The sequence below is a fragment of the Castor canadensis genome, chromosome 2 (assembly GCF_047511655.1).
Source record: "Castor canadensis chromosome 2, mCasCan1.hap1v2, whole genome shotgun sequence".
NCBI classification, from domain to species: domain Eukaryota; kingdom Metazoa; phylum Chordata; class Mammalia; order Rodentia; family Castoridae; genus Castor; species Castor canadensis.
In genome coordinates this window covers 77,246,401-77,358,940 of record NC_133387.1, presented here as the reverse complement: position 1 = coordinate 77,358,940, position 112,540 = coordinate 77,246,401, and the positions used below count along the sequence as shown (strand labels likewise).

At 35.7% G+C, this 112,540-nt stretch overlaps 1 protein-coding gene and 2 long non-coding RNA genes across 4 annotated transcripts; 1 reads left to right on the top strand and 2 right to left on the bottom strand.

Moving 5' to 3' along the window:
• Positions 1–39,714: 39,714 nt before the first annotated feature.
• Positions 39,715–69,176, bottom strand: LOC141417352 (uncharacterized). Of its 2 annotated transcripts, none has more exons than XR_012441887.1 (3): positions 68,875–69,176; positions 45,066–45,151; positions 39,715–40,150 (listed from the first exon to the last, which is right to left on the bottom strand). It is a non-coding gene; the product is annotated as an uncharacterized lncRNA (long non-coding RNA). The 2 variants fall into 2 exon arrangements; XR_012441886.1 differs by lacking the exon at positions 39,715–40,150 and adding an exon at positions 41,088–41,255.
• A 1,450-nt stretch (positions 69,177–70,626) lies between these two features.
• On the bottom strand, positions 70,627–78,028 carry LOC141417349 (uncharacterized). The gene is made up of 3 exons (XR_012441882.1): positions 77,735–78,028; positions 72,104–72,219; positions 70,627–70,744 (listed from the first exon to the last, which is right to left on the bottom strand). It is a non-coding gene; the product is annotated as an uncharacterized lncRNA (long non-coding RNA).
• Positions 78,029–84,002: 5,974 nt separating this feature from the next.
• Positions 84,003–105,305, top strand: Agr3 (anterior gradient 3, protein disulphide isomerase family member). Its single transcript, XM_020181285.2, has 8 exons — positions 84,003–84,141; positions 86,627–86,761; positions 90,269–90,332; positions 102,535–102,587; positions 103,096–103,172; positions 103,406–103,469; positions 104,186–104,269; positions 105,084–105,305. Exons 2-8 carry the CDS (start codon positions 86,656–86,658, stop codon positions 105,131–105,133), a joined length of 498 nt encoding a protein of 165 aa, XP_020036874.2. The 5' UTR covers positions 84,003–84,141; positions 86,627–86,655; the 3' UTR covers positions 105,134–105,305.
• Positions 105,306–112,540: the final 7,235 nt, after the last annotated feature.

Here is a 112,540-nt window from a genome sequence, read left to right as displayed (position 1 = left end):
TTCGTTTCAGAACCAAGAAATTGTTGAACTCTTGATCTGTTTAACACATAAGTGTCCACAGCATGCACAGGTGGCATATTTCATGTCATAAAAAAGTTGAAAATCATCCACAACTATAGAATATTCTCATCTAGTTGCTCATATTTTAAAAAGTGGCTGTGAGTAGCTGAGTAGGAAGGGATAAAATTATGCTCTTACTGAATGTGTCCACTGTATTTCTAACTCGAGGGAGATTCTGAAGCATTCAAGGGTCCCTGTCTTTTATCTGCTTTCCTCAACAAATAATTGAGATTTTGTTATGTTTTAAAAAGCTGACTTCTTTGTCCCTTGTAAATTCCAGGAACTCTAATTTGGGATCAAATCTCAAAGGAGAAAGACTATCCTTTAGTAAAGACATTTCTGTGTATATGTCTCTGATAAAAAGTCTAATTGGCTCCATTTCTTTTTGAACATTTTGTTTATCCATCTATTTGTGCTGGGAAAACTGATGTGTTTACCAAATTAAACTAAACAATTATACAGTAGAACAGACCAATAAAACTGGGCCTTCATAAAGAGTTACAGATCTATTGCCCCCTGGCCTGAGTAGAGTTTGTCTTATTTTTTTAAAAAAGTGTCCTATTCGGGAGTTCAGGGGTTGAAAAAAGAATATTAAATTCTCATAAGGGAAGGGTACATTATTAAAAACAACCATGAAAATGAAGCTGCTTTATGAGGCGTGTGAGTATGACAGGCCGGTGTAAATCACCATAATTACAGGGCAGTGGGCATCTGTGTATGTAGCATCATTTATGAGCTCATTTTAATCTATCTTGCTCTTACACAATCATCAACTTATCTTTTAATACTGATGTCCAAACTTGCTGCAGCATAATGCCCTCTGCTGATGACAACAAAACACTGCAGGAGAAAAAGGAAGGGAAGGGGGGAGAGAGAAAAGGATGTGGGGGAGAGGAAAAGAGGGAAATAAGTAAGTTAAATTGGGACATGTACTCTTCAACCCACAGGCTTTGTCATGCGTTAAAAATAAGCATATTTGCTGCATAGTTATGATGGTTTAGTGAACTGAGATTGCATTTTCACTACAGAGAAGTTTTAAATCAGGCATAATTTTGTTGCCATTGAATCTGTTCTGAAATTATTGTCAGGCAATTTTAATTAATTTAAATCATGTTCAAAGCTAGGTTAGGTAATCCCCACTCCCTTCCTATAGTGTCACCCTTGAGGCAGAGATTAACATATTTTAATTATCATATTATCAAAAGCCTCCTAGGAATCATGTTAAAAGTACAAGTGACCTGAGCTCCATATTTAAGGATTCTGACTCACTAGGACTGTATACTTAGGAATCTGAATTTTCATATTACCCTAAGGAAAAAAATAATGCAAACATTTTATTTTGTTCAGGTAGAACACGAGGACCACTGTGTACCTGGCCTCCTTGTTCCAGTAACAGAACTCCAATCAACCTCAGCATTCTGGAAAGGTTTCCCTTGGCCACATTTATTTGCCTAGATCATCATCTTCATCAACAACTGTAGTTACTATATATTATTTATTGAATATTTTCTTTGTAACAGGAAATATGTTTCCATTTTCTTTATATTTCCATATTCCTTTGACAGTTACGGCTTTGAAAATGCCCAGCCTTCTTTCTTTAGTACAAATTCTCTATGAAAGTAACCTGGCACAGTTACTCCAAAGCCACCTGCACACCCATGTTTATTGCAGCCCTATTCACAATATCCCAGTTATGGAAATAGCCAAGATGCCCCACTACTGACGAATGGATTAAGAAAATGTGGTATTTATACACAATGGAATTTTATGCAGCCATGAAAAAGAATGAAATCTTATCATTCGCAAGTAAATGGATGGAACTGGACAGCATCATTCTGAGCGAGGTTAGCCTGGCCCTGTCATATGCGGACATTAGATCAAGGGTAAACACAACAAGGGGCTTGGACTTTGATCACATAATAAAGCGACAGCACACAAGGGAGGTATGAGGATAGGTAAGACACCCAAAAAACTAGATAGCATTTGTTGCCCTCAATGCAGAGAAACTAATGCAGATACTTTAAAGTGACAGAGGCCAATAGGAGAAGGGGACAAGGAACTAGAGAAAAGGTTAGTTCAAGAAGAATTAATTTAGAAGGAAACACACATGTGTGCAGGAAAGCAATGTGAGTCAACTCCTTGTATAGCTATCCTTATCTCAACTAGCAAAAACCCTTGGTCCTTCCTATTATTGCTTATACTCTCTTCAACAAAATTAGAGACAAGGGCAAAATAGTTTCTGCCTGGTAGCGAGGGAGGGGGGGAAGGGGTGGTAGGTAACGGAGGGGTTGGGGAGAAGGGGGGAGAAATGACCCAAACATTGTATGCTCATATGAATAAAAGGAAAAAAAAAAAAAAGAAAGAAACCTGGCACATACTTATCACACAATTAGCCATCAACAAATAGGAGTTTTTTTTAGCTTCCCTGTGCCCCTTTCTTTTTTGATTAAACAATTAGTTATAGATTAATTATATCAGGATTCTATTAATCTTGGAGATGTATTGGTTGCTTTTCAGAATTGCTCGTAGGTCAATTTCTATGAAACAGAGACATAATTGACTGATGTCTTTGTGGGAGGAGAGCTGTACTAGAGTTTGAACTCAGGGCTTCATACTTGCTAAGCAGGTGCTCTACCAGCTCCTGATTAACTAATTTCTAAAGAGATTATAATTTCCTTCAAAACATTCTGAAACATGCTTGAAATGTGTTTGTTTATATTGCTTTCTACTTCTCCCTCTCTCTGATATGTGGCCACATTTCTGGTCAGTGTCTGTGTTCTTTATGTGCTGAGATAAGGAGATTCACCATACAAGCTGGTCAGCTTGAGTTCAAGTTGAAACCAATTACTTTATATTACACCAACACAGAATCTTATCATTTCTCAGTGACACTGTTAAACAGACACTGGCAGGCTTTTGATAAAATATTTCATACCACTTTATGTATCTTAGCTGGCACCTGTGCGATCACCTGTACTTAGTAAAACTGGTACACTTTAACAAGTAAGGGAAACACAGTTGGCCAGTGGAAAGTATAGGAACCCAGAAGACATTACCAAATTGAATTCATGAGACCTCATTCAGCCGCATGTTGCATATATTCAACTCAAACTGGTCTAAAAGGATAAATAATCTTTATTGGCTGATAAAACATAAAAATTCAAGAACACTACTAACAGTAGGCAGATTAGGTTCAGGTTCTGAAAAGATATGTTCAAAAAGTCTGTTCCATCTCTCTATCAGCTGTTAGCTTTACCTTCTATGTTGGTCTTGTTCTTAGCCAGTCTCTCTCTCTCATTTCTCTCTACTTTCAAGGTGGCCCCTCACAGTCTGAGAAAGAGAGAGTGAGAGAAAGAGTGTGTCCCTGCCAATGGTCTCAGTAAAAGACCAAAGTCTTTTGGTTTGGTCACTTACTGTCCCTGAAGCAACCACTGAACAGGAGAAGAGAACGTTTTAACTGGACTGGTGTTTCATACCGAAACCTTGTAGAAGAGGTGGAAGCTCCAGACAAATCACATTGGTGAAAAATGGGACAAGAAATTGGCAGGAAGAGAAAAATGCTTACTAGTCAGATACTGCTTCTTGAAAATTTACAGAAAACAGTTTTTCAAAAATAAGGAGAAAAGATTCACAACCCTCTGACTTAAGAATCTGGAAGTGAATATGACTTGTCATGGTTGAAAGCCAACAAAAATGCTGCTCGGGTTGAGTAACTACAAATCTCAAAAAAGGAGCAGATAGAGGAGGAAGCTAAAGAATCCAGTGGGGATGCACAGTAACGAAAAACAAACATAAAAGCATGTTAAGGCTAAATTTCAAGTGAAAAATATCTGTATTCTTTTGTAGTTAATAAAATGGACTTACTACCGCAGCAAAAATGTGCTCCAAAACAGGGACTTACTTCTTAAAACAATATTGTTTTGAAGGACATAACAAAAGAATTTCTGAACTCCTCCTTAGCCTGTTTTCTCTTCAAGTTTTAGCAAAGATGAGTCATTGCCATCCAATAGCTGTTCTCATCTTCTAAGTAACTGAGACCAGTGTATTTTCACTGAAGGTGACAATGCACCTCATCAAAGACTGTATTTTCCAGCTTCTCTTACATTTACCTATGGTCATTTGAAAAAGTTCTGGCAAAAGAATATAAGGATGCTTAAAGAGAACTGGCCCCTTGGTGAGATGCCTGCCCCTTCCATGTCTAGCTCCCTGGAAAATGGAAGCAATGAATGGAGCTACAGCAGCTTGTTGGGTCTTTAAACTGAAAACCAAGTAGTAGAATGATAGGGCAGAAAGAAAGAAAGAAAGAAGGAGCTGGGTTCTAGCTCCCTCAGAATCTGTTTTTACCTGTTTTGTGGAAAGCGCTGTGATTTTTGTGTTTTCTGTTATTTGCAGTCAACTTTAACAAGTAAAATTATTTTCAGACTGAAAGATGTTGAGCCAACTCTGGAAAGTTAATAAAGTAAAGAGAGTAATTTGTTCAATATAGAAAAAGTTCTATGTGACAAGACTTGGCTGGACTTAGAGGGATGGAGCCCTTGCCCTCACGGGACTTCTGTAACCACCTAATCAGCTGCAGATTCATTAAATTTTCTAGAGGGAAAAGTCAAGCGAGGGCAACTAAGAGTTGAAAAAATGTGATATCGTGATAATATAATAATGATAAAGTACAGGAAGATGCACAAAAGTTGGACACAGGGAAATTCATTCCAGTTTTTCAAAATCGGCCTGCTTTAGAAATGGTAGCTCTTGTGGCAAGGCTCCAGACAGAAGATTTAAAGGCAGTTTCTAAGCAATGGACAGGGAAAGAATGACAACTACAATGGCTCATAGATTTACTAAAATCCAGTTGCATAGAATTATCTTTATTTCCTTCTTTAATAAGGAAATCAATCCATGAATTTTCCAGCAATGGTTTCGTTGCAGTGATTCATAACATTATTTTTTCTTTTTTTTTAGTAGAAAATAATAGGTTGGAATTTAGACAATCAGCTGAATTTGTAACTGTTTGGACAACTACAAATGGTTCTGATGGAAGGTGATTTTCAGCAATAATCTGCAGGAGTCTGTTTTATGTCCTATTGAACATTCTCATCCACAGAAGGTCCATTTACAAACTGTAGAGGCAATAGGAAATCAACAGAGACAATGAATACATTATATTACAGATTCTAAATCCATAGATTTAGAATAAAATGCTATCTCTCAGAAGATAAAATATAACATGGATAAACAGAATACATTGATAGGAGGTCCAGAAAATCTAATGTATAAATAAAAATGGGGCAGAGAATGAGTTAGGAATTCAGGTGACTCAAGAGCATAAGTTGTTCCAGTGAGTTCAAATTGAGATGAGTCACTGGAGAATGATCACAGAAATTAGGGGTGACCATCCAAAACAAAGGGAGGATGGGCAGAAGCTGGTAAATGCTAAGGCATGTTAGAACAGGAGGATGAGCAAATGCCAACTGATGAGGGTAGAAGACAGGTGACTCAGGGGACAGACTGTATGCATCAATCTTAGAGGAGACATATAAACTGGCCATATTTCTGTTGAGTTCTGAGAAAATTAATACAGTCATTAAAGTAATTGTTTATTTCATACGTTGGATTTTTGTGACCTCCTGACCAGATTAATATCAACGTGTTGTTTTGTATTTCCTCCACAATGTCCAGACAGGGCAATCAATAATACAGGTCTCTTATCAGTACTTGGATTGTCTCTGCCTCCTTCTCCATTTGAAAGCACCAAAACAACCTGAAATGAAAAAAAAAAAAAAGAAAGAAAGAAAGAAAAATAAAGTTTAATTCAGCAAGTATGGAAAATCTAAACTAAATGAAAGTGACCCTACAGCCAAATAACTGACTTTCCTAACGGAAAAGAGAAATTCCAATGGTGAAATTGCAGAAGGAAAAAATGTCCTCTTTCTGAGCCTTTACAGTTCAGATCAAAGCCATCAACATATTCAGGAATTATGAGAACATACACTCCAAGTTTCTTATGCAGCCAGTAAGCTGAATCATTGCAGATTAAATAAACATGCTGAGTTGAATCAAAAAGTAAATAAAAGGCCTCTTCTGAAATAAGTTTGTATTTACAGAAATCCTGTGACTAAAAGCAACTTAAATCTGGTCCATTAAAAAAAAAAAAACAAAACAAAAAAAGTTCTCCAAGTTTACATTAATTACACCATGTATCCAGAAACACGGAGCCTGACAAACCATGTGGCAAAGTCTTAAAAATCAGTTAATAATTGAAAAAGTATTTTCAGCAAAAATAAAGCATTTTTAAAACAGTTGTAAGCTTATTCTCAGACAAGTTCTACCTGCTAATTTTTAAATAATATCATTATGACATTAGTCATAATGACAAAAGTCAATGAAAATACCAGATGCTGTTTTTTTTAAAGAAATTCAGCATCATCTAAGCAACAGATCTCTGGTTACTTTGGAATCAAAATAGTATAGCAAAATAACACAATTTATATCTATAAAACAGATGTATGCATTTTTCTAAAAATAAATTTAATATATGCATATACATACATATATATGCTAAACATTTTTCAAAATTAAAAACACATGGCATTTCCTACTCTAAATTGGAGTCTAGAATTCAGATTATAGTACAAAGAAGAAACTGAGCATACTGAAGAATTTTTTAGTTTCACACTACAAACCACTCTTTCACTTGATCATCAAAAATTCTCATTAATGATTATTTTTGAGAACATACAGCTATTGGTCAGGGGTTTGAATTGCCATGTACAATTCATCTCCTGGAGTTTTCATATAGAAAACAGACATAAGGGTCACTAATCAATGAGCCATGGGCCATCATACTATTATTTACAGCTAGGACCAAAAATTATCCAATGACAAGTTTATTGGTGTGGATTTTAGCTCATTACTATTTTTTTAATTCCCTTTTACATTTCCTTCCCTCTATATCTACATAAGCTCCTATATCTCCCACTAGTTATCCTATCCTAATAATCTACCTATTCCTTATTTCTCTTTGTTACATTATTATATGAAGTAAATATGTGCATATTGCTAATTTTACCAAATGAGACATGACATACACTTCATACTTCCACATTAACATGTTCTCCTATTCCTGGTCTGTCTTCTAGTTCTTTGTCACTTCAAGAAACCTCACAATAAATATCCCATTCCTATAGCAGTGTGCTGATCTTTTTATTTTTGTTTCTATGTGTTAAACTCATAGGAGTAGAAATGCTGAAATGAAGGGAGCATAGATTTAAGATATTCTGCTGGATAGATTCTGCTCCAAATATTGTAATGATTCACACACTTAGCAGCAAGTTACATGGGTATGTACTACCTGCACTCCAGCAGTAGAGTTTACTCGTTGATGAAATTTCTCTTCATATTATTTGCCCTTTTTTTCTTTGGGATTTTTTTAACTTGTCAATTTATTGTTATTTATGATATGTAATTCATTCCATCCAAGAATATGGTATCATTTTATTTGCTAAGATTTTTTTTCTTAGCCTTTAGAAAACAGAAAGTCATAATCATTTTCTTCATAAGTATTCTGTGCCTTGCTCACTAAATATAACTATTTGGTATTTGTCTGTATTTGGTGGAATATTTTTGTATTCTACTTATAGATGCTTATTTTTAATAGAGACCATATTTATTTTTGCATGTTTATACTGAACCATGTGCTTCATCAAATTTTTACATTAACTCTAAAGTTTTTAGGTGCATCTTGGATTTTTATTGTCAGCAAAGTAGAAAATTTGAGGAGAGGATCCAAGATGGTGACTATAGTGCAGAAGCAGATAGTGTGAGCTCCGTAAATAAAAAATCTTGCTGAGATGCTGGAGCTACACTTGGCAGAAAAAAAAGCACCAAGAAGAATTAAAACTTCGACACCCTAAACCCCCCAGCCCATACAAAGCTTCTCCACACCATGTTATACTGAAAAAGCAGGAAGTCTCCCATGCTGCCAGATGCCGGCTCCAAACCTGCTTGATAGATGCAGACCAACAGGTGAGCAAATAAGCATCATGCAGTATTCCCACAACCACCCCTGGAATAAACAGCATAGCCCCCTGGACAGACTGACACCCCGCACCACAAAGAGAAAAAAACTGAATAATAAACAAGGAACTGAAAAGGAACATGCAGCAGAGAGGGTGGGGTGCTCTGAGCACACTGGAGAAGGGAGGAGAGGCAAGGAGCTGATCTCCACAGGAACTTTCAGTAAACAGACTGGAAAGGCAGAAGGGCTGACAGCGAGCTAGTGATAAGCCACTGCCTGAAATGGGGCAGATAGTTGTCCACAAAACTCATCTTCTGAGCTAGTGAGCAACATCCAAAGTCAAATGACACTGCAAAATTGAAAAACAATCAGCAAACCATCACAACAGGCTGACAGCAGGGAGCCAGCTGACAGATCTCTGACAAGCCCCAGAGAAAGGGGGCAAGGCAAAGAAAGAAGCCCACAATAAACCAACACAACAAAAACCCAACTCCAAAACAGGACAGCTGGTGGGCCACAGAGCTGATCTCTGGAACCTGAGGACAAGCCACACATCACTGAGGGAGGAGCTGACAAAGCAGTTGCACTGAAAAACAGAAAAAAAACTGGCAAGACTCCCCAACCACCAACACCAGGCCTGGATGCTGAAGGAGTCACACCAGAACTACTAAGACTGAAACTCTATTGTTCCTGAACTTGGAATGTTTTTATGTGTTTGGGTTTTGTTTGTTTATTTTATTCCTGTTGATTTCTTTGTTTTTCTTTCTTTGTTTTGTTAACTTTACTATTGTGAGTTAGAAAATACTAAATTACACACAGACTATGGACAGAAACAGCATACCTATACTAACCTAAAACCCAACACACCCACAAAACAAAATTAAACCACAGGAAAGAAAACAGGTGACTGAAACAACCAATAGCTTATCAAGAACATAGTTATACAGTACCAAGTGGAACGATAGGAAGACAAAAAATGGATGGAAATCATTCTCCCCCCAAAAATAAATTAATACAGGATTCAGAAGGAAATGATGAACATGGATACCCAGTTCCAGACTCCAACAAAACAAAGATAAACTATGCCAAGGAACCCAATGAAACACACAAGAACACTCTGAAAGAAGAAATCCTGCAAGTAATCACTGAGAATTTCATGGAGATGTTACTAGACATGGTCAGCCAAAATGTACAAGAGGAACTCAAAAAATTCCAAGACAAAAAAAATAAAGAATATGAGAAGACACAAAAACAAATAAATGAACTCATAGGAGCCCTAAATAAACACACCAAAGACAAACAGAGAACACTATAAATAGAGAGATAAGTGAATTAAAGACAAAAATTGACAATATCAAAGAGGAAGTGACCCATGATATGGAAAACCTCAGAAAAAAGAATGAGACAGAAATACAAAACACAATGGAAGGCCACTCCAGTAGACTAGAACAAGCAGAAGAAAGAATTTCAGAATTTGAAGATGAAATGGAAATTAAAGGAAAAACTAAAGAGCTATTAGTCAAACAACTTAAGACCTGTGAAAAGAATATGCAAGAACTCACTGACTCCATCAAAAGACCAAACCTGAGAATCATGGTTATTGAAGGAGAAGAGGTGAAGCAAAAGGAGTTTGTAATGTATTCAACAAAATAAAAACAGAAAAGTTCCCAAATCTTCAGAAAACTATGCCCATTCAGGTGCAGGAAGCCTCCAGGACATCAAATAGACTTGACCAAAATAGAACTACCCCATGACATATTATCATTAAAACAAAAAGCACAGAGAATAGAGAAAGAATACTGAAGGCTGTAAGAGAGAATAAAACAAATAACATACAAAGGTAAACCTATCAACATCACAGCAGATTTCTCAATGGAAAAAAAAAGCAAGAAGAGCATGGGGTGAGGTATTCCTGGCACTGAATGAAAGTAACTTCAACCCTAAGATACTCTACCCAGCAAAACTATCATTCACAATAGATGGAACAATAAACACCTTCCATGATAAGCAGAAACTAAAACATTATATGACCACCAAGCCACCACTACAAAAAATTCTTCAAGGAATTCTAAACACAGAAAATGAAAGCAAACAAAACCATGAAAGGACAGGCAGTACCAAATGACAGGAGAAGAAAAGGCAAGAAAGTAGAGAGTAATATTGATTCAGCTGCACACAATCAAACCCTCAAACAATAAAGACAACTAAATAACAGGAATCACCACATACCTATCAATACTAACACTGAATATTAACGGCCTTAATTCCCCCATCAAAAGATACTGCTTGGCAAAGTGGATTAAAAAGGAAGATCCAACTATCTGTTGCTTACAGAAGACCTATCTCATTGACAGAAACAAGCACTGGCTTAGCGTGAAAGCTGGAAGAAGTGTTACCAAGCCAATGGACCCCCAAACAAGGCAGGAGTAGCAATACTTATCTTGGATAAAGTATACTTCAAACTTACATTGATCAAACAAGATAAAGAAAGACACTCCATAATAATAAAAGGTGAAAGACACCAAAAGGAAACAACAATTATAAACCTTTATGCACCCATCAATGCTCTTAATTCGTCAACATCAGTATACCCAATTTCATCAAACATACTCTGAAGGACCTAAAAACATATATAGACTCCAACACAGTGGTAGTGGGAGACTTTAATACACCCCTATCACCAACAGATAGGTCATCCAAACAAAAAATCAATAAAGAAATCCTAGAACTAAATCACATCACAGATCAAATGGAACTAGCTGATGTCTACAGAATATTTCATCCAATTTCTGCACAAAATTGATCATATCTTAGGACACAAAGCAAGCCTCAGCAAATATAAGAGAATAGAAATAATCCCATGCATTCTATATGATCACAATGCATTAAAACTAGAACTCAATGACAAAAACAACAGTAGAAAACATGCAAACAATTGGAAGCTGAACAAAACATTGCTCAATGATCAATACGTCATTGATGAAATAAAAGAGGAAATTAAAAGTTTCCTGGAAGTTAATGAAAATGAAAACATGACCTACTGGAACCTATGGGACACAGCAAAGGCAATCCTGAGAGGAAAGTTTATAGCCATGAGTGCATACATCAGAAGGACAGAAAGATCTCCACTCAATTACCTAATGCTACATCTCAAACTCCTAGAAAAACAAGAACAAGCAAATCCCAAAACAAGCAGAAGGAGAGAAATAATAAAAATAAGGGCCAAAATTAATGAAATAGACACAACAACAACAAAAAACCATAGAAAGAATCAATGAAACAAAAGCTGGTTCTTTGAAAAAATAAATGTGATTGACAGACCCCTGGCAAATCTGACTAAAATGAGGAGAGAAAAACCCTAATCAGTAAAATCAGAAATGCAAAAGAGGAGATAACAACAAATACCACAGAAATCCAGAAAATCATCTCAGAGACCCTTTGAGAACCTATATTCTAATAAATTTGAAAATCTTGAAGAAATGGACAGATTTCTAGATACTTATGACCATCCAAAATTGAACAAAGAAGATATTAATCACCTGAATAGATCAATAACACAAAATGAAATTGAAGTAGCAATAGTCTCCCAAAAAAGAAATAGTCTCCCAGGACCTGATGGACTCTCTGCTGAATTCTATCAGACCTTTAAAGAAGAACTAATACCAACTCTCCTTAAACTGGTCCACAAAATAGAAAGGGAAGGAACACTACCTAACTTATTTTATGAAGCCAGTATTACACTCATCCCAAAACCAGACAAAGATACCTCCAAAAAGGAAAACTATAGGCCAATCTCCTTAATGAACATCGATGCAGAAATCCTCACTAAAATAAAGGTAAACCAAATCCAACAACACATCAGAAAGATCATTCACCACGACCAAGTTGGCTTCATCCCAGGAATGCAGGCATGGTTCAACATATGCAAATCTATAAATGTAATACAACACATTAACAGAAGCAAAGACGAAAACCACTTGATCATCTCAATAAATGCAGAAAAAGCCTTTGACAAGATCCAACTCCACTTTATAATAAAAGTGCTAAGAAAACTAGCAATAGAAGGAAAGTACCTCAACATCATAAATGCTATATATGACAAACCTACAGTCAACATCATACTTAACAGTGAAAGACTGAAACCATTTCCCCTAAAATCAAGAATAAGACAAGGGTGCCCACTATCCCCACTCCTATTCAACATAGTCCTGGAATTCCTAGCCAGAGCAATTAGGAAGCAGAAAAAATAAAAGGAATACAAATAGCTAAAGAAACTGTCAAAATATCCCTATTTGCAGATGACATGATCCTATACCTTAAAGACCCAAAAAACTCTACCCAAAAACTCCTAGACACCATAAACAGCTACAGCCAGGTGGCAGGATACAAAATCAACTTACAAAGATCATTAGGTTTTCTAGACACCAATAATGAACAGAGAAAGAATATATGGAAACAATTCCATTTGCAATTGCCTCAAAAAAAAAATCAAATACCTAGGAGTAAACTTAACAAAGGATGTGAATGACCTCTACAAGGAGAACTACAAACCCCTGAAGAAAGAGATCGAGGAAGACTACAGAAGGTGGAAAGATGTCAGTGCTCATGGATTGATAGAATCAACATAGTAAAAATGACTGTACTACCAAAAGCAATCTACATGTTCAACACAATTCCCATCAAAACCCCAATGACTTTCATCACAGAGATTGAAAAATACCCTGAAGTTCATTTGGAAACACAAGAGACCGTGAATAGCCAAGGCAATACTCAGCAAAAAGAGCAATGCTGGAGGCATCACAATACCCGACTTCAAACTATATTACAAAGCAATAGTGATAAAAACAGCATAGAATTGGGATAAAAACAGACATGAAGACCAATGGAAAAGAATAGAGGATCCAGATATGAATCCACACAGCAATGCCCAACTCATTTTTGACAAAGGCGCCAGAGACATACGATGGAGAAAAGACAGCCTCTTCAACAAATGTTGCTGGGAAAAGTGGTTACCCATCTGCAAGAAACTGAAACTAGATCCATGTCTATCACCCTATACTAGTATCAACTCAAAATGGATCAAGGACCTTAATATCAGACTGGAAACTCTGAAGTTAGTACAGGAAAGAGCAGGGAATACTCTGGAAGCAATAGGTATAGGCAAGGACTTCCTCAATAGAATGCCAGCAGCTCAGCAACTAAGAGAAAGAATGGACAAATGGGACTACATGAAATTAAAAAGCTTCTGCACAATGAAAGAAATGGTCTCTAAACTGAAGAGACCACCCATAGAGGGGGAGAAAATATTTATCACCTATACATCAGACAAAGGAGTGACAACCAGACTATACAGGGAACTTAAAAAATTAAACTCTCCCAAAATCAATGAACCAATAAGGAAATGAGCAACTGCACTAAACAGAGCTTTCTCAAAAGAAGAAATTAAAATGGTCAAAAAACACACGAAAAAATGCTCACCATCTCTAGCCATAAAGGAAATGAAAATCAAAACAGCACTAAGATTCCACCTCACCCCTGTTAGAATAGCTATCGTCAAAAACACCAACAACAACAGGTGTTGGCAAGGATGTGGGGGGAAAAAGGACCATCATATTCTGCTGGTGGGAATGCAAGCTAGTGCAACCACTCTGGAAAAAAATATGGAGGCTTCTTAAAATTCTAAACAGAGATCTGCCATATGATCCAGCAATCCCACTCCTGGGATACACCCAAAGGAATGCAACACAGGTTACTCCAGAGGCACCTGCACACCCATGACACCCATGTTTATTACAGCACTGGTCACAATAGCCAAGTTATGGAAACAACCAAGATGCCCCACTACTGATGAATGGATCAAGAAAATGTGGTACTTGTACAGAATGGAATTTTATGCAGCCATAAAGAAGAATAAAATCTTATTATTCTCAAGTAAATGTATGGAACTGGAGAACATCATTCTGAGTGAGGTGAGCCAGGCTCAGAATGCCAAAAATTGTATGTTCTCCCTAATATGCAGACTTTAGATCTAGGGCAAATACAGCAATGTTGTAGGACTTGGGTCACATGCTAAGGGGAGAGCACATACGGGAGGTATGGGGATAGGTAAGAAACCCAAAACTTGGAAGTGTTTGATGTCCCCACTGCAGAGGAGCTAATACAGAAACCTTAAAGTGACAAAGGTCAATATGGGAAAGGTGTTCAGGAACTAGTGAAAGGTCAGGTAGAGATGAATCAATATGGGTTGTAACACTTGTGCATGGAAGGAATGCTAGGAATCTCTTTGTATAGCTAACCTTAACTCAACCAGCAAAAAGGCTTTGTCTTTCTTATTATTGCTTTTGTCTTCTCTTCAACAAAATTGGGGAAAAGGGCAGAACAGGTTCTGCCTGAAGCGAGAGGGTGTGGGGGAGGAGAAGGAAGGGGCGGGGCAGGGGAGAGTAATGGCCCAACCAAACAATGTATGGACGTATGAATAAATGAATTTTAAAAATCCATAAATTTTGCAAAAAATGAATAAAGAAAAGAAAACTTTGTCTATTTCCTATGCTTATATCAGTTATTTCTATTTTTCCCAAGTGTCTTAGTTAAATTCATTAGAGAAACCAGTTTTCCTATGACTTTGAAAAGGTTAAGTAACACAAAAAATGTATTGTTTAAAAAATGTTTAACTTTGGAGACCAAATTCAATGGTAAAACCATCTGGTCTTGGTATAATTATTAATGATAAATCTTTGGTCATCTTTCTATGTCTTCTATGATAATTACTTTATCTCAGTTTTACATTACCTTCTTGGGTAAAGTTTTGATAACTTGTATTTGATATGAATAATCTGTTAAATCCAGAGTCTTTAATTTATGCTTATAAAACTTGAACATATTCCATTATATAATTTAAATTATTCCTTCATCTTTTATGTTAGTTATTTTTAATATTTTTTTCTTTTTTAAAATTTTTTATTATTATTGTACTAGAGCATTCTCCTTTATCTCCTCTCCTCCATTTCTGGAATACTTTCAATAGGTCCCATTTTTCCATTTTCCTACATGAGTACATAATATTTCTACCATATTCACCCTCCTACACCCTTTCCTTATATCTTTCCTCTTCCCACTAATATCAGCCTCCCAGACAGGACCTGTTTTGCCTTCCTGTTCTCTGGGTTTTTTTTTTGTTTAAGATAGCTATATAGGGTGTTTTCCTTCCTTTATCTTATATCATATTATTTACAGATACAATAAGATGATGACTGGGATTAGTTGTATAGTAATAACCAAAAAATGGATAGATTATAGATGAACCACAGACAACTTTGTGTCCATAATGATTGAAGAAGAGTAATGGGCTAATGAAGGTTGATTACTATATTTTCTTTGCTTTTACATTTTTCAGAAGTTTTTACCTAATTAAAAAAATATTTTGTGAGGAGTCCTAATGTTTGTGTGCTAAGTTATTACCTAGACTTCAGCTTACCCTTCACTTACCCTTGTCCTGTGTCACTGTCAAGATAGAAATCACAATCAAATGCTTTGCTAGTGAACTTTGTTTGAGAAGATAAAAATCATCAACTCTAAATTTCTTACCTCCCCCACCCATGCACTTTAAATACTTAGTGTGAAGAAGTCCTCTTTCTCTTTGCTTTTTCTTTTGGATGAAGAGGAGTCTCTCCTCCTTTTCAAGACTGACACCCCTGAATTTCTCCAATAACCTATAGAATTGTCCTTCCATGATTTTATGTGCATTCCATATATCTCATTTACACTGAAGTAGTCACAAGCTGACCTAGCTTTAATAAATCAAAAGACACAATTTTATTTCTTCTTTATCAAAAGAAGTATCAGAATATTAAGTTGAAATGACTATAGTCTGCTTACTTCTCCCCACCAGAAAAGCACACGTATCTTAGAATCACAGAAGGAATACTCCTCAGAAAGAGAAGAGAACTGTGAGGCCACTGATGCTACCCTCCTATAGAAAGCTGGGCAAGTAATACCCTGTCCAGGGAAACTGTAGTGTTCTGTACCCACTGGTCTGCACCTTACTTTTTTTTCAGGACCAGTATGTCTTGGAAGTCTTTCTAGGTCATTAATCAGCTTGCTCATTCTAGTTCCTTTTTCTGGTAGATACAAATAATTCCTTTGGATGGCTGAATCATAATTTATTTAACCATAAATTGTGTTCTGAAGCAAAACAGAAAACTATTTTATCTTTAGGGGAAGGAAGAGATAAGGGGAAAGGTAATGAACCAGGAAAGTACCATTCCAGTAGCAAGCCTGCTCTGAAAGTCACACTGTAAAAGACTTAGTTTCCATCCCTCACCTGGGGTCAAAAAGAACATTGACAACCGATTGTTCATCCTCCTCATGGGTACAAGGAGAGTGGTGCCTTGCCTTGGATTGTGAAAGCCTGTGGGGGGGTCCTGCATAATTGAAGAGGACAGAGATGGTTTGGAAAGGAAATACCAAAGTGTCCACTAAAAATCCAGATGAATGTTTGAATAGCTAATTGAAAAGGCAAAAAAGAAAACAACCATGTTAATCCATAAGTGTGTAGATTGTTTTAAACAAAATATAAGCAAAAAGCAAACTATTATACTCTCTACAGCTAAATTTCATAAATATATCTAAGTCTGCCACTTCCATTTTCTTGACAATAATTTATTTACTTCTGCTTTGAATTGTCTACTATAACTCAAAAATGCATAACTACTAAACCTAATGAGTCTTTACTCATATCCATTTGGTCACATGTCTTTACAGAATTTGCTGTAAACTAGCATCAGATTAGGTTTAATTTTCTATCTTACTTGAAAGCCTCCCGCTTAGTTTCATCCTAGCCTTAATCTCCTACCCCTTCTCTGACTCTTTCTTATCCTGCTTATTCCTCTTTAAATGTTGGCTTCCCAGCCATTGCTATGACTAAGTGTTCAATAGATACCTTTATGTATAAGGAGATAGAATGGTAGAAAACGAATGGAAAAAAAGTTTACACACAAAAAAAGTCAAAATAAAATTGGCCATAATAATTTAAACAAAGTGGATTCGTACAATAAATAGTACTGATAAATTTCATGGTGGAAAAAATCTCATGTTAACAGAAGGATATAACAAGCCTAAATTCATATGCACTGCCAGAGTTTCAAATTTTCAAAGAAAAAAAGACAGAACTATCAGAAGAAGTAAACAAATTCATGATGATAGTGGGAAAATGTAACATAATTCTTTCGGTCAGTTATAGGAAAAGCAAATGAGAAAAGTGTTAAAGAAGCCTTGTGAAAGTTCTGATCATTGTGAGGAGCAATTGACATATACAGAGCACAGCACTCAACATTTCAGAATACATGTTCTTTTCCAGTGCAATGGAACATTTACCAAAATAGAAAATATGCTAGGCTATAAAGCAAGTCTCAACAAATTTCAAAGGATTGAAGTAATACCAAGAATGCTTTCTGGCTTCAGTAGGATTAAACTAAAATCAGTAACAGAAAGAAAATTAGGAAACTTCCAAATTTGCTAAAATTAAGTAAATACATTCTGAGGAACCCATGGGTCAAATTACAAAAGAGACATATCACAGCCATAATGAAGAAAAAGAAGCCAGGAGTAAAGGACACACATTGTATTTCAATTGTAGAAATTCCACATCTGTGATGATAGTGATTATGGCAGAGGTTTCAAGGATGGTGGTAATATTCTAGATCATAATTTTTGTATTATGTGGCTGTATTGCTGTAAAAATTCACTTAAAACATGTAGATATTACTATGCTATAGTTCAATGCAAACATTTACCAAAGAGAAGTAATTTACCTTTTTTATGCAGTCTCTGTTTAACATCAATCTATGTTTCTCTTCATCTACAACCGTAGTTTCAGTTATTTCCTTTGTGCCTTGGTTTTATCACTCTGCCCTATTTCTGAACTCTTACTTTATTGTATTTGATATATTAATCACTTATCTTTCAAAGTCAATAAATTAATTTTTCTGAAGATATTAAATTCATACCAATTTAAAAGTCAGCATAAATTAATTGTACAGAGGTTTCATTGTGATATTTTCATAGCTACATCCAATGTATCTTAATCAAATACATACTATCTATTATACCATCTTATCCTCCCTTTCCCTTCCCCCTCTTCAAACAACATTTAGAGGGCTTCATTATTCTATTTTCATATATATGCATATATACATATATACACATATGTATACATGTATACAAATGTACTCTATCATGTTCACACCCAGCACCCTCTCTTTTTCCAATCCTTCATCCAGCTGGTTCCACTTGCCAGACAGTTCCCCTTTAATGCTTATGTCCCATTATCATCATCATCATCATCATTTTAGGTATTCCCTCCACATATGAGCAAAAACTTACAATATTTGGCTTTTGGGACTTAGATTATCTCATTCAACATGATCATCCCTAGTATCATCCATTTCTCTGCAAACAACATCATTTCAATCTCCTTTTATACCTGAATAATACTTCATTATGTATATAGCATATTTTCTTTATCCATTCATCAGTTTGGGGGCAACTAGGCTGATTCCACAGCTTGGCAACTATGACAGACATGGATGTGTAGGTATTTCTATTGTATGTTGACATACACTCCTTCAGATATACACCCAAGAGTGGTACAGCAGGGACATAAGGCAGTTCTATTTTTAGTTTTCTGATGAACTTCTACACTGATTTCCATAGTGACTGCACTAGTTTATATTCCTACCAACAGTGTATCTGGGTTCCTTTTCCATCACACATCCTCACCAACATTTGTTGTTGTTTGTTTTCTTGATAATTGCCATTCTGAGTAGGGTGAGATGAAATCTCAGTGTCATTTTGATTTGCATTTCCCTCATGGCTAAAGTGTTGAATGTTTCTTCATGTATTTGTTAGCCACTTGTGTTTCTTCTTTTGAGAGCTGACTGTTCAAATCATTTTCTCACTATTAATTAGATTATGTGTTCTACTAGTACTTAATTTGAGGTCTTCGAATATTCTGGATATTAATTCTTTACCTGATAAATAGGGCTTGCAAAGATTTTCTCCCATTCTATGGATTATCTCTTCATTCTGGTAACTTTTTTCTTTGAGGTGCAGAAGCTTTCTAATTTGATGCAATCCCATTTGTCAATTCCTGCTCTTATTTCCTGGACAATTTGAGTCCTATTCACAAAGTATTTGCTTCTGCCTATATCTTCAAGAGTTTTCCCTAAGTTTTACTTCAATAGTTTCAAAGTTTTTAGTCTTATATTAAGATTGTTGATCCATCTTGAATTGATTTCTGTACAGTGAGAGGGGTCTAGTTTCAGACCTCTACACATAGAGATGCAATATTCCCAGCACCATTTGTTGACGAGGCAGTCATTTCCCCAGCATATGTTTTTGAATGCTTTGTCAAAAGTCAGATAACTATATAGCTGTGTGGATTTATTTCTAGATCTTCTATTCTATTTAGTTGATCTATGTATCTGTTTTTGTTCCAGTACCTTTCTATTTAGGTTTCTATGGCTCTGTAGTATAATTACAAGTTTGATATTATGAAACCTCAAGTATTGTTCTTTTTGCTCAGGATTGCTGTAGCTATTTGGGATCCTTTATGTTTCCATGTCAATTTTAGGATTGATTTTTCTATTTTAATAATGACTTTGGGATTTTGATGGGAATTACATCGAATCTGTAGATAGCTTTTGAAAGCTTAATTCTGCCAGTTCACAAACATGGGAAGTCTTTCTACCTTCTACTGTCTTCTTCAGTTTCTTTTTTCACTGTTTTATAATTTTCATTGTAGAGGACTTTCACCTCATAGTTTATTCCTACGTATTTTTTGGAAACTATTGTAATTGAGATTTGTTTTCCTAATTTCTTGCCCTAAATGTTCATTGTTAGTATATGGAAAAGCAACTGAGTTTTGTATTCTGCAGCTTTGCCAAAAGTGTTCATATCAGATCCAGGAGTTTTATGGTGCAGTATTTAGGGTCTTTTAAGTATAGGGGCATATCATTTGCACATAAAGAAAATCTGACTTTTTCCTTTCCTATATTTATCCCTTTTATTCTTTCTCTTGCCTTTTTGCTCTGTCTAGAAATTCGAGCACTATATTGAATAGAGTGGGGAGATTGTATACCCTTGACTCATTGCTGAGTTTAGAGGAAACAATTTAATTTTCTTCCCCATTAAGTATGACATTGGCTGTAGGTTTCTCATATACAACCTTTATTATGTTCAGATACGTTCTTTCTATTCCTAGATTCTTCAGAGTCTTTTTGAATTTTGTCAAAGATTTTTCTGCATCAAGATGATCATGTTATTTTTGTTCTTAATTCTGTTTGTATGCTATGTTACATTTACTGATTTACATATGTGAAACCATCCTTGGATCTGTGGAATAAAACCAACCTGATCATGGTGTATAATCTTTTTAATATGTTATTGAATTCAGTTTGCGAGATTCTAATTGAGAATTTTTGTATCAACTTCTTCAGGGAAATTAGTCTGTAATTTCTTCTTCTTTTTTTTTTTTTTTTTTCATGTTCTTGTCTGCTTTTGGTATCAGGATAATATTGGCTTCCCAGAGTAAGTGGTAGCATTCCTTTCCTTTATATTTTATGGAATAGTTGAGAACCATTGGTGTTAGTGCTTTTAGAAGCCTGGTAGAAGTTGGCACTGAATCCATCTGGTCCTAGGCTTTTCTTTTTTTGGAGACTTTTATCATTGTTTGTTATTTTTAAGTGATTTATATCATCTTGCTTCAATTTTGATAGGACATATTCATCTAGAAATGTATCCATTTCTTCTAGATTTTCCAATTTATGACAATATAAGGTTTTAAAGTATTCCCTAATGATCCTCTAAATTTTATTGTCATTTGTGTGATATCCCCTTTTTCATCTCTAGTTTTATTAATTTGGGTCTTCTCCCTCCTTCTTTGGTTACTTTAGTAAGGCTTTATTAATCATGTTTATCATTTAAAAGAACCAAATTTTTTATTTCATTGAATCTTTGTATTTTTTTAGTATCCATTTCATTAATTCTGCCATAGACTTTGCTATTTCTTTCTGCATATTAATTTGGGGCTTGGTTTGCTTTGTTTTTCTAAGATATTGAGGTACATCATTGGGTTATTTATTTGAGAGCTCTCTGATTGTTTTTGGCAGTTCTGGGGTTTGAACTCAGGGTCTCATTCTTGCCCAGCAGGTGCACTAACCACTTGAGTCATCTACCAATCCTTTTTGTGTTGATTCTTTTTAAGATAGGGTCTCTCTTTATGCCTAGGCCAGCCTGAAACACAATGTCTTATATGTGCTTCACTGTTCAGTTGGAATAACTAGCACATGACACCATACGCAGCCATTGAGTGAGATGGTGTCTCACCAACAGTTTTCTTGGGCTGGTTTTGAACCCTGATTCTCAATTTGTGTCTTTTATCACAATACCAAACTTCAAACTATACTACAGAGCCATAGCAATAAAAACAGCATGATACTGACACAAAAGAAGACCTGAATACCAGTGGAACAGAATAGAAGACCCAGATATGAATCCATACAGCTACACCTATAACATATAATGGAGGTATACTAAAACATATAATGGAGAAAAGACAGCCTCTTCAACAAATGTTGCTGGGAAAACTGGATATCTATAAGCAAAAAACTAAAACTAATTCCATGTCTTTCACCCTGTAAAAGTATCAACTCGAGTGCATTAAGGACTTTAATATAAAACTTATAACTTTGAAACTAGTGGAGGAAAAAGAAGGGAATATACTGGAACTAATAGGTATAGACAATAACTTCCTAAACAGATCTCAAATGACTCAGCAACTAAGAGAATGTTTGACAAATGGAACAATATGAAACTAAAAAGCTTCTGCACAACAAAAAACAATGATCACTCAATTGAAGAGGCAGCCCACAGAACAGGAGAAAATCTTTGCTAGCTATACACCTGACAAGGGATTAATAATCAGAATATATAGGGAGCACAAAAAACTAAACTCCACTAAAACCAATGACCCAATGAAGAAATGGGCAAATGAACTGAACAGAGCTTTTAAAAAGGCAGAAGTACAAATGAACAACAACAAAAAAAACCTCATAAAGAAATGCTCAACATCCCTGGCCATAAAGGAAATGCAAATCAAAACCATGTTAAGATTCCACCTCACTCCTGTTAGAATGGCTACCATCAAGAGCACAAACAACAACAAATGTTAGCAAGGATTTGGGAAAAAAGGAACCCTCATACACTGCTGGTGGGAATGTAAATTAATACAACCACTATGGAAAATGGTATGGAGGCTCCTCAAGAAACTAAAAGTAGAATTGCCTTATGATCCAGCAATACACTCCTAGGGATATACCCAAAGGAATGTGAGTTAGCTTATAACAAAAGCACCTGCACACCCATGTTTATTGCAGCACTATTCACAATAGCTAAGCTATGGAAACAGCCAAGATGCCCTACTACTGATGAACGGGTTAAGAAAATGTGGTATTTATACACAATGGAATTTTATTCAGCCATAAAGAAGAATGAAAATTTGTCATTTGCAGGTAAATGGATGGAACTGGAGAACATCGCCTTAAATTAAGTTAGCCAGGTTCAGAAAGTCAAAGGTCACATGTTTTCTGCCATATGTAAAATATATACCCAATACAAATACAAGCAATATTATGAAAAACAGGTCACTCTAAGAGGAGTTCACATTTGAGAAAGGGAAGGTAAAAGAAGGAAGTTAAGAAGGTAAATATGGTTGATGTGTTTCCTATACGAGAATGAATATAGAATTTTTAAACCTATTGAAATTATCAGAAAAAGTGGACTAAGGTAGAAAAGAGAAAAACAGAGGGGATGAACCAATGCAAGTTACAATACATACATATGTGGAAATGTCACCATGAAACACCCTGCATATATATCTTAAACAAACAGAAATGTCTCTTTTTTTTTTCAAAACAGAGACCAGGAATGCAACCTCCCTGTCTGGGAGGTTGGTACCACTGGGAGGAGGGAGGATAAAAGGAAGGGTTGTAGGAGGGTAAATGTGGTGGAAATAGTATATACTCATGTATGAACATAGAAAAATAAGACCTATTAAAACTATTCCAGGAATGGGGGAAGGGAGATAAAGGAGAATGATAGAAGGGGTGAATGATTATGATTTATTGTAAGAACTTTTGTAAATGTCTGAATATACCCCCAGTACAACAATAATATGATAATAATAAATAAATAATAAAAATAGAAATGAAATAAATTAAAAAATAAAGCAAACAAAAAATCTCTGCCCTCTGAGTAGCTAGGATTACAGGTTTGAGCCACCACATCAAGTGCTCCCTTGATTTTTTAATGTAGACATTCATAGATATAAACTTTCCTTTTAGTACTGCCTTTGCTACAAGACCAAAAGTTCTTGTAAGTTGTGTTTTCATTTTCATTTTATTCTAAGCATTTAAAAAATTTCCCCCTTATTTCTTTAATGACCCACTGAACATTCAACAGTGTATCGTTCAGTCTCTGCATGTTTGAATATTGTTGTAGATTCTTTGTTATTTACTTTTAGTTTTACTCTCCCAGGGCATGATAATTTATAGGGAGTTATTTCAATTTTCTTGAATTTGTTAAGACCTGCTTTCTGCCCTAAAATATGATCTATTTTGGATAAAGTTCCATGGGCTACTGAGTTGAATGTTTATTGTGCAACTGCTGGATGAAATATTCTGTATTTGGTCTATAGTCATTTATCTCTGAAGTTTCTTATTGCTTTTTTGTCTGAATGACTTACCTATTGGTGAAAGTAGGGTAGTGAAGTCATACATTGTTATTGTGTTGGTGTCTTTCTTTGCTTTTATGTTCAGTTATGTTTGTTTTATGAAATTGGATGTGTCAGATCTTAAGGCACAGATGTTGTCATTATTGTCTCCTCTTGAGGGATTGTTCCCTTTATCAATATGAAGTGTCTTTCTTTGTCTCCACTAATTTGAAGTCTGTTTTGTCAGATATAAGTATAGCTACTCCTGCTTACTTTCAGGCTCCTTTTGCTTGAAAAATCTTCTTTTCATCCTTTCACTCTAAGCCTATGTTTGTCTTTGCCAGCGAGGTATATTTCTTGTAAGCAACAAATGGTTAGGTCTTATATATTCTTTTAATCCAATCTACCAGTCTATGGTTTTTGACTAAAGAATGAAGACCATTAACATTCAGCATTATTTTGAAATGTATTTACTATTTCCTATCATCTTGTTATTTTTGTGGTGTTTGCTTCTTTAATCCTCATTTGCTTGTCTATCATCTATTATCTCATATTTTCTACATTGCATTAATCTTCCTCTTCCATACTGGGATTTATTCATCTGAGGCCAAGTTTTTCAATCTCCTCTGCCCTTTCAGTTGAAATGTTCACAATGTTTAAGTAAGACTGGTTAGTAGTTGGTTGCAATGTATTTTCTTACCACTGGACGGGATGGTGAACCTCAGTAGTCAAACCTTTGCCTACCATGCTCAAGACACTGGATCTGGCCCTCTACTCAGGGAGAAAACGATCTACAGAAATAATCACAGTTGATAGAAATACCCACTAGGAAAATATAGTAATCCCTAGTTAATAACAATAACCATCACCGCTCCAGTATATTTAGAGGAAAAAATGAGCAGAGAAATATTTTGTGAACTAGGAAGACATTGGATAGGAGGGATAATACTAATGAATATTACAAGATTTATGGAATAATAAGGATGGGAGGGGAGGTAGTTAAAGTAGATAAAGGAGAGTAATGAGAGATAGAAAAGATCCAGCTAAAGATATAGTGAGAAAGAAAGGAGAAAAAATAAGTGATCAGACAATCTAACAACCTACAAAAATAATGACAACAAAGAAGAATATGGGACAAGGGAATAGAGAGAGAAGAAAAATAAGAGACAGACCTAATCTATTTGTGGACAGAAAGAAAGCAGAAATGGGGGAGAGCAATAAGAGAGAAAATTGGTTAAAATTGAATATTAAAATGTGGGTGTTGTGGCTCATGTATAATGACCTCAATAAAAGGAAGAGATGAGAAGAAAGAAGGAGGAGGAGAAGAAGAAAAGAAGAAGAAGAAGAAGAAGAAGAAGAAGAAGGAGAAATAAAAAGCAATGAAGAACAAATACACCCAAAGCAAACAAAGAGAAAAAAGCAAGCTAATGTTTTCTTCATTTTTGGAGTGGAGGGTGGCTATCTTTCTTTCCCAGAGCAATTTTTCTTTTTTTAAAGTCTAAACTGTTTAGGCCAGTAGGGGCTGTGTGGTTTGGAGATTTGTCCCAGTGGCAGAGTGGCCACTCAGTGCCTTACAGTATAGAAAAGTAGACTTAAAATTCTGTGTGCAAGTTCCCATGCTGGCTCCCAGGGAATGGACCCCTGACCTCCCAGATTCCAATTTCACTCTCCACTTGACCTGTTCCATTCTCCCGGTCACTCAGGCCCCCACCAGCTCACAGGCTGTTCTCTAGATGAGCATGGTTCCAAGACAGTGACCACAGTGCTGGCCTCTCAGTTTTCTAAGTTTCCATTATCATGCCACTTAGATCCACACCAATATTTCCAAGATGCATATATGGCTAGTAGTAGGACTGTGATCAGTAGTCATCAGGACTACTCAATCTTTTGACTCAAGGTGGGTGGTTGAGCAGGGGGAGACTTCTCTGATGCAGTTGGAAGGCCCTGTGGCAGAGCCAGACATTCCGGCCCCAGGATCCCAGTCACTAAGGCTGCACTCACCACCCTTCCGCCTGGCTGCCCTGTTTCTTCTATGCCCTCTGGCACTAGCCAGTGCCTGCCAGTGTGCTCATGAGATGCTGGTATAAGCAAATCTACTGTGATGACAGTCCTGATTACCTTACCTCTTCTGGAAGAAGTTTGGTAGAAAATAGTAGTTCTGTTTGGTTTGGCTCAGCCACCATCTTGCTCTAGACTCTTTATTATTTATTTATTTTGAGATAGGATTTCACTATGTAGCCCAGGTTGGCCTTGAACTTGCTATTGTCATTCCTCAGTTGAACTCTAATTTTAGAACCAGTACAGAATACATAAATTCCTTCCCACTGGACATGTTGTTGATTCCAGTGGTCGCACATTTAAATCTGAAGTCCTCTAGAACTATTATTCCACCTTCCCTGGGACACTACATTTGTCCAATTGCACAGGTTCACAATAATGCACTTGCCTTTAAATTTTCCCTTTTTAAGTGCCTGTAACTTATTATGAATAATTAATGACTATTCCTTTAAATTATCTCTTGCATACCCTATTATTTCTATTTCCACTGATCTGATGAAGGACCTATATCCGTAGACAGAGAGCTCCAAGTATCCTTGATCATGTCTCTGTCACTTCCTGCTAACACTGTTGAAATAGTCTTCTCACTGCCCTCAGCTTTCAGCCACTCCTTCTTCTAAATCTTCCTTTGAGTAACTGCTATGAATATTTTTAAAACATTGTTTGGTCATATGTTTCATATCTTTAGAAACATTATTTTCCACTAGCCAAAAGAAACATGAGATTTCTTATCTACAGAGTTGACATATTCTGGCCCTACCTGTCTTTACAATTTCTCTATAGACAGACAAGTAGTCATCCCTCCACAATTTTTCTTATGTTTATTCTCCTATGTGGCCAGCCATTGTCGTTCTTCTCAGTTATATCTGTCCTTCAAGAGCATCACACAAGAGACCTTAGGCTTTGCAGTAACATAGACTGAGCTGCATACAACACTTACCGGAACCTTGGGCAAGTTAACCTTGGAAACTCAGCTTTCTCATCCGTAGTTCACAAATAATTAGTACTACTTTCCAGGTGCTAAAATCTGCATGATGTTGAAGGATGCAAAGGTGGACAAAAGCAGCTAAGCCTATCTCTAACCTTGTAGAGCTTATAATCAACAAAATAATAGACTTTAATGATGTCCACCTTGAACAGTGTTAGAATAAGAGACAATAGGTGCAATGCATGTAACACACTTTTGAGTACAAAGTAAGCAGATAAGTAATAATACCTATTATTGCTGGCTCATGGCTGTAATCCCAAACTTGGAGACTGAAGCAGGAGGATTGCAAGTTTGAGGCCAGCCTGGGCTACATAGTAAGATCCTGTTTCCAAAAAAAAAAAAAATTACTACAATAACAAAGCTATTTTATTCATTTCTCAAAACCAGTCAAATAGTCAAATGTCTACTTTCTGTGATACATTCATCCACTTCAATCTTTCCTCAGTCAGCTTGGTAAATATATCATCCTGGTGAGGAGTCTACAAAGATCCCCTCTTCTATGAACTCTTTTCTTACTGAATTTATCATACAGTGGGGTTTTGGAGCTATTTTTATCTGTTGTACTGCCATGAAGTACCGCAAGTATTCTATCTCCACAAATAAGTCTGTCTCTTGATGCATTGAGTATTTAAAGTTCTATATGGACTGAAGCCTCCAGCACATTCTATGATTTAATGAGTGTAGCCCTATGAGTCCAGCTCCATGAATCTTAGTATAGTGCTTGAAATAATTCCAGTTCTTTCCTCCCACACAGAAACCAATGTGGCCAAGAATAAGAAGAAGTGGAAACATCATTTCTCACTTATCCTCTTTGTAAGTTTCTCCCACCCATTTTCCTCTTCAGCCTGCCAAAATGTTTCAAATCCCTAAGAGCCCAGGAAAAGACTGGTTTGGGCAGCTGACAAGAAAGGGATGCAATGTTGATTAAGGAGGGAAATAAAAATTTTAAGAGCCAGAGCCAAAATCCCTGAAAAAATATTTTAAAATTGAATTTCTAAAAGGAGCCTTAATTCTTGGAGTATGTTTATTTCTCCTCAAGCTTGGGAAATTTTCCAAAGGAAGTTAAAACCAAAATACTTCCCACTAGGAGTAGTAGACATTAGTTTGCCAAGTTCAGAATCTGCTAACTCATTGGGCCCACGATTTGGAAGCAGTCACAAAGAATATTGTCATACTTTTCCCTTGAGAAATGACTTCCAGTTTCAAAGCCATCAAGTGTTCTAAGACGTTAAGCTGTATTCAAGTAACACACTATGAGTGTTAATACTAAAGAATAAAAAACACAAGGATTATGTTTTCTGTCAATACTTATATCTTTTAAAAACATATGAGAAGATTATTTGGTAAGAAATTAGCATTTTTCAAATCCATAACACTAGATGAAAAGGAGAAAGTGATATTAAACTTTAAAACTATGTGCCCAGATTACAGCCTGTAAAATTTCTAGTACTGTGTACCTCTATACTTCCCCCACTACATCTGAAATCAATAGTCTAAATATTGATGTGGAGAGGCATTGGCAGTACTGGAGTTTTGAACTCAGGGTTTCATGCTTGCTAGGCAGGTACTCTATGACTTGGGCTACAACTCCAGCCCTAAACATTGTTTTAAAATACTAACTAAACTGGACATGGTGGTTCATGCCTATAATCCCAGCACTTGGAAGGCAGAGGCAAGAGCTCAAGGCTAGCCTAAGCTACATATTGAGATCCTACCTCAAATAAAATGAAATAGTAAAATACCCACCTATATCAATCATTTCACCCACTGTCCACCAATTAATATGTCTGTTAACATCAACCACCATATTTGATTGAGAAGCAATATTGTGTTTCCTGTTTCTGTTTAGTTCCACAGGTTTTCTCTGAATGACAGTGGCCTGCACTGGGTTAGGTTCTATGAGGACATAAAGTGAATGACATGACCTCATCACTCCAAGACCCATAGCCATAGCACAAACAGAAAAATGGTAAAAAGCAGCCTTCAAAAACATAACAGAAACACATGCTATGCCCTGAGAGAGGAGAAGAGTGGATGGTGGGTGGATAAATCTAAGGGAATCTAGGAACATTTGGTGGATGTTGATCAATTACTAAGAAGAAATGTTTTGTGGAGCAAAAACCTTCCATCAGAAGCAGCAATTAAAAAAAAAAAGAATATTTTAAATTGTACGTGTGTGTGTTGTGTGTAGGTTGTTGGGGACAGGGCACAGGAGAGTACAGAAGAAGGTTAAATGACAAAGGTCTTATACACAATGTGTGGAGTTCCAACAACAAGGATATCCTTGTACCTCTAAAGATTATGGGGTTCGTGCCTAACCTGTTTGTAATGGCAGAATCTCAAGGGGAGGAGGGCAAGCACAGATTCTGACTCAGAGAAGACAATGCAGCTAGATTTGGAAGAAGAGTGGATGCTGCCACACTCAAGGGACATCTAAGGAAAGCAAGGAAGAAAGAGCTCAGGACCGTGGAGAGGCAGAGCACAAGAGTGGCAACAGATGGCGAATTAAAATAGACACCCTGGATACCTCCAGCAACAGCTACATACTTTTGTAGGAGATGACCATGGAGTAGTCCAGCTGGTATCGTGACCATGGAACCAAGACAGAGTGACTCTAATGTCACATATGGCACCTTAATTTTTTGGCTTTTATTCTTTCAGAATTTTATAGAGCTGGGCCTCCTTTATATGGATTCAAAGATAACATACCAGATGTCATAGCACACACATTTTGGTTATAAAAACATGCTTTCTTCATAAGAATGAATCTCTGCATATTTTGGATTTACAGATAAGATCCACAGCATTTTTATACTATAGTATTGAAACTGACAATTCCTATAATCAGTATTATAATTAAGGAGCCATTTGATAATCATTTTTATTACTTTGGAAAAAAGTAAAAGCTATTAAAGATCTCGAATATAGTAAAAGATTGAAAGTAGGAAATGAGTTTAGAAATTGATATTTTTATCTTATTGTATCCAATTTTATTTCACATTTATCTTGTAAAAGAATTTTCTTTGGTAGCTCATCTGAGAGTCATTGACATAAAATTTGTGCTAAGAACCTAAACTCCTAGTGTCTCATTACCACTTGCCTAACTTCCTTTCACCCTGTCTCCAATCCTCTAATTAATTTCTACCATTTCTTTTTCACCAAAAACTAAAATATGTTTATTCTGTATCATTTCATGATGCAATCGGCAAAGTAATTATAGTATGCAAATTAGGTGTTATTCCCCCTTTTGTGAACAGAACTTCCAATGCTTCAGAAAATCCAGTTTAAGAAACATAGCTCGTTGAAAGAATATATGTGGATTGAGATCAGTCCAAGAAGTTAAAAAAATATTTGAATGACTGTATTGAATGCAATACATATCTAGAATAGTGAGGCTGAGACTGGCAATAGACAGGCTATGATTCCTAGGGATAAGGAGTTTGGCCTTTGTCCCAAGGACCACTAGCCCCTGCAGAAAGATATTAAGCTGGGAGGAAAAAAAAAAAGTAGCCTATCTAGGGCAACTCTTACGTTTCTGACTTAAGCAACCAGTGATAAAAGAAGCATTGGAAGAGAACAAGAGTTAGGGGCATTAGAATTGGTACAGCAAGATAAATATTGGAATGTGTGAAAAGATGAGTAGAGTTCTGAATCCCTTGCTAATCCTTTCCTCTACAATTCCATAATTCCTTACATGGCATTTATTGTACCACATTGAGGTTTTTCTTCTTTATTCGCTTTCTTACTTCATTTTGTTTTGTTTATGCAGTTATTTTTTTAAATTAATAGCATAATAATAACTAGAACTTTTGAGCACTTACAATATTTCTGTTACTCCATGCAAGATACTTTACATTTATTTACTCTTCTACTAGTCAACAAATCAGATAATGAGGACCAGTGATTATTTGATGTCCAGAGACAAATACAGTCATGTGCCATGTAACAATGTTTTTGTCAATAATGAACCACATATACCATGTTGGGCCCATAAGATTATATAACCCAGTGATGTTATAACCATCTTAATTTGTCTAACTATAAGATGATTACACAATGACAAATCATCTAATAATGCATTTCTTAGACTGTATCTTGTGACTGAATATAATCGTCAAATTCTCTTGATTTATTGATCATCATTTACATCATCAGTTCACTACTGTATTGTACACAGTAGATCAAATTCAAGAATGCTAGAAAATTGGACACAAAGTTATAACAAGCTGTTGTTTCGATAACTATATATAATACAGATGTTTTCTGTCTTTCTGGATATTTTCCCTTTTGCAGAAGAAGCAGTATGATTTATCAGAGGAAAGAAGTTGAGATGTAGACCAAACTTTGCCATATACAGAATGATGTCAGTAGGGATGGGAGCATGACTCAAGTGGTAGTACACCTGCCTAAAAAGTGGGAGACCCTGTGCTAGAACCTCAGTACCACTGGGGCTGGGGTGTGGAAGGGTGAACAAAGCAGAATCTACTGGTGCTTTAGGCCCCAATGGATGGGGTCTTTAGACTAGAATCTCTAATATTACTTACCTCTATAATGCTAGTATTTTACAGTGCTCACAATGCTTTAATCCCATAGAATGTCTTTATATTATAGGAAGCATGTAATCCAAATTGTGTGGATGGACAAATTCAAGAATTCATACATTAAACCTCATTCTCACAGAAAGGAACAATAAGGCTCAGCTACCCCATTAAATTCTTAATGTTCTAAAAGAAAAAATAGACCCTCACTATGCTCTCTTCCATCAAGTAGTTCTTGCTAATTCCAAGTCTATGATTTCAGCTGCCTTTATGGACCATCCAAAAGCCTGTGATTCACTGCATAGTTTAGCATTTACTGTGCCTACTCAAAATAGAGCTCACCAGACCCCTCTCTGCAGCTTTCATGTGTCTTAAATCTAGCCCATCCCAGGATAGCTATTAGCATAGCCATCTGTTTCTTAAGTGCCGATGCATACCCGTTCATGAGCCATATCTCCAGAGTGTGACAAATGTTTGCAAAAAAAGACAGAAACAACTGTGTACGGCTCACTTCTTCAAAGCACTGCTTACAACTCTTTCTTCTCCCACATAGTAGCACTTCTTCAAAATACTCTTCCTGCATTCAACTGTGGAATTATTTCAATCTTTTCACTCCCTGTAGGAGTATATTCCATAAATTCAAATTTGAGATGCATAAGCCCCTCAGAACACATGACTGAAATTTAGATTCGTACTATTGAAAATAAAAATGCATGCAATTTTATTACAATGTAAGTATTCTCAATCACAAGGTTAATGTTCAATTTAGAAGATTCAAAGGCCTTTTATTCCTATAACTTACTGTTATACATTTTCACAACTTAACAGCATCTAGTTCTCAAAAATTAACACTTTAACTAAGAGATCCTGGCCAATTTAATCTCATAATTTTAGCCTAGAAACAAGAATAATGTAATGATAAGCTAGTAGTAAGGTTCTAAGAGTACAAGAAGAATTTTCAGGTTACAAAAGGAACTACAGATGAAGCAGTCAGTGAACCAAGATGGCAGACTCCACTTGCTGAATGAAGTGAACAAGTAGAGCCCTGATAAATCTGTAGGTCAAGGTCAGATTATTGGATGTTTCAGTGACAGGTTTGAGAAAGAGAAGGGATAGGAGTCACCTACTGGAATGACATGAGTCTAATTTGGAGTCCAGAGTCTGGTCACATCAGATAAACAGAATTGTCATTTTAAGGCCATTTGCAGTAGAACTGAGGAGACACAAGGAGGGAACAAATGGAAACTTTGGTCACTGCTGGCTTTCAAATACATGGGTCCAAACAGAAATCTATTTTTAGAAAGACAAGTGGACTCTTTGCAGAAAAGACTTTCCAAAAAGAAAGTAGTAAACTTTATCAAGTGACAAACTCTAGTTTCAAAAAGGATAAAGTGATCTGAGTCTCAAATGATAGCTGTCACTTACACCAATACCTAGCTGAGTCCACACACATATTTGAGTCCTAATTTAAGAGTTTTAAATTATAACAGAGACTAGTTTTTAACTATCTATATCCAAGCAATATTGACATGGGCCTCCAGTACAGTGTAAATCTCACAGAAAAGAACTTTTCTTCTTCACTCCATTACAACTTCTAGGGCATTCTGACACCTTTAGGACAAGAGCAGACACAACAGGACTCATGCCTGTCAAAGGGGCAGAGGGACTTGATGTAACACCTCTTTGAGAAGCACAGAGTGATAGATACTTTAAGGCTGCTTATATGGCTTAGCTTATTTCAAAAGTACTCAGAGGTTATAATCAGGGGAATGGAGTTTCTGAATTAGAATGTATAAGTATTTAATCAACAAATGTTAAGTATAGCTGCTCTATGACCTTATTTGTGCCTATAAACTAAGGTACCCAGAGAAATAGTTACAGCCACTGCTATAAAATGGCATAGCTACTATCTACCAACAAGTAATAAAGCTATACTCATACATTCACCCTCATGTTTCTGCCCACCTCCATCCTAGCTGTCCTCCACTAAACAGAAAGTGGTAACTAATTTGATTGTTCAGAAGTAGGAGTATCAACTGGTCATAGTTACTTTTGGTTAGAATCACTGTTCTCTTCATGGCCTTGGCCTGTGAGTTATTCCCCTTTAAAACTACTCTTCCCTTTCTTATAGCAGAAATTGTGAGCTGAGTTGGAACAAGCCCTGGAGGTCCTATCTCATGTCATACATAGACTCCATAAAGTCCCATCTAGGCACACCCACCCCTCTCTGTGCATAGGCAGCATAGGCACAACAAAATATGTCAGTCTGAAGTTTGGGAAGAGGGTGGATGGAAGGTGGATGAGGGAGGAAGTTCAACTCAAGCCTCTGGTCTAAGTCATAGTCTACCTTGGCCCTAGGGCAGAGCTCTACTTTACAATAAGGGGTATTTCTGCTCAGCTATTCATAGTGCTCATTAAATATGCCTTTTAGTCCATGTGGAAGAAAAGTGATTGATGAGAGACAAGATGCATGTGTACTCATTATATATCCCAACACCCTCTGCCCATATCCACATCAATGCTGTTATAATTCTACTAATTTTGAAAAATGTGAAAATTTACCTGATAAATTTAAAAAGTACATTGGGACAATAGGATCACAAAGAACTTTGTTGCATCACAAATATATATTGAACTGTTTCCTCATCCCTTTCATAATATTGTGAATGATAATGTGACCTTTTAGAATCTTAGTGCCAAAAAAACCCAAAATCACCCAATAAGAGTCTATTTCAGTGCCTCTGCTGGATGGAATCCATTAACATGATTTCCACATACTGCTTGGGAGCCAGACTCCTACCTACCACTATATATTCATTAAGTGTATCAAATATCCTTATTTTATGTAAATCTAGCCAGAGTATCTACATATTTTTGATGGTATATTATTAAAACATGGTCATCTTTTATTTTTCTGTTTGCTACATGTCAAAAACATTTCTCTACTTTTGTTAGTATTTTCTAGAAATCAACAGTTAAGCTATATTTCATAAAGTGTTTTAATGTACCTATTGTTGCCTTGATTTTTAAGCACTTTTCTATTTCTGCTCAATGTTGAATTTAGCAAACAGGTATTAAGTAGCTACTGTGGACCTTAAGGCACTTGGCTAAGTGTTATGGAAAGCAAACATGACTTCAAAAAGAATTTTAACAGAAATTTCAGGAGTTGCAAAGAAAATACCATGATCCATCCTGTGGTGATCAGTTGGAGATTGATACACACAACAACGTGTGTGTGTGTGATCCTGTCTCCAGTTGGATTTTCACTGTGGTTTTGAGGGGTTACTCCTTACCCATCTCAGATGTTGGAAGTGGTGTCTGTAGCAGATTCAACACAAGGCTGTCACTTGGTATATTTGCTATAATTTATTACTAAACTTGAGCTTAGTCTTGAAAAATTGATTCCACTCTGGAATGTTGGCCCTCAAATCAGAGTGCCAAGGAACACATGAATCATTGGGAGTTTTTGTATTTTAGCTATCACATCATTTTCTATACCTGAATCATCACACTTTTAATTGCCTTATCATAGAATTCAGAGTGAACTTCTGGAAGCCCCTAATTCAATCTTATATAACTCACCCAATTAGCTCAATTATCATTTTATCAAATTTATCATAAATATTTCCTTAGTGCTTATCCAATTCGTTATAAGAAGAATCAATTAATAAATGTTTAAGTTGCTATTGCTTGTGCTTTTGAGAATTTAAATAATCAAATATCCACACTTCAAGTAGTTTATAGCGTAGCAAAGAAGATAAAGTTAGAATATGAACAAGAATAAAACTAGAAAGTGTTAAGTACCATAGACAAAGCTCTATGAAAAGAAGTTTTATGACACTAATATTATGTCAGAGATGAAGAGAGAAAGGGTCAGAATTCAGAAGGCCACTTTTGTTTGTCTGTCATAGCTTAAACTTACCCAAATGGGGTTCTCATGTCTTCTAATTGAGTGTGTGTGTTTGTGCACACACCTACACATGGAGGAAAAGGACACTCAAATTCCAAAGTAAAAGCTTTGACCCAAATATCTATGAAACTCCTCTCCATGATGACTTGGTTTTACTGAGGAAGCAAAGTACTCTCTTAGGCTAAAGACAGGCCTACATCTATCACCTCTTTCCTCTAAAAGGAGGCTGAGGAGCTCCTTCAGCCCCATTCCCCTCAGCTCACACTCTAAGACCTATTAGTCTGTGGCACTCTGACAGACAGAAGAAGCCCCAGAAATGAAGAGAGACATTTCCCCGTAGGCCATGAACAGTGTCTACAGTGTTCAACCTACGTCTCCTTTCTCCTAGACTTTCCATTAGTTCCCTGGGTGGCTGGAGGTGGGAAGTAAGTTGTTTCCTCTCAAACAGGAACAAACTCCAGAGTTCTCAACAGCTACAGAGAAAAAAATAGAAAGAGAATCCCAAATGAAAGATAATCACAACATTCAGAGAAGGCACAACTCTGAAAGAATAGATTCTAATTTTTAAGCCATGTATAAGCATACATTTAAACATTCCCATTTTTACATTAAAATTCTTATGCCCAGTTGAATTGTCCTATAATGCCTCTGGGGAATTATTTTGTGCCTAGCCCAGCTTACTAAGACACTCCTACTCTTCCTATTTAGAAATGAGAGAGAGAACAGATGAAAGAAGTCTCAATTTCCCATTTCAGAGATTTACAGATGATTATCCCTGTTGGAATCCCACATGTTTTACAATTGTTTCCTTTGTCCCATTTTATCTTTCTTAGAGGAAATTAAAAAAGAAAAGTCTTAAGGGCTATCAGTTGATTCAGACTCTTAACTACAATTAAGTTTTATATACTTTTCATTTTAATACACACACACACACACACACACACACACACACACACATACCCCGTGACCATTATTTTCTTGTGCTGGAATAAACCAATCTCAACAAACAGTAATCCATGACCACATCCAAAAGGCCCACAGCCATCTCAGAATATTTACTGTACAGACTTAGTGCACTACCATAATGTAAATAAAATGAATCCATGTAATTTCCTTTTTTTGTGACACTGGGGTTTGAACTCACACTTGTGAGATAGGTACTCTATCACTTGAGCAATACCTCCAGTCCTGAAGCCATGCATTTTCAATGGCTCATTTTAAACACTGATGATGATCAGTGAAAAAATGTCATAACTTAACAAAGTTCCAAATGTCAGAAAACAGTATTTTTGCTATAAAATTAGGTCATCAGGAAAATACACTGTCTGCAAAACCAAATGAAGTTTGCCATAGATGTTAGGCTTTCCAGACAATTGAATCATGTCTAGTTTAGGCAAAAATTTTTAACAAAGTACTTGACATTAGTGCTTGAATATACAAGGATGAAGAATCCACTTCTGTTTTGAGGTTACTGTGCATAATTTTACCTGAAATGGAGAAAATGAGGGTGGATGGAAATCTATCTAGTCATTGGGATGCTGCCATTACAGAGACTCCACCTATTCCTGCGAGAAAACCTTATAAAGTTATGCTAACTTAGTTGGAAGTGGGAGAGACTAGAGTAGATGGAGAAAACAGGAGATACATAGAATATCCAGAACTGAAATTAAACATGGGTTACACTGAGAGACAATGAACTTTCCTATTGGGACCATCATTCTCTCCACACACTTGTACTCAATTTAACAAAATAAAGAGTATAATAGTATGTTTGGGGGGAAAATTAGAAAGGCTTCCTGAGATTAAAGAGAGTAGGGGAAGGAGGGAGGGAGAAATCTAAAAGCCTTCTATAATTTTATGAGAATTACACACACAGCTACATGAATGAGTTAAAATAATATGTGCTATCACCTAAAGTTACAGGTAGGATGTTGGGTTAACCCATTGATCTCTTTATTGAGAATATAATTGAAATATTTGTTGTAGAGCCACAGTTGGTACCTCTGATTTTATCCAATAACATTGAAATTGAGTGCCAGAATGCTGTGCATTTTATTGCAGCAAATAATACATAGAAAAATGATCATTTGTCTGAAATGAAATTTGTAATAATCCTTCCCAATGAACAAACCACTTTAAGTCAGTAACACTGTTGATATTATATATGTGAAAAAATGCACAACTAACAGTATCTGTAACTAAACAATTTGCTATTTCATAGTTTTAGATTTAAAACTATATATTTAACAATCTTCTGAATTGTTAAATGCATCCCAGCTAATCAACCTTGTGAACTTTAGCCGAATAAAGTACAATTTTATCTCCTTGACTTCTTACTTGGCCTAAAGCATGCATTCAATCTTATTTTGTGCTTGTTTTTAAAGAGTATGTTTTTAAATTAAGTACTTTTTTTTTAGTTTTTATGTTCTTGCATGGTCAAAAGAAAAACACTGAAAAATAATAAAACCATACAGATTTTTCTGACAAATCCTCCAAAGCTAATGATGCTTTCCTATATAATCTAAGACTACAATCTTCTAATCATTAGTAGATCTAGCTCTCAGTGCAGCAAACGACCTTTGAATCTTCCTGTTTATATACAAGTTGATATGTTTAGAATGCTAGGGATTTCACTTTACCAAATCTTAGCTCAGAAACTAAGACTACATAAACAGGAAGACTGAAAAAATTAATTTATTAACTAGACCCAGGTTAGACGTATCAATAAATCAAATCTCAGATTTAGGAAAAGCAGTTAGTTTTTGTAGAACCATATAAATTCTTTTTATCTTATATAGTTAGAGGCTACTTTAAATTAATGTGTACATATAATAGAATGAGTGTTAAATGAAGTAGTAGAGTGGTTTTTCAAGAACATTACAATACACATAAGAAAGTCTCTGTACCATTTGTCATTAAAACAAACAAACCCAATAATTTACTAACTAAATAAAACAGTAAAGATTCCAATCTGTTATTATGTTTATTCTAGGTAGTAACATATCTTAAATATCATCAAATTGATCTTAAAAATGGCTGGGGATTTGAAATATAATCTTGTGTAGACAGGCCCATATTGTTGTCCTTGTTATCAATTTCTCACAATGTCTGATAATACTCCATCATGATGTACAAGTTCAAACATTATTTGATATATTCATGGCAATTGTGATCTACCAAATCATTCCAAATAAAAAATTCTAGGAATCACTGTACATGAATAGGTTTCTATCTTTGGAGGTTGTGCAAGATCATATGTCTTTGTAATGCTATTACCATGAGGTAAATTTATAGCCACTATATGATCAATCATGATTATGGGAATGGAAAAAATCCTAACTCTTAGTTGTCTATATATCTGATCATTTCTATCACAGAACATTTGTGACTTTGCTTCTTTCTTTTCAACTAATTTTTCTGGAACATTATGTATGTTTTGCCTTTTTCTTTTTTTTTTCATTTTGAAGGAGATTCCAATGAATGCTGAAAAGGCAGAGAATAATAAGAACATATTCCCCTTGCAAAATTGCTTCTCACACATATAATCTTCTCTTATTATTGTTGTACTAGGGGTACATTGTGACATTTACCAAAGTTCTTACAATATATCATAGTTGAATTCTCCTTTACCCTCCTTCCCCCATTCCTGGAATAGTTTCAACAGGTCTTATTTTTCTATTTTCATACATGAGTACATAATATTTCCATCATATTCACCCTCCTATATCCACCTATATAATCTTAGTTGATTATTATTCCAGAAAAAGCAACTACCATGTAAGAGATGCAAATATATATAGTGTTATTTATACTAGGTTAGTGGTTTTCTTTTTTGGCAGTGCTGGAGATAGAACCCAAGGCCTTTGCACATACTAAGCAAGTGCTCTACCATTAAGCTACAACCCCAGTCTGCAGTGATATTTTCAAATAACAAAAGTAAGAGAAGCTGGGGTCTGCCCTGATCACTTACACAAACATATTCATTCTGATACAGACACTTCTTCTTATTAATTTTTCCAAAATATTAAAATAACTTAAAGTAATAAAACTACTCCTAATAAAACAACAGAACTACTGCTATTGGTTGATAGCCTACGCAATAAGCACTCTTCTAATGCCTTATTGACAGTTCATTTAATAATGAAAATTAACAAAAACCACTATGAAAGTACAAATATTTTTTCCTATTTTATAGGTAAAGAATGGGAATTAGGGACTTGGTTGCCCAAGTAACTTACCTGAGGTACCACAGTACCAATTTTTTTCTCTAGACATTCACAAACATATTGTGATTTAAATATATTCTTAAATATTAGCTAATGCAATTTTGATGTATGTATTAAGTTACCACATAGTTTGTAACATTCATACCTTTGATTATTTATTAATTTGAACTAGTAAGCTAATTATAATACAATATGGGTCCTTTAAAAACATTTACAAAAAGAATATATTCTTAAAGGAACGAGATGTGTTTCACATAACATACTTTTCTTGCTTTTCATTTTATTTATTTATATTGGAACCTATGGCTTCCAACAAGGGCTCTATCATTTGAGTCATGCCCCTTCAGCTCTTTTGCTTTTAGTTTTTGAAATAGGATCTCCCTAACTTTGCAGGGGCTGTCCACACTGCTTGTAAACCAAGCCCTCTAATCAGAGGTCTACAGCTCCAACCCTTCTCTGACCAAACTGTCTGTGGAAATCTTCTCTGTGTCTTTCACACCTAAAGTCCAGAGTCCATTCAAAGTTTCTGATCCTGCCAGGCCCCTTCTCTGAGCCAGAGACTCTTCTGTCCCATCACTGGCTCTTCTCAGAATCTGTAAACAAAGAAAGAGAAAGTGAGAAGAGGGAATAAGAAAGGGGAGGGGAGATTGTATGCCATTATACTCTGGTGCCACATTTTATTGTTAAAGATAAAATCATAAAATCACACCAGATGATTATTAAAACCTGCAAGACTTTATTCAAGACTATTATAATAGGGTTCAAGACTGTTACAATAGGGAAGACAGATTGAATTTGTTTCAGAGTTTTTAAGCCCTGAGTGAGCTACAGGAATACAGGAAAAAGTTATGTAATTAGGTCATCTATGTTTATTAATTAGTCACTATCAAAGCTAGACAGCTACCTCCCCCAAGGAGGCTTTGAGAGAAGCTACTGGTTTATTGTTATGGAAAGCACCCTCATCCTGTGATTTATCCTCCCCTGGTCTCCTGAACTGTTCACACAGATTCGACTTTACTCCATCCAGCCAGCCACAGGAGGAGCAGCATTCAGCATGCAAAACCTTAAACCCATAGATGGATCACTCACAATACCTCAGCTGCAAGAAAGTCATATTTCAGAAAGATTGCCTGACAGCTTTGTAGTCCTCATTCCTCTCATCTAGACACTGTGTTGTTGTTGTGTTCAGGGTACATTGTGGCATTTACAAAAGTTCTTACAATATTATCAGACTTGCTTTTCACTCCCACCTTCATTCTCCTATATCTCCCCTCCCTCATTCCTGGAATGAGAGTCTTTCTTGATCAACTTTCTCCTAAATCCTTAAGAAAGACATTTCTGAGTTGTAGAAGATAATGCACCTCACAAAGGTAGGAATTTACAATTTGCAATTTATAAGGTAAAAATTCTAAAAAAGCAAACAACAAGAAGAAAAGAAAGGAAGGAAGGAACAAAAAGAAAGAAAGGGATGGAGGGAAGAAAGGACGGAAGGAAGGAAGAAAGAAAGAAGAAAGGAAGAAAGCTAACCAGGAGGTCAGGTGGTCAGGGGCCTCCAGTCAGGAAGAAACCCGTGAGTGAAACATGAAGGCCATCGGTCTTCTCTGTCAATTTGAAGACAAATCTTCTCATGACTCAGTTGGCTGTCAAGAAATTCAAGGTCACATGCAGATAAGGAGAAGGCCTAGCCTCCTCAGAGTTCTGGAAGAATCAAAAGAGTTTGACAGGATTTAGGACACTTGGAGAGGGGTTTCCATCTTCAGTTCACAGCAAGACACCAGGGACACTCTCTGCCCAAGTTCTGTCATGGTCGCTCACTGAAATACAGCACCATGGCTTCCTTATCATCCTGTCACCAGGAGACTCTTCATTGACTTGCCATGGCCACACTCTTGGCAATCTTTGGGATCACAGTTTCTTAAGCTGCCCTGTAATCCATTAGCACATGCCCAAAACAACCAAAAAAGTTTTAAGTATCAGAAAAAAACCTACAAAGAACATTTTTTTTCTGAGGGGTGGCCCACTTTGGCTTCCTTAGTCTGTGTTTTTCCAAAAACAAAAGTGTAACTAGAGACTATCCAGTTACACTAAAAAACAACACAAAGAAAAACAAAGGATTTTGAGCACCGCGTTTAGGTACTTTCGTGAGAGTTCTGTATAATTCTCCCACATTCCTACAGAAAAAAAATGGCAAATAATGGTAGCACATTCTGCTGTGTGTATATGATTTTATTTAAAAACAAATAAAATTTGGGTGTTAACGCACCAAAAAATTATAATCTTGCTTTTAAAAACGTGGATAGTAGAGTAATAATAAGTTTAAATTTCAAATTTTATGTTTTCTCATTTTTTTGGTTTTTCTGTATTTTTTAGAATAGCCAAAAATTATGGATTTCTTGTGAAGAAATAACGAAAGCTAAGGAAATCATTAAAGAAAATAAAAAGCTTTATAAAAATATACCTGGGGTGAATTTGGTCAAAGTGTATTATATGTGTTAGAAATAAAGTCAGTGGTGGTCCACTTTCAAGGCAAGGCATTTGATCCTAGCGGCTTGTTCGCTTATCGGCTTGCAGGTATTGGGGGAGGGGCAACTGATACAGGAACTTAAACTGGGAGGGGTAAACCATGATAAAATAAGAAAATAGGTAAAAACTGTGTGCACGCCTGAAGGCACATCGCACATGGAGATACTTCCACCACAAAGGAGGCAGCTAGCCATCTACAGCCCGCCTTTAATGTTTTTGACCAATTCAAAGAGGCATATTTTAAATAACTCAGTAAGAATTAGGCAAACTCGAGGTGGGAGGGGGAAGAATGTAAACCCCATAGTGCTCAGCTAATGAGCAACCAGGGGAGGGACTTGCGTATCAGGCAATACAGTGCTTATTGTAACAGCTTCTGGTACCGCTGCTCCTGCAGGCACCCCATCTTAACATCACCATTGAAGTCGCTTTCACTGAAACTCGTGTGTCTTTGAGTCCATTCTTTGAGTTTGGACTTGTGAACGTATTTCTCACAAAATGTATGCTGCCAATACCACAATGATAACCCTTTCTACACTTAGTTTATGCTAGTAAAAAAAAAGGTTTTTAGACAAGGTACCGCAGAGATGGAGAGAATAGTGGTTGGAAGTCAAACCGAATAAAAATTTCACAAGACCCCATCTCCACAGAAAAAGGTAGGCATGGTGGCACATGCCTGTCATCCCAGCATGATGGGAAGCCTAAAGAGAAGGATCAGAGTTCAGGCCAGCACGTACATAAATATGAGACCCTATTCCAAAATAAATCAACCAAAAACAAGACTAGAGGCGTGGTTCAAATGGAAGAGCACCTACCTAACAAGTGGGAAGCTCTGAGTTCAAACCCCCATACTGCCCCACCCCCCCAAAAACAAACATTTAAAGCAGAAAAAAAAAACATATGAAAGTAGAAGGGGGATTACTTGGGGAAGAGGAAGGAGATCAACAAGAGCGGAGCAAAAGACAGTAATGGGGAGGGTGAATATTATCAAAAAACAGTAATGGGGAGGGCGAATATTATCAAAAAACACTATATGCAAGTATGAAAATATTACAGTAAAATACATTAAAATGTATAAAACTAAAACAAAAAAATATTCCCTACATTCTGTCGGGAATTTGTCTGATTAAAAAGCTGCTACTTAGAGAACAAAGCGATTGTATTGTAAAGAGGTCTTTGATTTTCATACTTCCCTTGTGTGTTCTTATTCTTTCTTTACCAGGGCTCTCCTGATTCCTGCCACAAAACTTCCAATCAACTAAAAGAAGTCCTGTCTAGACCAGATAACATTGGGTTTTTCTTGCCTAAAGATAACACTTTTTCTCTCTGATTAAAGCAGTAGATATACTTTCTTAAATTCCAACTAGAATGTTGCAGTTTTCATATTCCTGCTCCTGAAATCAGTGGTCAAGGAAAGTAGCTTTAGAATAACTTGTGTTATTATAAACAGTTACTTTTACTTCCAAGAACTAAGAAAAATTTCACTTGGAAAATTGATTCCAAAATTGCATTCAGTTAACTGGGTCATATGTATTGAGTCGATCTACAATCTACGGCAAAGTGCCAGTACACTAAAAAAGAAATACAATGATTATGATGGTAGCAAGAATTAGATAGATACATAGAAGATACATAAATTCATAGATGATCTAGATGGATGATAGAAGGAGGTGGATTTGATAGGTAGGTAGGTAGACAGATATGGTAGATAGATGAGTAAGACAGATGGATAGAGATAAAACTGAGGGACAGAGAGCAAGACAACTATTTCTCAACAATGTTATGACATTTTATATGGGAGTTAATATTTTCAGATATAGAAAAGCTACTGATTTTATACCCTGCTATGTTGTCAAAAGCATTTATTAGAAATAGAGTTTTTGGTGGAATCTTAGTGTAGAATCATATCATTCACAAATAGGGAAAATATTGTCCCCATTTGCTATTTAAAAGAAGAGAAGTAAATTTCTACAAGTAAAATATAAATTTACATGGCTATGTATGTACCTTAAAATAAATATGTCATACAGATATTTCATGCTAATATTTTAATTAAAGCTCTTTATGAAAATGCTTATTTTTCCTTTTGTGAAACAAATGTCAATTTCAGCCCAAATAATGTATTAAGCTATGTCTTACACAAAATGAAGTGTTTTCATTGTATATAATTAAAAATTAAGTACCTTCAGGATTAGATTACAGTACAGCTCCCTTATCTAATGTTTTGGTTTCTGCTATTTCAGATAACTATGATCTGAAAATACTAAATGGGAAATTTCAAAAATAAACTTTTCACTGTTTTGAAACCGCACACCATTCTAAGTTAAATAATGATATGTCACATCCTCTCTGCTCTGTCCCACACAGAACACAGGCCATCCCTTTGTGCAGCGTATCCTCTCTGTATGCACTACTGAATTGTTAGTCCCTTTGTAGCACGCTGATTATCACGATAATCAAAAATTGACTGTTGCAGCATTGCTGTGCTTGTGTTCAAGGAGCACTTATTTTTCTTAATAATGGACCGAAGGCACAATAGTAGAGTTGCTGGATATTCAGGTATCAAAGTGAAAATCTAAATTAAGACACAAAGAAAAAATTTCTTGCTGGGGTTGCTGAAATCTATGGTAAGGACGAATTTTCTATCTGTGAAATTTTGAAGGAAGAAAGAAATTTGCACTAATTTTGCTGTAGCACCTCAAACTGCAAAAGTTACAGCTACCAAGCATGGTAGGTGTTTAGTCCTAAAGTTGTGTTATTTGTTGCTTCAGGCATCTACCTGAGGAAAAAGCAATAGCCTGTGAATTCAAGCTGCTTGTGTGCCTGCTCCTGTCTTCTGGGCATGCAGGTGTTTCCCCACCATTCTCAAATTCATGAAACTCTCACCCCATCTACTTTTCTTCTCAAATTCGTACAGTCTCCATGACCTGTCAGATTTTCCTTGTGACACGGATCCTGAATATTGCACTAAATTATACCAGCATTTACCTGCCTCCACTGGGATTGCTACAGTGTCTAGTGTCTTCTCATCACTGGGTCATTGCCTCCTTTCTTCTTTGCAGCTTGAATCCTTCCTGCAGAATATGATTGAGTTGATTTCTATTAAAACACGTTTTTTTCCTGTTCAGTTATTTCCCAAAATACCAAGTCGTCTGCCTAGGTATTACCAGGCCTTTCCTCATCTACCATTCTTTTTATCACATTTCTGTCCAATTTAAACTCCCAAGTTTCTAAAACATACATCAGTATTTTAATCCCATGAGATACTTAGTAAAATGAGAATTTAGAATGCCAATTTTTGTATTTGATATTCACATTGGATGTTCAATTAACCACTGAGAAAAAAAAAGTCTTGCAGTCAAAAATCCTGTTTGAGTAGGTTTAACAAGCATTTGCTAACATTGTTTGACGTTGGCCCTTCCCTTTGGAGTCTGTTTTAAGAAAGATAGCCTTTTCCTAATTAATGCGTGTTCACTATAAAACAGTTGAAGCACACACAACTCAGCTAATGATTTCTGATTAAACTCCTTTCCTCTGACACTGCCAGATATTATCGGATATGATTGGGTTCATTTGGACCATGATCTTATTCCCTCTGCCTGAAGCAGGGACGTGAGTCCTTTCGTGCATGTCATCCTGAAGACAGTGTCAGAAGAGCAGAGCTCAGCACTCACATGGCACTGTTGGCGATTCACCTGCAGCAGGTGAGGGACCAAATACAATGGTGTGGAAGAGAGACAGAGCAACTAATTAAAACCATTTTCAATGCCGTTAAGAAATGAAATCCTGGTGACTTTGGTCCAAACAGAACAAAACAGTTTCAATAATCCATCAGCGTAGGAATATCATTAAAGTGATAAATTTTCTCAAATACATTTTAAAATTTTTTGAGCGATATCTTTATTTGATCATCAATGGCAAAAAGAACAGCCTTCTTTAATTTTTTATTTATTAAGATAATACATGCATATGTTTTTTAAAGCACTATAAAAGGATCTTAAAATGAAAGGCAATAATCTTGATCCCACCCCTAGCCACCAACCCTCATCTATCACTTCTTACTTCTATTTCTGTTTTTATTTCTTGTGGTGGCGCTTTCTCCCCTTCAAAATAATATGTGTATAGCTCATTCTTGATTTAAGTATTTGCTTCTGCTCTAAGAAATAACTTTTTTGTGTTGTTTTTATTTTAGTTCATTAGTTAACATTTGTATCTGTCAGTAGTATCCTCAAATACACTGTCATTCCGTTTACTTTGAGTATTTATATGTATAATCCAAATTTTTTTTTTTGGTGGGATTGAGGTTTGCAAAACAGGTACTCTATTACTTGAGCCAAATCTCCAATCCACTTTGCTATAATTGTTTTTGGAGGGATGGGGTCTTGTGGACTATTTGCCCCAGCTGGTTTCAAACTGTGATCCTCCCAATCTCAGCTTCCCAAGTAGCTAGGATTATAGATATGAGCCACTGGCACCTGGCTCCAGCTATTTTTTACATCTTCCACATTTTGCCTATTGAAAAAAGTATTGCCAATGTTATCCTTACTTCTGGATTTTGCTTATTGGTGGTTCACATTATTCTGCCAGTTCCAAGCCCTACCTTAGTGCAGGGTGGAATATCTCAGGTCACATTTCATGGCATTTCCTCACCAAAGCATATGAGGGCTCTTCTGTATCCATTTCTATGGCAGTTATCCCCAACACCAGAAGTCTGCCACACAGTTGTACATAATTTTCTGAATTACTTCTGCAACCATCTGAAATGGTGTTCCAATGATTGTCTTTCATGTGGTCATGGTGTTTGTAAGTGGACCTGTTACCCCAAAATCTGGAAATTTTGTGTATCCTACATTTGACAAAATATTTCCAGTGTATTGAGCTATCATACAATGATAATATTAAAGTTCCTTAAATGCTGATTGTAATATTTTAGCTGGAGAGCTCTAGAATCATTTTAAGAGTCATCCATTGAGTCTGAATGAAGTGGTGTCTGCAATCTCAGCATTTGAGAGGCTAAGGCAGGAGAATCACAGGTTGAAGGTAAGCCCAGCTATATAGCAACACCTTATGTTAAAACAAAAAAAGAGTCATCCAATGAGATACACTTGGAGAAGTGTTGGAAGCTAGAGGAAGCTTGTGTCTCTCATAGAACTGGTGTCTGGCACACTTGAGCCACATAACATGAGAGTTTATAGAGCCAGCTGGAACACACACACACACACACACACACACACACAGTCTTTTGGGCCAGCAGGTTCATTATGGTGTCTGGGATGATTTCCTACAGCTTTATTTCCTGTAGGGCCATTGAAGCGTCTAAACTTTCAGGACCAACCTGCAAAGGCGAGAACAAAGATGCTTCTGGTGGAGCCTTGCTTTTAGCCTCCAGGTTTCATGATTATGGGAGCTTCTAAAGTCCTCCTTAACCCGTTCTCCACAACAGACTTTTCAGTGTTTTTTGCGCACCAAACCCTGCCTGGTACATGTTTATGAACATTTCATTCCCAGTCAGGCCAAGTGATGTGCAAGGAACACATTCCTTCTTCCTAGGTCCAGTGGCATTACTGCTGTGCCATGCAAAAGAAAGCACTCATTCACACCACATCACTTGCTCAAAACTGTGTCTTTTGTTGCTTTACATTTGAGGCATGGCTTTGTTTATCGTGGAGTTGAGCTTTCTATGTTTTTGTTGAGGAAAACTAACATATGTGTTTGTCACTGTGTCATTAATTTCATCCAGCTTCTTAATCTTACCCATTTTAATTTTCTTCTTTAAAACAATTCTACCAAGTCTTTGGAACTATTGTTTCCAGGTCTGTTATACAACTGCAGCCCTAGGATTAACTCAAACTCTTCCTGGACTAGTGCCACTGTTTATTGCATCCTTTGAAGTCATTTTTCTTTTTTTTTTTTTCCTCATTTCCTGTCTTTTTCTCAGCATTAAAAATACTTAATAAGAATTTTTCTTATCAAGTAAATCCTTCCACATAAAGGTACATGAAAGCCATACTTTCTAAGTTACTATGTTTCTAACACATTTTTAATTTGCTTTTCCACTTGATTAATAATTTGGAAGAATATAAAATTCTAGGTTCAAGCCATTTTTTTTCTTAGGCTTTTTATGGCACTGATTTGTTGTTTTCTAGCATCCAGGATTTCTATACTATTCTGAGTCTTCCCAATATATTAGGATCATTTTTTCCTGGCTCTTCAGCAGCATGTAAGCTTTTTGCTTTTTCCTTAGTGAGGAATTTAACTCAAGTGAATTTATGTATGTCTTCTCTTTATTCACCCTGACCATCAATAGCTCCTTTACTCCAAGCTTCAGTTCTCTTCTAACTGTGGGAAATACCTTTCTCATATTCTTTGAAAGTTTCCACCCACACTTTTCTTTGTTCCCCATTTCTCAATATCTGATGTTGTAACTCTTAGACTGACTTTTTTATCTCTGTTTTCTTTCAAATTTTCCTTACTTTTGTCATTGCTTTACTTTCTAGACAATTCTCTTGGTACTACCTTCAAGGTTTCCTATAGCAGATTTTATTACTATCTAATAAAGGCATATTTAGTGTCTAAAAGTTTGTTCTTAAGCTTTTTGTTTATATTTTTGTTATATTATTCTCTGCATATGAAGTATCTTCTATTGTAATCTGTTCTATTTCTTTTGTTGTTGTTGCTTTCTCTTTCATGCTATTGACTTTTTTTTTCATATCTTTTGGATGTTTTCCAAATTTGAGAATGAGGACCTTGGTTGTATTCCCCAAGTAGCTAATAGATTTCCTCTGCCTCATAGGTCTTGAATTCCTTTACTTGGTATAAAATTATATGTATTTATATTTTACCTGCATTTTAGATCTGTATGTAGAAATCTATGTGGGATTTTTGGTTGTTTTGTTTTTCTTTGTTTTTTGCAGTGCTGGGTATCCAACCCAGGGCCTTGCCCGCACTACAAAAGTACTCTATCAATGAGCTTCTTCGCCAACCCTGAAATGTAAGCTCATGAGCAAGATTTGTGACTGGCTTGTTTGCTTGGGTTCTTGGCAGAAAAACAAGTTTTAAGTGAGAAAGTTCTCTAAGCACCAGAATGGGAAGATTTTTCATCCAGGGCAGAGACACCACACTGGGAATCTTAACATTTTAGAATAGGAACTTCATTTTTCTTGCACACTGTGAACACAATGATAGGAAAGAGGGAAGCTGTGAAACAAGATGCGGACTGTTGTGGGCAAAGTGGAGATGTGCATGGTGAGGGCTGTTCAAGGGGTTTGGGTTAAAGAGAAAACCACAGCAGAAGAGCCTGAGGAAATACCAGGCACTCTCATGAGAGACAATGATGTGAATGAGAAACAAAGGAAAGCAGCATACCAGCGGGATAAAATAAACTGAAATGCTCAGCCATTTTAAATATTCAACGTACAATCACCGAATGCCCCTTCTATTCTGAGCCCTATACAATTGTCTACTCTTTAACTTTGTTGTATCATTGCAAGTGAATAATTCTTCCTATTCTCTTATCTGTCTAAATAAATATTTTTCTTCCTGCTCCCTGCCTTTTAGAAGACTACACTGCAGTTAAGCATGGCATAAACATGTCTTTACCTGTTGGCATGACCTGGAACCACAATGGCAGAGGTAGAATCTTGGCACAGGTAACATTTACATTACCACAGCCTCACAAAGCTGAACTCTATGAGGAAGTTACATGAATCAGAACCAGCCTGGGACTTCTGATTTTGATCATGTTGTGAGCACTTCCAAATGTGTCCATTATTTATATAGTATTGTTTAGCATTGTTGTAACTTACATATAAATTCATTACTTGATTTGTATAAACTCTTATATATGCATTAATATGGCTCCATAATATATCATTACTAATGTGTATTTTTATTGCTTTGCTTACTCTATGATTTCTGGGAAATCTGATTGAATTTTACTTAAATTCTCTTTACTGTCAAGGTTTCACCAAATATGGCCTATGAGTCAAACAATCAGGGGTGCTTGGCACTGATCTGCTGGGCATTATTCCAAACCCAAGCTATTAAAAGTGGGCCTCCCAGGCATGCACATTGTACCATGTTCCCCCGTGTGATACATTGGTTTTGAATCTCTGTACGTAATTAAATGGTGTGGAAGATGAAAAGGAAATGCCTTGAGCAACACTTGTGCTGTGGGCAAGACCACTGGAAGGAAAAGCCCACAACATTTTATCATCAAATGTGGAGAGAGTTGTAGCGATAGCTGTATGCCTGGCAGATCATATGATCTCAGGCCTCTTGAATGGAACTGTCACTGTGGGAGTTCAAGCTTGAAAAAGCCCACTGGGATTAAGAATGAGAAAAAGTCTTGGTCAGCAGTGGTGTTAGCAATTTCTCAAGTAGAGAGCCATTACTTCCTTTTATAACTAAAAAAAAAGATAAAATCCATTTATCTTGCCTTTCAGGTTAGCATCTTACAAACATTTTCTGGAAGAGGCATGGGTAGTTCAGGACAGCAAGTATTCATTCATAAGGATAATTAATTAGCTGTGCACAAGATGGGAAAATATTTCAGAGGGCAATAAACATTTGTATTTTTTTACTTATTATTGGAATGTTGGTTTTCTTCCTAAAAGAGCAAAAGGTAGGTTTGTTTTGATTAAGACCATATGACTGTTGGAACATAAACATGTATACACTGTTAGCATAGAGCCTCACCTTCACAGCCAAGTGTGTCTTGCACTCTGTCACACCCCCATGCTACAAAAACGCATCAGCAAAAGTGGTAGGTTATTTAGGGTAACAGCTAATGTGAGTGTGCACTTTAATTTTCGAAACACAGCCTTATAAATAACTGAGTTGTTCTTTTGAAAGTAGTGGCTAAAGATGTAAAAATCCTGATGTAGCAAAAGGAATAGCTTTAAAGGTTAATATAGGTTAAATATGTTATCAGTTTGCAGTAAGTTATCAGTAACGGTGGAGGAGGGGAAGAGTGACACAAGGAGAGAAACCAAAAGAAAGAGGAAGCTGGGTATTAGAAAGGGAACCAGCTGGGAAGGAATAAAAAGGGTGTGGGAAGAGGTAGTAGAGCAGAGGAAGTACCCACAACAGCCCCAAACCCACAGTAACTAAGAAACAGTGTAAATATTCCTCCAGCCACACTGTAGAGGTTTTAAGGTACAGACGTGTGGTCACTTCCATGCCCTGTCCCACAGCATCTGAAACAGCCTGTTTGTCCTTTTTGCTGTCCACTTCAGAAAAAAGGCACCGTGAAAATGACCATTGTTTTGACAATGTTTTCAGCCACAGATAAAAATCCAGAAGAGCCCTAGTGTAAGTTAACTTAGAAATTCTTTGTTTCTCCATTGTCATGAGCAAAACAAAAACTTAAGAGTTTTGAGCACATCGCCCACTTGCAATGCCTGGTCCAGTCTCACCACAATGAGCAGGTGTCTGAACCCCATCAACAGAGCTGGAGATTCTTGAGGGCAAAGAACATGCCTTCTATTTCTGGACCATCAGCCTGCATAGCATACAACAAAATGATGTCTGTTTGGTGTTAATGGTGTCTCTTGAGATATAATTGGAAATTTTAATATTTTACTTATAAAAGCATCTTTAAAATGCAGAAGAAAATAATTATTCAACAGATGCCTATCAACTGAACTTACTTAAACTGTGTCCAGTTGAGGGATTTGAAATACTAGGGAGCAAAAATAAATAACGACATAGGTATACACTGCACCAAGTTCTTGCTGAACCTAATCTGATTGCATCATAAATAGTACATGCATAGTGTCACCTTCTTATCTCAAGGACGTAAAAAAGAAAGGGAATGACTCTGCATATACACAAATTGGATTTAAAGGGTATGTAATAAGCTAAGATGTAAGTGACAGGTTTTCAAAAATACATGTAGTCTTTTATAAAAACTGAGTTGACCACATATATAATAATTACCACCAATAAAGTGATCATAGCTAATGTATTCATTGGTAAGATATCCTGTACCTGTGATTTTGCTAGAGTCACAAAACATATTTTTTCACATTTTTAACTCATTCTTTTAACAAATATCTCTGGAGCACTTTATGCCAGAGACATACACATAAGCAAGGCAGATACATCCGTGCCTACTTTTACAAAGTGCTATGGAGACTACTGATATTGATTCTTAATTAATCACTCATCAACAGATATCTATTAAATGCCTAATATCTGCTTCTACTAGACTCTTAAAATATAGCATTGAAAAAAACAAACACTATGTTTTTGTGAAACTTAAATTATAGTGAAAAAGAAATTTCATCTGTAGAAAAGTAAATAGTGAGCCCTCTATATTTATGGGTTCCACATCTATGGATTCAATGCACTGCAGATAGAAAACATTCAGAAAAAAATTACATCTGTACTATACATGAACAGACATTTTTCTTATCATTGTTCCCTAAAAAATATAGTATGAAAATGATTTGCATAGCATTTAAACTGTATTTGGTATTATAAGTCACCCAGAGATGATTTAAAGTACACAGGAGGATGTGATTAGGTTATATGCAAATGCTATGCCATTTTATATAAGGAACTTGGAGCATCTACAGATTTTGGCATCAGCACGGAGTCCTAGCACCAATCCCCCATGGATATTGAAGGATGACTGTATATCTTAAAATTTTTAAATGTTATGGAGACAGATAGCAGGGCAATGGTAGAAGGAAGGGAATCCTAGGGAGTCTAGTTTGGCTTATGCTGGCTGGTCACGGAAGTCTTCCAAAGAAAGGGAATGGAAGAGAGAAAGATGCAATTGGCTAGGGAAGACCGTTCCACCACCCAGATATGCTGATTTAAAAATGCCAGTAATAGTTATATGTCTTAAAGCTTTTTTATATGCTTGGTAAATATTCTAAGCACTTTGCATGTAAAAATGTGCTTATTCTTATGACAACCCTATGAGGTCAATATTAAGCTCACTTTATAAATGAGGCAATTGAAGTATATATAGAAGCCACACTATTGTTCAATATTCACAATTCATAATATGTGGAATCACAATTTGAGCCCAAGTAGACTAAGAAAAAAATTTATTTTAAATATATGTAAAAATAACAAAGGCTGGTAAATGTATCAACACTGTTAATAAATCAAAAGTCTGAAAATAATAGGGAACCACTTAAGAGAAGGTCAATTTCCGAAGACCACATTTCACCTAAAGCTGAAGGACAAAGAGTCATCAAATGGAAGGACTAGGGACTGGACAGTCCATAAGATAGACGGGCATATGTCCATCATCTAGTGACTAGACGGAGCACAGTAAGTTGCAGGAGTTTAGGGAAAATCATGGCTCCTAGTGTCCAAAGAATCATGAGCAGTGCCATGAGAGATGAGATAGGAGAAAAGAGCAGAAGATGGGTCATGTTGCCCTATAGGGAGTTTGACTTTATTATAAGCATTAGGAAACTATTTATTGCAATTGTTACCTGCTTTTCTTTTTTCAAAAAATATCACTCGTGCTCCTCTGTGGTGAAGGAATTAGATTTTCACGAACAATTGATAGAAAATGTGTTATGGGGGAACTGGTAGAGTGGCTCATGTGGTACAGCACCTGCCTTGCAAACATGAAGCCCTAAGTTCAAACCCAAGTACCACCAAAGTAAATAAATAAATAAAAATGTATTATGGAACATTTTTATGGCTCACACTGTTTTTAACTATGCAGCATAAAGACATAAGGAATAGCATGCAGAATATATGAATACTGGAGTCTAATATTTCCTTTTAAAGAAAGCAAAATTGTTGTATTTTTTAAAATAAATACTCATGTAAGAGTATTCTACCTATGTCCCCTAGTATACCTGAATTTTCAGTCACTAGGTTTTCTGAATGAAGAAAGGAATATGTTCCTTTTCCCTCGTGAACTTCATTCTGTACTGTTTTTGATTATCTAACTACAGAAAATAATTCAAATGCTAAATGTGGTTTGCTTGGACTTGCCTTGTTAAAATACCTTTTACCCACACATTAAATTTATAGTTCTCTGTTTGTGAAAAGCTATTGGCAAAGACTGCTCTAGATCTCTACAATCTGCTTTCGCAGGAATGTTCAAGGTTTTATAGTACACTGTGGTTTTGAATTTAGGATCAAATTTGGACTGAACAGCTTTCTACTTAGCAAAGCAGAACTAAAATACCTCAGCTGTGAAGATTTTCATTTTAGAATTGCCCTGCTGTGAGCACCACCAAGTGGCCTGTGCAGATCCTACAAGTGCTCTAAGATTACGCTAATTCCAAGGTTTAATCCAAAAACTTGCCTGGCTTTTTACATGGACAGCCTACCTTTATAAGCCTACCTTTTAAGATAAAGTCAGTGACTTAGAGAATTCATTTGTTAGACTTTTCCAAGATTGAACGAGGATAAAATTCTCTGCTGCTGTGTTTGAAATCCCCAAATGTGTTACTAACAAGCACTGTTCGGTGGACTCACTGTGTTATCACAAATGGGTACAAAGCTATAAAAGACCTAAAAATGAGCTAAAACTTTAAAGCAGCTGTCTCCTACAGATGCAGTCTGACCCCATTGCACACAGTTGTAGAAATGAATCCCTGCCTGCACCTGGGGTGTAACCCAACTTAACTAAGCAACTTGAATTTAGGAAGAGGAAGGAGATAAATTGCCACTATTGTCAATTTCACATTGCAACTTTTCTCACTCCGTATATGTATTCAACACAGATTTTTTCATATTGACAACTTGCTTGCTTTTCTTTTTCTTTTTTAACTAGGCAATCATGAAGTTCAGGCTAGCTCTAGAAAATGTGACTTCCGCCCTTGAGAGGGTAGACTTAAAGGATAAGTCTGCTACCTCATAGACCCTTCTCTGGTTACAAGTGCAAAATTGATTGATCCTGTGTGAGGAAAGAGAGCGCTGCTGAGTGACTTTGATGAAGAGTTGATTTACAAGCAATCCTTCAAAGAATGGTTCCCAGAGCCTCCGTCTCCAGCCCTGCCCATTCAACACATGCTTCATTCCCACTGTGACGAACAAAATTTCATTGATCAGAACTTATTCAATAGTTTAGGAATTTTAATTTATATTATGGTCAAAGAATGTTGTCTTGAAGTCATTTCTGTAAGTAGTAAGCAGAGGATTAAGATTTCATACAGCAATTAGAAACAAATGCCTTTAAAAGTTGAAGAGAGCATGTCATAATGTGCTGGCATGGATTGAACTCAGAAGTAAAAAAAGCAAATATGCTGTGTCGATATAAACAGATTTCAAAATGAACAGTGATTAAAATCTCTGCAAGGTCCCAGGTGAGGATCTGAACTTCTGGTAGGTGCCAAATTTGCCAGGAAGTGCAGAACCCTCTAAGGTCACCTTTGCATTCATGTAATGTTTTGCAGAACACATTCTGGTCCTTTTGTCTCCTTCATTTGAATCTTACAAAAATGCAATGATATGACGCGATGTATCGCCCCATGCAGAGTTAAGGATGTGATCATTGTTTCAGAGGGATTAGGATTTGTTAGTGCCTGAAAGTAGTGGACTGGACTCAGCCCAGGCTGCTTGGCTCTGTAACAATTTGCATTGACTTTGTTGTTTACAAACCACTATAGTGTTTCATTTATTTCTCCCAAGAATGCCACAAAATGGGTAAAGCCAACATAACTTTTAAGTAACAAGTAAGGAATCTGGCAGTTAAGGGGGACAATGATTTCCACACATTCTGGCAGACCTGGAGGTAGAACTAGAAACAAATCTGAATTCTAGCCCAAGTTTCCTTTCTGCTATTGTGTGTTGCCACCTTCTGTACACTAATAGTCATTTACTGTTAAAAAAAAAAAGCCAAAGTGGCAGACACCTTAAAGAAACAGGAAAATACTATAAAATGAATTTCTTCAAAGAAAAATTGGTCCCAGAAAAGATTTTCTACATTATGAGGGTTTTGCTGTTTTTTTATTAGCATATATCAATCGTACAAAATAATGAGTTTCATTATAACATTTTCGTACATATATACACAACGTATGTGATCATATTTAGCCTCATCACCTCTCTTGTCTCTCACACCCTTCCCTCCTGTACCCCCATCCCCCAGGTTGTCCCTCTTCTACTTTCATGACTTCTTTTTGTCTAATCTGGATTGTGCATATGACAAAAAGCATATGCTTTTTGGCTTATTTCCTGCACTACAACAATCTCAAATTCCATCCATTTTCCTGCAAATGACATAATTTCAACCTTCTTTATAAATGAATAATACTCACTTGTGTATTTATATTACATTTACCTTATCCATTCATTCTCTTGATGGACACCTAGGCTGATTTCATAACTTGGCTATTGAGAATAGTGCTACAATAAATATGGGTGTGCACGTGTCTCTATTGCATGCTGACTTAGAGAGTCCTTCAAGTACATAGGTGCAGGAGTGGTACAGCAGAACCGTATGGTAGTTCTAATTTTATTCTTTAGTGTTTTATCAGTATATAACAGTTGCACAGGGGGTTTCATTGTGACATTTCCATGTATAAGTACAGTGTACCCTGGTTTGGTCATTCCTTCCATTATTCTCCCTTTTGCCCTTCCCCCTTCTTAAAGTGACTTTGACAGGTTTCAATGTTCCATATTTATACATGTGTAGAAAATACATCAACCAGGTTCACCTTCCTTTACCTGTAAATATATGTATTTAATCATTCTAACCCCCTCCTCTACTCTTCCTTACTCTTTTCCCCTTACCCTGTATTGTTCAACAGTTTTCAGTGTATTTCAGTGTCTTGTTCCTACACAGATGCAATGTAATTCAATATATTATTCACTCACTCTCTATCATTCTCTTCTTCTTTCCTTCCTCCCCTAGTCTCCTCTAACAGTCCCACTTTTGGAAACATGTTCTGTATATATTTATATGTATATTTATGGTAATGCTTCTATTTGTATGTGGATCTATCTTCCACATATGATAGAAAACATGTGACTTTTGTCTTTCTGAACCTGGTTTACTTAACATGATGCTCTCCAGTTGTACTTTTAGATTTTTGAAGAAACTTCATGCTTATTTCTATAGTGGATGGACTAATTCACATTCCCACCAACAGTGTACAAGTTTCCTTTTTCATTTCATCCTCACGGGCATTTGTTTTTTGCTTTCTTTTTTTTAAATCAGTACTTTATTTTATTTTATCATTTTTGCATTTACTACACTTGTATACATTATTTGGGCCACATCTCCCTCCCCCAGCCTCCAGGCAGAACCTGTTCTGCCCTCTTGTTCTCCAATTTTATTGAAGAAAAAATATAAAAGATAAAAAGAAAAACACAGTGTTTTTGTTAGTTTGAGATGAAGATAGCTATACAGACAGATTCCTAGCATTGTTTCCATGCACATGTGTATTACAACCCAAATTGATTCACCTCTACCTCTTCACTACTTCCTAGTCCCCTTCCCATAGTGGTCTCTACCAGTTTGTTTTTTGCTTTCTTGATGACAGATATTCTGACCAGAGTGAAATGAAATATCAGTGTACTTTTGATTTGCTTTTACCATATGGGTAAGAATATTGAACATTTTTTCATATATTTCCTGGTCATTTATAAGTCTTTTGAGAGCTATCTATTCAATTCATTTGTCTAATTATTGACTGCATTATTTGTTTTTCTGGCGTTTAATTTTTTGACTTCTTTAGACATTAATCCCTTGTCAGAAGAACATTTAGCTAAGATTTTCTCCCACAGTGTAGGCTGTCACTTAACTCTGGTAATTTCTTCCTTTGCTATTCGGAAGCTTTTAATTTTAATGCAAACCTATTTGTCAGTTCTTGCTATTATTTCCTGAGCTAGTAAGAGTCTTATTCAGAAAGCCATTGCCTGCGCCTATATCTTGAAGTGTTTGCCTTATGTTTGTTTCAAGTTTCAGGTCTTATACTAAATTCTCTGATTCATTTTGATTTTTCCACAGGGTAGAGATAAGGAACTAATTTGCATATATAGTTTTCTGAGCACCATTTGTAAAAGAGGCTCTTTCTTCAATGTATGTTTGTGACAACTTTGTGGACATTCAGTTGGCAACAGCTGTATGGGTTTGTTTCTGGGTCAGATATTCTATTCCATTGGTCTACATGGTGGTTTTTATGCCACTACTATGCTATTTTTGCTACTATGGCTCTGTAGTATAAATTGAAGTCAGGTATTGTGATACCTCCAACATTGCTCTTTTTTCTCAGAATTGTTTTTGCTATTCTGGGACGTCTATGCTTCCTTGTTAATTTTAGGGCTGCTTTTTCCAGTTCCATGAAGAATGTCATTGGAATTTTCAGTGACATGGTAATTTTCACAAAATTAATTCTGCTGATTCATGAACATGGGACAAAATCTTCTAGATTCTTTGTGAATATATTTCCTCAGTGTTTTATAATTTTCATTGTAGAATTTTTTCACTTCCTTAATTAGTTTTATTCCTAAGTATATTACTTTATTTCATTTCATTTTTGAGACTATTGTGAATGGCATTGTTTCCTTTATTTCTTTCTCGGTGAGTTTGCTATTAGTGTATTGAAATGCTTTTGACTTTTATATGTTGATTTCCATCCTGCTACTTCACTGAAAGTGTATCAGATCTAAGAGAATTTTGGCACAGTATTTAGGGTCTTTTAAATGTAGGGTCATATCATCTGCAAATATGCTTAATTTGGCTTCTTCTTTTCCTGTTCATATCCCTCATATTTCTTTATCTTGCTTATTCTTCTGGCTAAAAATTCAAGTACTATATTGAACAAGTGAGTCAATAGTGCACACCCTTATACAAATCTTGACTTCAGAAGAAACTCTTTCATTTTTCCCCCATTTAGTATAATGTTGGCTATAGGTTTGTCACATATAACCTTTTACACTGAAGTATGATTGTGTATTCCCAGTTTATTCAGGGATTTTATGATGAGGCAATGTTGAAATTTGTCAAAGGTTTTTTCTGAATGTATTAAGATGATCATGTGATTTTTGTCTCTGATTATGTCTATGTGCTATTCTACATTTATTGATTTGTGCACATTGAACCATCCTTGCATGAATAGAATAAAACCAACTTGATCATTTAAAGAATTACAATTTTTTTAATGTGTTCTTCAATTTGATTTCTAAGTATTTTATTGAGAATTTTTGTGTTTATGCTTACCAAGGAAATTATTCTATAGCTTTCTTTCTTTGTGTGTCCTTATTCAGTTATCAGGTAATACCGGCTTCTCAGAATGAGTTGATAACACTGCTCCCTATGCATTTCATGGAGAGCTTGTGGACAATCGGTGTTAGTCCTTCTTTAAAGGTCTAGTAGAATTCAGCAGTGAATCTGTTTGTTCTTGAATTTTACTTTATTGGGAGACTTTTATTATTGCTTCAACCTCAGTGTTTATTTATCATCTGTTTAAATTATTTATATCCTCTTGGTTCAATTTTTGTAGGTCATATGTTCCAGAAATTTATCCATTTCTTCTAGATTTTCCAATTTATTGAAATATAAGTTTCAACATACTCTCCAATGATCATTGGATTTTAATGATATCTGCTATAGTATCCCCTTTTTTATCTCTAATTTTATTAATGTGGGTCTTGTCTTTCTTTTGATTAGTTTGGCTAAGGGGTTGTTAATCTTATTTATCCTTCCAAAGTACCCTTTATTTCATTGATTCTTTCTATTGTTATTGATTACCACCCTGGTCTTTATTATTTCTTTTCATGTACTAATTATCACTTTGGCTTGTTCTTCTTTTTCTAATACGTTGAGGTGCATAGGTAGGTCATTTACCTGAGGTCTAATTTTTTAATAAACTTCCCTCTTAACACTGCATTTACTGTGTCCGAAAGGTTCTGGTAACTTTTCCATTTTCATTTGATTCTGTAAACTTTTTAGTTTCCTACTGATTTCTTCAATTAGCCACTGATCATTCAAAAGTTTATTATTCAATCTCCATATGTTTGCATAATTTCTGCAGCTTCTCTTGTGATTGATTTCTAATTTTATTCCATTATTATCTGATAAGATACAAGAAATTGTTTCAGTTTTTGTATTTGTTAAGACTTGTTTTCTGGCCTCAAATATATTCTATTTTTGAGAAGTTTTATGAGCTGCTTAGAAGAATGTGCATTCTGCAGCTGTTGGGTAGAGTATTTGGTAGATATTGGTTATGTCCATTCGACGTATGATGCAGTTTAACCTGAAGTTTCTTCTTTTATTTTTTATTCTGGATGATCTATTGATGAGAATGAGGCATAGAACTCACATATGATTATTGCTCTGGACTTATCTTGACCTTTAAGTTCCATAGTGCTTTATGAAATTGGGTGCACCAATGTTCAGTGCATATATATTTGCAATTTTAATGTCTTTTTAATGGATTGTTCTAAGGAGAACTTCTTTAACTCTTATAACTAATTTTGACTTGGTGTGTTATTTGTTTTAAGTATAGCTATTCCTGCTTGCTTTAGGCTTCAATTTGCTTACTATATTGTTTTCCATTCTTTCCCTTTCAGTCTGTATTTTTGACACATAGTGAGATGTGTTTCTTGCAGACAATGAACAGTTGTTTTTAATTCAGTCATCCAGTCTGTGTCTTTCAATTGGAGAGTTCAGACTATTTACATTTAGGGTTGTTATTAAGAGGCATTTGTGATACCAATAATTTGGTTGGTTTTCTTCCTGACTAATTTGAGTATTGTTTGTTATATTCTTTCTCTCTTACTCATTGTAGGAGTTTGCTGGTGTGCTGAGTTGAATGTGTTTGATTTTTCTAATTATCATTTGAAATGTTTTCTTTCTTGAGTTTTTGTGTTTGTGACTGCCTTTCTTCCTCATCTGTGAGTAAGATTCCTTTAAGTATCTTTTGCAATGCTGGCTTAGTGGTCATGAATTGCTTTAGTTTGTGCTTATCTTGGAAAGTATTTCTCCATAGATTTTAACAAATAATTTTGCTGAATATATTATTTTTCATCGGCTGTTTACTCTCAGAACTTGAAATGTATCATTCCATTTCTTCCCAGCTTTTAGAGTTTACCTGAGGTCTGATATAATTCTGATGAGTTTGCCTTTGTAGGTAAGTTGGCATTTTTCAATATTCTGTCAGTTTTCAATATTCTTTCTTGCTTTGTTGTCTTAGAATTCTGACTATAATGTGACATGGAGAGTTTCTTTTTTGGTTAGTATATTTGCAGGTCTAAATACCCTTATACTTGGTCATGAATATCTTTCCTTAGATTTGAGGAATTTTTTTGCTATAATTTCACTGGATATGTCAAGTACACCTTTAGTTTTATTTCATCCCCTTCTTCTACCCCACAGATTCTTAGATTTCATCTCTTGATCATGTCCCATAGTTCTTGATACTTGTAGTCATAATTGCTTACTTCTTTTTTCTTCATTGCTATTTGAATGTAATAATTCCTTGACCTTTTCTTCAATCCTTGATATTCTTTCTTCTACTTGACCTAGTCTATTGCTGGTGCTTTCCATTATGTTCTTACTTGATTGAATAAGTTTTTATTTCCCAACATATCTTTTTGTTTTTCTTTTTTTCAGAATCTCAGTTTACTTGCTGAATTTCTCTTCCATGTTGCTGATGTTTTCTTCAGGTCTTGAATTGACTTCCTTACTCCATTGATCTATTTGTTTGATTTCTTTTTGAGGTCATTGATCATTTTTAAAATTAAGCTTTTGAATTGTTTGTCTGGCAAACAATTGACTGTAGGACCCTTCGTAAGATTATTCTGGTTTCATGGCACCAGTAAACAAAGTAGGAAGAGGAGGGAGTCCCTTCTCTGGTGTCTACTTATTGTGCAGGATACAGTTCTTTATCTTAAACTTTAGTTTTGCAGAGTGTCAACTTATACACGTGTTAAGCTCCCTGAAGCTTTCCTTTTCTCTTTTGCTTACAGACCCACTAGAGGAGATTCTCCCCCATCCCTCCTATTTTGCTTACCCCTCTATGTTAGGGTCTATTGTTTATGTTATACATCTAAAGTTCATTATTTCTGGATTTCACCTGGACTCTGTCTACTATATACTGTTGTCCTCCTTTGCCAAAAGCTAGATTTACACTGTGGTGTGAGACAAAGTGTGATGGGTAATCACAGGCAGCTAACTGCTGAGATCCAGAAACAAAAGATCACAAAAGCTAGTTCCTGCTCAATTCTACCACTTGAGAGTTAATTACTATCTATATAGTTCTTCAGTCATAATGACATAAATGATCATAACAACAGTGACTGCATTCGTGTAAGCCAAGTACCATACTTGACTTCCCTCATTCATTCTGCACACAACCCCATTATACTGTATTTATACTTATTCCCATTTAACTAAACCAATATCTGGAAAAGTTACTAACATGCTCAGAAGCACTACTCATCTGATGACAAAGGTCATTCCCTTAACCTGCCTGACTGAAAGCTATTTTTCCTGCCTCTGGTAAATTGTGTTCTTGTTTTACATATTCACCTTTCATGAGTCTTGTTTGGAAGTAGTTACTTCAAGTTCAGCTCCAAGGATGATGCCAAACTGCTGACATTTCAGAACTAAATATTGGTTCCTAAATATGATAACAGCAGTGAAGCTATGTTAATGAGTGAAGGAGCCAGCCAACAGAAGCATCTCTGAAGGCTCATTTCAAATGGAAATTTTAACAACTATCATCACACCACTGTCACCTCTTACAGATTGTAATGGGATGGAGAAAAGTGGTGGGGTTCAAGCTGTGCTCCCACTCCCAGGCTGTGTAAGAGAGTACGTTTATCACACAGAAACTGAAGGGGTGAGAAAAGCAGTGCCTGAACTTGGACTCTGACAAAACAGCTTTGAGATCACAAAAAAAATAGTTGCAAGGATAGAAATGGAAAGATTTATTCACCAGAAATGGATATTTGAACTCATCTTTGGGACAGGCCTATTGTACTATACTGTTATCTGTGACAAACTAGCTAAAATAGCTTTGGAATAGAGTGAAGGATGAGTTGAGAATGTTACAAAGAGGGAGTTATGTTGTTGTTTAGAGAAATGAATCACAACTAAGGAAGGGAAAAATAAGTATTTTTAAAATAAGACATGCTCACACTATTGACAGGCTCAGGCTACCAAACTGCATTTGCTCTGTAGACTAAGTTTAAGGACCAAAACAAATCCCTGACCATTTATCCTATTAAAGCAGATAGAAAGGTAAGTTTTACATGTGTAGGTCTGGGGTGAGATGGGTAAACATGTGGTGAGTAGAAATGTGACCAGTCTAGAATGAAACTCTCTGAATGTGCGTGCACATGTGTGTGTATGCTTAAAAGAAAAAAAAATAAACATTTCCAGCCAGACATGGTGTTGCACATCTGTACCTTCAACATTCAGGAGGCTGATGCAGGAGGATCACATGTTTGAGACCAGTCTGGGCTACACAGCAAAAATCTATCTGAAAGCAACAATGATAAAAAAGAAAAATAAACATTTCCAATGGGCCCAAATTCCTGTAGCTCCAAGAACTGGGGCTGAGATGATACATAAGCATAAGCAAAACTTAGTCCTTCACTGGAGAAATGTTTGGAACTTAAAAGTCATTTCAAGTAAAATTCATTTCCTGCCTACTCCCTAAGCAAATATTTAAAACAAACAGAAAAACAATCAATGTGTTTTAATCTCCTTGTATAGTTAACACTCCACCCCATTTCTCCAACACAGGTGGATTGATGTTAGACAAAGTCTAACACTATGGACTGTTGTACAATTTGACCCCATCTCTTTATGACTGGGGCCTGGCCCACCTAGCAAAAAGGAAAATCATGTGGGAAATGATTTATTTGAGAAACTAATCGAGTGTGAGACCCAGGAAGATAACTACAGAGACATACCTCTAGGAAGTAGAGGTGGCTCTTTCACTTGTCTTCTGTCTACAGCAAGATACCTTGTTTCCGCAGCATGATTTGTTAAATATTAATGAGTCCACAAACTATAAAGAATCCCCGGGGTGGCCTAATTACTTTTAAAACTGTTTAATTCCTGTGAGCAATCCACTTCATTAATTTTGCCAAGCAATACTTAGTCTGTGTTCAACTTTTCATGGCTCATTTCCAAAATGTTAACATTAATGCAACAGAACTGTTTTCAAACCACACTCTGACAAATAAAATGCTCAAAGGAACATGAGAAACTAACAATTACATTCACTTTCCTGAATTGCTCCACGCCATGCTTAAAAACTAACATCCCACGGTCTAAGATGTCTAGTTGTTTACTCAGAGACATCTACTTCCTTATCCCCAGAACCATGGATACTGCCTTACATGGATGTCACCCTACATGGATGTTACCGTATAGGGGCTGTGCAATGTGGTTAGGATCTTATGGCAGGGAGATTTTCCTGGATTATCCAGGTTTGGACAAGGTAATCCACATGGGTCCATTTCAGAGAAGCATAGGATGTTTGCACAGAAGATACGGCAATGTGATGATGGAATCAGAGGTTGGAGTGATGTACCGACACTTTAAGGTAGATGGTAGCCTCCAATTCCTGGAAGAGCGAGAAAGCAGATTCTGTCCTAGAGCCTTCAGCAAGAGCCAGATCTTCCAACACTTTTTAAGACTCATTTCAGACTTGTGACCTCCAGAATTATAAAATGGGAAATTTCTTTTTAGCCACTAAGTATGTGGCAACTTGTTACAATGTCAACATTTCATTTCATGAAAACTTTGAAACAATCGGAGTAAATAGCTCATAAAAGATCCTCCATGTTTGTTGTACCCTCGGCTGCTCTTTGAGCACAGAGCTCAGGCAGCTCCTTCCATGTAAGCTGTGGATTGGTGTGGTTCCTCTGATTGGACCAGCTGTAGCCACACAAACAGGAGGCCTAAGGCTATGTGAATAATTGGTACAAGAAGTCTGCTTGAGAGACATTCCATTATGGACAGTAAACATCCAAAGGATTCATATCCAGTCTCATCTCTCAGAGGCATTTGAGTGCAAAACATCATGAAGGCAGTAGATGTACAAGAAAAAGAGCAGAGTTAAAAAAACAAAACAAAACATGAATAACAAGAAGATAGAGATAAAAGGTGAGAGACAAGACAGAGTCAGTAGAAGAGGGAGCAGAAGACATTGGCTTCTGCATTTCCCTGTGGTTCCCAGTGGCAACAATGGTCCAGAACAGAGGCCCTCAGATACCCATTTAGTGGATGAACAATAGTGAACTACAGTCCATTTTTTTCACCAGACCTGCTGTGTAGTTGCTGAGACTTCTAGCATGGATTTATTTCCCATGTAGCCTTGCAGTAATCTCTCATCACCTGAGATGACCTGAGTAGGTTTTGTTCTTTACAACCTTACAGAGCTTAATCCTAATTATCTCTGCCCTCTTTTCATCCATTTAATCCTATTTTTGAAAATCATTGAGGGCAAAGGACTTGAATAGACATGTCTCCAAAGGAACATACAAATGACCAACAATCTCGTGCAAATATGTTCAGTGTCATCAGACATTAGGGAAACACAAATCAAAACTATAAGAGACCACCTCACACATCTAGGATAGTTATACTCAAAAAGCATTGGAAATGAAGATTTACTAAAACTGGATAGTCATATATTACTGGTGGCAATGTAAAATGCTGGAGCCACCATGGAAAACAGTATGGAAATTTCTCAGTAAGTTAAATATAGAATTAGTATATGGCCTGGTAATTCTAGTTCTAGGTATACACCCAAAATAATTAAATAAGAGGTGTTCAAACAAAAACTTGTATACAAGTGTTTGCCGTGGTCCTATTCACAATAGCCAAAAGGTAGAAACAACAAAAATATCCATGAATAGTGTGTGGATAAACCAATTTTTGTATATCCATACAATGCAATATTATCCATCTAAAGAAAGGAAGGAAAAATTGATATATGCTGCAACATAAATGGACCTAGAAAACATTATGCTATTATATGAAGGGAGCCAGTTAACTACAAAAGCCACATAAGGTATGATTCTATTTGTATGAAATATCCATAGTGGGCTAATTCACAGAGACAGAGTGTTTACCAGGGACTGGGGGGTAATGGGGAATACCTGTTTAGTGGGCACAGGCTTTCCTTTCGGGGTGACAAAAATGTTCTAGCACTAGGTAGTAGTGATGACTGCTCAACATTGCAAATGAAATAAATTCTACTGAATTATGCATTTTAAAATGGTCATATATACATATATATGTAAACCAATGTTGGTTTATATAAACCAATCGTACATATATATGATTTATAATATGTGTCCAGATATGTAACAACCATTCATATAATTTATTATATATAATTCATTGTTTCTATATATATATGTATAATCATTTCGGTTTATGAGTTTGCTAGCAGAAATACTAGATACTCCAAATTTTGCTTTTACCTCAAGTGGCTTTGAGACTCATGTTATTCCTTTTCTATCAAAGGTCCAGTCTAGGATGCACACCACACAGACATCTCTCTGAGGTCTCTCAGTGTCAGACCTTGAACTCCTTTCTCACGAGCTCTAAAAGTTAGACCTTGTTTTATAAAATGGAGTAAAAGCCAATCAAGAGCATCTGTCCTGATTCATTTGATCTTGAACTAACCACTGAGGTAAGCAAGAAAACCTATTCAGAATTTAGGCTGATGCAAGGCTTTCATTTTAAAATTTCAGTATGATATCAAGATAAGTTGAACTGATCCCTTGATAAGTGTCAGTCACAAAGTAGATTAAAATGTTAACAAAGACACCATTAGGGAATCACTTCTTTAAAAACAACAATTGATACTTCAGTATACAATCATAGGTCATATTACTAAGATTTAAAAAAAAAAATAAGTTTCACAAGTGAAGAAAATGACAGATTGATCCATCCTTGCTGAAAAAGATACAAAAGGACACTTCAAGCCAGCTATGGAGGTATACACCTATAATTACAACACTTGGGAGGCTGAGTCAGGAGGATCATTAGTTTGAGGCCAGCCCAGGCTACATAGTAAGACCCTGTCTCAAAAAGAAAAAAAACACTTTCTTTCTTTGCTTTTTTTTTTGATAAGCCTTTATCAAAATATTACAGAAGTGTTTTGTTCAATCAGCAGATGGCGCTGCTAACATATCTTTGAAATAAAAAATATGACAATGGCCATTTTCTTAAATCCTATTATATGGGACATTTAAAATAATGTATTTCTTTTAGCCAATTTTATACTTGGAATAAATTTCACTATTCTTGGCATTAAATACTTCCCAAATTCAGAAATCCTAAGATTTCCTTCAGTTACCTCATGGAAATAGCTTTTAATACATTGTTATTAATATTAGCTAATATAGATTTGGCATTTTCTTATAGATAGGTACCTTAGATATTGGAAGATAGGTATTACATCTTCACATACAGCTACCTACTTAATCCTGACTAATTCAAACGGTATTATTTCCACTTTTCAAAGGAGAGAACTGAGACTTAGGTAGGTTCTGTTCTTTTCTCAAGTCACACATCTCTGTAAAAAAGAGCCAAGATTCAAAACAAGGTCAAGCAGAAGTTAGGGATAATTCTGTCTTGGAGGGAAAACTCTGAGGCTCTTCAGAGAGACCCAACCCTTTACTCAGCAATTGCTTCTCTGTCCTATATGGTCTCTTGCTTTCTTTATTATTATTATTATTATTATTATTAGTGATCTGGATCAAACCCATGACCTTGTACATTCTCAGCATCCTCTGTACCACTGAGCCTCATCCCCAGCCCTGCAACTCTTGTCTTGACCCTGAAGAATTGCATCTATTCACTCAATATGGTGCCACTCCTCCTTCTGAAATTCTCAGTAGGAATAAGAATGTTACTGCTGCAGGGGACATTGGCAGCCTTGTTTGACCTAGATCTCCACTTTCCCTCTGTTATTTCTCAGAGTTACTGTAGAATGTGTTAAGATTGCATTATCAAAGAAGAACTGGCTAGAATAGCCCAGCTGTGTCCTCATTCCTGCTAGACCATGATATTCAACAATACTTGAGCTCAGTGACTAAGGGGCATCCAAAGCATATAACTGATAATGAAGTGCTTTCAGGGTCCCTCTTTTTCAGTTCAATGTGAGACATGCACAGATGACACACCATCAGCCCTGGACAGTTTTCCTTGAGGGACCGGATCCTAAGCTATGTGCTCTTGTGGCCTATCTGTGCTTCGCCTGAGTTATACAAGTGATCTGTCTCACTAAAATCATGCAAGTTGTAGAGAACCTTGGCACCTGCCATTAGAACCCATATATAGACCAGAGGCAGCAAACAGGTATCCCTTGTCCCTTTGAATCAACCCTAGGGTAAGAAACTTTCTTGGCTTCATCAGAAACACAGAAAGCCCATTTAGATATTTTATCATGAAGACACTAAGGCCTAAGACTCACAGGGCAAGTTCTAGACCATTTTGTGCCCATAATATATGACCTGTGTTTTATCATAGATTTTAACATTTTGTGATAAAGCTCTATCCAGTTCCATAATTCCTCAGCCAAAATAATCATTGGCTTCCTGGAAATTGTTGAAAGAGCATAGTAAAGGCTGAAACTACTGTGGCTTATAGGCTGTCATGATTTTTATTAACATCATGATACACAGGACTAGAGGAGTGGCTCAAGTGGTAGAGTACCTACCTAGCAAGCATGACACATACTAGGACAGTAATTTGGGCTCACATAATACCATCTACCAAAGTTCACACAGGTCAAACCCTGCTCTGATTTAGAGTTTTTTTCACAAACCTCCCTCCCCAGAAATTTAACCCTCAATCAGTATCTTAAAACATAGACTTTAAGCATTTTTTTACCTCAGAAGTATCTTCTAGTGATTATAGAATGCTGAATATGTTGCCGTAAATAGCTAAAGCCATGAATCCTTGAAAGTAGCCAACTGGATTTAGTGTGCCAATCTCCATGATGGAGACACTACTCAGAGCCAGAGGGCTCCTCCAGGGCATCCAACATCAATAGAGGCTGTGATCCAGGAGCCATATCTGCTTGTGTAAGGAAGAGGAGCGGCAGCTCTCACACAGTGTATTTGCCATCACTGCCTCAAGACAGAGTATTGAGAGAATCTGTCATCAGAGAGAAACTAGTTAAATATAAGGAGTTTTTTAAAAGAAAATTTGCAATAAACATTAGTCTTCTCTGTCTTCTGTTAATTTAAATAAACCTGGCTTGGAGAAATTTATGAAGAAAGAAATGGTGCTACTCTGATTTTGTATTCACTCTATCTGAGAACACAATTTCATTGCCAAGTCTTTTCGGAAATAGACATCTGCAAATGCTTTTTTTAAAAAGGCAGAGTTTCCAGGGGTGACACCCAGCATTATAATGGTCAGAAGGAAATAAACATTTTTTAAAAGTAGGAAGACAAAAATTATCAATTCAAAATCTTATATCCAACAAAACACCCTTGAAGAATTAGAGAGGAATCAAGAAAATATTCAATAAAATTAAGTTGAGGGAAATTGTTCCTAGCATATCTATCCTAAACAAATGGCTAAGGGAAGTTCCCAGAATGGAAATGATAAAAGATGGAAACTTTGAAAATCAGGAAGAACAAAAAGAGTAAGAATGAGTAAATACAATAGACTTATCTTCTCTTGAGTTTTCTAAATTATGTTAAAAGATTTTCTTCAAACAAGTATACCACTCTGAAGTAGTTCTCAGTTTATGTAGGAGAAAATTTTTAAATAAATATAAGTGTGAGGGAGATAAAGAGCCTTAAAAACATATTGATTGTCATGAGTTAGAGATGAAGGGTGGAGGAGGAGAGGTCTGACTGAAAAAGGCAGGACAAAGGAGATTTTATGAATCTTGATTGCAATAGTGATACACAAACGTATGTGTGTGATAAAACTAGATATAGATATACACACACCTTGTAGCAACATTAACTTCCTGATATTGTACTGTAGTTAAGATGTAACCCATGGGGGAAACTGGCAGAGGCTACATAGAACCTCTTTGTACTATCTTTATAACTTCTTGTAAACACGTGATTATTTTAAAATAGAAACTTCACCAGGCACTATTTGAGCCACACCTCCAGTTCAATATGATGGAAATATTATGTACTCATGTATGAAAATGGAAAAATGAGACCTGTTGAAATTATTCTCTAAAGGTGAATAATGGAGGGAGTGAATTTAACTAATATTATAAACACTTTTGTAAGTGCCACAACGTACCCACAGTACAACAATAATATAATAATAAAATTTAAAAGAAAATTTTAAAAATAAAACTACTTTTAGTAACTCAGTAATAAAACAGCCTAAAACAAAGCAACCTAATTTTTAAAATATAGGGAAATACTTAATAGACTTTCACCTAAGAAGATGAGTAAATGAAGAGCTACACATCATTCCTCATTAAAGAAATGCACATTAAAACTATAATGAGACAGCACTACAGATCCATGGAGTGCCTAAAGTTACAAAGACTGACAATGCTAAGTGTTGGCCACTATGTGGAACAACTGATGGCAATGTAAATGAGTATAATCATTTTGGAAAACAATTGAGTATATTTTTATTAAATTAAATACATACCATTCAAATCTTCAATTATACTTATAGGTGTTTATGGAAGATAAGTAAAACACATATCCACACAAAGTCTGATACTTGCATTTGCATAACAGCTTCACTCATAATCCAAAGTGAGCAACATCTGAAACCATCAACAAATAGGTGTGTGGGTAAACAAACTGAGAGATTTCTATATAAGACAGTAATACTTTTCAATAACAAGGAATGAACTACTGTTATATATAATAATATGAATAAATCACAAAAACATTGGCATTACCAAAAGAGGCTAAATACAAGACTTCATTCTATATACTTTTAGCTAGAAATGACAAGATTAACTATAGATGCAGAAAATAGAGTAGTGTTTGGATTCAGTGAAACCCAAGTGGCACAAAGGAATTTTGGCAGCTAATAAGAATAATCTATATCTTTTTTTTTTTTTTTTCGGTGGTACTAACGTTTGTACTCAATGCCTTGCACTTGCTAGGCAGGTGCTCTACCACTTGAGGCAAGACCTCAGGCCTTTGAAATCATCTACATCTTGATTGTGGTAGTGGTTATATGAGTATATACATATATATATATATATATATATATGAGTATATATGCGTATATATTATATGAGTACATACTTTTCTCAAAAATTACTTAAATTTAAATTAGTTAATGGAATACATTTCACTATATTCAAATACAAATGAAATGTCCATAAAGATATAAAAATACATATTTTTTACTTAGCAGTACTATGGTTTGAACTCAGGGTCTGGTGCTTGCTGAACATGCACTGTACCACTTTACTATTTGAGCTCTTTCGGCTTTAGTTATTTTTTGCATAGGACCTCAAGTTTATACCCAGGTTGGCCTGGAACACCATCCTCCTATTTATGCCTCCTGAGTAGCTGGAATGACAGGCACATGCACCATGCCCAGTTTTTATTGATTGAGATGGGGTCTCATGAACTTTTTGCCCAATCTCTGCCTTCTGAGTAGTTAAGATCTCTGGCATGAGCCACAATGCCCAGCTTTAAAACACATATTTTCCTATATTGGTGACACTCATTCTGTTTTCCTCATGTTTGCATAAGAGTGACAACTGTTGCTATGACAACCACTATTTGGAAAATAGTTTCACTGAACCCAAACACTACTCTATTTTCAGCATCTATAGTTAATCTTGTCATTTCTAGCTAAAAGTATAAAGGATGAAATCTTGTATTTAGCCTCTTTTGGTATAACAATGTTTTATTTTCAGTAAGCATTTTCCTTTTTCTGAGCCCCCTTTCCCACTTTTAACTTCAGTGAAAAGAAGCCCACCATTAGCAGGGAAGACATGTAGTAGAAACGGGCAAGACACAGAATAACAATGCAATTTTTAGTATTGTGCTCTTTTTTCACAACTGTATCTCTTCCATGTTATGTTTGTCTCTTCCATGTCTTTCCCCTTGCTTTCTTACTGTGTTTTGAATCAATCAGCCATGCAACTTAAGTAGATTACCTTGGTCTGTGAGATGTCAAATCCTGATCTCTGAAATAGCTTCTGGTAAAAGATACTTAGAAACAACCACAGCATCAAGGTGTTTCTCATCATGACAAGAGGACAACCCATCTGTACTGTGAAATGCATAGATGTACAATAATATCAACCTGGACAGTTGGAATTGTCAAGACATTGTAACAAAAATCACAATCACCTATAAAATATGAAGAAAAAGCTGAATTAAAGTGGTGGATCAACAATGAGAAATGATGGAACTAGAAGATAGTGATTTCTCTTAACAGTGAAAAAGTACAGCAGACATCAATAAATGTCTCATGTTGGTGAAACAAGGTGCTCACTGATATTATTGATTCTTAAAAAAATTATAGTGCTAAAGAATATATTCATTTAAAAAAAATTGTGTGACACATCTGTAAATTTTGTCACTGAACTTCTGGCATAATTGTTAAAACTGCTTGAAAGTGGTAGGTTGTGGCATAAATAGGTATGCTTCTTTCCTGCTTTAAAAAATGAGTGGTTCTAAAGCATGAAAACTTTAGACTTAAAGTGGGATTAAAATCAGTGTTTACACTGTGACATACCCAATTAAAAGAAAATTCTCCTCCACGTTCTTGCTTTTCTTCCAATCAGCACTGGAGAATCAGTTCCCCATGATGGCCCAATGGGACCCCACTCCTCCAGATGTTAGAAACTGTCCACTCCATTTCTCTAGGATCCCCACTATAAACTGCTATGTATACTGTCCTCCACAGTGAAAAGAACACAAAATTTAAACTCAACAAAAGCTAAATTTACAGCCTCTTCTATTTACTATGAGTTTAATCAAGGCACACAACTCATTTTAGGCTCACAATAAGTTGAGGTAAATGGAAGCTTTCAGTACAAGATAGCAACCTGAGCTCACGTTCTTCTACACTCTCCTTTGAATACATAAGGGAAAATCTCAAACCCTGTTAGAAATGACAGGAAAGTATAGCTAGCCAAACTCAAAATTCAAGGGACCTAAGATCTGAGTGACAGAGGATGAAGACGCTCATAATCTAATATATATAAAAGAAAGTCTATGATGTTCCCACACCCCTAAAAGGTTTGCAGTGGGGCCTGAAATTAAGACCAAATCTGAAGATGGTGTGAGGGAAAAAAATTTTATTTCTGCTGGAGTTTCTAGGAAGTGCAATTAAACCTGGAGTCCTCATGCAGTCAGTAATTACAAAGATAAGACTGTAAACCTGGCAAGAATGCTGGCTTAGGAAATTGAGGTCATTCTGAAGTTTTAATAGCTGGCCACCTCCCTTACAAAGGTGTCAAGTATACACATGTAAAAACAAGATCTCTGGTCATAACAGAGAACAGTTTGAATCTAAGAAAAGGTTTAGAATTGAAAAAAGTGTGATTGCTGTCTTCACTATAATGGAGGAAAAATAACAATAATTGAATACTATAAGAATTAAATCAGTTATTTAGAAAATTGAAAAAATCTACACCTCTGAGGAAGAAACTGAAGAGATGAAAATTTTAAAGAATACATAAAATAATCATGACAGAGTTCCAATATATACAAAATAAGTTTTCCAGAATAACAAAACTGAACATAATGGAAATCAATAAACACCTGAAAAAGAACAAGAAAACACTTGTAGGAACTGAACACAGACTTGAGTGTTTATATTAAACAAATTTATTGAGTTCTAAGGAAAAGGAAGTATAGCAATTTATACTTTCAATAGCTTGGTATTTTTTTTAATTTCAAGAATAAGTGAAGAAATAGGAGAAGGGTACCAGGAACTAGAGAAAAGGTTAGATCAAGAAGAATTAACCTAGAAGGTAACACACATACACAGGAAATCAATGTGAGTCAACTTCCTGTATAGCTATCCTTATCTCAACTAGCAAAAACCCTTGTTCCTTCCTATTATTGCTAATACTCTCTCTTCAACAAAATTAGAGATAAGGGCAAAATAGTTTCTGCTGGGTATCAAAGGGGTGAGGAGGGAGAGGGAGGGGGCAGAGTGGGTGGTAAGGGAGGGGGTAGGGGGAGGGGGGAGAAATGACCCAAACATTGTATGCACATATGAATTTAAAAAAAAAAGAATAAGTGAAGAATCCTACAAGCATTGAAGAAGACATCAGAAGATGGAAAGATCTCCCATGCTCATAAATCAGCAGAATCAATATTGTGAAAAAGGAAATACAACTAAAATCAATCCATAGGTTCAATGAAATTCCCATCAAAAATTGCAATGACATTCTTCACAGAAATAGAAGTAATCTTAAAGTTCATGGGGAAGCACAAAAGACCTTGAATACCCAAAGAAACCCTGAGCAAAAGGAGCAACACTGGAGTTATCACGATACCTGACTTTAAAGTATACTACAGAACCACAGAAATAAAAATAGTATCATACTGGTTTAAAAACAGACATGAAGCTCAATGGAACAGAGTAAAAGACTCAGACACAAATCAGCACAGCTACAGACATTTAATTTTTGACAAAGGAGTCCAAAATATAGGTTGGAGAAAAGACAGCTTCTTCAACAAATAGTGCAGGGAAAACTGGATATCACATGTAGAAACTAGATTCCTCTCACCCTGTACTAATAGAAATTCAAAGTGGATCAAGGATCTTAACGTAAGATCTAAAATTTTGAAACTACCACAGAAAAGAATAGGCAAAACACTTGAACATATAGGCAGAGGCAATAACTTCCAGAGTAGAGAAATAAGAGAAAAGATTGACAAATGTGAGTGCATCAAACTAAAAAGCTTCTTCACAGCAAGGGAAAGAGTCACTCGACTGAGAAGACAGCCTATAGAATAGGAGAAAATCTTTGCCAGCTATACATCTGACATGGAGTTAATAACCAGAATCTACAAGGAGCTCAAAAACTAAACTCCCAAAGAATCAGCATCCCCATGAACAAATGGGCAAAAGTGGGCAAATGAACTGAATAGACAATTTTCAAAAGAAAAATTTCAAATGGCCAACAAATACATGAAGAAATGCTCAACATCCCTGGCCATAAAGGAAATGCAAATCAAAATGACACTGAGATTCCACCTCACTCCAGTCATCAAGAACACAAACAACAGATGCTGGCAAGGATGTGGGGAAAAAAAAAAAACCCTTACACACTGTTAGTGGGAATGTGAATTAGTGCAACCACCATGGAAAGCAGTATGAAGGTTCCTTTACAAAGTAAAAATAGAACTAGTATACGGTCCAATAATACCTGTCCTGTACATAGATCTGAAGGAGTCTAAGTCTGGATACAGTAGAGACACTTGTGTACTCATGCTTGTTGCAGCACCATTCACAATAGCCAAGAAACTGATGCCCTAAAACTGATGAATAGATTAAGAAAATGTGTATATATACACGAAGAAATTGTGTATATATACACAATGGAGTTTTATTCATCCATAAAGGAGAATGAAACTATATTGTTTGCAGGTAAATGGGTGGAACTGGAGATCATTGTGTTAAATAAAATAAGCCAGATTCAAAAAGATAATGGTTACATGTTTTCTCTCATATGTGAGAAAAAAAAGATAATGTGTAAATGAACACACATGTGACCATATATGCAGTACATGCTTGTAATAGGGACTGTTTGAAGGGACTAGGGGGAGTCAGGAAAGAACAAGAGGATAAAGAATAAGTAATATAAAAACATACTGCATTTGTGTATGAAGATTGCATAACAAAATGTACTGAAACCTGTTGAATAATGGGGGAGATGGGTGATATAGGGAAAGAGAAAAATAGAGGGTGTTGGTCAGATTAAACTACAATGTAGCATTATGAAATATCATGACAAAACCCCTTTGAATAATGAATATGCACTTAGAAAAATGAAGGACAGGAATATAAAACAGGTCTTGTTCTGGGGTGGGTAGCAGTGGGAAGGGGGAGGGTGAACAGAGAGGGTAAAGGAGAATGAATGTGGTTGATGTACTTCATATACTCGTGTGAAAATAGAAAAATGAAACCTGCTGAAATTGTTTTAAGAAGGGAGGGAGGGACTTGAAGAAAAATAATGGGGGGTTGAGTTTAACCAAGGTATGTTATAAGCATATATGGAAATAGCACAAAGAAACCCCCTGTGCAACTAATATAAACTAATAGAAATGTTTTAAAAGATTTCCCCATGAGGCAGGCTATGTGGTCCACCTTCTGTAAATGTGGAGGAAAGAGAATACTGAACCAAGTCAGCATTTTTCAGAGAAGAGACCTATAGGAACGAAATAGTCTTAAGTAAGCAACCAGCAGTATTTGGTAGAATAACTCTGTAAAGGGGATATAAGACAAATATAAAAATATGGACTCAAAATCCTGCATCAATTAAGAGGAAACAATTGAAGACCTTTAGTAGAATGGAGGACTGTTTGTGTATGGTTAATCATAAAACACACAAAATATCAATGTGTACTTATAAGAATTATAACCTGCAATTTAGTTAGCTTTTAGAAATATGTCTTTGAACATTAACTTTCATTGTGGATTTGGATTACAACATTTAACACCTGGAAACCTTGACCAAGTATTGCACTTTTTGTGTATACACACACACGCGCACACACACACGCACACACACACACACACACACACACAGTCTTTCTCAATGAGAGCTTGACAAACAAATGCAGACAAATGGGTGGATAGACACACAAACACAATACAGTAAATTATAATTTCAATTTTAAATGACTTATGTTATCAATTAAAACTCAATCTCAAGTATAAACTATCTTGATTTATTGAGTGCATAATTTGATGCATTTATATTTTATTCCTGAATGGGATGACATAAAGAAGACCTATGATTTCATAGCTTGAACATTTAATGAAAACTTTAAAATAATTATGAAGAATGACCTATTTTACATGCTTCATTTTATAACTTTTTCTGTTGGAGGTACTCTCAACAGAGACTTAAAGGCATTATTTGAGAAAATATTTCAATGGAAGTAAAATTAGAATTTAAACTATCCTCATTGAACTGAATTTTCTCATACTTAGGAGGTAACCTGACACTTAGCTAAAAATAGTATGATTACAAGGAGCTGTTGAGCTGTTAACAATTCCAAATATATTAGACAGAGGACAGCTTCTAAGATGATTACAGACAATTTCATGGAAAAACAAACATCAGATTATATGGAAGGAGGATTGAGAGTAAGAGGCAGATTAGAAATTTCCTCTGTGCAACTCCAGAATGAGAAGGGTTAGAATAACAAAGGAGAGACAATATTTTGAGGAGGCAAAAAGAGGGTAAGTATGAGGAATCAAGAAGGAAGTGACAGGACAGCATAAAAACAAAGAGAAACAGGAAGGTAACACAGTTTGCAGCTCTGACCCTGTGGAAGGCAACCAGAAGACACAATAACAAGGTAAACCTGGCAGCCCTGGTGACCACAGACTGTCAGTTCTAGCCATAGGAGAAACCCACAGTTCTCACACGAGAGAATCCACAAGGGAAGATTTGGTTTGACGGTGACTTCTCCTGGGTATCAGGCCAGCATCAGAAAAGAAATCTATTGGCTCTCAGAGTGGTAGAGCCAGGGTTCATTTTGAGAGGGGGTCCAGTCTGAGCTACCCTTGGGACATGAAAACAAGGAATACTTACAAGTCAGGGAGCATGGGAACACCCTGCAACAGTGTTGAGATGGGAGACAGTCACAAGAGGCAGTCATGGAGAGGAATACTACCCCCATTAGGTCAGACACAGATCAAATGAAAAGGTGATGCAGCAGGGAGTTCCACCTGTGGACAGCATGGTGATTGGTGGCCCTGCCCTCTGTGGCAAGGACCAAGCTCCGTCACCCATGGATCACTGTGGAGACTGAGAGTTCCAAGTCCATGACAGTTGGTTATTCAGTTTCCAGAACCGCCTCCCTGCCAGGTGTAGTTTGATACTGGGTGGGACTGAGAGTTCTGAGCCCAGGTGCAGTGAACTATTATATTTCCCAAGGCTCCTACCTCCCCCAACACAGTTTACTGTTGGGTGGGATCTAAAGGCCCTGAGACCAGCAGGCAGAGTGCTCTGTTCCCTCATTCTCCTCTCACTGCTGATTTCAGTGCTTCTCCCACTTCTCCCACCACTGATGCACATGGGGGACCTGCCCAGTTCACAGACTGTGATGATCATTGGGGGCAGCAACAGCTCCTGGCATACAAGGAGGGAAGCTATAAAATGAATGCAACTGTGATACAAATACATGCACTTCATATGCCTGGCCCTCAGCCCATGAACAGCACCAACTTGTACAATGGAAACAAAGGAGCTACAATAGGCTCCAGCTAGAGCCTACTACCCCAGCCCAGACCTTGTAGACTCCAGATCAGAAGACCAGAAAGAAGCATCTCATTGGTTCTTTCTTTTAGTTTTTTTTTAATCTTTTGTGTTTTTATTTTTTTATTCCTCTTCTTTGTCTGATTTTATTTCTATATTTTTTATTTTGAAATTGGATTTTTAAAATTTCTTGTACTTTTCTTTTTAACTTCAAGTGTTTTCCTTTTTGTCTTTTTCTTTTCTTTTATTTAACCTTGCTACTTTTTCTTTTTTCCCTTACCTGAACTTTCATTTAATTCTTTAACCATTATTACTTTTAGCTTTATTAATTTTAAACATCATAGCTTAATATATATTATTTTTGCCAATTTTTATTATGGTTATTGGTGGTTCAATAACCTTTAACTGATTTTCATTGTATTTCTACATTTGATTTGTTTTGGTGCTGGTGCTATTATCTACTTCCAAGAACCTTTGGAATATAACAAAATGACTTCCAAAATGGAAATTTATAGCTGTGAGCACCAACATTAAGCAAATCAGTAAGTCCTCAAGTAAATAACCTAGTGATGGAACTGATAACCAGAATATATAGGGAGCTCAAAAAACTAAACTCCCCCCAAAATCAATGAACCAAATAAGAAGTGGGCAACTGAGCTTAAACAGAACTTTTTCAAAGGAAGAAATCCAAATGGCCAAAAAACACATGAAAAAATGCTCACTATCCCTGGCCATAAAGGAAATGCAAGTCAAAACCACACTAAGATTTCACCTCACTCCTGTTAGAGTAGCTATCATCAAGAACACCAACTACAACAAATGTTGGTGAGAATGTGGGGAAAAAGGAACCCTCATACACTGCTGGTGGGAATGTAAGCTAGTACAGTCACTTTGGAAAACAATATGGAGGCTTCTTAAAAAACTAAACATAGATCTGCCATATGATCCAGCAATACCACTCCTAGGGATATACCTGAAAGAATGCCACTCAGGTTACTGCAAAGGCACCTGTACACCTGTGCTTATTGCAGCACTATTCACAATAGCTAAGCTACAGAAATAGGCAAGGTGCCTCACCACCAACGAATGGACTAAGAAAATGTGTGGTATTGAGACACAATGGAATTTTATTTAGCCACAAAGAATGAAATTTTGTCATTTGCAAGTAAATGGATGGAACTGGAGAATATCATCTAGCCAGGTACAGAAAAGGAATAGAGAAAGGGAAGGAAACCTAAAACTTGAATGTGGTTGATGTGCTCTGTAGAGGAGTGAATATAGTAATCTTAAACTGGCAGAAGCCACTATGGGAAAGTGACCAGGAAGTAGCAAAGAGGTTTGGTAGAGATGAACCAATGTGGGTTGCAGTACACATGTGCATGGAAGCAATGTTAGGAATCTCCCTATATAGCTATCTTTATCTCAAACTAGCAAAAATGCCAAGTTTTTCTTATTATCTCTTATGTTTTCTCTTCAACAAAATTGGAGAACAAGAGGGTAGAACAAGTTCTACCCAGAAGCAGAGAGTGGGGACAAGGGAGGCAGTCAGGTGACCCAAGCAACGTATACACATGTGAGTAAATGTAAAAATGACAAAATAAAAAAAAATAATAACCTAGTGATGTTCCTCAAGGTCTTAGAAAAACAAGAAAAAGCCAAATCCTTAATTAGTAGCTAGAAGGAAATAATGAAGAAGTTAATGAAATGGAGATGAAAAGAAAAATACAAAGAACAAAGAATCAGTAAACAATGACTTGGATCTTTAAAGGATAAACAAGATTGACAAACCCTTGCCCAAACTAACAAAAGAAACAGAGAAGACACAAATTAATACAATTAGAGATGAAAGGGGGAAATTACAACAGATACCACTGATATACAGAGGATCATTATAGACTATTTTGAAAATGTATATAAAAATAAATTGGAAAATTCAGAAGAAAGAGATGAGTTTCTAGACACATATGACCTACCAATATTGAACCAAGAGGCTACAAACAACCTAAACAGAGCAATAATAAGCAATAAGATTTGAAGCAGCAATAGAAAGTTTCCCAATAAAGAAAAGCCCAAGAACAGACAGACTCACAGCTGAATTCTACCAGGCCTTTAAATAAGAACTAACAACAAAATTCTTCAAAGTATTACATAAAGTACAAAGGGAAGAGACAGTTTCAAATCCATTCTATGAAGCAAGTATTACACTGAGCTCAAAACTAGATAAGATACAACAAAAAAGAAAACTATAGGCCAATATCTTTGATGCACATAGATGCAAAAAACTCAATAAAATATTTTAGACCAGATTCAACAACATATTAAATAGATTATATACATGATTAAGTTGTTTTCATTCCAGAGATGCTAGTATGGTACCAACACAAATACAGACACAAAGAACAACAGAATAATATAGAAGACCCAGAAATAAACAGACATGGCTATAGTTATCTCATTCCCAACAAAAGAGCCAAAAACATAAGTTGGAGAAAAAAACAGCCTCTTCAACAAATAGTGTTAGAATATCCACATGTAGAAATCTGAAACTCGATCTCAATCTCTCACCCTGTACAAAAATCAATTCAGCATGTATCTAAGACCTTAATGTAAGACATACACTTTTTGAAACTACTAGAGGAAAATACTTCAAGATACAAGAATAGGCAATGACTCTCTGAATAGGACTCCAATTGTCTAAGAAATAATAGCAAAAATTGATAAATGGGATTGCATCAAATTTAAAAGCATCAGGACAGCACTGGAAATAATGACCAGTGTTAAGGGACAGTGTACCAAATGGGAGATAATCTTTGCCAGCTATTCATCTGACAAAGGGGTTAATTCCCAGAATGTATAAACACCAAAAGGACAAACAATCCCATTAATAACTGGACAATAAACTGAACCACAGTTCTCAAAAGAAGAGCATGAAATAATTAATTTTAAGGAAATAAAAATGGCCAATAATTACATGAAAATATGGTCAATATATTTATGCATCAGAGAAATGAAAATGAAAACTACACTGGGATTCTATCTCACTGCAGTCAGAGTGGCTATCATCAAGAAGATGAGAAACAACATGCTGGTGAAAATGGGGGAAAAAAGAACCCTCATACACTGTTGGTGAGAATGTAAATTATTCTAGTCAATATGGAAGTTCCTCAAAAATTTAAAAGTAGAACTACTATAAGATCTAAATATACCACACCTGAGTATATACCCAAAGGAATCAAAGTCAACATATAATAAATATACCTGCACACCCATGTTTATTAAAGCACCATTCACCTTAGCCAAGCTAAGGTGTCCATCAATGGGTGGCTGGATAAATGTGGTATAGATATACAGTGGAGTATTATTCAGCCATAAAGAAGAACAAAGTTATTTCCTTTTCATAGAAATGGATGGAATTAGAGATCATCACCTTAAGGCAAATAAGCCACACTTAGAAAAATAAATGTGCATGTTTTCTCTCATTTGAAAAATATAGGTAAAAATTTAAAAAAAAGGTGAATTTACAAAAATGAAGAGAACCAGCAGGAGGGGAAAGGAGGGTAAGAGAACATACTAGGGGTGAAAATGATCGAGGTACATCATATGCATGCATGGCAATATCAAAATGAAACCCGTTATTTCACACAACTAACATGTTACAGTTAATAACAGAAAAATATTTAAAAACATCAGCTAACTGGTACCATACAAATACAGTTAAGAAAATGATTAAAATGAATATCTACAAATAATAATTTTTAAGTTTTCCATAATGCACATAAGGGTATATTTTGAAGAATTTTGCTTTTGAGAATAATCTTCAGTAGAAATATTTATAATCAATTTGGCTGACAAATATGTATTTCAAAATATTATTTTTAAATTAAATTATTTTAATGATTTTCATCACTCTTAAAATTGTCCTGCTTAGGAGATAAATTAAACTTTCATACCAGAGAGGGAACCAAACACACAGAACAGGTGAGACACCACCAGTAGTTTTACTACCCCATAAATACTTTACTTCCTCTTTGTCATTCTCACCTTATTATCCATTAAAATAAATACTAGGTGGGAGTTTGACAAGATAGTATTTTAAGATTTATCTATAAAGCATTCCCAGTTCCCAGTCAAGAACAAGGTTGAAGCTGTCTCAACAGTGTGTCCAACAGGGAAATTTAGGAATCACTGTCCAACTATTTCTTTATTTTATAAATATTGAATTTAAAATAAAAATTACAGGTCCAGTTTATTAGCCTTCAGTTGGAAGGATTCCATTTTTATAGCATTGTTCCTGGGAAGGTTACCTTTGACAATTCTATTCAAGAGAGAAAGCACATTTAAACTAGGTCACAAATCAGTGGTAAAATAACAGAAGAATACAGCTGGGATATCTGAAGTTTCTTTCAAATCACAGAGTCATTTAGAAAAATTATAACACTCTATCAAACTTGAAAATCCCTACATCTATCTTTATAAACACAATCCATTTCTGCTTTTTAAGAGATGCACTATAGGAATGATGGCTGCTTTCTTAACATTATGAACCAAATCTGACACTATATTTAAAGTTAAAATACTAGAAGCACATTTCCTTTAATGTTGGGAGCAAAAAAACCCATCACACCCATTGTTTAGAACTGCATTTGTTAATATACTCAAAATTTTTAATATAGAGAAAATAAAAAAGGCAGGAAGGAAGGCAGGAAGTCTGGAAGGAAGGAAGGAAGGGGGGGAGGGAGAGAGGGAGGGATTTATGAACAATCCTTGGATTACAGATCAGAAAACTTTTTCTGTAAAGGGTGTTAGTAAACATTTTAGGCTTCATGGACCATACGGTTCCTGTCACATATACAAGATTTTGCTTTGCAATGCAAAATGAGATAATAATAAGGAAAGAACTTGCTGCACACTGAAATTTAAATTTCTGTATCCCAAAATATGACTCTACCTTTGATTCCCCTCCCCCCAACCATTTAAAAATGTAGTCTATTCTTGGCTTTTGGGCTGTACAAAAACAAATCAACCCATATTTGTTGACCCCTGATTTAGATCATTTTAATTTAATTAACCAGAATCTAACTATTAGATAAATCTAAATAAAATTACCTTATTTGCCTGTTTTCCTGTTTTTTTACACAGTAAGATAAAGACTTTTTATAAAAAGAGTATAAGGAATAATAAAATCATGAAACTATCGAATTTTAGAACCACACTTTTATTTCCTTCTCTCTTTCTCAAAAAGAAAGAAAGAAAGAAGGGTCTTATCCTTTTAGCTATTAATTATATTCCTGTAACAGAATAACCCTTAGGAATTTCTATTTGCACAAGTCTCACAGAACTCCCATAGAGAACAATGGCACACACAGCTTCTACATTCTTTCCCTTTTCTCTTTTCTTTCTTTTTTTCCTGTGGTGCTGAAATCCAGCCAAATATCCAATTACTGTGGAAGGTGAAAGGTAGAGGAAAATGAAACACAAAGATGGTCATTGGTGTCGTTTTATGAGAACATTCCATCTTAATTTAGAGAAAGAAGAGCTTTTTCACTGTGAGAAGCACTAGTACTTCTGGAAAGAAAGAGTTTTTCAAACAAGCCTATTATTGTAAGTTTTCAGGTAACTACGCCCTTGTCTCTAAGCAGGTGGGGTTGTAGGTCAGGTGCATGTGTTGTCTCTGAATCCACACCCCTTTGTAACCAGAAACATCCAGAGTACACTTCCAACAACAGCACTCGCCAGTTCAGGTAAGCAAGCAAGGTTTCCAGATTACTGAATCCATTGCTGTATTTAAATGACCAATTTTGCTATTTAAAACTGAGGCTCTCTGTAAAAGATGGGGAAAGTAAAATGGAACTGTATTTTTCTTCTGCTACTGATCTGGATTTCCTATGCTAGTTTCATCGATTTATTCTCTATTTATATTAATTATAGTAGAACAAAATGGAATTGGCCAAAAAAGTCTCTTAAAATTATTCTAGAAGTAACAAATCATTGTTCCTTAGATTCTTTTAAGTTTTTGCCTTATTTTAAAATATAGAAATGTTTAATATAATATTTAAGTACATGGCTTAATTACTTTTGAAAAGTAAAATCCTAGTATCAGAAAATGCTAATTGACCAATGTTTATTAAAACCTAATTCCTGACATTTGGTTATGGGTTTCTCAAGTACACCAAAGTGTGTGTCCCATGTAGCTTAACCTTTCAGCAACTAGTGGTAAAAGACCAGCAGCAAGACATACCCTATTTTAGCAAGGAACACAGTGTTCATCCAAAACCAACAGTACTCAAGTTGTATTGCTTTGTCATGGAATGTAGTTAGTATCTATTTTGTATTTTATCAAACAATGTAAAATAGCAACTCAAGATTTTGATTTTGAAAGTAGAAAGTACTTGACAACAATACATGAAATTAAAAATAATTCGGTAACCACTCAACTCTAACATTGGCAGCATTAAAATAGCAAAAAGAAAAAAAATGATAAAGCTTTCCTGTCTCTTTTCTTAATGTAGATTCTACCTGCTTATCTCTGTCCCTAACACAGAGAACCCTTCTCATGCTTTCTCCACATTTTCTAACTGTTCTCTATGTTCAAGATTCTAGAAGAATCTAAAGGCAATTTTGGAGCCTCTTCTCAAGGAAAATAAACAGAAGGTCACAAAATTTTATAATATCAGCATTTTTGAGCCTCTTGAAGCTCATTCAGAGAGCTTGTAGGATTCAGGTTAAGACTCTGTCTTAAATGGTACTTAGTTCTCTCCACCACAACTTTCAACCCAAGTCTGCCCTTCCCAGTTTCAACTGTTGCATTCTCAACTAAAATCTATCCTTTATTTTGTTTCTCTTTTTTATTAGCATATAATAATTGTACAAAGGAGTTTCATTGTGATATTTTCATGGATGCATATAAGGTGCTTTGATCAAATTTACCCCCTTTATCACTTTCTTATCACCCTCCCCTGCTTCTTAAAAATTTACCTTTTCTTTGATTCAGTCTCTCAAGTATAAGATGACCAGAACTTAAGGTACGAGATGACACTCTGAAATGTTTTATGGTTTAGTAAGTTATGGGAACTTAAATTGAAATCCTTATCAGACACCATGGTTACTGTTTAACAGGTTTTTTAGTAACTGAACACAAGGAACGTAATAAATAGTTCTATGGCAGATTAGGAGAGGAAATAATGGAAATAAGGCTAACCTGGGCTAGCAAACCTTTTCAATTCAGAGAGGGACTGAAGGTACACATCACTGAAAAGTAGAAAACACTAGACTGAGAAGGATGAGAAAATGTCTAGAGAAACCTAGAATCTACCAACTTCAACACCAAGTTACTGCTGTCCTCCATGACTACAGCTGCTACTTCACATTAACTAGGATATAACAATTGCCAAGCATTTTACCAATGCCAAGTCATTGGTCATTGTGTCTTACTCATCTGAGTACACTAACTTCCACGCTTGAGCAGAATCAACAAAGAACCATTCACAACATTTTGGTGAGGTAATTTCATTATTTTGGTGGAGAAAATCACTACTAAATAACACAAGTCAACAGGAAAAATGCTTTAAAGAAACTTTAAATAAATGTGAAAGGTATCTGTACATTTCTTTCTACTCTTGTATGTATGGTTAATTTATAACAATATGACAATATTTGATCTTTAAAAAAAACTGAGTTATAATCTAAAGAACAAAAAGCTGAGTAACTGCTGACAGAATGAGGTGTGACTATAGAGGCACTGAAATACAAGACTCCTCAATATTCTCCTTTGCCTCTGGTTTCTGTTTTAAGCAGTATTTGTTCGTGGCTATTTCGTTTTATTATAGAATTCAAATGTTTTAAGCTATAAGGACCAGAAGAATGAAAAGGCAAAGAATATTTCTTGGTGCTAATATTTACCCATTTCAAGATGATTAGCAAATGTGATCTTGTTTGAGTTCCTTTGTGGGGCTGTGGAGACTACAGTGTGGTTCAGAAGCAGCACTGTGTACCTTGATTCTATTCTTTTTCAAATACATCAAACTATGACTAGGATGCCCAGAACGTAACTCTTCAACACTGAACATTTACTAAATTGATTGAATTTTTAGAAGTTCTAGGTGGTTATCCTATGTGAGATCAAAGAACAATCTGTCAGCACAAGTTTTATCCAGCTCTTAGTAAATGTCTTTTAATGACAACCTAAAGGAATCTACTCTATTCTGAAAATTATTTTCTGTTATCTAGCTGCTTTGAGGGAGTTTCTAGAAGACAGGATGTCACACTCAGCTTTGGCCCTCTGCCTCTTACTTATCACAGTTCCTTCCAACCTTGCCATGGCAATTAAAAAGGAAAAGAAACGTCCTCAGACACTCTCCAGAGGTATTGTAATTCATTTTATTTTCTAAACATAGTCATTTGGAATCCATTTTAAATACTGAGTATCTTCATCCAAAGTTTAGTTATAAAGCAAATAATGAACTGGAAAATGTTTGTTAAATATGACTTCAAAGAAACTTTTTCTAAAAACAAAAACAAAACACTTTTATTTTGAAGGGATTAGTTGTTTGAAGGGATTAGTTGGTTTAGACAGTGAATCAAACAAATCAAATAAGTAACAATTTACTGCATTTTTTTGCAGAAATAGTGGAGAACTGATTTGATATCTATAATTTTGGTAATCAGAGTCCTAGAAAATGATCATTGATTGATATGTCATAGTGGTTTCTTAAACGAAATCTAAGATTCTGCAGTCTTTTATTTATTAAGACAAGAAATTGGAATTTGGAATGATTTTATGCGAGGCTACCTAGAACTTAGCACTTTATCCCAACTCCTGATCATTTTGGCGAATCAAGACCTTGCTATGATGCTGGAAAACAGTTATGTAGTTTTAGATACCATAATCTAGATTTTCTATTGGCTATAGGTTTAAAAAATATTTCTATTTTGTACTTACTGTCAGAATTGGTTCCTGTATTTCCAGATAACAGAAATAGGAACTGAATTGCTTATTGCCACATGGTTAATTCAAAATTATGAGTATAAACACAAAGCATTTGACCACTCTATGGAATGGTAATGTGAATAGAGCAAACAATTGAGACCAGCTAAAGTATAATTCTAAATTCCAAAACACTGAGTTACTTTCTAAGTTCACTCATTTCTTAACAGATGTATTGAGTAACAGCTAAGTGTCCATCATTATTTACTTACATTAATTAATTCAACTTCAGTTTATGAATCACAAAACTATATATCTAGGAAAGCAGTATGTATTTTCCAAAAGAAATATTAAAACATGAAAATATTTTCCTAGATATAACTTATCAAATAGCTTTCTACATAAGCATAATGGTTTTAAAGCAATGAGCTCAATAACAAAGTATCAAAGACTAATCTACTCATTGCCCTAAAAACCTTTCATGACTGAGTTAAGCAGCATCAGTATTCTGTGTGCCTGCTTTTTAATGCCTATTTAAAACATTTAGCAAATTCTGTAAAAACCAATTCGAAAGTATATGGCATATTTTAAATAACCTAATGGTTCTGTTATTTTAATTATTAAGGATTTATTTAAATAAAGAAGATGACTGGTATTAGCTGAGAATCCCATTGTTGAGAACTGGTTTATAGTTGAGCAAGCTTTTTACTACTTATTGCAATGTAGGAAATTACAGAAAGAATGAGGCTCTGAATGAATGAGGATTAAAGGCAGGGAAAGAGAAAAGAGTTTGAGTAACATGTGTAGGGAAGCATATGTAGCCCTTTATGGCAGAGGTCATTACCAAGCAGTTAAGGAGAGAGAATGGTAAGGTGAAAAAGGAAGATTAATGGGGAAATAGTAGTAGATGAGTCAAGAAACTCACAATGACCAAAAAAATTCCTAACTTCTTTTGAATACAAAGAACTACCACGAGCCAGTCCAGTGCCTGGCATGCGGTAGATGTTCAACAAATACATGTTAAATGAACAAACAAATCTTAAAAGACAAGAAAGCGTACCTAAGGCTGCAGCAAAATTATAGTCATAAACCCACACCTTAAAGAGAGTTTAAGCTCTGTACTGCCTTGGGTCTATTGTGATTATGAGATAGATTGTATAAAAGTCAGTATAATACAATATACCTCCCTTAAGGGTAGTGAGTATTCTTGAGAGTAGGAGTTATATTATGTGCCTTTGCAATCTCAGTATCTAATAGAGTAAGATATAGGGCAGATGATACTTTAATGTTTGTGGAACTAAGTTGATATTTGCAACAGAAGATCTAAAATTAAGCAGACGCTAATCTCACTTGCTGTTTCTAAAATAACCTTTATTTAAAGCAAACTGTGGTGTGAAGATATCATACCAATGAAAAACTGTTACTTTAAAATAATAGTGCAGCCACTTTAGAAAACAATCTGGCAGTTCCTCAAAAAGTTAAACAGTTGCCATTTGACTCAGCAGTTCCACTCCTAGGTAGATTTCCAAGTGAAATAAAAACATATCCACTCACAAACTTGTACACATATGTTCATGACATCATTGTTTATAAAAGCCAAAAAGTGAAAACAACCCAAATGTCCTTCAACTGATAAATGAAATGTGGTATATCTATACTGTGGGATAATATTCAACCATAAAGAAGGAATTAAGTATTAACACACGACCCAACATGGATGAACCTTGAAAACATTATGCTAAGTGAAAGAATTTTGTCATAAAAGACCACATACTATATGACTCCATTTATATGAAATGTCCTAAATAAGTGAACTGTAGAGGCAGAAAATAGATTAGGAGTTTCTTAGAATTGGAGGAGTTGGGGAGAATAGGGGCAGGTGATAACTAAAGAATGCAGGGTTTAATTTGAGGTGATGAAATGTTCTAAAATTGATTGCAGTGATGTTTGCATCACTCTCGGAATATACTAAAATGATGTACACTTTCAATGGGTAAGCTTTGTTGGTGTGGTAATTATATTTCAATATAGTTGTTATCAAAGAACAAATAAAGAATACAAAACAAACAGCAAAAATAATGGAGATATGTTTGTCTTATTTCATAATGCTACTTCATGTTCCTCACTATCATTTCTCCATGATATCAAAACCAGAAACTGCAGCCTGCCAATATTTAAAATGAAGTGAAAACCTGGCTCCAAACGGGCCTCTAAAATTTCTACTTTCACATTAATTCAATCTTTCTCATTCATAGTCTGAGCTAATTTCTAAAAATAATCCACAATATTTCTGAGTGTCTTGTGCATTCTACTTCTGGATGGTCTTTTTCCTTCATCTCCAAGACACATTCCCAAGTACTTACATCTCTTCTTTATAGCTAATGAGTTCTCATTGTCTATTTTCTCTTCTACTCTGGATGTCTCCAAAAGCACCTGTGTTGTACTATGATGAAATTCCCACACCAGAATTTTTTCCAAGTAAGAACTCAAAGGAAAACCTGGAATTCCCATTTCCCACAGTATGTACTGCCTTAGAAGAAGTCAGCATCTCTTGGCACTCAGGATGCAAAGAATGGACTGCAGTGATGTCCAAAGGATTCCTGACAGCTTTACAAAGAGTACACAAAGCTTTGTGCATATTCTGAAAGCCAGAGCTTCTGCATGATCCAAAGATGTCTTTCAGTCACCATTAATCATAATGATATTTATTAAGTATTTACTGGGTTCAAGGCCACGGGCTTTCAGGTTTGAATCATAGTCCCAAATCCTGCAAATGACAATCTGAGAGGGCACTAGTGTAAGTGAATATCCTTTACACCCTAAGTCAGCTCAGGGCTTGATAGCTTAGTTAAACATTTATAGATAGACATCTGCATGTCAGATACCCATTTCAGAGCTTTTCTGTGGTCCTGGATTAATGCTCTGATTTCTCTCTTCTATTTCAGGATGGGGAGATGACATCACTTGGGTACAAACTTATGAAGAAGGTCTCTTTTATGCTCAAAAAAGGTAAAATACTTCTCAGTTAATTTTAACAGATCATATAGATGTCTCATAGAAGAATCCAAAACGGGCTTGTCAGCCTTTGAAATGATGTCTTAGGTATTTGCTTTGCTGTTGTATGCTGCTTGGACTAATAGTTGCTATTAGAATTTTTTTCTTTTGTAAATGCTACAACATAGCCTCAGCACAAAAATAAAAACAACAAAACCAATAACTAGTCCTGAGGCAATTTTCAATAAATACTTACTATGTGTTTGAAAAAAAAAGAATGAGGTTTTTAAATTTTAAATTAGCTCAAAATATCTTTGTATTAATTTCTTCATTACCTAAGATAGCTTTTGAATATAAGATATAAATATAAAATAGCATCACCACTTATTAGTACAGACTTAAGCAGGAAATTTGCTTATAGCACAAGTCTTCCAGCTTGTCTAATCAACAGATCAAGTAGGAGAGCTTTCTTTAAAATTCATCATCAAAATCAGTCAAGTAGTCATTTAGTGTCCACTGATGTGTGCCAGCCACTGTTACAGGATCAAAGCCCCAAAGTGACATGATTTTTATATTTAAAAAGTTACTAAATCTTAGACTTGAGATTTAGCTCAGTGGTAGAGTACTTGCTTAGTATGCACCAGCCCCGTGTTCAAACTCTAATGCTACAAAAAAGAAAGGGGAAAAAAACCTACTAAATCTTTGAAAGAATCATATTTTTTTCTAAATTTCTGCAAAAGTTTATTAAATATCTAAAGAACATTCAATTCTGATACTCTTTTAAAAAGAATATTCCAAATTAAATGAGAATTGAGTTAAACACTCTCAAAACTGGAAAATATTACAAAAAAGAAATGTAGAAAATAATCCCATTTCTAGATATGAATGGAACAAACAGTATATCATCAAAATATGGCCAGTAAAACACTTAAAGACCATGCCCTGACAAAATGAGGTTTAGTCTGGAAATTCCAGGATGATTAAAGAGTAACACATTTATTAATTAAAATAATTTAATATTTATAAAGAGACAATCCATATATTTACCTCTATAAATGCTAATATATAACATATAATATAACATCTATGCTTGAATTTTTTGAAAACTTGCATTTAAAAATATTAATGTATTTAAATTGAACCTAATAAGGAAATATCCATTCCAGAAAAAAAAAAATAGGCCAACGTCATGCTTATGGGAAAGCAAATAGAAGTTTGAACAAGACAAGGATGTCTATAATCAACACAACTATTAGCATTGTCCTGGAGGTGTAAACCAGAGAAATTGTGTGAAAAAGAGTAAAAGTACAAAACTTGGAAAGGGAAAGGGACAAGTACCTTTATTTGCACATGATGGTTGTATACATGAAAAACTAATGGTAACCAACAAAAGAAATATGTAGAGCTTAGTTATGAAAACTCAGGTTACATGAGAATAAATTCACATATAGAAGTCAATAGCACTTACATACAGAAAATCACATTCAAATGTCATTTTAAATGGCAACCAAATAGTTAAGATACCCCAGAATGAATTTGACAGAAACTGTACAAAAACTAAATGAACCTAAATGCACTACATGAGAAAAAAATTATAAACCAATGGGAAGAATTATTGTATTCTTGGACGGAGAGATTTAACATCATAAATGGCTATTCTCTCTACATTCAAAAGAACTTAAATAACTTTCCTCAAGAACTTTTTAAAAGATGATTCTTAAATTGAAGTGAAAAAATAGATATGAAAAAAATGGAAAAATAGACATCTAGAAAGAAATCAGTAGAAATCAGACCTTAATTTGTATTAAATATTTTTAAAGTTGTACTAAAATAGTATGCTACTGGTAAATGAATAGAATAAAATGAAGAATATGGGATTAATATGATTGAATGTAAGATCTCCAATCAAAAGATACAGATGGAAAGAAGAAGATATGAAATGTTGGGGAAAGATGTGATATATATATATATATATATATATATATATATATATACACTAGATCTGAAGAGAGAGAAAGATCCTAATATCATAATAGTAGGAAACTTCCAATACCCCAATTTTAGCCATAGGTAGATTACTCAGACAGAAAAATCAATAAAGAAACATTGGACTTAAACGTCACGTTAGACTGAATGGATCTAACAGACACATGCAGAACATTTTCACCCAATAACAACAGAAGATACATTTTTTTTTCTCAAGTGCACATGGAACATTCTCCAGGATAGATCATGTTAGGGCACAAAAGAAGTCTTAAAAATTTTCAGAAGATCTTTTCTGATGATAGTAGTATAAAGCTAGAAATCAACAGGAAGAATTTCAGAAACTCCCCAAATATACAGAAAGTAAATAATGTGTTCATAAATAACCAAGGAGTCAAAAAAGAAATTAAAAAGGAAAATTAAAAATATCTTGAGGCAAATATAACACACTGAAATGTATGTAACTCTGCAAAAGCAGTTCTAGGGAAAGATTATAGCAATAAATGTCTCTATTAAGAAAGAAGAAAATCTCAAATAAACAACGTAATATTATGCTTTAAAGAACTAGAAAAACAAAAACCAGCTAAGACCAAAATTAATAATAAGAAGGGAATAATAAAACTCCGAGCAGACATAAGTGAAAAAGAAACTAGAAAAACACTAGAAAAGACCAGTGGAAGCAAGAGCGGGTTTTTTTGTGTGTGTGTGTGACAAAATAAACAAAATCAACAAAGTATTAGGGTGACCAACTATGAAAAAGGGAAAAGAGTCAAATAAGTAAATAAAATCAGAAATGAAAAGGGGTATATTACAATGGATGTCACAGAAATACAAAAAACCTACTATGAGCAATTGTATCTAACAAATTTGGTAACCTAGATGAGGCAGATAAATTTCTACATACGCAAAAGCCTACCAGACTGAATTACAAAGAAATCAAAAATTTGAATAGATGAATGATTTTATTCAGAAAATTTTTAAAAATCTCCCATCAAAGGGAAGTCCAATATCTGATGGTTTCACTGATGAATTCTACTATACTTTTAAACAGGAATCAATGTCAACTCTCAAACTTATCCAAAACACTAAAAAAAGAGATAGTATTTCTAAAGCCATTTACCAAGGTCATCATTAACCTGGTACAAAGTCAGACAAGAGCACTACAAGAAAAGAAAGAAAATTTCAAGTCAATATCTGAGGTGAACACATACACAAAAATCCTCAAAAAAACCACTAGCAAAGTGAATTCAACAGCACATTAAAAGAATCATTTACCATGATCAAAGTGGCACTTATCCATGGGGTGCTTAGATAATTTAGTATATGCAAATCAGTCAATGTGATACATCATATTAACAAAATGAAGGACAAAAACCATATGACCATGTCAATACATACAGAAAAGTATCTGAGAAAATTCATAATTTAAAAACTCAACAAATTAAATATAGAAGGAATGTATCTCAACACAATGAAGTCCATATGATGACTCCAGAGCTAACATGTTTGGTAGTGAAAAGGTGAAAGTTTTTCATGCAAGACCAGGAAGAAGACAAGCATGTCCACTCTCACCACTTCTGTTCAACATGGTATTACTGGAAGTTCTTACTTCCAGTAATTAAGCAAGAGAAAAAGGTAAAGACAGCTAAATAAGAAAGGAAAAGTTAAGTTGTTCTGTTGGTATAAAACATGATAGAAGAGAGGGGGAAGGGGGGAGAAATGACCCAAACAATGTATGCACATGTGAACAAATTAATAAAAAAAAGATAGAAAACCCTAAAGACTCCACCAAACACTGTAAGAACTAATAAATGAATTCAGTAAAGTATCAGGATACAAAACCAACATAAATCAACAGTGTTTCCATACTCAACCATGAACTAACCAAATAAGAAAACAATTCCATTGGCAACAACTATTTCCTACCCAACCCCTCCCAAAAAAACCTTAGGAATAAATTTGACCAAAGAGGTGAGCTGAATGTGAGGGTGGTCTGGCTGGGTCAACTGTCATCCATCCCAAATGATCAACAGGTTTGATTCAGCTAATATGGCTGACTAGACAGGTGTCCCCTTCCTTCCTCACCATTCCATATGTGTCTCTCCTAAAGCTATCTGTAGTGGAAGAAGATAACCTTCCCGGTAGAGGAGCACTGTTCTTTGGCCAAAGATATGTGAGTAGCTGTGCTCTCCTGTTAGAACCTCTAAATAAGCACTCAAGGAGGTGAACTATCTATGCACTGAAGACTATAAAATATAGATGAAGGAACTTGAAGAGAATTCAAAGAAATGGAAAGGTATTTTTTTAAGTGGGAAATATTATTTCCAACAATATGGATGAGCCTAGAAGATTTCATTAGGTGAACTAAACCAGGCAGGTAGAGACAAATGCCATATGATCTCACCTATACATGGAATCTAAAAAACCTGAATTTATTGAAATAGAGAGTAGAATGGTGGTTACCAGAAGCTGAAGCGGCCTAGGAAGTTAGATGGAAAAGGACAGATGCTGGGCAACTTGTACAAAGCTACAGTCGGAGAGGAGGAATAAGTTCTGAAGTTCTATTGCACAGCAAATGTGACTACAGTTAATAATGATAATGATAATATATTTCAAAATAGCTAAAAGAGAAGGTTTAAAATATTCTCACTTCTAAGAAATGGCAAGTATTTGAGGTGGTGAATATGTAAATTCACATAAATGACCAATACATTTATGAAAAAATTTTCAGTGTCAGTTGTCATAAGGAAAATGCAAATAAAAGCAACAATGATTTATGGTTTTAATATCACCTCAAACCTTTAGACTGGGTATTGTTAAAAAGATTAAAAGTAAGAAGTACTGCCAAGGATGTAGGGAAAAGGAGACCTTTGTATATGATTGCTGGGAAAATGGCTTGGTATAGTCATTATGGAAAACAGGATGAGTGTTCCTTAAGACATTGAAAATAGAACTACCTATGATCCCATGATCTTACTTTTGGGAATATAGCCAAAGGAAATGAAATCAAAATATGTAAGAGATATCCATAATCCTGGGTTTACTTCAGCATAACTCATGATAGCCAAAATATAGAACCAATATTGAGTGTCTATCAATAAATAAAGAAAATATACATATACACCATAGAATATTTTCAGTATTAAAAAAAATGAAATCCTGTAATTTGTGACAACATGGATGAATATGGAGGATTTTGTGTTTTTAAAAATAATCTAAGCACAGGTAGACAAATACTCCATGATCTTACTTGTATGTGGAATCTAAAAAGGTCAAACACAGAGAAAAAAAGGTAAAATCTTGGGTACCAGTGACTGGGAGTGGGAAGAAGCAGGGGAGATATTTATCAAGGACACAAAATTTCAACTAGACAAGAAGAATACATTCAAGAGAGGTATTATACCCAATGGTGACAATAGTTAACAGTAATATACACTTGAAAATTGCTGAGAGAAGGTTTTGAGTGCATATGTTTAAAAGCTTGATATTGTAAATCAAAACAACATATTATATGTCATAAGGTGCCAAAAACATACGATGGAGAAAAGACAGCCTCTTCCACAAATGTAGCTGGGAAAAGTGGCTATCTGCCTTCAGAAAACTAAAACTAGAACCATGCCTATCACCCTGTACTAGTATCAACTCAAAATGGATCAAGGACCTTAATATCAGACCTGAAACTCTGAAGTTATTACAGGAAAGAGCAGGGAATATTCTGGAAGCAATAGGTATAGGCAAGGACTTCCTCAATAGAACCCCAGCAGCTCAGCAACTTAAGAGAAAGAATGAACAAATGGGACTACATGAAATTAAAAGGCTTCTGCACAACAAAAGAAATGGTCTCTAAACTGAAGAGACCACCCACAGAGTGAGGGAAAATATTTGCTAGCTATACATCAGACAAAGAAATGATAACCAGAATATATAGGGAACTCAAAATACTAAACTCCCCTCAAATCAATGAACCAATAAAGAAATGGACAACTGAACTAAACAGAACTTTTTCAAAAGAAGAAGTCCAAATGGTCAATAAACACATGAAAAAATGCTCACCATCTCTGGCCGTAAAGGAAATGCAAATCAAGACCACACTAAGATTTCACCCCACCTCATTAGAATAGCTATCATCAAAAACACCACCAACAACAAATGTTGGCAAAGATGTGGGGAAAAAGGAACCCTCATACACTTCTGGTAGAAATGTAAGCTAATACAACCATTATGGAAAACAATATAGAGGCTTCCTAAAAAACTAAACATAAATCTGCCATGTGATTCAGCAGTCCCACTCCTAGGGATATACCCAAAGGAATGAGACTCTGGTTACTCCAGAGGCACCTATATACCCATGTTTACTGCAGTGCTATTCGCAATAGTCAAGTTATGGAAACAGCCAAAATGCTCCACTACTGACGAATGGATTAAGAAAATGTGATATTTATACACAGTGGAATTTTACTCAGCCATGAAGAAGAATGAAATCTTGTCATTCACAAGTAAATGGATGGAACTGGAGAACATCATCTTAAGCGAAGTCAGCCAGGCTCAGAAGACCAAAAATCGTGTTCTCCCTCATATGCAGTGATATTATTGGACACGGGTCACACGCTAAGGGAAGAACACATACAGGAGGAATAGGGAAAGGTAGGAAACCCCAAACTTGAAAGTGTTTGATGTGCCCACTGTAAAGGAGCTAATATAGTAACCTTAAACTGACAGAGGCCACTATGGGAAGATGACTGGGAAATAATGAAGAGGTCTGGTAGAGATGAATCAATTTGTGTAGTAATACACATGTGCATGAAAGCAATGCTAGGAATCTCTCTGTATAGCTATCCTTATCTCAAACTAGCAAAAATGCTGTGTCTTTCTTATTATTGCTTATGTTGTCTCTTCAACAACATTGAAGAAGAGGGCAGAACAGGTTTCTGCCTGGAAGTGAGGGAGTGGTGGGCAGGGAGAGGATATGGCCCAAACAATGTATGCACATATGAATAAATGAATAAATAAACCAAAAAACAGAAAGAAGAAAAAGAAACCCAACATATTATATGCCAAAAATAGAAATAACTTTCATATAAATATACGCAATTTTTCTTATCAATTAAATAATCTGATAATACAGGAATTTTTATATGATGAAGTGTTATTTTAAATCAGAGGTAGGAGACATAGATTGTGTAACAATTAGGATTGGAGAGTAGTTAGCAGCCATCTGGGAAAAAATAAATAAGTTTATATCTCACACATTTATACCAAGCAGGTTACAAGATTTAATTATACATATCAAACAATTAAGGTGCTAGAAGACACTATTGCAAAAATTTTATTTAAGTTCTTAGAATAAGGGAGGACTAAGATTAGGGTGACACAAGACAGGAGCCTTGATGCATAAATAAAACTATAGTTTTTACCTTGGAGGCTCCCCTTGTCCCACCTCAGTCCTGCCTGACAGGCTTATGACCAAGGAGAGAAAAGGCTCACAATAAACTACTGATACTTACCATTACATGCATTTTCTGTATAACTAAAAACTTACCACAAGCCAAGAAAGAGAGAGAGAAACCACAGAGAGAGAGAGAGAGAGAGAGAGAGAGAGAGACAGAGAGTATCAGAGAGAGAGAAACAGAGAACTGCAAATATATCACAAGGATGAATTTCTCTACTAAAAAAAAATTCTTAAAAATTAATAAGAGAAAGTTCAACTCAATAGAAAAAATGGACAAAAGATATGATACTTCACAGGACAGAACAGTATATAACTCAAACATATGAGAAGGATTGACTATTTTAGAAAAAACACGTTAATTTCTCTTTCATCTATTAGATTAAAATTTTTAAAAACAATAATCAATTTTTCTGAAAGTAAATAAAGACATTACCTTTTACAATACCAGAGAGAATATAAATTGGTAGAGCTTCTATGAAAAATACATAAATGTACACACTCCTTCATCCAGAAATTCTACTTCTGGAAATTCCTTCATAAATATACATACCCATGTGCAAAATTGTAAGTAAATAATTGTCTGTTCACCAAATACATGCTTGTAGAAATGAAAATGTGCAGAAACAATGTAAAAATGGGAGCTTGGAAACAATTTGAGTACCCATTGTTAAGGGAATTAATTAGATAAAATGCATCCATTTAACACTGTGCCATATAGAAGAACAGTGGAATATAGCTAAGATAAAGTGTCAATCTTTGTGTACTAGTCTTTGTAGTTTTATTTATTTATTTATTTTTGAGATGGGATCTTGCTAAGTTGCCCAGGCTAGCCTACCTTAGTCTCCCTCATAGGTGTGTTTCAGGTGTACACCTTTGCTTCTGGCTTTATGCTTCTTAAAAAGAAAGTAATATATATCCAAACATGTGCACAGACATGCAGACATGCATGTGCATAAATGCAACATAGATACATGTTCAAGATAATGACCTGAAAATCTCTGGAACAAAACATATACAAAGCAGCAACACTGCATACTTTTGGAAGATAGCAGTGGAAGGAAGAATTTTACCTTTTTGACTTCCTATTTTAAACCAACCAAATTTGTAATTGATTTTAAAAGAAAAAATGTACCATTTGAAAAGACAGCTCTCCAAATGATGCTAAGCAGCAAGGCCTTTGCAGCCTCTGATTTTAAAGAGTCTCAAAAGTACAGCTACCAAATGATACTCTTTGCCCAGACTTAGTTTCTCACAATATGAAGTGTGAGTTTATGAGGTTTTTAGATCAGGGACCACCTGTTTTTATGTGGTGTGCTAGCTAAGAACAATTTTTATATTTTTAAATTTTAAGAAAAAAATGATATTTATGGAATGCAAAAATTTCATGAAATTCAAATTTTAGTGTCCATAAATAAAGTTTTGCTGTAACACAGCCATGCTCATTTTTATACATCCTTTATGGGTGTTTTGTGTGGTAATGGCATCATTTAGCTGCAAATGAGACGACATGGCTGTAAACCCTTAAATATTTTCTATCTGATCCAACTAAAAAGAAAAAATTGGAACCTTCTTTTAACTATTGCTACTTTAACTTCTGCCAAAAAATACTCCTGTGCTTTTCATGAAATGGAAGAGTGTCTTGACTGGAATGTGTAAACAGCTATTCACAGATGAACTGTGAAGAATGAGTCTTTCATGTTCCTGGTAAATTTTCCCTTGCACTCTAACTGCCCAGAAATCTGATGCCAGAGTTAGTTTGCCAAGAGTTACTTCTGTCTCTTTTCCTAAACATTGCTGTCCTTGTTTCCAGTTGTTGTGTAGGTGCTGAGGGGAATGGTAGCAGTTCATGTAAACAGAATGACCCACACACCTACACTGACCTAGTCTCAGGTATCTATGTCACCCACACCCACATAGCTCAAGCAGAAAGTGAGTTATCTAGTAGAAAAATTATAGGTTGATGCTTAGAAGGTCTGAGTTCTAGACCTGCCTCTAAAAACCTATACTTTATCAGATCTTAAAGTCTGTTTTCTTTTAAACCTATGAGTTCGACACTGTTGATAAATAGCAGCTTTCTAACTATATTATAAATCTTAAAAGGTAAGTCAGAGGGCTTATTCTTATCCAAATTTAATTATATTCCAAGTTTGAGGGTTAAATAAAATTATTAACAATTCAAAGTTTCTATTTAACACTTATCGGGACTAAAAAAATCTTGGCTACAGCACAGGCATATGTAATCACAGCATTTTGTATAGTTACCTGCATTAGATGTTTTTTAAAGACTTATGCTGAATCTGTCCCCTTTGATGCTCACAATTTTCTCAGCATCAAAGATACATTTTAAAAATCATCCTATGTACCTGTCTTAGTCTGCACTGTGTTGTTATAAAGAATTAACTCAAGCTAAGAATTAACAATTGAGTCTGCATCAAATTGTAATGTTTCTGCATATCAAAAGAAATGGCTACCAGAATCAAGAGACAACCCACAGAGTGGGAGAAAATCTTTGCCAGCTATTCAACAGATAAGGGATTAATATCTAGAATATACAAAGAGCCAAAAGATAAACAAATAATCCAACCAATAAATGGGCAAATGAATTGAATAGACAGTTCTCAGAAGAAGAAACACAAATGACTAATCAATATATGACATAATAAATAATATCCTTAACCATAAAGGAAATATGAATCACCCCAGTCAGATTGGCAATCATGAAGAAAACAAACAACAAATGCTGGCAAGGATGTGGGAGAAAGGAACCCTCATACACTGTTGGTGGGAATGTAAACTAGTGTAATCACTATTGAAATCATTATGGTGGTTCCTCAAAAACTAAAAGTACACTTACCTTCTGACCCTGCCATACTACTCTTGGGCATATATCTGAAGGAGTGTGAATCAACACGCAATAGAGATACCTGCATACCCAAGTTTATTTGCAGCTGTCTTCACAATAACCAAATTGTGGAATCAGCCAAGGTGTACAACAACCAATGAATGGATAAGAAAATATGATATATTATATATACATATATATGCAATATCACTCAGCCATAAAGAAAAATGAAATCATGTCATTTGCAGGAAAATGGATGGACTGGAGATCATCATGCTGAGTGGGATAAACCAGGCTCAAAAAGCCAAAAATCATAAGCACTCACCATTTGTACAACCTAGACCTAAGATGATGAGCAGGAGGATAATGATGATGGGGCAGGAATGTATATGGGGGACTGTCTTGGGGTGATCAGCAGGAGGAAGGAGGGAGAAGGGAAATGATGCTGAGGGGTGAAGAGGATGGAGGTGTGCTTCATACACACATATGAAGACAGCATAATGAAACCCACCAAACACTGTTTCAAAGAGAGTGGGAAAGAAAGAAAGGGGAAAAAGGACTAAAGTGGGGGAAAGGATAAACTTGTTCAAGGTACACCATAAACACGTATAGAATTATCACAATGAAATCCCTTTGTATTATTAATGTATGATAATCAAAAAGAAAAAGATTTAAAAATAGTAGCTTAAGCTGGGTAATTGTAAAGAAAAGAGGTTCATTTAGCTCACAGCTGTGGAGGTTCCAGAACATGGCACCAGCACAGGCTTGGCAATGATGAAGCCCCAGTGGCAGATGGTATCACTTGCCATGAGTGCATACAGAAGAGAACTCAGAGGTTCCAGGCCACTTACAACATATTCCTATGCAAACAAATACAGGACCAGGAGACTGGACCCACTCCCATGCAACAGTATTAATACATTCCTGAGGGAACCCCCAGGACCCAATTACCTTCCACTAGGGCTCACCCATAAAGGTTCTCCTACCTCAACACCACCACACTGGGGACCAAGCTTCCAGCACATAAACCTTTGGGAACAAACAATAACAATATCTGAATCATAATTCTTTGTCCCTTGCTATAGTTAATGTTCTCATTTTTCTCTTAATCTGAAGAGTAGGAAATAAGTTAGCTATTTGAGAGGCAGAAATAGGAAGATTGTGATTTGAGACCAGCCCAGGCAAAAAGTTAGTAAGAACCTATGTAAAAAACAAGCAGGCATGGTGGTTCACACCTGTAATCCCAGCTATTTGGGAGTAGTAGGTAGGAGGATCAAAGTCTGAGGCTAGGCCCAGGCAAAAAAACATAAGACCCTATCTGAAAAATAATTAATTCAAAAAGGCTGGGATGTTGTTAAAGTGGTAGAGTGTAAGCCTAGCAAGCACAGGGCCCTGTGTTCAAACCTTCAAAAACGTATGGACAGAGAACTCTCATTTAGGTTGTTTGAAAAATGTAGATTGGCACTAGAATAAAAGGACATGAAAATAGTTGAATAGTGCTAGCCACTTTGTAAAAACTTAAAAAGCAAAATGAAAAAATTGACTCTTTTGAAATCATGTACCAACTATTCATTGGAAAAGATATCCCATGATGTCTGGAGATATAATTGATTTTTATCTAATTACTCTGTAGTGTACATAAAAATCGTCTCCTAAATTTATTATACTACAGTTCCAGGATCCCCACACCCAGTAATTCTTATTGCGTGAATCTGAGATGGAGCATAGGAATTTACATTTCTAATATGCTTCTTGGTAATACTCATTCATCAAGAGAGTTCTGGGGCCACATATTGAATGGCACTGCAATAGATCCATTGCTATGATTTATAAATCCTGGATTTTTAAGTCTAATCTAAGGTATCAAAACTTTACATTTAATCCCATAGTGGACTTTGACTCAATGTTAATCACTTATCTAATTCCACCCTTTCTTTGTTTAGTAACAAGCCACTGATGGTTATTCATCACTTGGAAGATTGTCCATACTGCCAAGGTAATTTTACCTCATGAGGTTTTATTATATGTCTAAAATATATGAGTCGTTAAGAAGGTGCTCAGCAAATCCCATTTTAAAAAAGACAACTGCAGAGTGCCACCATTTTACAAAGATGCTCAAAGACTACCATGATTATTAGTAATCTACTAAATATGTATCTATTACATGCCCTATGGAATGTGATATCCCTCTTCTTCCCACACACAAAAAAAAAGGCAAAGTGGGAAAATTTACTGAAGGAAGTTGTTTCAACAAATGAGTCGATGAGCTGCATGAAACTATAGAACTAGTGTCTTTGTTAATGTGATTATCTATTAACGCCTCCATGGACAAATTCTGTCACTCACTGCTTCCCAATGAGGGACTAAGTGGCAAAAGGCAAGAGAACTGTTTTACACTCAAATTGTTAATGCAAATGCATGCAAAATACTAGCTTTATTTTGCTATGTTATAGTGAAGATGTCTTGATACTCAAAACTAACTGGCATTTTGTTTTCTTTCACAGCACTAAAAAAGGTATTTGCTCAAAATGAAGAAATACAAGAAATGGCTCAGAATGATTTCATCATGCTGAATCTTATGGTACGTGAACTCGTTGTTTTCTTAATATCAAAATTTAATGGAAAATTTGAATGCCCCCTCTTTTCCTATTTTCAAAACACACCAAGCTAAGTATTGGTTGACATACAATATTACATAGAGTTGTAAAAAGTCAAAATGCACAACATATTAAAAATCTAGTTTACTTAAAATATTTTATACTAACTTAAAAATAATACAATCCAATAACATTCATTTCTTTCTTCTGCTGCTAGCATGAGACCACTGATAAAAATTTGTCACCAGATGGGAAATATGTGCCAAGAATCATGTTTGTTGGTATGTGTGTAGTTTCATTTTATCAGATTACAAAACTGGTGGATCTTAGCCCGCTTGCTTTTATTTGTTCTGAAATGCTAGCTCAAGCACTATTATTTTTAAGCAGAAGTCATTCTAACCCAATCAAAGCATGCTCCTCTTAGTTCTATAGTTAAGATTCACTACATTATTTGTAAATTTAAAAAATAGTTTTAAAAAGCAACTTGTGCTATTAAATCAATATCCCTATGCTCTTTCAGTACAGTGCTCCAAACTAGATTAACAGATTGGCAAACTAAGAGGAAAATCTAGGCTGATTTACCATGAATTCACATGTATGAAAATTAATTTTGCTTATAAATTTGCTTGGTATTTGTTTTAGAATAAGAGAAACAAAATGATTTTCAGATGTTTATGGCTCAGACTAGTTGCTGTCAAGAATGACTCTCAAAGGCTATTTGATCTCCCCCGGAGTGGAGAGTTTGGTCCAGTGGATTACTGAAGAGGTCCAGGCTGCAGCCCCAGGATAGGAGGTCATATCCAGCTTCCCCAAAGGCTGTTCACACTGCCAGAGGATGTGGCCAAGGAGTATCATGGGCCAGGGTTAAGCAGTATGCTCCCCGTGATTACCAATTTTATCAATATATAATGATTACTTTTTATTAGTATTGATGTTAATACAGCAGTCTCTTGACATGTTAAATAATATTTTAGTGTCTTGGTTTCTTTCTTGGCAGACCCTTCTCTCATGGTCAGAGCTGATATAACTGGAAGGTACTCTAATAGATTGTACACATATGAACCTCAAGACTTGCCAGTATGTAAGTATTCATAAGTTACCCTGGGCAGTGGTGATAGCTGGCCACTGACTATTAAAATGGTCAATGACAGCTAATATTAGTGTTATCCACAACCCAGAATCACTGGGGCTGCTGGTGGTGTTTAAAATGCAAACTCCTAGCTCCCACTGGGGTACCTCAATCTCTGTTTTAACAGCAATACCTATGAATTCTTATGGTCAATAAATTTTGAGACCACTAAAAAGAACTAGTACACATTAAAATGACACAAACAATAACAGAGATAAACAATTCTCCTGGTATCAGAAATCGTAGAAATCGACTTCCTCCAATGATAAAAATGTAATAATTTTACCTTTCTTTAATACCTATAAGCAAGAAGGTATAGACTTAGAATGTCAATCTATTGAATGATATTTAATGATATTTAACAGACAACTATGCCTCGCAGATCCAGCAATATGAGATCAGTTTAATAACTGATTAAAAAGAAATCAAAGGATTGAGGGTATGGCTCAAGTGGTAGAGTGCCTGCCTACCAAGAGCAAGGCTCTGAGTTTAAACTGCAGTACTGCCAAAAATAAAGAAAAAGGAAAATAGATATTCCTCAAAATTCCTCTGACAAAATTGTAAAGAAATTTGATCCACCAGTTCTGACTGGTATTATTCCTAAGTTTACATTTTTATCACAATATTCTTTAACATCACTAATTAATTCCCATGTTTTCAAAGCTATTAATTTAAATGGACCAATTTCAGATCCTATGGTAAATAGACCAAAACACTTGATGCTTTCATTTATTAATAACACAATATACTTTTCCTCTTATTTCAGTGATAGAAAACATGAAGAAAGCATTAAGACTTATTCAATCAGAATTATAAGGATGATGGAAAATGCCTCCAATTATAAGGGGTCAAGTGTCATGAAGAAAACCTTTGGCTCACTGACAAATACTAATGCTGTAACGTTACAACATTATTTAAGTGTTTTAATGTGTTTGAGACATTCTTATGAAAGTAAAATATTACAATAAATGCTATTGAAACCTGAACATAAAAATACAGTGGTTTGATTTCTGCCAGCATCATATCAAAGAAAGCTTGTCATAGTCAAGAGTTATGGTAGAAATGGAAGGGATTAAATAAGAGGTGTCTGTCTTGGTTGCTTCTATTTTCTTACCTCTCATTCATTCTGTCAACTAATCGCATTTTAATTTTGGCCTCTCCACAATGTCAAACCTGAGAGCATAAGTCATAAATAATCTCCATGGTACCAAAGCAAATAGACGTATCTCTTTTCACTTCTTACTTGAAATTTCAGCAGCATATTTCAAATTAAACCACTTTCCTCCTTTAATTAAGATAAATGTTTAAAACCTAGTTACCATAAATCTAAGGTATATTTTTAAAACTCAACTACATGTTTTCCTTAATTTAATTATTGAGCTGAAACTTTAAAATGCTTAGTATTTTAAGAAAAGTGTAGCTGCCTCAGGAAGACTGAAGACTTTCTCCAGTTAACCAGCAGGTAATGATTCTATACCTATTCTGAAATCACCAGGTCTCCAGCTACCAAATCAGTTCTTCACTGAAAGCTTCCAGAGAGTCAGTACTTTGTCTTCAGTTCCTTCAAATAATAGCAACAATTCCTGCTAGAGGAAATGCCATAAATAGACAGGAATAATTATCAGAAGGTAGAAAATGTGTAAGATGGGCACAAATTTCCCTAACCTGTAGAATTTGGCTGCATGTAACAAAATCTGAATTGTTCTGAGATAGAAACCCTATGATTTAGACACCTGGCTTACTCCACCATTTAATGAGTCAGAGAAAGCAAGGTTTCCTCTAGATGTTATTTGATCGCCCCTGTGTTCATTTTAAGTAGACCTTTAGTAAATTGGTCTGTTTAGATATAAACAGGTCACGTGACCTTTAGTACTAGATATACTTATATCCTATTTGCAAAAGAATATTGTGTTCTACTTTTATATTACATTCTATTTTCATTTTAGATCAAACTTGGATTAATTTTTAAATGAATACTAGGACATGAAAATGCAGTGGCATTCTCTCACTTAACAATTTAAAGTAATATAATTGATTCCATTATTGCATATATGCCACGAAGGCATGTATATATATATATATATATATATATATATATAAAATCACTGCTAAACAATGTAATGAGATGATGTGGGATCAGCAATGTCAGCCCGGCCCTAATAGGGGTGTTGGGCTTCACAGGTGACGCAGCATCCTTGAGTTTTTGAATGATATGAGATTGTATTCCATTATTATGATAATTGATATGATAAAATAAAGAATGAAGTATATTATAGGGACTAAAGAAATTCTTTTTCATTGGTTTAACTCTAAAATATAAAATCACACAGAGTTTTCTTGGTAGGATGTCTCAGAACTTTACAGTTAATAAGAGTATACCAAGTTTCAGGCAAACCTGCTTTTTTTAATCACATTGCTTTATATACATACATAAAGATTTGCTTATGATTTCACAGCAAATCTTAAAACAATTATATGCAATTTGTACATTCATGAACGTCCTTATTGAGTGAAGAAACAGAAGTATTTTCTTTGCTGCTTCTTAAGTGTGTTTCTTGTACAATGTCTTTTTCATTAAAGAAAAACCCTCGAGAACAGAAAGTCTCTTCCCTTCCCCCACTCTCTTTTACACACACACACACACACACACACACACACACACGATTTCACAAAGTAAACTGCGTGAATGTTGGGAGGAAGCAAGATTGTGGAGAGCACACACAATAATGGTACCATTAAACACACTCATTTGATGTTTGCTGTGATTCAGTTCATGAACACTACAAGCAACTTTTCTGGAATGAATCTACTAGAATACCACTAGATTTTTCTGCTAGAGTACAACTGATTACTGCAGCTTCTGTAAAAGTATTAACATTATTTTCTAAGACACAATACTATTATGCTCCTCAAAAAGTTAATTGGTTTTAGTCCTAAGCCCTACTACCTCAAAATTGGACTTTATTTGAAAATAAGATTATTAAAGATGCAATTACTTAAGATGTGGTCATACTGGAACATGAAAGCAAAGGTTGAGGCCATACAGCAAAGCCAAGGGATGCCAAAGATTACCACAAACCTATTGGGTGACAAATTCTCCTTTACAGCTGTCAGAAGGAAACAACCCTGACAACGTCTTGGTCTGAGACCTCATCTCCAGAACCGGAAACAATAAATCTGCATTCAAATCACCCAGTTTATGGTAGTGGTTAGCACATCCCTAGAAAACCAATGCAGGTGCTTTTTCTTCCCACGCCCATCTTGCAGGATTCCCATGATGGAGAACAATGCACCAAAACTTCCCACCACACACATCAAAAGAAACCCTACCAAAATGGAACAAGCATTTCCAAAAATAAGTTTGTCAGGTTCTATCCTCCATATATCTACATATATATAATGGAATATTATTCAGCCATGGAGAAGAATGATCTTTTGTCATGTGCAGTTAAATGGATAGAACTGGAAACCATCACGTTAAGTGAAGTTGGCCAGGTTCAGAAACACAAACGTCACATGTTTCCTGTTCTATGTGGAAAATAGATCCAAATACAAACACAGCAGTATATGTATGTATATATAGTATATTTCCAATAGTGGAACTCTTATAGGAGCCTGGGGGAGGAAGGAAAGAAGAACAAAATGATAGAGAGTGAGTAATATTGAGGTGTATCACATGTGTAGGGATGAGACACAAGGAAATGCACTGAAAACTTGAACAATGCAGGGTGGGGGAAAGAAAGGGTAAGGAAGAGTAATAGCAGGGGTTGGACTGATTAAAATGCAATATATTCACAGATAAAATACCAAGGCAAAATCCCACAGAACAATGAGCAGACACTTAAGCGATGAAGGACAGAAATGTAAAACAGGTCATGTTAAGAGAAGGGATCTAGTGGGGGAGGGGGAGGGTAAATGAGAGAGAATGTGGCTGATGCATTTTCTATATATATACGAATATGGAACACGAAACCTGCCAAAATCATTTTAAGAAGGGGGAGGGGGAACAATGAAGGGGATGATCCAAACTAGGGAACAATATATGTATATATGGAAATGTCACAACAAAACCCCCTTACAAGTATTATAAACTACTAAAAACCTAAAACTTTATGTGAAGTGATTGGCCTGAAATTTTTGTCCTCTAGAGGGCTTCTTTCAAAAGCAAAGGCAGCTACTTCAAGGAACAGTTCTCCACTGTGAAGTCATTTCCCAAGTTTCTGAAAGCTTACTGTCAAGGGAGAGAGCTAGTATGTCAGTGAGAACACTATGGTGACATCAGTCAAATGTCTTTGTCAGTTTAAAATGGGAGGACTGGTCATTTTAAAAAGTGTGTGCTGCTCTAAGTGTCCTTTCCTGCTATCATCCTCTGTGTCCCTGCTAGGATTGGAGAAACGCAGCTCTTCACAGTTAGCAACCTGCTGACATACTGCAGAATGCCAAATGACTTATTTCATTCCTTGCACAAGAACATTAGAAGAGAGAATCCACGTTACCAGAAGCTGATGACAACGTAGACTCTTTCTGACCCCACTGCTGTAAAAAGTATTCTCTAAGAGAAGCTGAAAGTAATCTTTATGGACTGCCACAAATAGACACACCCTTTGGAATTTTATCAGGCAATCTTAGCATGGGGCAGCTCAAACAAGCCCGGGCCCCAGCGTCAGTTACCTGTGCTTATGGGCTGCAGAAACAGGATACCGGCCCATGTCCGTCTCCTTACAGATGGGTGTTAGCTCATTTTAAGCAGATGGTGGGTTTATGATTCAAATGTGCTATACATTTCTCAATAGACAAATATTTGCCTTGGACCAGAATAAAAGAGAAAAAAAAATATTCCTGAGCTCAGCTTTCAAAGAATGGCTGAAGTTTTAGGACACCTCAGCATTGAAACTACTGACGGAAGTGAGTGAATGAATCACAAATTCTGTCCTTCCTTTTAATTATGCTGAAAATCTGTCCTGAGCAATAAAAGGAAACATGGAAGGCAGAGAGAGGTGTGTTTCAGAATTGCTATGCTTCTTCCATTCAAACAGCTCTTGAAAATGTACCAGAAAAACATATTTTAGCTTGAATAAAAGGATTTAAGTTATATTCCTGACATGAACCAGCAAATATGGCAGATCTGCTTTTCTTTCTCTAGTAATTTGTGTAACAGCAATCACTTTTTTCCCTAAATGAGAATCCACAGCTGAGGGAGTTTGAGAAAATGTCCAGCAGGTTCCAGAGAGTATCCATTTCACATCACAGCTGAGAGCAAGGTGTGCATGCCTATCTCTTCTGGGTGGGCTTGTTTTTCTTGTTTCTGTTTTTCATACATTTGTTAAAGTGGGTGTTAGTATTTGGTCTGGCTTCCCTGTGAACTTGAGAGAGCAGCCCCACCGCAGGGCTACAAGACACTGGCATTTCAGTGGGGGTGGTGATGACATCATGGAAAACACAGAACCTTCTTACAGCAGCAACAGAAAAAAAACAAGACTCAACTCTTGGAATGAAAATCTTGTTCACAAATTAGTGAATGATTTTAGTCCTCTAATATTATAGCATTTTGACTTTTGAAATGAATGAGTATAGTGAGTATTCCACTCAAAAGGAAGTAGTTTGAACCATGAACTCTCATCCAACTTGGCTGGAAAATTAGATTTTTTTTTAAATTTTGATAGTACTGGGGTTTGAATTCAGGGCCTCATGCTTGATAGTTAGGCACTCCACCTCTTGAGTCACTCCCCTAACCCTTTGCTTTGCTTTAGTTGTTTTTCAGTCTCATCTTTTTCTCCCTCAGAGCTAGCCCTAGACCTTGATCCCTATACCTATGGCCTCCCACAGCGCTGAGATTACAGACATGAGCCACAACATCTGGTTTGTTGATTGTGATGAGGGCTCTCTTACTTTTTTGTCTGAGTTGGCCTCAAACCAAAATCCTACCCATCTATACCTCCTGAGTAGCTAGGATTATAGATGTGCAGCACCATGCCCAGCCAGAAAATTAGATTTAAGGTTGAAGGTAATTTAATTGATCTGAGATTCTCTTTAAGGAAAAAGAAAGCCAGCATGGTGGTACACACCTGCAATCGCAGCTACTCAGAAGGCAGAAGTAGGAGAATCTCATGTCCAGAGCCAGCTGGGGGAAAGGTAGTGAGAAACCTTATCTCAAAAACAAAATAAAGGGAGGGAGGAAGGGAGGGAGGGAGAGAAAAAGAGAGGGGTGGGGAAGAGATGGAGAGAGGAGGGAAGGAAGGAAGGAAGAAAGGAAGGAAAGAAGAGAGGGAGAGAGAGAGAGAGAGAGAGAGAGAGAGAGAGAGAGAGAGAGAGAGAGAGAAAGAAAGAAAGAAAGAAAGAAAGAAAGAAAGAAAGAAAGAAAGAAAGAAAGAAAGAAAGAAAAAGAAAGAAGGAAGGAAGGAAGGAAGGAGAAAAAAGGAAGGAAGAAGAAATCAGAGCAATGGCCAAGAGGCTTCTTGCATTTCCCTCCAAGAGGAAGGGCCACAGAAATGCAGTAATTGGTTCTTCTAAACCTCCAGGAATGGCCTCAGATAATTAGTACTGGGATAAGAGTCTCAGCAATCACTGGGGCAAGACAGTAAGGAGACACATCAAGGAAGATGTGGGTACATATATTTTCTCTCTCTCTCTCTCTCTCTCTCTCCTTCCCTCTCTCTTATTCTCTCTCTCCTATATGCTTGAGAGAATTCATGGAGAAAAGAGAAGAGACTTAAGAGAAGTGAGGCTATAAATTATAGCATGAATCTCCATTAATATTCCTTGAGAAGTACAAATAAAACTGGGAAAGTTTAAAATTCCTTTTGTTGGATGGAGCCATATACAGTGTCTGAGAGCTAGCTGAGTTACAATCATTCCTTTGGTCAAATATTCTGCTTACTTATGATTCATCATTCAGGAAGGTTTTTCTCCAAAGTATGTATATTAGAACATACCTATCTTAAATATAAAACATAATTAAATTACTCTTATTATTAGAGAGACTTCTAATATTCCAGGTTTCCAACGTGCCCAAATAAATGGACACTTATCTCTTTCCCTACCCTACTCAAATTCTTGGCAGAATTCCACAGACTTAAAGCCTCTCTAGAAATATTTCCTCTTTTTTCATTACAATCAGTCCCCATAGTTCAGATTTTGAATCTGCCTTGCCAGTCAATCTTTCCTGATATTCTCCATACTCTTCAAGCCTACCTACAAATGCTGAAAGTATTAGGGCTCCATTCTAGGTCCTCCTTAATTTTTTTAATCTATAATCTGTCTATGTTTCTCATCTAAATCCATTATTTAAAAATGATGATGACTTGAAACTTGTATCTCTATCTCCGATTTCTCCACCAAATACCAGATTTATAGGTAAAACTATATACTTGAGGGAGGGAACATGGGAATTAGAGACACCTAGTACTTTCCTGTGTCCCTACAAATCTGAAACAAAACATCAGTTGTGTGGCTGCAGAGAGAGGAGAGTGATATGGAAAGGCAAGGGAAAGCAACAGTACATCATAGAGATCAGGTGAAATCCAGAGATATTAAGCTTTGGATTTAGAAAAGAAACAATGGATCCTAACACAGAGCATTAAGCAAAATGGGAAGGAAGGGAGACAATTCATCCCCATCCACACACCCCCTCCCCCAAACAGGGCAGCAAAAGAGGAAAGGAAAGCCTCAGGAAGCCACACAGAAGCACAGGCTGGCCCTCTGAAAAACTAAAGTTTAGGATGGGAGATCTTTGTGCTATGCAGCAAGAAGAACTAGAGAAGTAGCCCTCTGAACTTGCGCCCTTGCTTTGGGGCTGTGGAGGGGGTCATTTTTGGAGAAGTCTTACAGTCAAACATTACACCTGGGAAGAGCAGAACACACACAGCTACAGCTATTTGGTTCTTGACAAAGGTGTCAAAAACACACTGGAAAAAAGATAGCCTCTTTAACAAGTGGTGCTGGGAATACTGGATACCACATGCAGAAGACCGAAACTAGATCCCTATCTGTCATCACACAAAATGAATCAAAGCTCTTAATCTAAGACTTGAAATTACTGTGAGAAAATACTTGGGGAAATAAATACAGGCAGGGACTTCTGGAATTGAACTCTAATAGCTCAGGAAATAAGAGCAAGAATTGACAAATGGAATTGCATGGAATTAAAAAAATGCACAGCAAAAGAAAAAATAACTGGAGTGAAGAGACAGCCTACAGAGTGGAGAGAATCTTTGCCAGTATTTA

Excerpts from the sequence above, each read along its gene's own strand:
- Agr3 (XM_020181285.2), top strand. The coding sequence starts at position 86,656 with ATGTCACACTCAGCTTTGGCCCTCTGCCTCTTACTTATCACAGTTCCT. Across the intron at positions 90,333-102,534 it reads CTCTTTTATGCTCAAAAAAG|TAACAAGCCACTGATGGTTA; the intron begins GTAAAATACTTC and ends TTCTTTGTTTAG. Across the intron at positions 103,470-104,185 it reads GCCAAGAATCATGTTTGTTG|ACCCTTCTCTCATGGTCAGA; the intron begins GTATGTGTGTAG and ends CTTTCTTGGCAG.